The sequence below is a fragment of the Carcharodon carcharias genome, chromosome 6 (assembly GCF_017639515.1).
Source record: "Carcharodon carcharias isolate sCarCar2 chromosome 6, sCarCar2.pri, whole genome shotgun sequence".
NCBI lineage: Eukaryota > Metazoa > Chordata > Chondrichthyes > Lamniformes > Lamnidae > Carcharodon > Carcharodon carcharias.
This window is the reverse complement of record NC_054472.1, coordinates 197321424-197459554: the sequence shown is the minus strand read 5'-3', so window position 1 is coordinate 197459554 and position 138131 is coordinate 197321424.

The following is a 138131-nucleotide window of genomic DNA, read 5'->3' as shown; positions in this document are numbered from 1 at the left end:
TCCCGCTCTGCTCACTGAATCTCTTTCTTTACAGTCCCGCTCTGTTCACTGAATCTCTCTCTTTACAGTCCCGCTCTGCTCACTGAATCTCTCTCTTTACAGCCCCGCTTTGTTCACTGAATCTCTCTCTTTACAGCCCCGCTCTGCTCACTGAATCTCTCTCTTTACAGTCCCGCTCTACTCACTGAATCTCTCTCTTTACAGTCCCTCTCTGCTCACTGAATCTCTCTATTTACATCCCCATCTGCTCACTGGATCTCACTCTTTACTATCCCTTTCTGCTCACTGAATCTCTATCTATACAGTCCCACTCTGCTCACTGAATCTCTCTCTTCACAACTGCCCTCTGCTCACTGATTCTCTCTCTTTACCTCCCCGCTCTGCTCACTGAATCTCTCTCATTACACCCCCGCTCTGCTCACTGAATCTCTCTCTTTACAGTCTCGCTCTGCTCACAGAATCTATTTACAGTCCCACTCTGCTCACTGAATCTCGCTCTTTAAACTCATGCTCTGCTAACTGAACCTCTCGATTTACAGTCCCCCTCTGCTCACTGAATCTCTCTTTACAGTTCCGCTCTGCTCACTGAATCTCTCGCTTTACTCCACCGCTCTACTCACTGAATCTCTCTCTTTACAGCCCCTCTCTGCTCACTGAATCTCTCTCTTTACAGCCCCTCTCTGCTCACTGAATCTCTCTCTTTACAGTTCCGCTCTGCTCACTGAATCTCTCTCTTTACAGCCCTGCTTTGCCCACTGAATCTCTCTCTTTACAGCCCAGCTCTGCTCACTGAATCTCTCTCTTTACAGCCCCTCTCTGCTCACTGAATCTCTCTCTTGACACCTCCGCTCTGTTCACTGAATCTCTCTCTTTTAAGTTCTGCTCCGCTCACTGAATCTCTCTCTTTACTCCACCGCTCTGTCACTGAACCTCTCTCTCTAAAGCCAGGCTCTGTTCACTGAATCCCTCTCTTTACAACTGCCCTCTGCTCACTCAATCTCTGTCCTTACAGTCCCGCTATTCCCACAAAATCTCAGTATTTAAATTCGTGTTCTTCTCACTGAATCTCTCTCTTTACAGCCCCGCTCTGCTCACTGAATCAATCTCTTTAATGTCCTGCTCTGTTTATTGAATCTCTCTTTACGCCCCGCTATTCTCACTGAATCTTTCTCTTTAGAACCACCCTCAGCTCACTGAATCTCTCTCTTTACAGCCCCTCTCTGCTCACTGAATCTCTCTCTTTACAGTTCCGCTCTGTTCACTGAATGTCTCTCTTTACAGCCCCTCTCTGCTCACTGAATCTCTCTCTTTACATCCCCGTTCTGCCTACTGAATCTCTCTCTTTACAGTCCCTCTCTGCTCACTGTGTCTTTTTTTTTGGAGTCCTGCTCTGCTCACTGAATCTCTCTCTTTACAGCCTCGCTTTGCTCACTGAATGTCTCTCTTTACAGCCCCGCTCTGCTCACTGAATCTCTCTCTTTACAGTCCCGCTCTGCTCACTGAGTCTCTCTATTTACAGCCCCGCTCTGCTCACTGAATCTCTCTCTTTACAGTTCCGCTCTGCTCACTGAATGTCTCTCTTTACAGCCCCGCTCTGCTCACTGAATCTCTCTCTTTACAGCCCCGTTCTGCCTACTGAATCTCTCTCTTTACAGTCCCTCTCTGCTCACTGTGTCTCTCTTTTTGGAGTCCTGCTCTGCTCACTGAATCTATTTACAGTCCCGCTCTGCTCACTGAATCTCTCTCTTTACAGCCTCGCTTTGCTCACTGAATCTCTCTCTTTACAGTCCCGCTCTACTCACTGAATCTCTCTCTTTACAGTCCCGCTCTGCTCACTGAATCTCTCTATTTACATCCCCATCTGCTCACTGGATCTCACTCTTTACAATCCCTTTCTGCTCACTGAATCTCTCTCTTTACAGTCCCACTCTGCTCACTGAATCTCTCTCTTCACAACTGCCCTCTGCTCACTGATTCTCTCTCTTTACCTCCCCGCTCTGCTCACTGAATCTCTCTCGTTACACCCCCGCTCTGCTCACTGAATCTCTCTCTTTACAGTCTCGCTCTGCTCACAGAATCTATTTACAGTCCTGCTCTGCTCACTGAATCTCGCTCTTTAAACTCATGCTCTGCTAACTGAACCTCTCGATTTACAGTCCCCCTTTGCTCACTGAATCTCTCTTTACAGTTCCGCTCTGCTCACTGAATCTCTCGCTTTACTCCACCGCTCTACTCACTGAATCTCTCTCTTTACAGCCCCTCTCTGCTCACTGAATCTCTCTCTTTACAGCCCCTCTCTGCTCACTGAATCTCTCTCTTTACAGCCCTGCTTTGCCCACTGAGTCTCTCTCTTTACAGCCCTGCTCTGCTCACTGAATCTCTCTCTTTACAGGCCCTCTCTGCTCACTGAATCTCTCTCTTGACACCTCCGCTCTGTTCACTGAATCTCTCTCTTTACATTCCCGCTCTGCTCACTGAATCTCTCTCTTTTAAGTTCTGCTCCGCTCACTGAATCTCTCTCTTTACTCCACCGCTCTGTCACTGAACCTCTCTCTATGAATCCCGGCTATGTTCACTGAATCCCTCTCTTTACAACTGCCCTCTGCTCACTCAATCTCTGTCCTTACAGTCCCGCTATTCCCACAAAATCTCAGTATTTAAAATCGTGTTCTGCTCACTGAATCTCTCTCTTTACAGCCCCGCTCTGCTCACTGAATCTCTCTCTTTAATGTCCCGCTCTTTTCATTGAATCTCTCTTTACACCCCGCTATTCTCACTGAATCTTTCTCTTTAGAACCACCCTCATCTCACTGAATCTCTCTCTTTACAGTCCCGCTTTGCTCACTGAATCTCTCTCTTTACAGTCCCGCTCTGCTAGCTGAACCTCTCGATTAACAACCCTGCTCTGCTAATTGACTCTCTCTCTTTACACCCCCGCTCTGCTCACTGAATCTCTCTCTCTACACACCAGCTCTGCTCACTGAATTTCTCTCTATAAGGTCCTGCTCCACTCACTGAATCTCTCTCTTTACAACCCTGCTCTGCTCACTGAATCTCTCTCTCTACACACCAGCTCTGCTCACTGAATCTCTCTCTTTACAGTCCCGCTCTGCTCACGGGATCTCTCTCTTTACAACTGCCCTCTGCTCACTGAATCTCTCTCTTTACTGTCCCCAAAATCAGATGTGTTTCCGGGATTGGACAATATTCCCTAAGCATTGTTGATTTTGCTAAGGATTACACTGTCATCCAATTGAAGTTTATCTGTCAGGCTCATAGGCCAGAATTTTTCTTTAACGGGAGGGGGCGCGGCCTTCTCGGTGAGGGGATCATGACGCGGGATGAAGTTGGGGAACCCCCGATGTCACTGTGCCTCTTTTATATATTCAGGAATGCGGGCGGACAGCGAAATCAGCTGTTGACCTGCCGACCTGTGAATGGCCAATTGAGGCCATTGAGAGGCTCATTAAGATCATTAAAGACCTGCCTCTCCAGGCTTAAGGCTGACGGACAGGCCAGGAGCTCCTGATAATACAGGAAACCTCATCCACTGGCCGGACGAAGCTTCATGTCCGTTTGTAAAAACTTTAATATAGATTATGCGATATTTATTAACATGGCCCATCTTGTGTGACATTGTCACATGAGGGGGATATGTTAATAATATTTTTATTTTTCTATTTTTGATGTTTTTTTAAACTCTCACCAATCTCTCTATGACAGCAGTTAGTCTCAGGGAGCAGTGCGCTCTTTGACAGACGAGGACACCCTCCCCACAGCCCTCACCCCCCCATCCCCCCACACTCAAAATGGCGGCGGGGCCCATTTCGGCAGCGGAGTTCAACTTCCCACCCACCACCGAGCCGGAGGGGGCCCGTCCATCGAGGGCTAAATTCTGCCCATAGTGCGGCTTACTTATGTGTGCTAGAAGCTGCATATATGAATAAACAGGCCTCTGTCCTTTGCAGACAGAAGGAGCATGTCCACACATTGAGCCTTTTTCAACTAAACACAATAGGTGACAACCATTCACTGGTTCATTCTCCAGGCCAATACTTTGACCAATCAGGGCCAACCTGCATAGTTTGAATTTAAAGAAAGCTTGGCAGTTAATTGTCAGTCACCAGTTTACTGGTATATTCTCCATGGCAATGCCTCTACCAATCAGAGTCCACTTACCAACCAATCAGCACCGTCTGGCTTTGCAGTATAAGTTGTTCTTCCCTTTATATTTGGTACTCTTGTGAATTGTGCTGAGTGTAAGGTGAAAAGCTTTGACAACGTGTGTCTTTTTTCAGCAATGACTCAGGTTCTGATAAATTAGTTAAACACCATTTCCCTTTCGCAAACCCAAGTTGACCCTGCCTGATCAAATTATGATTTTCTAAGTGTCCTGTTATGACCTGGACTCAACAAGTGACCTATACAGATGTTAGGCTAACCGGCCTGCAGTTTTCTACACTCTGCCTCCCTCCTTTCTTGAATAAAGGTGTTACATTAGCTATTTTCCAATCCAACGGGGACTGTTCCAGAGGCTAAGAATTTTTGGAAGATTATAACAGTGCCTCTATTATCTCTGCAGCCACTTTGTTTAAGACGTTAGGGTGCAGGTCATCTAGTCATGGGGACTTGTCAAGCTTTTCCCTGCACTTTTTCCCCAGCAATGGTGATTGTTTTAAATTCTTCTCTCCCAGTCACTGTTTGATTTTCAAGTATCTTTGGGAAGTTTTCTAGCTCTTCAACAGTGCAGACAGACACAAAATACCTGTTCAACATCTCCGTCACCTCCTTGTTCTCCATTCTCAATACCCCAGACTGACTCTCTGGAGGACCAGCACCAGCTCTAGTTACACTTTTCCTTTCAAATACCCGTAGAACCTCTTCCTATCAGTTTTTATATTACCAGCTCACTTTCTCTCATACACTTCTTTCTCCCTCTTTATTTTTTTTAGTTATGCTTTGCTGGTTCTTAAAATTTGACCAATCCTCTGACCTACCGCTAAACTTTGCAGATCTGTACAATGTTCCTTTCAATCTGATACCATCCTTAACTTTCTTATTCAGACACAGACGATGATCCTTCTCAGAGTCTTTCTTTCCCACAGAGATAAATCCTTTCATTATTAAATATCTTCTTAAAAATTTGCCCCTGCATCTCTACTGTCCTAACTTTTAAATTAGTTTCCCAGTTCACTTTAGCTAGCTCTGCTTTCATCCCTATAATTACCTTTATTCAGGTTTAAAGCACTAATCTTAGGCCCACACTTCACCCCTTCAAAGTGAACATAAAATTCCAGTGTGTTGTGATTGTTGTCATCTAGAGGCTCCTTTACTGTGAGGTTATTAATGAACCTGTCTCATTGCTCACTACCAAGTCTAGAATAGCCTGCTCTCTGGTTGGCTGGAGAAGGTACTGCTCTAAGAAATTGTCCCAAAGACACTCTATGAACTCATGTTCCAGGCTACCTCTGCCAATCTGATTTGAACAATCTACACGTAGATTCAAGTTACCGATAATTATTGCTATATCTTTCTTACACACTCCATTCATTTCTTCCTGTGTTCTCTGTCCTATGGTGTAACTCCTGTTTGGGGGCCTATAAACTACTCCCAGAAGTGACCTATTACCTTTACTATTTTGTGTCTATATTGAAACTGATTCTACATGTTGCTGTTTTGAGCCAAGGTCATCTGTCACTACTGTAGGTCAGAAAGATCAGGTCAGTACACTACTTCATGCAGTAGGATCTATTGCTGATGATGCAATAGCAAGGAAGGGGGTTGATGAGACTTCAACTTCTTATGAAAATGTCCTGCAAACTTTTGACTTTTATTTCAGCATCCATCAGAAGTTAATAATAGAGATGAAAATGCAACAAAGGAAAGCAATGACAAGGTGAAAGCATGGATTCATTGATCAACAATCTCTGTTAGAAAGGTTAGTAGAGAATTGCGATTATGGAATCTGAAAGGCTGAGCCCATTTGCAGCAGAATCATAGTTGAGGTCCTAGATGAAGCATTATCAGGTCTCTTACAGACAAGAGAGAATTTAACACTAGTAAGTGCAATGCAGATCGTGAGGCAAACAGAACTCAGGAAATAGAATTGGGAATCTGGTCACAGAGAAAGAGAGGTCCAGTAGAGAAGAAGGTGTGAGACCATTCAACTTGTAGGTCATAAGAGAGAAACTGCACCAAAGCCTAAGCCCACCTAAACAGGGAAAAGTGAGCCAACTACCATTTTGAAATGTCATCGGTGTGGTGGAATGAGAAGATTGTCTAACTGGGGGGGGGGGGGGGTAGACTGTGGTGAGGGGGAGGGATGATGGTGGTGGTGGGTGGTGGTGCAGAGCAATACAACTGCAGAAAAATAGGCCATTTCAAAACTGTTTGGTGTTTGAAGATGCTGACAACCTGAAAAAGAGTTTAAAACAAAGCCACGTACAAGAAGTGAAAGAACATAAGAACTAGGAGCAGGAGTAGGCAATTCAGCCCCTCGAGCCTGCCCCACCATTCAATACGATCATGGCTGATCTCATTTCAGCCTCAACTCCAATTTCCCGCCCTCTCCCCATAGCCTTTCAACCCGTTACTAATTAAAAATCTGTCTGTCTCCTCCTTAAATTTATTCAGTGTCCTGGCATCCACTGCACTCTGAGGTAGTGAATTCCACAGATTCACGACCCTTTGAGAAAAGTAATTCCTCCTCATCTACCACCCCTTAGCCTAAAACTATGGCCTCTCATTCTAGAATGGCCCACAAAGGGAAACATCCACTCCACATCTACTTTGTCTATCCCCTTTAGCATCTTATATACCTCAATTAGATCTCCTCTCATCCTTCTAAACTCTAGCGAGTATAGACCTAAACTGCTCAATCTCTCCTCATAAGACAAGCTCCGCATCTCTGGAATCAATCTAGTGAACCTCCTCTGAACCGCCTCCAATGCAACTACATCCTTCCTCAAGTTCAGGGTGAGGGGCAGGAGGTTTAGGGGGGATGTGAGGAAAAACTTTTTTCCCCAGAGGGTGGTGACGGTCTGGAATGCGCTGCCTGGGAGGGTGGTGGAGGTGGGTTGCCTCACATCCTTTAAAAAGTACCTGGATGAGCACTTGGCACATCATAACATTCAAGGCTATGGGCCAAGTGCTGGTAAATGGGATTAGGTAGGTAGGTCAGGTGTTTCTCACGTGTTGGTGCAGACTCGATGGGCCGAAGGGCCTCTTCTGCACTGTGATTCAGTGATTCTGTGTGATTCTGATTCTGTGAGTTTGTGATTCTGTGAATAAAGTCAGTGATGAGAACTACAACAGTCCATTTCAAAATGAATTTCCAAAATTGTTTCCAGGCCTGGGGAACAGAAGTCCAAGGGTCATATCACCCCACAAGCTGATGCTAAACCAATTACCAACTTGTGTCTTTACACTGAGGAATATCCCTCACTCACTCTTGGACCACGACAAGGATGAAATTGAAAAGATGCAGCAGCAAAATAATATCTCACCGGTCACCATGCCAACCAATTGGTGTTCAGGAATAGTCACAGTCCCAAATCCTAATGGCTCAATAAGAATCTGCCTGGATTTACTAGAAATATCTGTGAAACGTGAGATCCACCTGGTGGCCTCAGTGGATGAGAGCCTTGTCAAACTAGCCAAAGGAACTTTATTCACTAAATTGGATGTGAACAGTAGCCTTTGGCAGTTGTCTTTGGACAAAGAATCAGATTGCTGACCATCATTTATAACATAATTCAGTCGTTATTATTTCACTAGGTTGCCCTTTGGAATAGCGCCTGTTCCAGAAATTTTCCAGAGAAGAGTGACACATTACAGAGGCATTAAATTATATATTATATATATTATCTTCTATATATGGAAGGAGTAACATGCCATATGGATGGCATATACATGGCTCCATGAGTGAAGAGCATGATCACAGAGTCAGAGCAGTCCAGAGAATCTTATAGGATGCAGGCCTAACATTGAATGAGAAATGAGAGTTTGCCAAACCTATGACCAAGTTTCTAGGTCACATGGTACAAGCCACTGGAATAAGAGCTGTTCCACAAAAAAAAATTGATCAGAGGATTTCCACAACCGAGCACCACAACTGATCTTCAGTGATTCCTTGGGATGGCCAAACAAGTAGGCAAGTTCCTACCAAATTTAGCAGAGGTCAACGTGTCCTTGAGACAGTTGTTGAGACAAGGGCCACAGTGGTGCTGAAATGTGGACCAGCAAAATGCTTTCGAAAGGATTAAAAACTTTTAATCTCTTGTGTAATCTTTGCACATTACATCCCAGAATTACCGACCATAGTAGCAGCCACATCGTCTACAGGACTGGGGGCAGTTTTATTTGAAGTGCAGAGAGAAGGCAAGTGTAGACCAGTCAACAGTGCCTTTAGGTCACTAACAGGAACAGGATATGGCAGATAGAAAAGCATTGGCAGCAACATGTGGATGTGAAAGGTTTTCAGACCATGTTGTGGGATTGTGACTCAAAATCAGAATAAATGAAAAGCCTCCAGTCACCCTACAGAACATGAAAGAAATGCGAAGGTGGTGTCCAGAATCCAGTGGTTCAGTCTGCGATTGATCAGAGAGTAGAGGTGCAAGGGAAGTATCAAACAATGCTAGACACACTGTTACAAATACTATCACAAGAGAATTTACACTTCATTGAGGAGGCTGAAGCATCTACATCCTTAATCACTCAGAACTCACCAGCTCCTGAAAAAAAGTTGCAGGGAATAAAACAAGTCCAGAAATGAGGTGATGAATGTCTCCAAGTCTGAGAACATTGCCTGGAAAGATGGCCAGAATATATACCCTCTAATCTGATACTAGAGTAGTACTTTGAACAGCACAAGCACCTCAAGGTCATTGACGACTTACTGGTCTTCAGTGAGAGAATAGTCAGACTAAGAACACTTCAGCTGGATATATATATTTTTATTCATTCACAGGATGTGGGCTTCGCTGGCTGGGCCAGCATTTATTGCCCATCCCTGGTTACCCTTGAGAAGGTGGTGGTGAGCTGCCTTCTTGAGCCGCTGCAGTCCATGTGGTGTAGGTACACCCACAGTGCTGTTAGGGAGGGAGTTCCAGGATTTTGACCCAGTGACAGTGAAGGAACAGTGATATATTTCCAAGTCAGGATGGTGAGTGACTTGGAGGGGAATTTCCAGGTGATGGTGTTCCCAAGTGATGATGCTGCCCTTGTCCTTCTACATAGCAGTGGTCGTGGGTTTGGAAGGTGCTGTCTAAGGATCCTTGGTGAGTTCCTGCAGTGCATCTTGTAGATGGTACACACTGCTGCTACTATGCATCGGTGGTGAAGGGAGTGAATGTTTGTGGATGTGGTGCCAATCAAGCGAGGCTGCTTTGTCCTGGATGGTGTCAAGCTTCTTGAGTGTTGTGGGAGCTGCACTCATCCAGGCAAGTGGAGAGTATTCCATCACACTGCTGACTTGTGCCTTGTAGATGGTGGACAGGCTCTGGGGAGTCAGGAGGTGAGTTGTCACAGGATTCCTATCCTCTGACCTACTCTTGTAGCCACAGTATTTATATGGCTAGTCCAGTTCAGTTTCTGGTCAATGGTAACCCCCAGGATGTTGATAGTGAGGGATTCAGTAATGGTAATGCCATTGAACATCAAGGGGCGATGGTTAGATTCTCTCTTGTTGGAGATGGTCATTGCTTGTCACTTGTGTGGTGTGAATGTTACTTGCCACTTGTCAGCCCAAGCCTGGATATTGTCCAGGTCTTGCTGCATTTGGACATGGGCTGCTTCAGTATCTGAGGAGTTGTGAATGGTGCTGAACATTGTGCAATCATCAGCGAACATCCCCACTTCTGACCTTATGATGGAAGGAAGGTCATTGATGAAGCAGCTGAAGATGGTTGGGCCGAGGACACTACCCTGAGGAACTCCTGCAGTGATGTCCTGGAGCTGAGATGATTGACCTTCAACAATCTTAAGCATCTTCCTTTGTGCTCGGTATGACTCCAACCAGCGGAGAGTTTTCCCCCTGATTCCCATTGACTCCAGTTTTGCTCGGGCTCCTTGATGCCACACTCAGTCAAACGCTGCCTTGATGTCAAGGGCAGTCACTCTCACCTCACCTGGGGAGTTCAGCACTTTTGTCCATGTTTGAACCAAGGCTGTAATGAGGTCAGGAGCTGAGTGACCCTGACAGAACCCAAACTGGGCATCAGAGAGCAAGTTATTGCTAAGCAAGTGCTGCTTGATAGCACTGTTGATAACCCCTTCCATTACTTTACTGATGATGGAGAGTAGACTGATGGGGAGGGTAATTGTCCGGGTTGGATTTGTCCTGCTTTTTGTGCACAGGACACACTTGGCCGATTTTCCACATTGCCGGGTGGATGCCAGTGTTGTAGCTGTACTGGAACAGCTTGGCTAGGGGTGCAGCAAGTTCTGGAGCACACGTCTTTAGCACTATTGCTGGAATATTGTCAGGGCCCATAGCCTTTGCACTATCCAGTATATTCAGCTGTTTCTTGACATCACATGGAGTGAATCGAATTGGCTGAAGACTGGCATCTGTGATGCTGGGGACCTCTGGAGGAGGCCGAGTTGGATCATCCACTCGGCACTTCTGGCTGAAGCTTGTAGCGAATGCTTCAGCCTTATCTTTTGCACTGACGTGCTGGCCTCCCTGTCTTACTTGTATTGTAAGAAATCAGGAGCAAAAACTCAAACCCAGTATCACCATGTTCGAACATATGAGGGTAAAACAGCATGAGGAAGAAGGGAGAAGCAAACAGGTCAGAACTTTAATCACAGGCATGGAGCACATGGGCTTCCCAGTGCTGAGGCCTGGGATGAGAGTATGGGTCATGGACTGACAGAGGGGTGGCACAATCATTGAAGAAACTCCACAACCAAGATTTTATGAGACTGAGACAGACCAAGGTTTCATAAGGAGTGTCTTAATAACCTTGGAGAGAAAGCCAAGAGAAACTTGGGCTCAGTATTCAGATCCTGATGAAGATGAAGAGAGACTTACTATGTGCTCCACAGTCACCCAGACGGAAGGGAGAGTATGGAATATCCTCACTCTCAGAAGGAGATCAGGGAAATTGGTGAAGGCACCTCAGAAATCTGAGACTTTGTGGGGAGGTATAGAATGATGCAAAGATGATGGGGATAAAGACTCGGGCGAGAAGTAGAGTAAAGGGTTGACCTCAGAAGCATACATGATGCTGATGTAATACTGATGTTAGATCAGGTGAGTGAGAAGTAAGAGAGATCTGGAAGGAGGAGAAGCTCCAGCCTCATACAGAGTTCCAAATGTATAAATACTTGCTATAACTGGAGTCATGGTTTTGAGCAACTACAGACTCGACCACCAGACTTTGAGAGAATAGGTAATTCCCCAAACTCCTGTCGTTAACCACACAACAAAGCATCACTTCTCCATGGTGCAGAGTGACTGCACTGTAACTCCAATATTATTCCTGATTTTAACACTGACAATAAAATTAACATCCATTTGGATAGAATTTACAATACGGATCAGGCCATTCAACCCAACTGGTCCAGGCAGCGTTTCTCCTCCACTTTATGCTCCTCCCACCCTTCATTTCAGCCCATCAGCATCTCCTCCTATTTGTTCCATTAATGTATTCAGTTTCTCCTCGATTATATCTGTACTATTCACCTCAACATCCCTCTGTGGTAGTGAGTTCCACATGCTCACCACTCTCCGTGTAAATATGTTTCTGTCGAATTTCTGATTGGATTTATTAGTAATTGCCTTATTTTTACTTCACCTAGTGCTTATCTTGCCCACAGTGGAAACATTTTCCTGGTATCTACCCTATTAAAACCCTTTCATCTTCTCAAAGAGCTCTATTTACTGGACAAGCTAGTCCCAGCCTCTTCAGTTTTTCTTGATAGTTATAACCTTCCACTTCTGCTATCATTTCTGTTAACCTTTTTTTGCACCTCGCCCAGTGCCCCTATACCCTTTTCCTAACGTAGAGACACAGGTTAGGTCTAACAAAGATTCGAAACAACTTAATATAGCTTCCCTGCTTTTCAATTCAGTCTTGGTAGAATTGGGCCCCTGTGTGTGGTTTGCATTGTTTGACCTTGTTAAGTTGCTATTTTTAATGATTTGTGAAGGCCTACCCCGAGTTCCAAAAGCTTCCTTGAAGCTGATGCTAAAATAAACCTGAGCATTAAAATTAACACTGACGTTAAAATTAAAAATAAAACCATAAAATGCAGGAATAACTCAGCAGGTTAGCAGCAGCTGTGGACAGAAACAGAGTTAACACTTCAGCTTGTGACTTCCATCAGAACCAAAATTAACACTGACAATGAAATAGACGATAATTAAAGTTAACCTGTCTTCTGGTTACAGATCCACCTGCTGGTAGAAACAGTTTCTCTGTATTTAGATTGGAGAGGTTGGGACTGTTCTCCTTGGAGAGGAGAAGGCTGAGAGGAGATTTGATAGAGATGTTCAAAATCATGAGGGGGCTGGACTGAGCCGACAGGGAGAAACTGTTCCCACTCGTAAAAGGATCAAGAACGAGAAGGCACAGATTTGAAGGAGTTTGCAGAAGAAGCAAGTGTGATGTGAGAAAAAGCTATTTCACACTATGGGTGGGATTTTCCACACCCACCCACTGCTGGGATCGCTCGGTCCCACTGCCTCGTCCCTGGTGTGTCCTGCCTGTGAGAGGACAGGAAATTCCCGGCCAGTGAGTGGTTGGGGTCTGGAATGCAATGCCTGGAAGTGGGGTGGAGGCAGGTTCAATCGAGACATTCAAGAGGGCATTAGATGATTATTTGAAAAGAAACAACGTGTAGGGGTACAGGGAAAAGGCAGGGCAATGGCACGAGGTCATAATGCTCATTTGGAGAGCTGGTGCAGACACAATGGGCTGAATGGCCTCCTTCTGTGCTGTTAATGTTCTGCGATTCTGTGATTTAGTTTATCACAAAGGTTCTCAGGTTGGGGTCTACAGAGACATTCCAGGGGATCAGTGATTCACAACTGCCTCAGGATTGGGTAAGAGGGTGAAGGCCCTGGTTGCTATTGTCAAGAGGAAGCTAGTGTGTTGCAGCTGGAGGAATGCTTTCTTCTCCCCAATTCTTCCTGTTCTCCCTGTGTCCCTGCTCTAGTCATTCTCCTGCTGTCCTCATGCTCCAGCTGTGCTCTTGTGCTCCCCATGTACCTGCTCTCTCTCCCTGTGCTTCTGCCCTCACCGTGATCATGGTGTCCCAATGCCCCAGCTCTCCCTGTGCTCCTGCTCTCCCCATGTTCCTGCTCTCTCTGAGCTCCAGCTCTCTCCCCCTGTTTCTCCTCTCTCCCCATGCTCCTGTTCTCCCCATGCCCCAGCTCTCCCTGTGTTCCTGCTCTCCCCATGTTCCTGCTCTCTCTGAGCTCCAGTTCTCTCCCCCTGCTTCTCCTCTCTCCCCATGCCCCAGCTCTCCCTGTGTTCCTGCTCTCCCCATATTCCTGCTCTCTCTGAGCTCCGGCTTTCTCCCCATGCTCCTGCTCTGTCCTCTTGCTTCTCCTCTCTCTCCATGCTCATGCACTCCCCATGCTCCTGCTGTACCCTTCCTCCAGCTTTCCTCGTGCTCCTGCTTTTTCCGTGCCCTGCTATCTCTGTGCTCCTGATCTCTCCATGCTCCTATTCTCTCTGCCCTCCTGCTCTGTCCGTGCTCCTGCTTTGTCCATACTGCTGCTCTCCTCAGGCTCCTGGTCTCCCCGTGCTCCTGCTCTATCCATGCTCCATCTCTCCCCATGCCCTGGCTCTCTCCCTGTGCTCATGCTCTCCCCATGTGCCCTTTCTCTCCCAGTGCTCCTGCTCTATCCGTGCTCCATCTCTCCCCATGCTACCTGATTCCCGCTCTATGCTCCTGCATTCCTGTGGCCCTGCTCTCCCTGTGTCCATGCTCTCTCTGTCCTCCTGCTCTCTCCATACTCCTGATCTCTCCATGTACCCGCTCACTCCATGCATTAGCTCTCCCCAAGCTCCTGTTCTCTCCGTGCTCCTGCACATTCCCCATGCTCATACTCTCCCTGTGCTCCTGCCCTCTTCAGGCTCCTGCTCTTCCCTGTTCCTGCTCTAGCTGTCTTCCTGCTTTCCCCATGCTCCTGCTCTCTCCCTATGCCTGTTCTCTCACTGCACAGGCTGTCCCTGTGCTCCTGCATTCTCCCCATGTTCCTGGTCTCCCCATGCTGCTGCCCTCCCCGTGCTCATTCTCTCCCCATGCCCTGGCTCTCTCCCCGTACTCCTGCTCTATCTATGCTCCTGCATTCTCCCCATGTTCCTGGTCTCCCCATGCTGCTGCCCTCCCCGTGCTCATTCTCTCCCCATGCCCTGGCTCTCTCCCCGTACTCCTGCTCTATCAATGCTCCTGCATTCTCCCCATGTTCCTGGTCTCCCCATGCTGCTGCCCTCCCCGTGCTCATTCTCTCCCCATGCCCTGGCTCTCTCCCCGTACTCCTGCTCTATCAATGCTCCTGTATTCTCCCCATGTTCCTGGTCTCCCCATGCTGCTGCCCTCCCCGTGCTCATTCTCTCCCCATGCCCTGGCTCTCTCCCCGTACTCCTGCTCTATCAATGCTCCTGCATTCTCCCCATGTTCCTGGTCTCCCCATGCTGCTGCCCTCCCTGTGCTCATTCTCTCCCCATGCCCTGGCTCTCTCCCCGTACTCCTGCTCTCTCCCCATGCCCTGGCTCTCTCCCCGTGCTCATGCTCTCTCCCCATGCCCTGGCTCTCTCCCCGTGCTCCATCTCTCCCCATGCCCTGGCTCTCTCCCCGTTCTCCTGCTCTATCTATGCTCCTGCATTCTCCATGCTACTTCCCTCTCTCCATGCTCCTGCTCACATGCTGCTGCTCTCTGTCTGCCCCCACTCTCTTTCCATGTTCCTGCTCTCTCTGTGCTCCTGCTCTCCACATTCTTCTGCTCACGCTCCACATGCCAGCACTTTCCATGCTCCTGCTCTCTCCCTGTGCTCCTGCTCTCTCCCTGTGCTCCTGCTCTCTCCCTGTGCTCCTGCTCTCTCTGTGCTCCTGTTATCTCTGTGCTCCAGCTCTCCCCAATCACCTACTCTCCCTGTGCTCCTGCTCTCCCCATGGTCCTGCTCTCTCCCTGTGCTCCTGCTCTCTCCCTGTGCTCCTGCTCTCTCTGTGCTCCTGTTATCTCTGTGCTCCAGCTCTCCCCAATCACCTACTCTCCCTGTGCTCCTGCTCTCCCCATGGTCCTGCTCTCTTCATGGACTTGCTGTCTCTCTGCTCATGTTCTCTCTGTGCTCCTGTTCTCTCCATACTCCTGCTCTCCCTATGCTCCCGCATTCTCCGTGCTCCTTTACTCTCCCTGCCCGTACTCCTGATCACTCCATGTTCCTGCTCTCCCCATGCATCTGCTCTCCCCGTGCTCCTGCTCTATCTGTGCTCCTGCTCTCTCTATGGTCCTGCTCTCTCTATGGTCCTGCTCTCTGTATGCTCCTCCTCTCTCCCCATGCTCCTACTCTCCTCATTCTCCTGCTCTGTTCAAGCTCCTGTGCTCTCTATGCTCCTGATCTCTTCATGTGCATGCTCTCTCATTCTTCCCACTCTCCCTGTGCTTCTTCTCTCTCTGTGCTCCAGTTTTCTCTGTGTGCTGCACACTTTGTACTCCTGCTCTCTCCATGCTAATGCTTTCCCCATGCTCCTGCTCTCTGGAAGCTCCTGCTCTCCTCTTGCTCCTGCTCTCCTCTTGCTCCTGCTCCCTCTGTGCTCCTGCTCTCTCTGTGCTCCTGCTCTCATCTTGCTCCTGCTCCTTGTGCACCAGCTCTCCCTGTGCACCTGTTCTCCCTATGCACCTGCTCAAAATGTGCTCCTGCTCTCCACGTTCTCCTGCTCCCTTTGTGCTCCTGTTCTCCCCATACTCCTGCTTTCTCGGTGCTCCTGGTATCTCCATACTCCTGATCTGCCCACACTCCTGCTCTCCGCATTCTGCTGCTCTCTCTGAGATCCTGCATTTGCCGTGCTCCTGCTCTCTCTGTGGACCTGCTCTCCCCATGCCCTTGTGATCCCCTAACCCTGCTCTTGCCATCCTTCTACTCTCCCCGTGCTCCTGCTCTCCCCCTGCTCCTGTGCTGTCTGTGCACCTGCTCACCGTGTGCTCCTGCTGTCTCTGAGATCCTGCATTCGCCATGCTCCTGCTCCCAATGTGCTTCTGCCCTCCCTGTGTTCATGCTCTCCCCTTTCCCGAGCTCTCTCCCCATGCTCCCCCTCTCCCTGAGCTCCTGCTCTCCCCGTACTCCAACCTTGCCTGTGGTCCTGCTCCCTCTCCATGCTCCTGCTCACATGCTGCTGCTCTCACTCTGCTCACGCCCTCTCTCCATGCTCCTGCTCTCTCTGTGCTCCTGTTCCCTCCATATTCTCCTGCTCTATATGTGCTCATGCAAGTTCCATGTGCATGCTCTCTCTCCATGTTCCTTCTCTCATGCTCCTGCTCTTACTGTGCCCCTGCTCTCCCCATGCTCCTGCACTCTCCATGCTCCAGCTCTCCCTCTGCAACTTGTCTCTCCCTGCACCTGCTTTCTCCTCCTGCTCCAGTTCTTTTTATGGTCCTGCACTCTCCCCATGCTCCATCTATCTCTCTGTGGTCCTGCTGTCCCCATGCTTCTACCCGACCCATGCTCCTGCTCTCTCCATGCTCCTGCTCTCCCGGTGCCTCAGCTCTCCCCTTGCTCCAACTTTCCCCATGCTCTGCTCTCCACATGCTCCTTCTCTCTCAATGCTCTTGCTCTCTCCATGCTTCTGATTCCCCCATATTCCTTATCTCCCCATCCTCCTGCTCCACTCCTCATCCTGCTCTAGCCTTCCTCCTGTTCTCTGCATTCTCCTGCTCTCTCCAGCTGCTTCTGTCTGTCCGTGCACCTGCTCTCCTGCTCCTGCGCTCCCCATGCTCCTGCGCACTCCCCGCGCTCCTGCTCTCTCCATGCTCAATCCCTCTCGATCATCCTGCTCTCCCTATGCTCCTATACACTCTGTGCACCTGCTCTCTCCCTGCCCCTGCTGTCCCCATGCTCCTGCTCTCCCCATGCTCCTGCTCTCCCCTTGCTCCTGCTCTCTTCCCCTGCATCTGCCTTTTCATGCATCTGCACTCCCTGTATTCCTGCTTTCTCGCCAGTTTCCTTCTCTCTCCATGCTCTCGCTCGCTCCATGTGCTCCTGCTCTTACCTCATACTCCTGCTCTTTCTATCCTCCTGTTCGCTCCATGCTCTTGCTCTCTGCCTGTGCTCCTGTTCTCTCTGTGCACCTGCTCTCTCACTGCTCCTGCTCTCCTTGTGCTGCTTCTCTCTCCAAGCTCCTGCTCTCTCCATGCTCCTTCTATTCCTGTGCACCTGCTCTATCTGTGCTCCTGCTCACCCATGCTCCTGTTGTCCACATTCTCCTGCTCTCTTAGTGCTGTTGCGCTCCCTGTGCTACTGCTCACAGCATGCTCCTGCTCTCCCCATGTTCCTGCTCTTCCCCTCCACCTGCTCTCTCTGTGCTCCTGTTCTCCCCGTGCTCCTGCTCACCCCATTCTCCTGCTCTCCACGTTCTCCTGCTCTCTTTGTGCTCCGGCTCTTCCCATGCTCCTGCTCCCCCCATGCTCCTGCTCTCTCTGCTTGTTCCTACACTCATGCTCTTGTGCTCCCCATGCTCCCGCATTCTCTCTGTGCTCTTGCACTCTCAGTGATCTTGCTCTCTTTGTGCTCCTGCTCTCTCCATGCTCCTGCTCTCCCCGCTCCCCTGCTCTCCCCTGCCCCTGCTCTCTATATGTTCCTGCTCTCCCCATGCTCAATCCCTCTAATTCCTCCTGCTCCCTCTGTGCTTCTTTTCTCCTCATGCTCCTGCTCTCTGCATGCTCCTTCTCTTCCAGTTTACCTGCCATCTCTGTGCTACTGCTCTCCCCATACTCATGCTCAATCCCTGCTGCAGCTCTCCCCTTGCTCCTGCACTACCCATGCTCTGCTCTTCCTGTGCACTTGCGCTCTCTGTGCTCCTATTCATGCTGTTCTCCTGCTCTCCACATTCTCTAGATCTCTTTTTGCTCCTGCTCTCCCCGTGCTCCTGCTAGCCTCTTGCTGCTGCCCTTAATGTACTGCTGCTCTCCCAATGCTCCTGCTCTGTCTCTGTGCTCCTGCTCTCATGCTCTTGCACTCCCCCTGCTCCCCCTCTTTCCCCATGCTCCTGCTCTCCCAATTCTCTTGCTCTCTCCATGATCCTGACATCCCCATGCTCTTGTTAGCTCTGTGCTCCTGCTCACTTCATGCTCCAGCTCACCACATTCTCATGTTCTCTCTGTGCTCCTGCTCTCCACGTTCTCCTGTTTTCTCCATGCTCCTGCTCACACTGTGCTCCTGCTCCCCCCTTGCTCTTGCTCTCCCCTTGCTCCTGCTCTCCCCATGCCCCTGCTGTCTCCGTGCTCCTGCTCTCTGCATGCTTCATCTCTTCCAGTTCACCTGTACTCTTTGGGCTCCAGCTCTCCCCATATTTGTGCTCTCCCCATGCTCCTGCTCTTCCCTTGCTCCTGCTCTCCCTGTGCTCCTGCTCTAGCCATGCTCATGCTTTCTTTGAGCTCCTGCTTTCCCTGTGCTCCTGCTCTCTCTGCATACTACTGCTCTGTGTTCCTGCGTGCTCCATGCCCCTGCTCCCTCTTCATGCTCATGCTCTTGCACTACCCATGCACACCCTCTCTTTCCATGCTCCTGCCCTCTCTATGTGCTCCTGCTGTGTCAATGATTCTGCCCTCCCTGTGCTCTTGCTCTCTGTGTGCTCCTCTTCACCCCATTCTCCTGCTCCTGCTCTCTCCATTCTCAATCCATCTCACTCCTCCTGCTCTCCCATACCCCTACTGTCAGTGTGCTCCTGGTTTCACTGTGCTCCTGCTCTCCCCTTGCTCCTGGCCTTTCTGTGCACCTGCTCTCTCTGCACTCCTGTGTTCCCAGTGCTCCTGCTCACCACATTCTCCTGACCACCATTTTCTCCTGTTTCCTCCATGCTCCTGCTCTCTCCGTGCTCCTGCTTTCCCATTGCTCCTGCTCTCCCTGTGCCCCTGCTCTCCCCATGCTCCTGCTGTCCCCATGCTCCTGGTCTCCACATACTCCTGCTGTCCTCGTCCTCCTGCTTTCCCCATGCTCCTCCTCTCTCCATGCTCCTGCTCTCTCCATGCTCCTGCTCTCTCCATCATCCTGCTCTCTCCATCATCCTGCTCTCTCCATGCTCCTGCACTGACTGCGCTCATTATCTCTTGGTGCTACTACTCTCTCCATGGACCTGCTCTCCCTGCGCCCCTGCTCTCCTCATCATCCTGATTTCCCCTTGCTTCTGCTTTGCCCATGCTGCTGCTCTCTCCTCATACTTCTGCCGTCTCTGTGGGCCTGCTCTCCCAGTTTTCTTCCCATCCCCATGCTTCAGGTTTCCCCATTCTCCTGCTCACCCCGTGCTCCCGCTCTCCATGTGTTCCAACACCTCCTGTGCTCCTGCTGTCTCAATGATCCTGCTCTGCCTGTGCTTCTGCTCTCTTTCTATGCTTCTGGTCTCCCTGTTATTCTGTCCTCCCCATTCTCAATTCCTTTCTCCTGCTCTTCCTGTGCTCCTACTCTCTCTGCTCCTGTTCTCTCGCCCTCCTGCAATCTCCGTGCTCCTGCTCTCCCTGTGCCCTTGCTCTCCCCATGCTCCTGCTGCCTCCTTATACTCCTGCTCTATCTGTGCTTCTGCTCGCTCCATGATCCTGCACTCCCTGTGCTCCTACTCCTCTGTGCTCCTGCTCTCCATGTTCTCCTGTTTCCTCCATGTTCCCACTCTCTCTGTCCTCCTGCCCTCCCTTTGCTCCTGCTCCCTCCATGCCCCTGCTCTCCCCATTCTCCTGCTTCTCCAGTGCTCCTTCTTTGCCCATGCTCCTGCTCTCGCCTCATACTTCTGCTCTAGCTGTGCTCCTGCTCACTCCATGCGCCTGCTCTCTATCCATGCTTTCATGCTCTTGTGCTCTCCATGCTCCTACTCTCTCTCCATGCTCCCACTCTCTCGGTGCTCCTGCTCTCTCTGTGCTCCTGCTCTCCCAATGTTCTTTCTCTCCCCATGCTCCACTTCTCCCCATTCTCCTGCTCTGCCCATGCTCCTGCTCTCTCTCCATGCTCCCACTCTCTCGGTGCTCCTGCTCTCTCTCCATGCTCTTGCTCTCCCTGTGCTGCTGTTCCCCCCATGCTCAATCCCTCTCTCCTGCTCTCTCCATGCTCCTGCTCTCTTAGTGCTTCCACACTTCCCATACTCCTGCTCCCTCCTCACACTCCTGCTCTATCTGTGCTTCTGTTCACTCCATGATCCTGTTCTCACTCTGTGCTCATGCTCTAATGCTCCTGCGCTCCCCGTGCTCCTGATGTCTCCATGCTGCTGAACTCCCCATGTTACTGCTCACTCTCCATGCTCCAGCTCTCCCCATTCTCCTGCTCTCCCCGTGCTCCTGGTCTCCCAGTGTTCCTTCTCTCTCCAGGCTCCAGCTCTCCCCATTCTCCTGCTCTCTCTGTGCACCTGCTCACCTCCTGCTCTCCCCATGCTCCTGCCCTCCCCATGCTCCTGCCCTCCCCATGCTCCTGCCCTCCCCATGCTCCTGCCCTCCCCATGCTCCTGCCCTCCCCATGCTCCTGCCCTCCCCATGCTCCTGCTCTCCCCATGCTCCTGCCCTCCCCATGCTCCTGCCCTCCCCATGCTCCTGCCCTCCCCATGCTCCTGCCCTCCCCATGCTCCTGCCCTCCCCATGCTCCTGCCCTCCCCATGCTCCTGCCCTCCCCATGCTCCTGCCCTCCCCATGCTCCTGCTCTCCCCATGCTCCTGCCCTCCCCATGCTCCTGCCCTCCCCATGCTCCTGCCCTCCCCATGCTCCTGCTCTCCTCTTGCTCCTGAGCTCCCCATGCTCCTGCCCTCCCCATGCTCCTGCCCTCCCCATGCTCCTGCCCTCCCCATGCTCCTGCCCTCCCCATGCTCCTGCCCTCCCCATGCTCCTGCCCTCCCCATGCTCCTGCTCTCCTCTTGCTCCTGAGCTCCCCATGCTCCTGTTCTCCCCATGTTACTGCTCTCCCCCTGATCCTGCTGTAGCCATCCTCCTGCTCTATTCATGCTCTTGCTCTCTACTTGCTCCTACTCTCCCCAGGCTCCTGCTTTCACCTTGCTCCTGCTCTCTTTGTGCTCCTGCTCTCCCTGTGCTATTGCTCTCCCCATGCTCCTGCTCCTGCTCTAATCATGCTCATGCTCTCTCTGAGCTCCTGCTTTCTCTGTGCTCCTGCCCTCTCTGCATACATGTGCTCTAACTGTGCTCCTGTGCACTCCATGCTCCTGCTCCATCTCCATGCTCCTGCTCTCATGCTCTTACACTCCCAGTGCTCCGCTTCTATCTCCATGCTCCTGCTGTCTCTATGTGCTCCTGTTGTGTCGATGATTCTGCTCCCCCCATGCTCCTATGCTCTCTGTGCACCCGCTCTCTCCCTGCTCCTGCTCTCCCCATGTTCCTTCTCTCTCCGCACTCCTGCTTCCACCTTGCTCCTGCTCTCTCTGTGCTTCTGCTCTCCCCTTGCTCCTACTCTCTCCATGCTCCTGCACTCGCTGCACTCCTGCTCTCTTCATGCTCCTACTCTCTCCATGGACCTGCTCCTCCCATGCTCCTGCTCTCTCCATGCTCCTGATCTCCATATACTCCTGCCCTCCTTGTCCTCCTGCTTTACACATGCTCCTGCTTTGCCTGTGCTCCTGCTCTCTCATCATACTTCTGCTCTATCAGTGCTCCTGCTCACCTCATGTATCTGCTCTCTCTCCCTGCTCCTGCTCTTATGCTTTTGCGCTCTCCGTGCTCCTGATCTCTCTCCATGATCTCACTCTCTTGATGTTCCTGCTCACTCTGTGCTCTTGGTCTCCCAACGTTCTTTCCCTCCCTGTGCTGCAGCCCTCCACATTCTCCTGTGTTCCCCGTGCTCCTGCTCTCTCCCCATGCTCCCGCTCTCTCCCTGTGCTCCCGCTCTCTTCCTGTGCTCCCGCTCTCTCCCTGTGCTCCTGCTCTCTCCCTGTGCTCCTGCTCTCTCCCTGTGCTCCTGCTCTCTCCATGCTCCTGCTCTCCCCATGCTCCTAAACTCCCAGTGTTCCTCCTCTCTCCATGCTCCAGCTCTCCCCATACTCCTGCTCTCTTTGTCCTTCTGGTCTACTCATACTCTTGCTATCCTGGTGCTTATGCTCTAACTGTGCTCATGCTCTCTCTGATCTTCTGCTCTACCCTTGCTCCTACTCTCTCTGTACTCCTGCCCTCCCAGTGCTTCTGCTCACCCTGTTCTCCTGCTCTCCATGTTCTCCTGCTTCCTCCATGCTCCTGCTCTCTCTTTGCTCCTGTACTCCCCGTGCCCCTGCTCTCCCCATGCTCCTAATCCCCCCGTGCTCCTGCACTCGCTGAACTCCTGCTCACTTTGTGTTCTTCCTCTCCCCATGCTCCTGCTCTCTTGGTGCTCCTGCCCTCTCCTTGCTCCTGATCTCCACATGCTCCTGCTCTCCCCGCCCTCCTGCTTTACCCATGCTCCTGCTTTGTCCGTCCTCCTGCTCTCTCCTCATACTTCTGCTCTATCCGTGCTCCTGCTCGCTCCATGCCCCTGTTCTTTCTCCCTGCTCCTGCTCTCATGCTCTTGCACTCTCCGTGCTCCCACTCTCTCTCCATGCTCCCACTTTCTTGGTGCTGCAGCTCTCCCTGTGCTCCAGCTCTCCCCATTCTCCTTCTCTCCCCATGCTCCTGCTCTCCACGTGTTCCAGCTCCCCCTGTGCTCCTGCTCTCTCGATGATCCTGCTCTGCCCATGCTCCTGCTCTCTCTCCATGCTCTTGCTCTCCATGTGCTTCTGTTCCTCCCATGCTTAATCCCTCTCTCCTGTGCTCCTACTTGCTCTGTGCTCCTGTTCTGTCTGTGCAACTGCTCTTTCCCTGCTCCTGCTCTCCCCATACTCCTGCTCTTCCTGTCCTCCTGCTCTCCATGTGCTCCTGCTCCTCCCATGCTCCTGCTCTATCTGTGCTTCTGCTCGCTCCATGATCCTGCTCTCACTCAATGCTCATGCCTTCATGCTCCTGTGCTTTCACTCTCTCCCTGTGCTCCTGCTCTGTCTGTGCTCCTGCTCTCTCCATGCTCCTGCACTCCCAATGTTCCTGCTCACTCTCCATGCTCCTGCTCTCTCCATGCTCTTGCTCTCCCAGTGTTCCTTCTCTCTCTAGGCTCCAGCTCTCCTCATTCTCCTGCTCTCTCTGTGCACCTGCTCTCCTCTTGCTCTCCCCATGCTCCTGGTCTCACCATGCTTGCGCTCTCTCCACATGCTCCTCCTATCCCTATGCTCTTCCTCTCTCCTCATGCTCCTGCTCTACCTGTGCTCCTACTCTCTCCATGCTCCTGCTCTCCCCATGCTCCTGCTCTCTCCATGCTCCTGCTCTCCCCATGCTCCTAATCTCCCAGTGTTCCTCCTCTCTCCATGCTCCAGCTCACCCCATACTGCTGCTGTCTTTGTCCTCCTGGTCTACCCATACTCTTGCTGTCCTGGTGCTTATGCTCTAACTATGATCATGCTCTCTCTGATCTTCTGCTGTACCCTTGCTCCTACTCTCTCTGTACTCCTGCACTCTCAGTGCTTCTGCTCGCCCCGTTCTCCTGCTCTCCATGTTCTCCTGGTTCCTCCATGCTCCTGCTCTCTCTTTGCTCCGGTATTCCCCATGCTCCTGCTCTCTCCATGCTCCTGCACTCGCTGAACTCCTGCTCACTTTGTGGTCTTCCTCTCCCCATGCTCCTGCTCTCTCCATGCTCCTGATCTCCTCGTTCTCCTGCTCTCCCCATCCCCCTGGTCTACATGTGCTCTTGCTATCCTGGTGCTCATGCTCTAACTGTGCTCATGCTCTTTCTGATCTTCTAGTCTACCCTTGCTCCTACTCTGTCCATGCTCCTGTGCTCTCAGTGCTCCTGCTCACCCTGTTCACCTGCTCTCCCTGTCCTCCTGCTTCCTCCATGCTCCTGCTCACTCTGTGCTCCTGCACTCAACCTGCTCCTGATCTCTCCTTGCTCCTGCTCTCTCCATGCTCCTGCTCTCTCCATGCTCCTGATCTCCACATGATCCTGCTCTCCCGGTGCTCCTACTTTGCCCGTGCTCCTGTTCCCTCATCATACTTCTGCTCTATCTGTGCTCCTGCTCACTCCATACCCCTGCTCTCTCCCTGTGCTCCCACTCTCTCAGTGGTCCCACTCTCTCTCAGTGATCCCACTCTCAAGGTGCTCCTCGTCTCCCAGAGTTCTTTCCCTCCCCATGCTCCATTTCTTCCCATTCTCCTGCTCTCTCCGTGCTCCTGCTCCCTCCTCATACTCCTGCTCTATCTGTGCTTCTGTTCGCTCCATGATCCTGCTCTCACTCAGTGCTCATTCTCTCATGCTCCTGTGCTCCCTGTGCTCCCGCTCTCTCCCCATGCTCCTGCTCTGTCCATGCTCCTGCCCTCTCCATGCTCCTGCCCTCTCTGTGGTCTTGCTCTCCCAGTGTTCCTTCTCTCTATGCTTCTGCTCTCCCCATCCTCCTGCTCGCTCAGTGCTCCATCTCTCTTCATACTCCTGGTCACCCCATAATCCTGCTCTCTCCATCCTCCTGGTCTACCCGTGCTCATGCTCTAACCGTGATCATGCTCTCTCCGATCTTATGCTCTCCCCTTGCTCCCAATCTCTCTATGCTCCTGTTCTCTATGTGCACCTGCTCTCTCCCTGCTTCTGCTCTCCCCCTGCTCCTCTTCTTCCCATGCTTCCCCTCTCTCCTCTTTCTACTGCTCTATCTGTGCTCCTGTTCTCTCCATGCTCCTGCTCTCCATGTGCTCCTATTCTAACTGTGCACATGTTCTCTACAATCTTCTGCTCTCATCATGCCCCTAGACTCTCTGTGCTCCTGTTCTCTCTGTGCACCTGCTCTCTCCCTGCTTCTGCTTTCCCCATGCTCCTGCTCTAACCGTGTACATGCTCTCTCCGATCTTCTGCTCTCCCCTTGATGTTACTCTCTCAATGTTCCTGTCCTCTCTATGCACCTGCTCTCTCCCTGCTTCTGTTCTCCTCGTGTTCCTGCTCTCCCTGTTCTCCTCTGCTCTCCTCTTCCTTCTGCTCTATCTGTGCTCTGTCTCTCTCCATGGTTCTGCTCTCCCCTTGCTTCTGCTCTCCCTTGCTCCTATTTTCTCTGTGCTCCTGTTCTCTCTGTGCACCAGCTCTCTCCCTGCTTCTGCTCTCCCCGTGCTCCTGCTCTCCCTGTGGTCCTACTCTCTCTGTGCTCCTGTTCTCTCTGTGCACCTGCTCTCTCCCTGCTTCTGCTCTCCCCAAGCTACTGTTCTCCCTGTGCTCCTCCTCTCCCCCCATGCTCCTGCTCTATCTGTGTTCCTACTCTCTCTATGCTCCTGCTCTCCCCTTGCTCCTGCTTTCCCCATGCTCCTTCTGTCTCCGTGCTCCAACTCTCCCCATTCTTCTACACTCTCCATGCTCCTGCTCTTTTGCTGCTCCTGTTCTCTCTGTGGACCATGCTCCTGATCTCCCAGTGTTCCTTCTCGCTCCGTGCTCCAGCTCTCATCTTGCTCCTGCTCTCTCCTCATGCTCCTGATCTACCTGTGCTCCTACTCTCACCATGCACCTGTGTCCCCTTCCTCCTGCTCTCACCAAGCTCCTGCTCTCCCCATGCTCCTGCTCTCCCCATGCTCCTGCTCCCCCCATGCTCCTGCTCTCACGATGTTCCTGCTCCATCGTGCACCAGCTCTCTGCATGCTCTTGATCTCCCAAAACTCTTGCTGTCTCCGTCCTCCGGGGCTACCCGTGGCCTTGCTATCCTGGAGCTCATGCTCTAACCGTGCTCATGCTCTCTCTGATCTTCTGCTCTACCTTTGCTCCTACTCTAGTCAGAAGATGAGGTGCTGTACATGGAGGACTTTACAGCCTTCCAGACTGAATATTGAATTCAACAACTTTAGATCTTGAACTCTCTCCTCCTTCCCCACCCCCTTCCTGTTTCTACCCCCTTCTTTTTGTTTTTTCCAATAATTTATATAGATTTTTTCTTTTCCCATCAATTTCCAATATTTTTAAATGTATTTCCACCATTGTTTATTTCTACCCCACCCCCACTAGAGCTATCTGTACCTTATCTGTCCTGTCTTCCACTCTTAATTAGCACATTCCTTTAGATAATATCACCACCTCATCGGCAAACTTACTAATCCTACCCCCCACATAGTCATCTATGTCATTTATATAAATGACAAATAATAGGGGACTGAGCACAGATCCCTGTGGTACACCACTGGACACTCGCTTCCAGTCACTAAAGCCTCCTTCTGTCATCACCCTCTGTCTCCTACAACTAAGCCAATTTTGAATCCACCTTATCAAATTACCCTGTATCCCATGTGCATTTGCCTTATTTATAAGCCTCCCATGTGGGACCTTGTCAAAGGCTTTGCTGAAATCCATATAAACTACATCAACTGCGCTACCCTCATCTACACACCTGGTCATCTCCTCAAAAAATTCAATCAAATTTGTTAGGCATGACCTCCCTCTGACAAAGCCATGCTGACTATCCCTGATCAAACCTTGCCTCTCCAAGTGGAGATAGATTCTCTCCTTCAGAACTTTCTCCAATAGCTTCTCTACCACTGATGTGAGACTCACTGGCCTGTAGTTCCCTGGCTTATCTCTACAACCCTTCTTAAATAGCGGAACCACATTAGCTGTTCTCCAGTCCTCTGGCACCTCCCCTGTGGCCAGAGAGGAATTAAAAATTTGGGTCAGAGCCCCTGCGATCTCCTCCCTTGCCTCCCTCAGCAGTCTGGGACACAAATCATCCGGACCTGTAGATTTGTCCACTTTTAAGCCTGCCAACACCTCCAATACCTTGTCACTCCCTATCAATTTGCTTAAGAACCTCGCAGTCTCTCTCCCTGAGTTCGATACCTTCATCATGATTCTCCTGGGTGAAGACAGATGTGATGTATTTGTTCAACACTCCACCAATGTCCTCTGGCTCCACCCATAGATTGCCCCCTTGGTCCCTACTCTTTCCTTGGTTATAAGACCATAAGACATAGGAGCAGAAATTGGGCCAATCGGCCCATCGAGTCTGCTCTGCCATTCAATCATGGCTGATAAGTTTCTCAACCCCATTCTCCTGCCTTTTCCCCGTAACCTTTGATACCTTTACCAATCATTATCCTTTTCCCAATGATATACTTTTGGAATATCTTAGGATTTTCCCTACTTTTACCAGCCAGAGCTTTCTCATATCCCCTCTTTGCTCTCCTAATTGCTTTCTTTAGCTCCACCCTGCACTGTCTGTACTCCACTAATGCCTCTGCTGATTTGCTTCCCTTGTACCTTTTCCTTCTCATCAGAGAATATCTCTGGTCATCCATGGTTCTCTGGGCTTGTTACTCCTTCCTATCACCCTAGAGGGAACATGTTGAGCCTGTACCCTCCCCATTTCCTTTTTGAACACCCCCCACTGTTCCTCTGTAGATTTCCCCACAAGTAGCTGTTCCCAGTCTACCTTGGCCAGATCCTGCCTTATTTTACTAAAATCTACTCTCCCCCAATCCAAAACATTTTTTTGCAACTTGTCATTTTCTTTGTCCATAACAAACTTAAACTGTACCATGTTGTGGTCGCTATCACTAAAATGCTCCCCCACCACCACCTTAGCCACCTGTCCGGCTTCATTCCCCAGAATTAGGTCCAGCAATGCACCATCCCTTGTTGGACCCTCTACTTATTGACCTAAAAAGTTCTCCTGTACACATTTCAAGAAATCGACTCCATCCAAGCCCTTAACACTATGTCTATCCTAATTAATGTTGGGAAAGTTGAAATCACCTGATATAATTACCCTATTGTTATTGTTTTTACACAGCTCCACAAATTGTGCACATATTTGCTCCTCAATTTCCCACTGACTATCTGGGGGTCTTTAATAAACACCTAACAATGTGGCTGCCCCTTTTTTATTCCTAAGCTCTACCCACAAAGCTTCATTCGATGCCCCCTCCAAGATATCATCTCTCCTTACTGCAGTAACTGACTCCTCAACTAATAATGCAACGCCTCCTCCTCTTTTACCCCCTCCCCTGTCTCACCTGAAGATTCTATATCCCGGAATGTTGAGCTGCCAATCCTGCCCCACCCTCAACCATGTCTCAGTGATGGCTACTATATCACAATTCCACATGTCACCTCACCCTTAACTCATCCGTTTTACCTGTAATACTCCTGGCATTAAAGTACAAGCCATCCAGCCTTGCCTTACTCCCTTGAATCTTATTGCAGCTGTACTCCCTCTGACCTGATTGTTTTACTGTATAATAATGGTACCCTATTCTGCTAACATTCTGTGTCCCCTCCTCCTGCCAAATTAGTTTAAACACCTCCTAACAGCACTAGCAAACCCGCCCACAAGGATGTTAGTCCCGCTCTGGTTCAGATGTAGACCGTCCCGCTTGTACAGGTCCCACCTTCACCAGAAACGGTCCCAATGATCCAGGAATCTAAAACCCTCCCTCCTGCACCAACTCTTAAGCCACATATTTATCTGCACTATTCTCGTATTTCTGAGCTCGCTAGCATGTGGCACTGGGAGTAATCCAGAGATTACAACCCGAGAGGTCCTGCTTTTTAGTCTACTGCTGAACTCCCTGAATTCTTGATGCAAGACCTCTTCCCTCTTTCTACCTATGTCATTGGTACCAACATGTACCATGACCTCTGCCTTATCACCCTCCCCCTTCAGGATGCCCTGCAACCATTCAGTGACATCCCAGACCCTGGCACCAGGAAGGCAACACACCATCCTGGAGTCACGCTGATGGCCACAGTAAGGCCTATCTGTTCCCCTGATTATCGAATCCCCTGTTACTATCGCTCTTCCTCCCTTCCTCCCATCCTGTACAGACAGGCTGCTTGTGGTGTCAAAAGCTTGGCTCTGTCTGTAGTCCCTGGAGGAACCAGGGCCCTCATCAGCCTCCAAAATGGAATACCGAAGAGCAGATATGTCAGCAAATAGTGGGGGATTTCAACTTCCCCAACATTAAGTGGGTTAGTCATATTGTGAAAGGTTTAGGGAGGGAGCGGAATTCTTAAAATGCATCCAGGAGAGCTTTTTAAGCCAGTGCGTAAAAGGTCCTGCAAGAGAGGGGGCGGTCCTGGACTTAATTTTAGGGAAGAATCTGGGCAAGTGGTAGAGTTATCAGTGGGGGAGCATTTTGCAGATAGTGATCATAACTCTTAGATTCAAGGTTGTTATGGAAAAGGACAAGGATGGGCCAGAAATCAGAGTTCTAAATTGGGGGAAGGCTGATTTTAATAAGATCAGATATGATTTGGCCAGAGTGGTCTGGGAGCAGCTACTTTTAGGTAAATCTGCATCAGAGCAGTGGGACTCATTCAAGAAGGAAATAGGGAGAGTACAGGGCCAACATATTCCAGTAAAGACAAAGGGTGGGACCAACAAATCCAGGGAACCCTGGATGTCAAGGGATATACAGGATTGGATAAAGAGAAAAAGGGATGATCATGGCAGATACAGAGGGCGCAAAACAATGGAAGCACTAGAGGAGTATAGAATGTGTAGGGGTGAACGTAAAAAGGAAATTAGGAGAGCAAAAAGAGGGCATGAAAAACATTGGCAGGTAAAATAAAGGAAAATGCAAAATTATTTTACGAGTACTTTAAGAGTAAGAGGATAACTAGGGAAAGAGTAGAGCCCATTAAGGACCATGGTGGTAATTTGTGTGTGGAGCCAGAAGACGTAGGTAAACATAGAAACATAGAAACTAGGAGCAGGAGGAGGCCATTCGGCCCTTCGAGCCTGCTCCACCATTCATTACGATCAAGGCTGATCATCCAACTCAATAACCTGCTCCCGCTTTCTCCCCATATCCTTTGATCCCTTTCGCCCCAAGAGCTATATCTAACTCCTTCTTGAAAACATACAATGTTTTGGTCTCAACTACTTTCTGTGGTAGCGAATTCCACAGGCTCATCACTCTCTGGGTGAAGAAATTTCTCCTCACCTCAATCCTAAATGGTTTACCCATATCCTCAGCCTGTGACCCCTGGTTCTGGACTCCCCCACCATCGGGAACATCCTTCCTGCATCTATCCTGTCTGGTCCTGTTAGAATTTTATAGGTTTCTATGAGATTCCCCCTCATTCTTCTGAACTCCAGCGAATATAATCCTAATCGACTCAATCTCTCCTCATATGTCAGTCCCATCATCCCAGAAATCATTCAGTCAGGCAGAGTCCTAAATAGATGCTTTGTTTCTGTGTTCACAAGTGAGAGGGATGATGTAGGTATGGAAATCAAGCAGAAGGACTGTGACATAATTAAAGAAATTAGCATAGAAAGGGAAGAGGTTCTAAGTGGTCTGACAGGCTTAAAAGTAGATAAATCTCCAGGCCCGGATGAAATGTATCCCGGGCTGTTGAGTGAGGCAAGAGAGGAGATAGCAGGGGCGCTGGCAATAATTTTCAATATCTCTCTGGCCACAGGAGAGGTGCCAGAGGACTGGAGGACAGCCAATGTGGTACCATTATTCAAGAAGGGAGGAAGGGATAAACCAGGGAACTACAGGCCAGTCAGTCTAACCTCAGTGGTGGGGAAACTATTGGAAGCAATTTTGAGGGACAGAATCAATCTACTTTTGGAGAGGCAGGGATTAATCAAGGACAGTCAGCATGGTTAAAAACAAAAAACTACGGATGCTGGAAATCCAAAACAAAAACAGAATTACGTGGAAAAACTCAGCAGGTCAGGCAGCATCGGCGGAGAAGAAAAGAGTTGACGTTTCGAGTCCTCATGACCTTTCAATAGAACTGAGTAAAATTAGGAGAGGGGTTAAATATAAACTGGTTTAAGGTTGGGGGGGTGGTGTGGGGGGAGTGAAGTCGGGGGGGTGTGGTGGTAGGGACAAACAAGCAGTGATAGGATCAGATAATCAAAAGATGTCACAGACAAAAGAACAAAAGAACACAGAGGTGTTGAAGTTGGTGATATTATCTAAACGAATGTGCTAATTAAGAATGGATGGTAGGGCACTCAAGGTACAGCACTAGTGGGGGTGGGGGGGCATAAAAGATTTAAAAATAATGGAAATAGGTGGGAAAAGAAAAATCCATATAAATTATTGGAAAAAACAAAAGGAAGGGGGAAACAGAAAGGGGGTGGGGATGGAGGAGAGAGCTCAAGATCTAAAGTTGTTGAATTCAATATTCAGTCCGGAAGGCTGTAAAGTGCCTAGTCGGAAGATGAGGTGCTGTTGCTCCAGTTTGCGTTGGGCTTCACTGGAACAATGCAGCAAGCCAAGGACAGACATGTGGGCAAGAGAGCAGGGTGGAGTGTTAAAATGGCAAGTGACAGGGAGGTTTGGGTCATTCTTGCGGACAGACCGCAGGTGTTCTGCAAAGCGGTCGCCCAGTTTACGTTTGGTCTCTCCAATGTAGAGGAGACCACATTGGGAGCAACGAATACAGTAGACTATGTGGGGGGAAATGCAAGTGAAATGCTGCTTCACTTGAAAGGAGTGTTTGGGTCCTTGGACGGTGAGGAGAGAGGAAGTGAAGGGGCAGGTGTTGCATCTTTTGCGTGGGCATGGGGTGGTGCCATAGGTGGGGGTTGAGGAGTAGGAGGTGATGGAGGAGTGGACCAGGGTGTCCCGGAGGGAACGATCCCTACGGAATGCCGATAGGAGGGGTGAAGGGAAGATGTGTTTGGTGGTGGCATCATGCTGGAGTTGGCGGAAATGGCGGAGGATGATCCTTTGAATGCGGAGGCTGGTGGGGTGATAAGTGAGGACAAGGAGGACCCTATCATGTTTCTGGGAGGGAGGAGAAGGTGTGAGGGCAGATGCGCGGGAGATGGGCCGGACACGGTTGAGGGCCCTGTCAACGACCGTGGGTGGAAAACCTCGGTTACAGAAAAAGGAGTATATGTCAGAGGAACTGTTTTTGAAGGTAGCATCATCGGAACAGATGCGACGGAGGCGAAGGAACTGAGAGAATGGGATGAAGTCCTTACAGGAAGCGGGGTGTGAGGAACCGTAGTCGAGGTAGCTGTGGGAGTCGGTAGGCTTGTAATGGATATTGGTGGACAGTCTATCACCAGAGATTGAGACAGAGAGGGAAAGGAAGTGTCAGAGATGGACCACGTGAAAATGATGGAGGGGTGGAGATTGGAAGCAAAATTAATAAATTTTTCCAGGTCCAGATGAGAACATGAAGCGGCACCGAAGTAATCATCGATGTACCGGAGAAAGAGTTGTGGAAGGGGGCCGGAGTAGGACTGGAACAAGGAATGTTCCACATACCCCATAAAGAGACAGGCATAGCTGGGGCCCATGCGGGTACCCATAGCCACACCTTTTATTTGGAGGAAGTGAGAGGAGTTGAAGGAGAAATTGTTCAGCGTGAGAACCTGTTCAGCCAGACGGAGGAGAGTAGTGGTGGATGGGGATTGTTCGGGCCTCTGTTCGAGGAAGAAGCTAAGGGCCCTCAGACCATCCCGTGGGGGATGGAGGTGTAGAGGGATTGGACGTCCATGGTGAAGAGGAAGCGGTTGGGGCCAGGGAACTGGAAATTGTTGATGTGACGTAAGGTGTCAGAGGAATCACGGATGTAGGTGGGAAGGGACTGGACCAGGGGAGAGAGAAGGGAGTCAAGATAATGAGAAATGAGTTCTGTGGGGCAGGAACAGGCTGACACGATCGGTCTACCGGGGCAGTTCTGTTTGTGGATTTTGGATAGGAGGTAGAAGTGGGCCGTCTGAGGTTGGGCGACTATCAGGTTGGAAGCTGTGGGAGGAAGATCCCCAGAGGAGATGAGGTCAGTGACAGTCCTGGAAACAATGGCTTGATGTTCAGTGGTGGGTTTATGGTCCAGGGAGAGGTAGGAGGAAGTGTCTGCGAGTTGACGCCTAGCCTCCGCGAGGTAGAGGTCAGTGCGCCAGACAACAACAGCACCACCCTTGTCAGCGGGTTTGATGACAATGTCAGGGTTGGACCTGAGAGAACGGAGTGCAGTAAATTCAGAGAGAGATAGGTTAGAGTGGGTGAGAGGAGCAGAGATATTGAGACAACTAATGTCGCGCTGACAGTTCTCAATGAAAAGATCAAGAGAAGGTAAGAATGCAGAGGGAGGGGTCCAGGTGGAGGGAGAATTTTGGTGAAAGGATCTGTTGAATGGGGAGAGGACTCCTGCCCAAAGAAGTGAGCCCGGAGACGAAGACGGCGGAAGAAGAGTTCAGCATCATGCCGAGCCCGAAATTCATTGAGGTGAGGGCGTAAGGGTATGAAACTAAGTCCTTTGCTGAGCACTGAACGTTCAGCATCGGAGAGGGGAAGGTCAGGGGGTATAGTGAATACACGGCTGGGGTTGGGACTGGAAGAAAGGGTGGGGACGGAGGGACAGGCAGGGGTGGAGGGTCCAAGATGGGTGTTGGTGTCGATGAGTTGTTGGAGTTTGCGTTCCTTAGCACTTGAGAGGAAGAGAAAAAGTTTCTTGTTGAGGCGTCGGATGGGCCGAAGAATAAAATGAAACTGGGGGCACGTGCAGCTTTGAAAAAGGGTGCGGTGGTGCTGCTGGAAGGAGAGGTCGAGTGTGTTCATATGGCGGCGCATGGCACTGAGAGTGGATATCAGAATGTGACGGGAACAGCAGTCCGAGGAACGTTTTATGTCCCGGAGATACCTGTAATCCTGGGTGGGTTCGAAACATGAGGGGTGGAATTTCAGTTGAAATCCACGTGGGGTAAGTCAGAGAAAGAGACAGTCACTGAGGAAGGAGATATGGCTGTGAAAGCGAGTTTTAGTAAACACCTTGTCAAACCTTAAACCAGCTTATATTTCACCCCTCTCCTTGGATTCACCTAGTTCTGTTGAAGGGTGATGAGGACTTGAAACGTCAACTCTTTTCTTCTCCGCCGATGCTGCCAGACCTGCTGAGTTTTTCCAGGTAATTCTGTTTTTCTTTTACAGTCAGCATGGTTTTATTAAGGGGAGGTCATGTCTGACCAATTTGATTAAATCTTTCGATGAGGCAACAAGGTGTGTAGATGAGGGCAATGCTTTGACGTAGTCTACTTGGACTTCAGCAAGGCTTTGCACAGAATCACAGAATCACACAGTGCAGAAGAGGCCTTTTGGCCCATCGAGTCTGCACCGACTTGTGAGAAACACTTGACCTATCTACCTAATCCCATTTACCAGCACTTGGCCCATAGCCTTGAATGTTATGATGTGCCAAGAGCTCATCCAGATACTATTTAAAGGATGTGAGGCAACCCACCTCCATCACCCTCCCAGGCAGCGCATTCCCGCATGGGAGACTGATAACGAAGGTAAGAGCCCACGGGATCCAAGGCAATTTGGTAAATTGGATCCAGAATTGGCTGAGTGGCAGGAAGCAGATGGTGATGGTCGAGGGGTGTTTTTGTGACTGGATGCCTGTGTCCAGTGGGGTTCCACAGGGATCAGTGTTGGGTCTCTTGCTGTTTGTGGTATATATAAACGATTTAGACTTGAATGTAGGAGGGTTGATCAGTAAGTTTGCGGATGACACGAAAATTGGTGGGGTGGTAAATAGTGAGGAGGATAGCCTTAGATTACAGGAGGACATAGACGGGTTGGTCAGATGGGCTGATCAGTGGCAAATGGAATTTAATCTGGATAAGTGTGAGGTGATGCACTTGGGCAGGACAAACAAGGCACGGGAACACACGATGAATGGTAGGACCCTGGGAAATACCAAGGATCAGAGGGACCTTGGTGTGCATGTCCACCGGTCCCTTAAGGTAGTTAAGGTGGTTCAGGTGGTTAAGAAGGATATGGGACACTTGCCTTTATTAGCCGAGGCATAGAATATAAGAGCAGGGGGGTTATGCTGGAACTGTACAAAATGCTGGTTAGGCCACAGCTAGAGTATTGTGTGCAGTTCTGGAATCTGCATTATGGGAAGGATGTGATTGCACCAGAGAGAGTGCAGAGGAGATTTACCAGAATGTTGTCTGGGATGGAGAGTTTTAGTTATGAGGAGAGATTGGATAGACTGGGGTTATTTTCCTGGGAGCAGAGGAGATTGAGGGGGGACATGATTGAGGTGTATAAAATTATGAGGGGCATAGATAGGGTAGACAGGAAGGAACTTTTCCACTTGGTGGAGGGATCAATAACCAGGGGGCATAGATTTAAGGTAAGGGGCAGGAGGTTCAGCGGGGATGTGAAGAAGAATTTTTTCACCCAGAGGGTGGTGGGAATCTGGAACTCACTGCCTGAAAGGCTGGTAGAGGCAGAAACCCTCATAACATTTAGGAAGTATTTGAATACGCAGTTGCAATGCCATGGCATACAAGGTTACGGGCCTTGGAATGGGAAATAGGATTAGAATAGTTAGGTACTTGTTTGACCGGCGCAGACTCAATGGGCCGAAGGGCCTTTTTCCATGCTGTAGACCTCTATGACTCTATGACTCCCCTTGTTCATGCTCTCTCGGTGCCCCTGCAGCCCCCTTGCTCCTGCTCTCCGTTTTCCTGTTCCTGACATCCTCCCTCTCTCCCCATGCTCCTGAATTCTCCCCTGCCCCTGTTTTCTCTGTGCTCCTGCTTTCCTTCTGCTCCTGGTCTCTCCCCATTCTCCTCCTTTCCCTGTGCATCGGCCTTCCCCTTGCTCCTGCTCTTCCTGGGCCACTGGTCTCTGCCCCTGCTTCTGCTATCTTCGTGCTCCAGCTCTCTTTGTGCTCCCACTCTCTCCAACATCCTGTTCTCTCCTTTCTCCTGCTCCAACCCTCTCCATGCTCCAGCCCTCCCCAAGCTCCTGCTCTCTCCATACTCCTGCTCTCTCCGTGCTGCTGCTCTCCCCATGCTCTTTCTTTCCTTGTACTCTTGCTCTCCCTGTGCTCCTGCTCTTCCCATGCCGCTGAATTCCCGTGCTTCTTCTCTCTCTGTGTTCCTGTTCTCCTCGTGCTCCTGCTCCTCCGTGCTCTTGCACTCCCCATGCTCCTGCTCTGTGCATGGTCCTGCTCTCTCCATTCTCCTGGTCTCCCCGTGCACCGAAACTCCCCACGCTCCTACACTCACAGGACTCCTGCTCTCCCCATACTCCTGCTCTCTCAGTGCTCCTGTTTGCTCCATGCCCCTTTGCTGACCTTGCTCCAGCTCTGTCTGTGCTCCATCACTCCCCTTACCCCCTTTCTCCCCATGCTCCTGCTCCCTGCATGCTCCTTTTCTCCCCATGCTCTTCCTCTAGCCATACCCCGCACTTCCCTCGCTTCTGATCTCCCCATGCTCCATCTCCTTCCCTGCTCCTGCTCTCCCTGTGCTCCTGCTGTCCCTGTACTCCTGCTCTCCCCGTGCTCCTGCTCTCCCTGTGCTCCTGCTCTCCCCCTTCTCCTGTTCCCTCTGTGTTCCTGCTCTCCCCATGCTCCTGCTCTCCCCTTGCTCCTGCTCTCCCTGTTCTCCTGCTCCCCCCGTGCTCCTGCTCCCCCCGTTCTCCTGCTCTCCCTGTTCTCCTGCTCTCCCTGTTCTCCTGCTCAGGTTGTTCTCATGCTCTCATTGTGCTTCTGCTCTTCCTGTGTTCCTGGTCTCACCGGAGTCCTGCTCCCTCCGTATTCTTGCACTCACCGGGCTCCTGCTATATGTGTGCTCCTGCTCTCTCCATCCTCATGCTCTCCCCATGCTCCCACTCGCTCTATGCTCCCACTCTGGTGGGTCTCCTGCTCTCCCCATGCTCCTGCTCTCTCAGTGCTCCCGTTCTCTCAAAGCTCCTGCTCCCCCTTTGCTCCAGTTCAGTCCATTCTCCTTCACTCCCTGTGCTCCTGCCCTTCCTTTGCTCCTGCTCCCTGCATGCCCCTTCTCTCCCCGTGGTCCTCCTCCCTCCATGCTCCTGCTCCCTCTGCGCTCCTGCTCTCTCTGTGGTCCTGCTTTCACTGGCTCTTGCTCTGTGCATGTGCCTGCTCTCTCCGTCCTCCTGCTCTACCCATTATCCTGCTCTCTCCAGGCTCCTGCTCTCTCCTTGCTCCTGCTCTCCACATGCTCTTGCTCCCAGCATGCCTCCGCTCGCCCTGTGCTTCTGCTCACTTCATGCTCCTCCTTTCCACATGCTCCTTCTCTCTCTGTTCTCCTACTCTCCCCATGCTCCAACTCTGCCTGTGCTCCTGGCCTTTCCATGGGCCTACTCTCCCCATGCTCCTGCTGTCTCCATGCTCCTGCTCTCTGCCTATGTGCTTGGTCTCCCTGTTAAAGCTCTTCATGTCCTCTGCTCTCCCCATCCTCCTGCCCTCTCCCCCTGCTCCTGTTCTGTTCTCTCCATGTCCGTGCTCTACACCTGCTCCTACACTCCCTCAATGCTTCTCTCCCCTCAGCTTCTGTCTGCCCGGTTGTCTGGGGCCCCAGCTCTCTCCCCATGCTCCCGCTCTCTCCATGCTCCTCTTCCCCCCATGCTCTTGCTCTTTCCGTGCTCCTGCTCTCTCTGTGCTCCGGCTTTCTCCGTGCTGCTGCTCTCTCCATCCTCCTGCACACCCCTTACTTCTGCATTCCCCATGCTCCTACTCACCTCATGCCCCTCTCTCACTGTGTTCCTGCTCTTCCCATCTTCCTATTGTCTCTGTGCTCCTGCTCCATCTGTGCTCCTGCTCCTCCGTTCTCCTGCTCTACTGAGCTTGTGTCCGCCTGGTGCTCATGCTCTCCCTGACCCTCTCTCCATGTTCTTGCTCTCTCCATGCTCCTGCGTTCCCTGTGCTGCTGCTCACCCTGTGTTCCTGCATTCCCTATGTTCCTGCTCGCTTGATACTCCTGCTCTCTCCATCGTCCAGCTCTCCCCATAATCCTTCTCCGTCTGTGCTCTTGTTCACACCTTGGTCATGCTCTTTCTGTGCTCCTACTCTCCCTGTGCACCTGCACTCCGTGGGCTCCTTCTCTCCATGCTCCAGCTCTCCCCTTGCCCCAGACCTCTCCTTGGTCCTGCTCATTCCATGCTCTTACTCTCCCTGTGCACCTGCTGTCTGTGCGCTCCTTCGTTCTCCGTGCTCCTGCTCTTACCATGCTCCCACTCTCTCCATGCTCCTGCTCTGTCTAGGCTCCTGCTGTCTGGGTGCTCCTGTTCTCCCCATGTTCTGGCTCTCTGTGTGCTCCTGCCCTCCTTGTGCTGCTGCTCTCCCCACTTTCCTGCTCTCTGCATGTTCCTTCTCTCCATCCTCCCAATCTCCCCATGTTCCTTCTCTCCCAGTGTTCCTGCTCCTGCTCTCCATATCCCTGCTCTCTGTGTGACCCTGGTCCCGCTGTTCTCATGCTGTCCCCGAGCTCCTGCTCTCCCCATGCTCCTGCTCCACCTGTGCTCCTGCAATCTCCATTTGTCTATTCTCCCCATGCTCCTGCTCTGTCGCACTCCTGCACTGACCTCGAGCTCCTTCTCCTTCAAAGGTCCTGCTCTTTTCATGCCTCTGCTTACCCCATTCCCCTTCTCTCCCTTTGCGTCTGCTCTCCATGCCCTCCAGCTCTCTGTGTGCTCCTGGTCCTGCTGTTCTCATGCTCTCCTCGAGCTCCTGTTTTCCCCATGCTCCTGCTCCCCCTGTGCTCTGGCAATCTCCGTTTGTCTGCTCGACCCATTCCCCTGCTCTCCCAGGTTCCTGCACTGTTCTCGAGCTCCTACTCCTTCCATTCCCCTGCTCTTTCAGTGCTCCTGCTCTCCCCATTCTCCTGCTCTGTTGGTGCTCCTTCTCTCCCCTTGATCCTGCTCTCTGTGTCCTCCTGCTCTCTCGATGCTCCTGCTCTCCACAGGGCTCCTACTGTCCCCGTGCTCCTGCTCTCTCTTTGTTCCTGCTCTTTCTGCAGTCCTGCTCTCCCCGTGCCCCTGCTCTCCCCATTAACGTGCTCCTTTCCATGCTCCTACTCTCTCTGTGCACCTGCTCTCTTTTTGCTCCTTTGCATTCCATGCTTCTGCTCTCTGCATGCTCCTTCTCTCCTGGTGCTCTTGCTCTCTCTGTGCTCCCGCTCTCCTCATGCTCCTGGTCTAACTCTGCTCCTTCACTCAGGGGTCCTGTTCTCCCCGTGCTCATGCTCTCCCCATGATCGTGCACTCTCCCTGCTCTTACTCTTGATGTCTACCTACTCTCCCTGTGTTACTGCTCTCTCCGTGCTCCTGCTGTCCTGGTGTTCCTGCTCTCCATGTTCTCCTGCTTTTTCTGTGCTCCTAGTCCCACTGTTCTCATGCTTTCCCCAAGCTCCTGCTCTCCCTGTGCTTCTGCAATCTCTATTTGTCTGCTTTCCCCTTGCCCCTGCTCTCCCACACTCCTGCACTATTCTTGAGCACCTACTCCTAACATGCTCCTGGTCTTCCCATTCCCTTGCTCTCTCAATGCTCCTTCTCTCCCCTTGCCTCTGCTCTCTGTGCGCTTCTGCTCTCTCGATGCTCCTGCTCTCCCGATGCTTCTGCTCTCCCCGTGCTGCCACTTGCTCCATGCTCCTGCTCTCCCCATTCTCCTGCTTTGTCCATGTTCCAGCCCTCTCCATGTTTTGGTGTTCCCTGTGCTTCTGCTCTCTGCATGCTCCTTCTCTCCCAGTGCTCCTTCTCTCCCGGTGCTCCTGCTCTCTCTGTGCTCCTGCTCTCTCTGTGCTCCTGCTCTCCCTGTGCTACTGCTCTTCCCATCCTCCTGCTCTCCCCATTCCCCTGCTCTCTCAATGCTCCTTCTCTCCCCTTGCCTCTGCTCTCTATGTGCTTCTGCTCTCTCAATGCTCCTTCTCTCCCGGTGCTTCTGCTCTCCCTGTGCTCCTGCTCTCCCCATCCTGCTCTCCCCATGATGATGCTGTCTCTGTGCTCTTGTTCTTGACGTGTACTGACTGTCCCTGTGTTCCTGCTATCTCCGTGCTCCTACTCTCCCTGTGCACGTGCTTTCTCTGTGCTCTTTCACTCTCTGTGCTCCAGCTGTTGCCTTGCTCCTGCTCTCCCTGTGCTTCTGATCTACCTGTGATCCTGCTCTCTCCATGCCCTTGCTCTCCCCATTCTCCTGCTTTCTCCATGTTCCTGCCCTCTCCATCTTCTGGCTCTCCCCATGCTTTTGCTCTCTGCATGCTCCTTCTCTCCCGGTGCTCCTGCTCCCTCCATGCTCCTGTTCCCCAGCTTATCCTACCCTCTTTGTGCCCCTAATCTCCCCATGCTCCTGCACTCTCTGTTCACCTGGTCTCCCAAACTTACTGCTCTCTCTGTGCTCCTGCTTTTCCTGTGCTCTTGCTCTCTGTATGCTCCTGCTCTTTACGTGTTCCTGCTCTCTCCATGCTTCTACTATCTTCATGCTCCTGCTCTCCACCTTATCCTTCTCTCTTAGTGCTCCTGTTCTCCCACTGCTGATGAACACCAGTGCTCTTGCTCTGCCTGTGCTTCTGCCCTCTCTGTGTTCCAGCTCTCCCCATAATCCTGCCCTCTGCACTCTCCTTCACCCCCGTGCTCCTGCTCTCTCCATGCTCCTGTTCTCTCCATGCTCCTGCTCTCCACCCGATCATTCTCTCTTTGTGTTCCTGCTCTCCCCCTGCTGCAGTATCCCTGTGCTCTGGCACTCCCCATGTTTCTGCTCTCTCCATGCTCCTGCCCTCTCCATGCTCCGGCTCTCCACAGTCTTCTGCTCCCTGCATGCTACTTCTCTCCCGTTGTTCCTGCTCTCTTTGTGCTCCTTCTCTCTCTGGGTTCCTGCTACCCACATGCTCTTGCTCTTACTTTGCTCCTGCTCTCCCCTTTCTCCTGCTCTCCCTATGATTCTGCTCTCTCCGTACTCTTTCTCTTGATGTGTCCCTAGTCTCCCTGTATTCCCGCTCTCCTGTTGCTCCTTCTCTGTGTTCTTGCTCTCCTGTGGTCCGGCTCTCCCTGTGCATCTACTCTCTCTGTGCTCCTTCATTCTCTGAGCTCCAGCTCTTGCCTTGCTCCTGCTTTCCCCATGCTCCTGGTCCCTCTGTTCTCCTGTTCTCTCCATCATCGTGCTCCAGCTCTCCCTGGGTGTCTTGAAGTGATATTGATGTATGTAATATTATGGAAATTATTTTTCTTTTAAAATAGAGTTTTGGTCTGTGGGTATGCCTTAATTTGATTAAAGCCAGCTAGTTTGGATGTTTTGATGTGCTACTTTGAGATGTTAACAGAGAGAAAAAGTGCATTTGCATTTTTTGAATGGAGCATTCAAGAAGGGGGGTGCAAACTTGACACCTTTCTAGCAGCTACCAAGCAACATGTTTATATTACTAATAAAATTTGTACAATGAAAAGGGTTTCATCGTTAAAAGGTGAAGTTCAAAGTTGTTGTTGATACAATGTGAATTAACATTCAATGGGGCTGGTAGGTATAACTTCAGTAGTTTTCAAGATTGCAGGGCAGAGGCAATGTGAGATCAAAAGGCAGCTATAAACCTCCAACTGTCTCCACAGTGAAAAGTGCCTCATTTTGAATTCATGAGGTGAAAATGCTTTGCCTGGTGTCTGGTTAAGTCTGTGGGTTGTTGTTGCCTTAATGGAATTAGTTTGGGAATTTGTTAAAAGTTATGACAGTAGTAATTTGTAACCATGTGTATATATATATATATTTTAACCTGTGTAAATTAATAAAATGTTTCATTTAGTTTAATGTAAAACCTCAAACTGGTGGTCTGATTCCTGAATTTAGAGTCGCATCTCAAACATAACACTTAAAATTATTGGTAATGACAGTTGTTTAAATTGTTTAAATTATCCCCCAGGGATTTTTTAAAAACTCAGATTTACCAACTGCATCAGTCATAACAATTGATGGCTGTGCCAGGATAAATTATATTTCTAATTTCTTGATTGGTTAGGAATTGGTGGATTGTAAAGATTGAGGGTACAAGGAGCACTTTGGAATCAGGAGTTGGTGAGGTATTTTAGAAGTGGTGAGATTGCAAGGTGTCTTTGACAATTGCTAAGACTTGTCTGGGAGTAGAAGAGATAACTCTGATTGGGTTGGAGAGAATAACCAAAAGTAAGTTAACCGAGTTGGTGGATCAGCTGCAATTGGGGTTACCTGCAGGAGCTAGCAAATCTGATGTGGTTAGAAGTATAGCACAGAACCTCCAGGTGGAAGTGAAACCTGACACTAGTGAGTCACAGCTGGAGGTAGAGACTTCAGTTACAAATGAAAAAGTTTGAATTAGAAGCAAAGGACAGAGAAATGGCTCTTAAAAGGGAATTAGAAATTGTAAAGATGGAGAAGGAGGAAAGAGAAATAGAGAGAGAGAAAGGGAAATTCCAACTGAAAATGTTGGCAGTTAGAAAAGATACTTCAGTAGGTGAGGAAGGATTTATCTCTAGAGTAGAATCCAGCGGTGTTATGTTTAAATGTGTACAGGCTTTTCCAGAGTTTGAGGAAACAGATAGTGAGGCATTCCTTATTTCATTTGAAAAGCTAGCTAAGCAGATGAAATGGCCACAGGGAAACCGGACAATCTAAGTTGTTAGGTAGGGGGCTTGAGGTATATACTTCGCTTTCAGAAGAAATGTCAGTGAATTGTGATGTGGTGAGAAAAGCTATCCTGAGGGCATTTGAGTTGGTTCCTGAAGCATATAGGCAGATATTTAGGAATATGAGAAAACAGCTGTGGCAAACTTATATTGAGTTTGAAAGAGTAAAACAAAGTAATTTTGACCAGTGGATATGGGTGTTAAATATAGAGACAACCTACACAGCTCTTAGGGGACTCATTCCTTTGGAAGAATTTAAAGATTCAATCCCTTCAGTAGTGAGAACAAATGTTGAGGAACTGAGGGTTGATTCTGTAAGACAAGCAGCAGAGATAACTGATGATTATGAGATATTCATAGAGCTAAACCTTTTTTCCATCACCCCTTCCAACTGGAAAAGGATAGAAAGTGGGAAGGTGAAAGGAAGGCAGGTAGTCAGGGAAGACAAGGAGTAGTTGGAAGTTCCCAGGAAGTTTTTTCTTGGAACAAAAGAAGGTAGAATTAACAATGGAAAATTAAGGTGGTTTCATTGTAGTAAAGTGGGGCACATGAAGTCAGTGTGTTGGAGATTGCAGGAAAAATCTGTAAGAATTATTGGGGTACAGAAAAGCTCTGGAAGTAAAAGTATTGTGGGTTCTGAGGTTCGGGCACAGGAGAAACCAATGGTTTGTGTATAAATGAAACAGGGAGAATCAGTGAAAGATAAAGAAGTGGGATTGTGTTCACAGTTTACTCGAGAATTCTGAGGAGCATGTTGCAGAAATGTTTAAAAACGTTGTGTGCGAAGGGAAAGTCTTTTCATGTGTACAGGGTGGAGTGGGTAAAGATATTAAAATTTTAAGAGACACAGGGGCTAGTCAATCCTTAATGTTGTGGGATAGTGAGATTTGTTGTTCAGAGGGAGTGTTGCAGGAGAAGGTAATAATAAATGGGATTCATGGAGATGCTAAATCTATTCCTTTCTGGAAGGTAAATTTAAAGAGCAAATGGAAGATGGGTGAAGTTATAGTTGGAGTGGTGGAAAAATTGCCCATTGCAGGGGTTCAATTTATTCTGGGTAATGATATAGCTGGATTGTACATGTGGGTGATGCCTGTGGTAGTTGAGCAGCCTATAGAAGTGTTTCCAACAGAAGTGCTCCAGAAGGTACATCCTGGATTGTTTCTTGATTGTCTTTAATGAGATCAAAATCCCATCAGGAAGAACAAAATAAACAAGATAAGCAGGCAGTTCAAAGGCAAGAAGCAGATATCGAAATCCATTTAGAAGGCGCTGTATTTGATAACATTATTCATGAGGAAGGAATGCAGGACTGTTCAGTTGTAGTGTTTAACTCAAAGAGGTTAGTGGAGTTACAGGAAAATGATTCACAATTAAAACAATTATATCAGAAAGGTGATTCAGAAACCAAAGCAAAATGTATTCAAATATGTTATTATCTTCAAGGGAATATATTAATGTGAAAATGGTGATTGGATTATGTCGCAGCAAATGAAAGCTGGAGGGAGGTGCATCAGGTTGTTATCTCATTAGAGTATAGAAATGAGATTCTGAGGATTGCTCATGAAATTCTAATTGGAGGAAATTTAGGAATTAGGAAAACACAGGGAAAGATACAGGGGTATTTCTTTTGGCCGGGATTGCACAGGGATGTGGTCGAATTCTGTAGAACCTGTCATACGTGTCAAATAACAGGAAAACCACAGCAAGTGATGAAAGTGAAAGCAGATAAGAAGGCAAAAAATCACAGTTTTGCTCCTGGAGAGAAAGTATTAGTTTTGTTACCAGTACCAGGGGGTTCATTAAGTGTAAGATTTAGTGGGCCTTACAGAATTGAAAATAAATTAAGTGAAGTAAATTATTTAATAAATACTCCAGATAAAAGAAAGAATCAGAGGGTGTGACATGTAAATATGGTTAAAAAGTACTTTGACAGGGAAGAGGAAAAAAAAGAGGTGTTAGTGATGGTGCATGATGAGAATGGGGTAGAAGTGCAGGACTCTGAAATTGATTTTACTCTAATCAAATTGGATAATGAGGGGGCACTTGAATATTTAAATACAATATTGAGTTACCTTCCAGACAAATGTCAGTGAGTAGGAAAAGCTATTGCAGTCACACAAACCTATTCACGCTAATAAGTTGGGAAAGACACATTTAGCTTTACATGATGTATGTATTGAAATATCATCTTCAATAAGGCAACAACCTTATAGATTAAATCCGGCAAAGTTATCACAAATACAAAAAGAAATTTATTTCATGCTTCAAAATGATATCATTGAGTTTAGTTGCAGTAACTGGAGTTTGCCTGTTATACTGGTACCGAAACCAGATGGAACACAAAGACTGTGTGTGGACTATCAAAAAGTGAATGTGGTGACAAAAGCAGATTCATATCCTATACCACGGTTGGAGGATTGCATTGAGAAAATGGGACAATCAAAATTTATCACAAAGATTGACTAGCTAAAAGGATATTAGCAGGTACCATTGTCGGAGAGAGCAAAGGAGGTATCAGCTTTTGTAACACCAAGTGGACTATATCAGTTTAAAGTGATGCCATTTGGTATGAAGAATGTACCTGCGACATTTCAAAGACTGACAAACAAAGTAATTGTGGGTCTGAGCAACTGTGCTGTTTATATTGATGATCTAATCATTTTCAGTCAGATGTGGGAGGAGCATTTATAGCATCTGGAGGAATTATTTACTCAACTACAAAAAGCTAATTTGGTGATGAACTTGGCTAAAAGTGAATTTGCAAAAGGGCAAGTTACATATCTAAGACATACCAATGGACATGGTAAGGTGGCTCCAAGAGATGTGAAAGTCAAGGCTATTGTGGATTTCCCAGTGTCTACAGCAAAATGAGAAGTTTTGAGATTTCGGGGCATGAGTGGGTTTTACTGGGAATTTGTACCAAATTTTAGCAGTGTGGTTGCCACATTGACTGAACTGTTAAAAAGGAACAAGAAGTTCCACTGGAGTGTCAGAAGTCATTTGATAATTTGAAAACAATATTAACTACAACACTAGTGTTGGCAGTGCCCAATTATGCCAAGAAATCCATGTTGGCCATTGATGCAAGACATATAGGCTTTGGGGCTGTACTGTTACAAGATGACACTGGAATTGAAAAACCGATAGGGTATTTTTCATGGAAACTGAATGTACAACAGAGAAGATATTCAACAATTGGAAAAGAGACTTGAGTTTGGTGAGACCGGTGTGGTGTTTTGAAATTTATGTTCCAAACAATTCATCAGGGACAATCGTTTACACAGACCATAACCCTTTGAAGTTTATGGACACATTTCAAGACAAAATTGCAAGGCTTTTCAGGTGGTGTCCGTTACTATAACCATTTAATCTGTATTATACATATTGCTGGAAGAGCAAATCTGTTCACAGATGTATTATCAAGAGTTTGAGGCTAAAAGGAAAATGGGACATTGGAAACAAAAGCTGGACACTGAACTGGAGGGATTCCTGTTGGTACCAAGGACTTATATATATATGTTTATGTTAATGCATGCATCTGGTAATGTAATGGTATAATGAGTATAGGGGATAGTGTGAGAAGGGTTATTAAAATGAAGCCGTCCTTTAGAATTATGACAGTCCATATCTCACTAAGGAGGGGGATGTCATGAAGGTATTAATGTATATAATATTTTGGGAAATATTTTTCTTTAAAAATCGAGGTTTGGTCTGTGAGTCTGTCTTCATTGGATTAACGCCAGCTAGTCTGGGTGTTTTGATGTACTATGTTGAGGTGTTAATAGAGAGGTAGAGTGCTTTTCCATTTTTTGAATAGAGCATTCAAGAAGTGGGGTGAAAACTGACACCTTTCTAGCAGCCACCAAGCAACATGTTTATATCACTAATAAAACTGGTACAATGAATGATACTTCGTTGTTAAAGGCTGAAGCTCAAAGTTCTTGATGATACAATGAGAATTAACATTCAATGGGGCTTGTAGGCATCAGTTCAGTAGTTTGTGGGTGTGCAGGGCAGAGGCAATGTGAGAAAGAAAGGCATCTGTAAACCTCCAACTGGTTCCACAGTGGAAAGAACCTCATTCTGAATTTGTAAGGTGAAAATGCTTTGCCTGGTTAAGTCTATGGGTCGTTGTTGCGTTAATGGAGATTAGTTTGGGAATTTGTTAAAAGTTATAATAGTGGTAATGTGTAGCCACGTGTATATATATTTTAACTTGTGTAAATTAATAAAATATTTCATTTAGTTTAATGTAAAATCTCAGACTAGTGTTCTGATTCCTGAGTTTAGAGTCGCATCTCAAACATAACACCTTAAGTTATTGATTATGACAGTTGTTTAAAGTTTCCCTCTGAGATATTTAAATAACTCAGTTTTACGAACTGCATTGGTCATTACACAGGGCTCCTGCTGTGTGTGCTCCTGCTCCTCCCGTACTCCTGCTCTCCCTGTGCTCCTGCTCTATGTGCTCCTGCCCTCTGCATACTCCTGCTCTCCCCGTGCTCCTTCTCTCCCTGTGCTCCTTCTCTCCCCGTGCTCCTGCTCTCCCCATGCTCCTACTCTCCCCGTGCTCCTGCTCTCCCCATGCTCTTACTCTCCCCGTGCTCCTGCTCTCCCCATGCTCCTGCTCTGTCTGTGCTCCTGCTCTCCCCATGCTCCTGCTCTCCCCATGTTCCTACTCTCCCCGTGCTCCTGCTCTCCCCATGCTCCTGCTCTCTCTGTGCTCCTGCTCTCCCCATGCTCCTGCTCTCCCCATGCTCCTGCTCTGTCTGTGCTCCTGCTCTCTCCATGTCTCTGCTCCATCTGCTCTTCTGCTTTCCCCACGCTCCTGTTCTGTGTGCTCCTGCCCTCTGCATACTCCTGTGGCCTCTGTTCTCCTGCTCTCCTCATGCTCCTGCTCTCATAGAAACATAGAAACATAGAAACTAGGAACAGCAGTAGGCCATTCAGCCCTTCGAGCCTGCTCCACCATTCATTATGATCATGGCTGATCATCCAACTCAATATCCAGCTCCCGCTTTCTCCCCATATCCTTTGATCCCTTTCACCCCAAGAGCTATATCTAACTCCTTCTTGAAAACATACAATGTTTTGGTCTCAACTACTTTCTGTGGTAGCGAATTCCACAGACTCACCACTCTCTGGGTGAAGAAATTTCTCCACATCTCAGTCCTAAATGGTCTACCCCGTATCCTCAGACTGTGACCCCTGGTTCTGGACTCCCCCACCATCGGTAACATCCTTCCTGCATCTACCCTGTCTAGTCCTGTTAGAATTTTATAGGTTTCTGTGAGAACCCCTTCATTCTTCTGAACTCCAGCGAATATAATCCTAACCGACTCAATCTCTCCTCATATGTCAGTCTCGCCATCCCAGGAATCAGTCTGGTAAATCTTCGCTGCACTCCCTCTACAGCAAGAACATCCTTCCTCAGATAAGGAGACCAAAACTGCACACAATATTCCAGGTGTAGTCTCACCAAGGCCCTGTACAATTGCAGCAAGACATCCCTGTTCCTGTACTCGAATCATCTCGCTATGAAGGCCAACATACCATTTGCCTTCTTTACCGCCTGCTGCACCTGCATGCTTACCTTCAGCGACTGGTGTACAAGGACACCCAGGTCTTGTTGCATATTCCCCTCTCTCAATTTATAGCCATTCAGATAATAATCTGCCTTCCTGTTTTTGCTACCAAAATGGATAACCTCACATTTATCCACATTATACTGCATCTGCCATGCATTTGCCCACTCACTCAGCTTGTCCAAATCACACTGAAGCATCTCTGCATCCTCCTCACAGCTCATCCTCCCACCCAGCTTTGTGTCATCTGCAAATTTGGAGATATTACATTTAATTCCCTCATCTAAATCATTAATATATATTGTGAATAGTTGGGGTCCCAGTGCCAATCCCTGTAGTATCCCACTAATCACTGCCTGCCATTCGTAAAAAGACCAGTTTATTCCTACTCTTTGTTTCCAGTTTTCTATCCATCTCAATACACTACCCCAATCCCATATGCTTTAATTTTACACGCTAATCTCTTATGTGGGACTTTGTCGAAAGCCTTCTGAAAGTCCAAATGAACCACATCCACTCGCTCCCCCTCTTCAACTCTACTAGTTACATCCTCGAAAAATTCCAGTAGATTTGTCAAGCATGATTTCCATTTCATAAATCCATGCTGACTCTGTCCGATTCTGCCACTGTTTTCCATGTGCTCAGCTACTAAATCTTTTCTCATGGACTCTAGAATTTTCCCCACTACTGATGTCAGGCTGACTGGTCTATAATTCCCTGTTTTCTCTCTACCTCCCTTTTTAAATAGTGGGGTTACATTAGCTACCCTCCAATCTGTAGGGACTGTTCCAGAGACTATTAAATCTCAGAAGATGACCACCAATGCATCCGCTATTTCTAGGGCCACTTCCTTAAATACTCTGGCTCCATTGGTGCTCCTTCTCTCAATGAGCCTCTGCCGGCACATTGCTCATACTCTCCCCAGGCCCCAACTCCCTTCCTATGCTCCTGCTCTCTCCGTGCTCTTGCTCTCCAATATATTCTGCGCTCTTCGTGCTCCTGCTCCCCCTATGCTCCTACTCTCCCCGTGCTCGTCCTTCTTCCCATGCTCCTCTTCTCTCCATGCTCCTGCTCCTCTGTGCTCATGCTCTCCCCGTGTTTCTTCTCTCTGTGTGCTCCTGGTCTCTCCATCCTTCTGCCCCCATGCTACAGTGTGCTTGCTCACAAGCAGTGGAGAGACCTCATCCTGAATGAGACACAGCCAGAGTGAATGTGGGGATTGGCAATTTTGTGCACAGTGGGAATTCGGTGCAGATGAGAAGAGGTGCTCTTTGCATTTTTTCTTTGCTATCCAACTTCTTAAACCTTCAGAGAGTGATCTTGCCCTGATGCAGCAGTAGAGGCTACAGGAGAGAGAAATGATTGGTAAGTAGTGGGTAAGGTCGGGTAAGCATTTACTACTTTTTATCGTTTCTAGGTTAAGGTATTTTTGGGGTTTATAGTTTGTAAATTCTGTAGTAACGAGGACCAGGAAACAAGGGCCCTGGAGTAATTGATTTAAAAGATTTAATTCAAAGGGATAAGTCATGTCAGAAGAGCTCAAAGCCGTGGCGTGCTCCTCGTGCTCCATGTGGGAAGCCGAGAACATTTCCGGTGCCCGGGACCAGCATGTGTGCAGGAAGTGTGTCCAGCTGCAGCTCCTGGAAGCTCGGGTTTCAGAGCTGGAACGGCGGCTGGGGACATTGTGGAGCATCTGTGAGTCTGAGAGCATCGTGGATAGCACGTTTAGAGAGGTGGTCACACCGCAGATGAAGGGACTTGAAGGAAGGGAATGGGTGACCACCAGGCAGTCCAAGAGAAACAGGCAGGTAGTTCAGGAGTCCCCTGAGGTCCCACTCGCAAGTCGGTTTTCCATTTTGGAGGCTGATGAGGGCGTTGGTTCCTCCAGGGAGTGGAGACAGAGCCAAGCTTCTGGCACCACAAGCAGCCTGTCTGTACAGGAGGGGAGGAAGGGAGGAAGAGCGATAGAAATAGGGGATTCTATAGTCAGGGGAACAGATAGGCGCTACCGTTGTCATCATCGTGACTCCAGGATGGTATGTTGCCTCCCTGATGCCAGGGCCCAGGATGTCACTGAACGGCTGTAGGGCATCCTGAAGGGGGAGGGTGATAAGGCAGAGGTCATGGTACATGTTGGTACCAATGACATAGGTAGAAGGAGGGATGAGGTCTTGCATCAAGAATTCAGGGAGTTAGGCAGTAGACTAAAAAGCAAGACCTCTCGGGTTGTAATCTCTGTATTACGCCCAGTGCCACGTGCTAGTGAGCTCAGAAATAGGAGAATAGCATTGTACTGCTCTCCTGGGCTCCTGCTCTGTGTGGGCTCCTGCTCTCCATGTGTCCTTGTTCTCACGGTGTTCGTGCTTTCCCCATGCTCTTGCTCTCTCTGTGCTCATGCTCACACGGTGCTACTACACTCTCTGTGCTCCTTCTCTCTCCCCCTGCTCTCCCCGTTCTCCTCCCCTCCCATTGCTGCTGCTCTCTCTGTGTTCCTGCTCTCTCCATCCTCCTGCACTCCCGTGCTCCTGCTCACACTGTGCTCCTTCTCTCCACAAACTTCTGCCCATCCATTGCTCATGATCTCCCCAGGCCCCATCACTCTCCCCATGCTTGTGCTCCATTATCCCTGTGCTCTGGCTCTTGCTCATCTCCAGCTCTTTCCATTCTCCTGCATTCCCCATGCTCCTGCAATCCCCGTGCTCTTGCACTCCCCTCAAGCTCCTGCTCTCTCCATGCCCATGTTCTTTCTATGTCCCTTCTCTCCCAATACTCCTTCTCTCTCCATGCTCCAGCTCTCCCCATTCATCTGCTCTCCTCTTGATCCTGCTCTCCCCATGCTCTCGCTCTCCCCATGTTCCTGCTCTCCTTGTGCTCCTGCTTTCTCCATGCCCCTGCTCTCTCTGTTCTCCTCTTCTCTCTGTGGTCATTTGCTCTCCATTCACCAGCTATCTCTCTGAGCTCCTGCTCTCAGTCGCCTGGTCTCCCCATGCTCCCATTCTCTCTCCATGCTCCTGCTCTCTCTCTCTCTCTCTGTGCTCGTGCTTTCTCTGTGCTTTACTTTCTGCATGTTCCTGCCATTTCCTGGCTCCAGCTCTCCATGTGCACTTGCTTTCTCTGTGCTCCCGCTCTCTCTGTACTGCTGCTCTGTTCATGCTCACCCTGTGTCTTGCTCTCTCTGGGCTCCCACTCTCCAAGTGCTCTTGCTCTCACTCTCCTCCTGCTCTCCCCATGCTCCTGCTCTCTCCGCCTACCTGCTGAATCTGTGCTTCTGCTTTCTCCCAATGTTCCTTCTCTCTCCATGCCCCTGCTCTCCCCGTGCTCCTGGTCTCCACATTTCCCTGCTCTTTCTGTGCTCATGCTCCCCCTGTACACCTGCTATTCCCATGCTCCTGCTCCACCTGTGCTCCAGCAATCTCCGTGCGTCCACTCTCCACCTGCTTCTGTAATGTCCATGCTTATGCTCTCCCCATGCTCCAGCTCTCCCCGTGCTCTTGCTCTCCCCACATGATCCTGCTCCCTCTATGCCCTTGCTCTTTTCATGCTTCTACTCTTCCAGTGCTCCTACCCTGTCTGTGCTCCTGCTCTCTCCGTGCTCCTCTTCCCTCTGTGCTCCTGCGCCCTCCATACTCCAGTTCTCCCTCTATGCTCCTGCTTTCAAGTGCCTGCTCTCCCCTTGCTCCTGCTCTCTCCATATGCTCCTCCTCTCCTCGAGCTTCCGTCTGCCCCATACTCATGCTCTTCCCATGACCTGGCTCTCTCCCCATCCGCCTGCTCTCTCCATGCTCCAGCTCTGTCTCTGTGCTCCTGCCCTCAGCTGCCTGTTCTCCCTATGCTCCTCACTCCTTCCCCGTGTTCCTGCTCTCCCCATGCTACTGCTCGCTCTAAGCTCTTGCTCCCTGTGTCCCTGCTCTCAGTGTGCTCCTGAACTCTCCATGCTCCTGCCCTCCCCGTGCTCCTGCTCTCTCTGTGCTCCTCTTCCCACTGTGATCCTGTGCCCTCCAAGCTCTGGCTCTCTCTCTCTGCTTCTGCTTTCAGGTGCCTGCTCTCCCCGTGTTCCTGCTCTCTCACCCTGCTCCTGTTCTCTGTGTGCTCTTGTTCTCCCTCTGCTCCTGCACTCTCTGCATGCTGCTCCTCTCTCCGAGCTTCTGCCTGCCCTGTGCTCATGCTCTCCCCATGACCTGATTCTTTCCCCATGGCCCTGCTCTCTCCAAGTGCTCCTGCTCTCTCCCTGTGCTCCCACTCTCTCCCCATGCTTCTGCTCTCTCTGTGATCCTGCCCTCTACGGTGATCCTGTTCTCACCGTGCTCTTGCTTTCTCTGTGCCCGTGCTCTCTGCCTGTGCCCTTGTTCTCTGCCTGTGCCCTTGCCTTCCCTGTGTTCCTGCTCTTGGTGTCCTCCTGCTTTTCCTGTGCTCCTGCTCCCTCACCCAGCTCCTGTTCTTTCCATGCTGTTGCCCTAAACCTGATCCTGCTCTCCCTGTGCTTCTGCCCAAACAGTGCTCATGCTCTCGCTGGGCCCTGTTTCGCTCGCCATGCTCCCACTCTCTCCGAGTGCTCCTGATTTCTCCCCATTTTCCTGCTCACTCCCTGTTCATGCCCTCTCCATGCTCCCCTACAGTCCGCACTCCTGACTTGTCAGTGCTCTTGCCCTTTGTGCTCCTGCTCTCTGAACGTCTCCTCTCTACATTCTCATGCTTTTTCCATGTTCCTGCCCTCCATGTTCCTCCTGCTCTCTCTGTTCTCCTGTCCCCACCATTCTCCTGGTCTCCCCATTCTCCTTCTGTTCCCATGACCCTGCTCTCTCTTTGAGCTCTCTCCATGCCCCTGCTCTTTCCATGCTCTCCCAGCTTTCCTCCTCTCTATATGTACCTGCTCTCCCTGTTCTTCAGCTCTCCCTGTTCTCCTGCTCTCCCTGTGTTCCTGCTCTCCCCATGCTCCTGCTGTCTCCATGCTCCTCTCACTGTGCACCTGCTCTCTCTATGCTCCACCTCTCACCTTGCTCCTGCCCTTCCCGTGTTCCTGCTCTCTCCATCCATCCTGTGCTCCAGCACTCCCCATGCTCCTGCACTCCCCGTGCTCCTGTTCTATCTGTTTTCCTGCTCTCTCAATGTGGCTGCTCTCCCACAGCTCCTGCTCTCTCCATGCTCCTACTCTTACCATGTTCTGGCTCCCACCTTGCTCCTGTTTTCTGCATGCTCCTTCTTTCCCTGTGCTCCTGCTCTCTCAGTGCTCCTGCTTGCCCCATGCCCATGCTCTCCTCCTGACCCTGCTCTCTTTGTGCTCCTTTTCTCCCTGCACTCCTGAAACCCTGTGCTCTTGCTCTCACCAAGCTCCTGCTTCCCCGTGCTCCCACTGTCCTAATGCTCATGCCCTCTCCATGCTCCTGCCCTTTCTGTGTTCCAGATCTCCTTGTGCTCCTGCTCTCTGCATGTTCTTTCACTCCCTGTGCTCCTCTCTCCGTGCTCCTGCTCTCCCTGTTTTCCTACTCTCCCCAAGCTTCTGCTCTCCATTTGGTCCTGCTCCCTCTGTGCTCCTAATCTCCCTGTCCACTTGCTCTCCATGTGCACCTTCACTCTCTGCACTCCAGCCCTTGCCTTGCTACTGCTCTCTCTGTGCTCCCACTCCCTCTACCCTCCAGCCCCCACTCCGTGCTCCAGCTCTCTCCAGGCTCCTGTTCTCCCCGTGCTCCTTCTCTCACTTTACTCCTGCTCCCCGCTGGCTCCTGTTCTCTCCATGCTCCTGTGCTCCTGCCTTATCCTGCGCGCTCCATGTTCCTTCTCTCCCTGTGTTCCTACACTCTCCATTTTCCAGCTTTCCCCGTCCATCTGCTCTCTGCATGTTCCTTCTCTCTACGTGCTCCATCTCTTTCCGTGCTCCTGCTCTCCCTGTGTTCCTGCTCTTCCCAAGCTCCTGCTCTCCACTTGGTCCTGCTCCCTCCGTGCTCCTGATCTCGCTGTCCACCTTCTCTCCATGTGCATCTTCACTCTCCGCGCTCCTGCTCTCGCCTTGCTGCTGCTTTCTTTGTGCTCCTGCTCCACCCACCCTCCTGCCCCCACTCTGTGGCCCAGCTCTTTCCATGCTCCAGCTCTTTCCATGCACCTTCTCTCACTTTACTCCTGCACCCCCATGCTCCTGCTCTCCTCTGGCTCCTGATCTCCCCATGCTCCTGCTCTCCACTTTATCCTGCTCTCTCCATGTTCCTTCTCACCCTGTACACCTGCTCTCTCCATGCTCCTATTCTCTGTGTTCCAACTCTCCCGGTACATCTGCTGTGTGCAGGTTCCTTCTCTCCATGTGCTCCTGCTCTCTCTCTGCTCCTGCTTGTGTTCTCCGCCTTATCTTGCTCTCTTTGTGCTCCATTCACCCTCCATGCTGCAGCTCTCGCCTTGCTGCTGCTCTCTCTGTACTTCTGCTCCCTCCACCCTGCTGCCTTGACTCTGTGCTCCAGCTTTCTCCGTGCTCCTGCTCTTCCTGTACACCTTCTCTCACTGTGCTCCTGCATTCCTATGCTCCTGCTCTCAATGTGCTCCTGCTTTCACTGTGCTTTTGCTCTCTCCTTGTACCTGCTTACACTGTGCTCCTCTTTTCTCCGTGCTCCTTCTCTGCCTGATTTCCAGCTCTGCTCATGCTCCTGCTCTTCCCTTAGTCCTGCTCTCTCCGTGCTCCTACTCTTGCAGTGCACCTGCTCTGTGTGTGCTCCTCTGCTCTGCATGCTCCAACTCTCGCCTTACTCCTGCTCTCCCCTTTCTCCTGCTCTCTCCATCCACCTGCCCCCATCCTGTGCTCCTGCTCTCTATGTGCTCCTGCTCTGTTCTTGCTCCTTTTTGCTCTGTGTTCCTACTCTCCCTGTGCTCCTGCTATCCAATTGGTCCTGCTCCCTCTGTGCTCTTAATATCCCTGTGCACCTGGTCTCTGTGTGCTCCTTTTCTCTTCATGCTCCAGCTCTCTCTGTGCTCCTGCTCTTCCCGTGCTCCTGCTCTTAGTGTGCTCCTGCATCCCCATACTCCAGCTCTCCCCATGCTCCTAAAATTTCCACACTCCTGCTCTCACCATGCTCCTGCACTCCCTATGCTCCTGCTCTCTCCAATCTCCTACTTTCTCCATGTGCCAGCTCTCCCCGTGCTCTTGCTCTTTCCATGCACCTGCTCACCCCAAGCTCCTGCTCTCCACCTTACCCTGCTCTCTCTATTCTCCTGCCCCCACCATGATTCTGCTCTCCCTGAGCTCCTGCAATCTCCTTGCATCTGCTCTCCCCAATTTTCTTCTGTCCCCGTGATCCTGCTCACCCCCTTGAGCTCTTGCTCTCTCCAATCTCCTACTTTCTCCATGTGCCTGCTCTCCCTATGCTCCTGCTCACTCCAATCTCAAACTTTCTCCATGTGCCAGCTCTCCCCGTGCTCTTGCTCTCTCCAATCTCCTACTTTCTCCATGTGCCAGCTCTCCCCGTGCTCTTGCTCTCTCCATGCCCTTGCTCTCCCCGTGCTCTTGCTCTCTCCATGCCCCTGCTCTCCCCGTGCACTTGCTCTCTCCATGCCCCTGGTCTCCCCGTGCTCTTGATCTCTCCATGCCCCAGCACTCCCCGTGCTCTTGCTCTCTCCATGCCCCTGCTCTCCCCGTGCTCTTGCTCTCTCCATGCCCCTGCTCTCCCCGTGCTCTTGCTCTCTCCATGCCCCTGCTCTCCTCGTGCTCTTGCTCTCTCCATGCCCCTGCTCTCCCCGTGCTCTTGCTCTCTCCATGTGCCAGCTCTCCCGGTGCTCTTGCTCTCTCCATGCGCCATCTCTCCCCGTGCTCTTGCTCTCTCCATGCCCCTGCTCTCCCCGTGCTCTTGCTCTCTCCATGCCCCTGCTCTCCCTGTGCTCCTGCTCTCGCCGTGCCCCAGCTCTCCCCGTGCTCTTGCTCTCTCCATGCCCCTGCTCTCCCCGTGCTCCTGCTATCTCCGTGCCCCAGCTCTCCCCGTGCTCTTGCTCTCTCCATGCCCCTGATCTACCCGTTCTCTTGCTCTCTCCATGCCCCAGCTCTCCCCGTGCTCTTGCTCTCTCCGTGCCCCTGCTCTCCCCGTGCTCCTGCTCTCTCCATGCCCCTGCCCTGCCCGTGCTCTTGCTCTCTCCATGCCCCTGCTCTCCCCGTGCTCTTGCTCTCTCCATGCCCCTGCTCTCCCCGTGCTCTTGCTCTCTCCGTGCCCCTGCTCTCCCCGTGCTCTTGCTCTCTCCATGCCCCTGCTCTCCAAATGCTCTTGCTCTCTCCATGCCCCTGCTCTCCCCGTGCTCTTGCTCTCTCCATGCCCCTGCTCTCCCCGTGCTCTTTTTCTCTCCGTGCCCCTGCTCTCCCTGTGCTCTTGCTCTCTACATGCCCCTGCTCTCCCCGTGCTCTTGCTCTCTCCATGCCCCTGCTCTCCCCGTGCTCTGGCTCTCTCCATGCCCCTGCTCTCCCCGTGCTCTTGCTCTCTCCATGCCCCCGCTCTCCCCGTGCTCTTGCTCTCTCCGTGCCCCTGCTCTCTCCGTGCTCTTGGTCTCTCCATGCCCCTGCTCTCCCCGTGCTCTTGCTCTCTCCATGCCCCTGCTCTCTCCGTGCCCCAGCTCTCCCCGTGCTCCTGCTGTCTCCGTGCCCCTGCTCTCCCCGTGCTCTTGCTATCTCCATGCCCCTGCTCTCTCCGTGCCCCTTCTCTCCCCGTGCTCCTGCTCTCTCCGTGCCCCTGCTCTCTCCATGCCCCTGCTCTCCCCGTGCTCTTGCTCTCCCCGTGCCCCTGCTCTCTCCGTGCCCCTGCTCTTCCCGTGCCCCTGCTCTCCCCGTGCTCCTGCTCTCACCGTGCTCTTGCTCTCTGCGTGCCCCTGCTCTCCCCGTGCTCCTGCTCTTTCCGTGCCCCTGTTCTCTCCATGCCCCTGCTCTCTCCATGCCCCTGCTCTCCCCGTGCTCCTGCTCTCTCCATGCCCCTGCTCTCCCCGTGCTCTTGCTCTCTCCATGCCCCAGCTCTACCCGTGCTCATGCTCTCTCCATGCCCCAGCTCTCCCCGTGCTCTTTTTCTCTCCGTGCCCCTGCTCTCCCTGTGCTCTTGCTCTCTACATGCCCCTGCTCTCCCCGTGCTCTTGCTCTCTCCATGCCCCTGCTCTCCCCGTGCTCTTGCTCTCTCCTTGCCGCTGCTCTCTCCGTGCTCTTGCTCTCTACATGCCCCTGCTCTCCCCGTGCTCTTGCTCTCTCCGTGCCCCTGCTCTCTCCGTGCCCCTGCTCTCCCCGTGCTCCTGCTGTCTCCGTGCCCCTGCTCTCCCCGTGCTCTTGCTATCTCCATGCCCCTGCTCTCTCCGTGCCCCTTCTCTCCCCGTGCTCCTGCTCTCTCCGTGCCCCTGCTCTCTCCATGCCCCTGCTCTCCCCGTGCTCTTGCTCTCCCCGTGCCCCTGCTCTCTCCGTGCCCCTGCTCTTCCCGTGCCCCTGCTCTCCCCGTGCTCCTGCTCTCACCGTGCTCTTGCTCTCTGCGTGCCCCTGCTCTCCCCGTGCTCCTGCTCTTTCCGTGCCCCTGCTCTCTCCATGCCCCTGCTCTCTCCATGCCCCTGCTCTCCCCGTGCTCCTGCTCTCTCCATGCCCCTGCTCTCCCCGTGCTCTTGCTCTCTCCATGCCCCAGCTCTACCCGTGCTCATGCTCTCTCCATGCCCCAGCTCTCCCCGTGCTCTTGCTCTCTCCGTGCCCCTGCTCTCCCCGTGCTCTTGCTCTCTCCGTGCCCCTGCTCTCTCCATGCCCCTGCTCTCCCCGTGCTCTTGCTCTCTCCGTGCCCCTGCTCTCTCCGTGCCCCTGCTCTCCCCGTGCTCCTGCTGTCTCCGTGCCCCTGCTCTCCCCGTGCTCTTGCTATCTCCATGCCCCTGCTCTCTCCGTGCCCCTTCTCTCCCCGTGCTCCTGCTCTCTCCGTGCCCCTGCTCTCTCCATGCCCCTGCTCTCCCCGTGCTCTTGCTCTCCCCGTGCCCCTGCTCTCTCCGTGCCCCTGCTCTTCCCGTGCCCCTGCTCTCCCCGTGCTCCTGCTCTCACCGTGCTCTTGCTCTCTGCGTGCCCCTGCTCTCCCCGTGCTCCTGCTCTTTCCGTGCCCCTGCTCTCTCCATGCCCCTGCTCTCTCCATGCCCCTGCTCTCCCCGTGCTCCTGCTCTCTCCATGCCCCTGCTCTCCCCGTGCTCTTGCTCTCTCCATGCCCCAGCTCTACCCGTGCTCATGCTCTCTCCATGCCCCAGCTCTCCCCGTGCTCTTGCTCTCTCCGTGCCCCTGCTCTCCCCGTGCTCTTGCTCTCTCCATGCCAATGCTCTCTCCGTGCCCCTTCTCTCCCCGTGCTCCTGCTCTCTCCGTGCCCCTGCTCTCCCCGTGCTCTTGCTATCTCCATGCCCCTGCTCTCTCCGTGCCCCTTCTCTCCCCGTGCTCCTGCTCTCTCCGTGCCCCTGCTCTCTCCATGCCCCTGCTCTCCCCGTGCTCTTGCTCTCCCCGTGCCCCTGCTCTCTCCGTGCCCCTGCTCTTCCCGTGCCCCTGCTCTCCCTGTGCTCCTGCTCTCACCGTGCTCTTGCTCTCTGCGTGCCCCTGCTCTCCCCGTGCTCCTGCTCTTTCCGTGCCCCTGCTCTCTCCATGCCCCTGCTCTCTCCATGCCCCTGCTCTCCCCGTGCTCCTGCTCTCTCCATGCCCCTGCTCTCCCCGTGCTCTTGCTCTCTCCATGCCCCAGCTCTACCCGTGCTCATGCTCTCTCCATGCCCCAGCTCTCCCCGTGCTCCTGCTCTTTCCGTGCCCCTGCTCTCTCCATGCCCCTGCTCTCTCCATGCCCCTGCTCTCCCCGTGCTCCTGCTCTCTCCATGCCCCAGCTCTCCCCGTGCTCTTGCTCTCTCCGTGCCCCTGCTCTCCCCATGCTCTTGCTATCTCCATGCCCCTGCTCTCTCCGTGCCCCTTCTCTCCCCGTGCTCTTGCTCTCTCCATGCCCCTGCTCTCACCGTGCTCTTGCTCTATCCATGCCCCTGCTCTCCCCTTGCTCTTGCTCTCTCCATGCAACTGCTCTCCCCGTGCTCTTGCTCTCTCCGTGCCCCTGCTCTCCCTGTGCTCTTGATCTCTCCGTGCCCCTGCTCTCCCCGTTCTCCTGCTCTCTCCGTGCCCCTGCTCTCCCCTTGCTCTTGCTTTCTCCATGCCCCTGCACTCCCCGTGCTCTTGCTCTCCCCTTGCCCCTGCTCTCCCCGTGCTCCTGCTCTCTCCGTGCCCCTGCTCTCCCCGTGCTCTTGCTCTCTCCATGCCCCTGCTCTCCCCGTGCTCCTGCTCTCTCCGGGCCCCAGCTCCCCCCGTGCTCTTGCTCTCTCCATGCCCCTGCTTTCCCCGTGCTCTTGCTCTTTCCATGCCCCAGCTCTCCCCGTGCTCTTGCTCGCTCCATGCCCCTGCTCTCCTCGTGCTCTTGCTCTCTCCATGCCCCTGCTCTCCCCGTGCTCTTGCTCTCTCCATGTGCCAGCTCTCCCGGTGCTCTTGCTCTCTCCATGTGCCAGCTCTCCCCGTGCTCTTGCTCTCTCCATGCCCCTGCTCTCCCCGTGCTCTTGCTCTCTCCATGCCCCTGCTCTCCACGTGCTCTTGCTCTCTCCATGCCCCAGATCTCCCCGTGCTCTTGCTCTCTCCTTGCCCCTGCTCTCTCCGTACTCTTGGTCTCTCCATGCCCCTGCTCTCCCCGTGCTCTTGCGCTCTCCGTGCCCTTGCTCTCTCCGTGCCCCTGCTCTCCCCGTGCTCCTGCTGTCTCCGTGCCCCTGCTCTTTCCGTGCTCCTGCTCTCCCCGTGCTCTTGCTCTCTCCATGCCCCTGCTCTCTCCGTGCCCCTTCTCTCCCCGTGCTCCTGCTCTCTCCGTGCCCCTGCTCTCTCCATGCCCCTGCTCTCCCCGTGCTGTTTCTCACCCCGTGCCCCTGCTCTCTCCGTGCTCTTGCTCTCTCCGTGCCCCTGCTCTCCCCGTGCCCCTGCTCTCCCCATGGTCCTGCTCTCCCCGTGCTCTTGCTCTCTCCGTGCCCCTGCTCTCCCCGTGCTCCTGCTCTCTCCGTGCCCCTGCTCTCTCCATGCCCCTGCTCTCTCCATGCCCCTTCTCTCCCCGTGCTCCTGCTCTCTCTGTGCCCCTGCTCGCTCCGTGCTCCTGCTCTCCCCGTGCCCCTGCTCTCCCCGTGCTCTTGCTCTCTCCATGCCCCTGCTCTCCCCGTGCTCTTGCTCTCTCCATGCCCCTGCTCTCCCCGTGCTCTTGCTCTCTCCATGCCCCTGCTCTCCCCGTGCTCTTGCTCTCTCCATGCCCCTGCTCTCCTCGTGCTCTTGCTCTCTCCATGCCCCTGCTCTCCCCGTGCTCTTGCTCTCTCCATGTGCCAGCTCTCCCGGTGCTCTTGCTCTCTCCATGTGCCATCTCTCCCCGTGCTCTTGCTCTCTCCATGCCCCAGATCTCCCCGTGCTCTTGCTCTCTCCATGCCCCTGCTCTCCCTGTGCTCCTGCTCTCTCCGTGCCCCAGCTCTCCCCGTGCTCTTGCTCTCTCCATGCCCCTGCACTCCCCGTGCTCCTGCTATCTCCGTACCCCAGCTCTCCCCGTGCTCTTGCTCTCTCCATTCCACTGATCTCCCCGTTCTCTTGCTCTCTCCATGCCCCAGCTCTCCCCGTGCTCTTGCTCACTCCGTGCCCCTGCTCTCCCCGTGCTCTTGCTCTCTCCATGCCCCTGCTCTCCCCGTGCTCTTGCTCGCTCCATGCCCCTGCTCTCCCCGTGCTCCTGCTCTCTCCATGCCCCTGCCCTCCCCGTGCTCTTGCTCTCTCCATGCCCGTGCTCTCCCCGTGCTCTTGCTCTCTCCATGCCCCTGCTCTCCCCGTGCTCTTGCTCTCTCCGTGCCCCTGCTCTCCCCGTGCTCTTGCTCTCTCCATGCCCCTGCTCTCCCCGTGCTCTTGCTCTCTCCATGCCCCTGCTCTCCCCGTGCTCTTGCTCTCTCCATGCCCCTGCTCTCCCCGTGCTCTTTTTCTCTCCGTGCCCCTGCTCTCCCCGTGCTCTTGCTCTCTCCATGCCCCTGCTCTCCCCGTGCTCTTGCTCTCTCCATGCCCCTGCTCTCCCCGTGCTCTTGCTCTCTCCTTGCCGCTGCTCTCTCCGTGCTCTTGCTCTCTACATGCCCCTGCTCTCCCCGTGCTCTTGCTCTCTCCATGCCCCTGCTCTCCCCGTGCTCTTGCTCTCTCCATGCCCCTGCTCTCCCCGTGCTCTTGCTCTCTCCATGCCCCCGCTCTCCCCGTGCTCTTGCTCTCTCCGTGCCCCTGCTCTCTCCGTGCTCCTGGTCTCTCCATACCCCTGCTCTCCCCGTGCTCTTGCTCTCTCCGTGCCCCTGCTCTCTCCGTGCCCCTGCTCTCCCCGTGCTCCTGCTGTCTCCTTGCCCCTGCTCTCTCCGTGCTCCTGCTCTCCCTGTGCTCTTGCTATCTCCATGCCCCTGCTCTCTCCGTGCCCCTTCTCTCCCCGTGCTCCTGCTCTCTCCGTGCCCCTGCTCGCTCCGTGCTCCTGCTCTCCCCGTGCCCCTGCTCTCCCCGTGCTCTTGCTCTCTCCATGCCCCTGCTCTCCCCGTGCTCTTGCTCTCCCCGTGCCCCTGCTCTCTCCGTGCTCTTGCTCTCTCTGTGCCCCTGCTCTCCCCGTGCCCCTGCTCTCACCGTGCCCCTGCTCTCACCGTGCTCTTGCTCTCTCCGTGCCCCTGCTCTCCCCGTGCTCCTGCTCTCTCCGTGCCCCTGCTCTCTCCATGCCTCTGCTCTCTCCATGCCCCTTCTCTCCCCGTGCTCCTGCTCTCTCTGTGCCCCTGCTCGCTCCGTGCTCCTGCTCTCCCCGTGCCCCTGCTCTCCCCGTGCTCTTGCTCTCTCCATGCCCCTGCTCTCCCCGTGCTCTTGCTCTCTCCATGCCCCTGCTCTCCCCGTGCTCTTGCTCTCTCCATGCCCCTGCTCTCCCCGTGCTCTTGCTCTCTCCATGCCCCTGCTCTCCTCGTGCTCTTGCTCTCTCCATGCCCCTGCTCTCCCCGTGCTCTTGCTCTCTCCATGTGCCAGCTCTCCCGGTGCTCTTGCTCTCTCCATGTGCCATCTCTCCCCGTGCTCTTGCTCTCTCCATGCCCCAGATCTCCCCGTGCTCTTGCTCTCTCCATGCCCCTGCTCTCCCTGTGCTCCTGCTCTCTCCGTGCCCCAGCTCTCCCCGTGCTCTTGCTCTCTCCATGCCCCTGCACTCCCCGTGCTCCTGCTATCTCCGTACCCCAGCTCTCCCCGTGCTCTTGCTCTCTCCATTCCCCTGATCTCCCCGTTCTCTTGCTCTCTCCATGCCCCAGCTCTCCCCGTGCTCTTGCTCACTCCGTGCCCCTGCTCTCCCCGTGCTCTTGCTCGCTCCATGCCCCTGCTCTCCCCGTGCTCCTGCTCTCTCCATGCCCCTGCCCTCCCCGTGCTCTTGCTCTCTCCATGCCCGTGCTCTCCCCGTGCTCTTGCTCTCTCCATGCCCCTGCTCTCCCCGTGCTCTTGCTCTCTCCGTGCCCCTGCTCTCCCCGTGCTCTTGCTCTCTCCATGCCCCTGCTCTCCTTGTGCTCTTGCTCTCTCCATGCCCCTGCTCTCCCCGTGCTCTTGCTCTCTCCATGCCCCTGCTCTCCCCGTGCTCTTTTTCTCTCCGTGCCCCTGCTCTCCCCGTGCTCTTGCTCTCTCCATGCCCCTGCTCTCCCCGTGCTCTTGCTCTCTCCATGCCCCTGCTCTCCCCGTGCTCTTGCTCACTCCTTGCCGCTGCTCTCTCCGTGCTCTTGCTCTCTACATGCCCCTGCTCTCCCCGTGCTCTTGCTCTCTCCATGCCCCTGCTCTCCCCGTGCTCTTGCTCTCTCCATGCCCCTGCTCTCCCCGTGCTCTTGCTCTCTCCATGCCCCCGCTCTCCCCGTGCTCTTGCTCTCTCCGTGCCCCTGCTCTCTCCGTGCTCCTGGTCTCTCCATGCCCCTGCTCTCCCCGTGCTCTTGCTCTCTCCGTGCCCCTGCTCTCTCCGTGCCCCTGCTCTCCCCGTGCTCCTGCTGTCTCCTTGCCCCTGCTCTCTCCGTGCTCCTGCTCTCCCTGTGCTCTTGCTATCTCCATGCCCCTGCTCTCTCCGTGCCCCTTCTCTCCCCGTGCTCCTGCTCTCTCCGTGCCCCTGCTCGCTCCGTGCTCCTGCTCTCCCCGTGCCCCTGCTCTCCCCGTGCTCTTGCTCTCTCCATGCCCCTGCTCTCCCCGTGCTCTTGCTCTCCCCGTGCCCCTGCTCTCTCCGTGCTCTTGCTCTCTCTGTGCCCCTGCTCTCCCCGTGCCCCTGCTTTCACCGTGCCCCTGCTCTCACCGTGCTCTTGCTCTCTCCGTGCCCCTGCTCTCCCCGTGCTCCTGCTCTCTCCGTGCCCCTGCTCTCTCCATGCCTCTGCTCTCTCCATGCCCCTGCTCTCCCCGTGCTCCTGCTCTCTCCATGCCCCTGCTCTCCCCGTGCTCTTGCTCTCTCCATGCGCCAGCTCTCCCCGTGCTCTTGCTCTCTCCGTGCTCCTGCTCTCCCCGTGCTCTTGCTCTCTCCATGCCCCTGCTCTCCCCGTGCTCTTGCTCTCTCCATGCCAATGCTCTCCAAGTGCTCTTGCTCTCTCCATGCCCCTGCTCACACCGTGCTCTTGCTCTCTCCATGCCCCTGCTCTCCCCGTGCTCTTGCTCTCTCCATGCAACTGCTCTCCCCGTGCTCTTGCTCTCTCCGTTCCCCTGCTCTCCCTGTGCTCCTTCTGTCTCCGTGCCCCTGCTCTTTCTGTGCTCCTGCTCTCCCCGTGCTCTTGCTCTCTCCATGCCCCTGCTCTCTCCGTGCCCCTTGTCTCCCCGTGCTCCTGCTGTCTCCGTGCCCCTGCTCTCTCCATGCCCCTGCTCTCCCCGTGCTGTTTCTCACCCCGTGCCCCTGCTCTCTCCGTGCTCTTGCTCTCTCCGTGCCCCTGCTCTCCCCGTGCCCCTGCTCTCCCCATGCTCCTGCTCTCCCCGTGCTCTTGCTCTCTCCGTGCCCCTGCTCTCCCCGTGCTCCTGCTCTCTCCGTGCCCCTGCTCTCTCCATGCCCCTGCTTTCTCCATGCCCCTTCTCTCCCCGTGCTCCTGCTCTCTCCGTGCCCCTGCTCGCTCCGTGCTCCTGCTCTCCCCGTGCCCCTGCTCTCCCCGTGCTCTTGCTCTCTCCATGCCCCTGCTCTCCCCGTGCTCTTGCTCTCTCCATGCCCCTGCTCTCCCCGTGCTCTTGCTCTCTCCATGCTCCTGCTCTCCCCGTGCTCTTGCTCTCTCCATGCCCCTGCTCTCCAAGTGCTCTTGCTCTCTCCATGCCCCTGCTCTCCCCGTGGTCTTGCTCTCTCCATGTGCCAGCTCTCCCGGTGCTCTTGCTCTCTCCATGTGCCATCTCTCCCCGTGCTCTTGCTCTCTCCATGCCCCAGATCTCCCCGTGCTCTTGCTCTCTCCATGCCCCTGCTCTCCCTGTGCTCCTGCTCTCTCCGTGCCCCAGCTCTCCCCGTGCTCTTGCTCTCTCCATGCCCCTGCTCTCCCCGTGCTCCTGCTATCTCCGTGCTCCTGCTGTCTCCTTGCCCCTGCTCTCTCCGTGCTCCTGCTCTCCCCGTGCTCTTGCTATCTCCATGCCCCTGCTCTCTCCGTGCCCCTTCTCTCCCCGTGCTCCTGCTCTCTCCGTGCCCCTGCTCTCCCCGTGCCCCGGCTCTCACCGTGCTCCTGCTCTCACCGTGCTCTGCTCTCTCCGTGCCCCTGCTCTCCCCGTGCTCCTGCTCTCTCCGTGCCCCTGCTCTCCCCGTGCTCTTGCTCTCTCCATGCCCCAGCTCTCCCCGTGCTCTTGCTCTCTCCGTGCTCCTGCTCTCCCCGTGCTCTTGCTCTCTCCATGCCCCTGCTCTCCCCGTGCTCTTGCTCTCTCCATGCCAATGCTCTCCAAGTGCTCTTGCTCTCTCCATGCCCCTGCTCACACCGTGCTCTTGCTCTCTCCATGCCCCTGCTCTCCCCGTGCTCTTGCTCTCTCCATGCAACTGCTCTCCCCGTGCTCTTGCTCTCTCCGTTCCCCTGCTCTCCCTGTGCTCCTGCTGTCTCCGTGCCCCTGCTCTTTCCGTGCTCCTGCTCTCCCCGTGCTCTTGCTCTCTCCATGCCCCTGCTCTCTCCGTGCCCCTTGTCTCCCCGTGCTCCTGCTGTCTCCGTGCCCCTGCTCTCTCCATGCCCCTGCTCTCCCCGTGCTGTTTCTCACCCCGTGCCCCTGCTCTCCCCGTGCTCTTGCTCTCTCCATGCCCCAGCTCTCCCCGTGCCCCTGCTCTCCCCATGCTCCTGCTCTCCCCGTGCTCTTGCTCTCTCCGTGCCCCTGCTCTCCCCGTGCTGCTGCTCTCTCCGTGCCCCTGCTCTCTCCATGCCCCTGCTTTCTCCATGCCCCTTCTCTCCCCGTGCTCCTGCTCTCTCCGTGCCCCTGCTCGCTCCGTGCTCCTGCTCTCCCCGTGCCCCTGCTCTCCCCGTGCTCTTGCTCTCTCCATGCCCCTGCTCTCCCCGTGCTCTTGCTCTCTCCATGCCCCTGCTCTCCCCGTGCTCTTGCTCTCTCCATGCTCCTGCTCTCCCCATGCTCTTGCTCTCTCCATGCCCCTGCTCTCCTCGTGCTCTTGCTCTCTCCATGCCCCTGCTCTCCCCGTGGTCTTGCTCTCTCCGTGCCCCTGCTCTCCCCGTGCTCCTGCTGTCTCCGTGCCCCTGCTCTCCCCGTGCTCTTGCTATCTCCATGCCCCTGCTCTCTCCGTGCCCCTTCTCTCCCCGTGCTCCTGCTCTCCCCGTGCTCTTGCTCTCTCCATGCCCCAGCTCTCCACGTGCTCTTGCTCTCTCCATGCCCCTGCTCTCACCGTGCTCTTGCTCTCTCCATGCCCCTGCTCTCCCCGTGCTCTTGCTCTCTCCGTGCCCCTGCTCTCCCCGTGCTCTTGCTCTCTCCATGCCCAGCTCTCCCCGTGCTCTTGCTCTCTCCATGCCCCTGCCTCTCCCCGTGCTCTTGCTCTCTCCTTGCCGCAGCTCTCCCGGTGCTCTTGCTCTCTACATTGCCCCTGCTCTCCCGTGCTCTTGCTCTCTCCATGCCCCAGCTCTCCCGTGCTCTTGCTCTCTCCATGCCCCTGCTCTCCCCGTGCTCTTGCTCTCTCCATGCCCCCCGCTCTCCCCGTGCTCTTGCTCTCTCCGTGCCCCTGCTCCTCTCCGTGCTCGTGCTCTCTCATGCCCTGCTCTCCAGTGCCCTGCTCTTCCCCGTGCTCTTGCTCTCTCCGTGCCCCTGCTCTCTCCGTGCCCCTGCTCTCCCCGTGCTCTTGCTCTCTCCATGCCCCTGCTCTCCCCGTGCTCTTGCTCTCTCCGTGCCCCTGCTCTCCCCGTGCTCTTGCTCTCTCCGTGCCCCTGCTCTCCCCGTGCTCTTGCTCTCTCCATGCCCCTGCTCTCCCCGTGCTCTTGCTCTCTCCATGCCCCTGCTCTCCCCGTGCTCTGCTCTCTCCATGCCCCCTGCTCTCCCCGTGCTCTTGCTCTCTCCATGCCCCTGCTCTCCCCGTGCTCTTGCTCTCTCCCGTGCCCCAGCTCTCCCCGTGCTCTTGCTCTCTCCATGCCCCTGCTCTCCCCGTGCTCTTGCTCTCTCCGTGCCCCAGCTCTCCCCGTGCTCTTGCTCTCTCCGTGCCCCTGCTCTCCCGTGCTCTTGCTCTCTCCATGCCCCTGCTCTCCCCGTGCTCTTGCTCTCTCCATGCCCCTGCTCTCCCCGTGCTCTTGCTCTCTCCATGCCCCTGCTCTCCCCGTGCTCTTGCTCTCTCCATGCCCCTGCTCTCCCCGTGCTCTTGCTCTCTCCATGCCCCTGCTCTCCCCGTGCTCTTGCTCTCCTCCATGCCATGCTCTCCCGTGCTCTTGCTCTCTCCATGCCCTGCTCTCCCCGTGCTCTTGCTCTCTCCATGCCCCTGCTCTACCCGTGCTCTTGCTCTCTCCATGCCCTGCTCTCCCCGTGCTCTGCTCTCTCCGTGCCCCTGCTCTCCCCGTGCTCTTGCTCTCTCCATGCCCCTGCTCTCCCCGTGCTCTTGCTCTCTCCGTTCCCCTGCTCTCCCCGTGCTCCTGCTCTCTCCATGCCCCTGCATCTCCCGTGCTCCTGCTCTCTCCATGCCCCAGCTCTCCCCGTGCTCTTGCTCTCTCGTGGCCCCTGCTCTGCCTCCCCGTGCTCCTGCTCTCCCCGTGCCCCTGCTCTCCCCGTGCTCTTGCTCTCTCCATGCCCCTGCTCTCCCCGTGCTCTTGCTCTCTCCATGCCCCTGCTCTCCCCGTGCTCTTGCTCTCTCCATGCCCCTGCTCTCCCCGTGCTCTTGCTCTCTCCATGCCCCTGCTCTCCCTCGTGCTCTTGCTCTCTCCATGCCCCTGCTCTCCCCGTGCTCTTGCTCTCTCCATGGCCCAGCTCTCCCGGTGCTCTTGCTCTCTCCATGTGCCAGCTCTCCCCGTGCTCTTGCTCTCTCCATGCCCCTGCTCTCCCCGTGCTCTTGCTCTCTCCATGCCCCTGCTCTCCCCGTGCTCCTGCTATCTCCGTACCCCAGCTCTCCCCGTGCTCTTGCTCTCTCCATGCCCCTGCTCTCCCCGTTCTCTTGCTCTCTCCATGCCCCAGCTCTCCCCGTGCTCTTGCTCTCTCCGTGCCCCTGCTCTCCCCGTGCTCTTGCACTCTCCATGCCCCTGCTCTCCCCGTGCTCTTGCTCGCTCCATGCCCCCTGCTCTCCCCCGTGCTCCTGCTCTCTCCATGCCCCTGCCCTCCCCGTGCTCTTGCTCTCTCCATGCCCGTGCTCTCCCCGTGCTCTTGCTCTCTCCATGCCCCTGCTCTCCCCGTGCTCTTGCTCTCTCCGTGCCCCTGCTCTCCCCGTGCTCTTGCTGTCTCCGTGCCCCTGCTCTCCCCGTGCTCTTGCTCTCTCCATTCCCCTGCTCTCCCCGTGCTCTTGCTCTCTCCATGCCCCTGCTCTCCCTGTGCTCCTGCTCTCTCCGTGCCCCAGCTCTCCCCGTGCTCTTGCTCTCTCCATGCCCCTGCTCTCCCCGTGCTCCTGCTATCTCCGTACCCCAGCTCTCCCCGTGCTCTTGCTCTCTCCATGCCCCTGATCTCCCCGTTCTCTTGCTCTCTCCATGCCCCAGCTCTCCCCGTGCTCTTGCTCTCTCCGCGCCCCTGCTCTCCCCGTGCTCTTGCTCTCTCCATGCCCCTGCTCTCCCCGTGCTCTTGCTCGCTCCATGCCCCTGCTCTCCCCGTGCTCCTGCTCTCTCCATGCCCCTGCCCTCCCCGTACTCTTGCTCTCTCCATGCCCGTGCTCTCCCCGTGCTCTTGCTCTCTCCATGCCCCTGCTCTCCCCGTGTTCTTGCTCTCTCCATGCCCCTGCTCTCCCCGTGCTCTTTTTCTCTCCGTGCCACTGCTTTCCCCGTGCTCTTGCTCTCTCCATGCCCCTGCTCTCCCCGTGCTCTTGCTCTCTCCATGCCCCTGCTCTCCCCGTGCTCTTGCTCTCTCCTTGCCGCTGCTCTCTCCGTGCTCTTGCTCTCTCCATGCCCCTGCTCTCCCCGTGCTCCTGCTCTCTCCGTGCCCCAGCTCCCCCCGTGCTCTTGCTCTCTCCATGCCCCTGCTCTCCCCGTGCTCTTGCTCTTTCCATGCCCCAGCTCTCCCCGTGCTCTTGCTCTCTCCATGCCCCTGCTCTCCTCGTGCTCTTGCTCTCTCCATGCCCCTGCTCTCCCCGTGCTCTTGCTCTCTCCGTGCCCCTGCTCTCTCCATGCCCCTGCTCTCCCCGTGCTCTTGCTCTCTCCATGCCCCTGCTCTCCCCGTGCTCTTTTTCTCTCCGTGCCCCTGCTCTCCCCGTGCTCTTGCTCTCTCCATGCCCCTGCTCTCCCCGTGCTCTTGCTCTCTCCATGCCCCTGCTCTCCCCGTGCTCTTGCTCTCTCCATGCCCCTGCTCTCCATGTGCTCTTGCTCTCTCCATTCCCCAGATCTCCCCGTGCTCTTGCTCTCTCCTTGCCCCTGCTCGCTCCGTTCTCTTGGTCTCTCCATGCCCCTGCTCTCCCCGTGCTCTTGCGCTCTCCGTGCCCCTGCTCTCTCCGTGCCCCTTCTCTCCCCGTGCTCCTGCTCTCTCCGTGCCCCTGCTCTCTCCATGCCCCTGCTCTCCCCGTGCTCTTTCTCACCCCGTGCCCCTGCTCTCTCCGTGCTCTTGCTCTCTCCGTGCCCCTGCTCTCCCCGTGCCCCTGCTCTCCCCGTGCTCCTGCTCTCCCCATGCTCTTGCTCTCTCCGTGCCCCTGCTCTCCCCGTGCTCCTGCTCTCTCCATGCCCCAGCTCTCCCCGTGCTCTTGCTCTCTCCGTGCCCCTGCTCTCCCCCTGTGCTCCTGCTCTCTCCAGTGCCCTGCCCTCCCCGTGCTCTTGCTCTCTCCATGCCCGTGCTCTCCCCGTGCTCTTGCTCTCTCCATGCCCTGCTCTCCCCGTGCTCTTGCTCTCTCCGTGCCCCTGCTCTCCCCGTGCTCTGCTCTCTCCATGCCCCTGCTCTCCCTGTGCTCTTGCTCTCTCCAGTGCCCCTGCTCTCCCCGTGCTCTTGCTCTCTCCATGCCCCTGCTCTCCCCGTGCTCTTTTTCTCTCCGTGCCCCTGCTCTCCCCGTGCTCTTGCTCTCTCCATGCCCCTGCTCTCCCCGTGCTCTTGCTCTCTCCATGCCCCCTGCTCTTCCCCGTGCTCTTGCCCACTCCTTGCCGCTGCTCTCTCCGTGCTCTTGCTCTCTACATGCCCCTGCTCTCCCCGTACTCCTGCTCTCTCCATGCCCCTGCTCTCTCCATGCCCCTGCTCTCACCGTGCTCCTGCTCTCTACGTGCCCCTGCTCTCCCCGTGCCCCTGCTCTCCCTGTGCTCCTGCTCTCTCCATGCCCCTGCTCTCCCCGTGCTCCTGCTCTCCCCGTGCTCTTGCTCTATCCATGCCCCTGCTCTCACCGTGCTCTTGCTCTCTCCATGCCCCTGCTCTCACCGTGCTCCTGCTCTCTCCATGCCCCTTCTCTCACCGTTCTCTTGCTCTATCCATGCCCCTGCGCTCCCCGTGCTCTTGCTTTCTCCATGCCCCAGCTCTCCCCGTGCTCTTGCTCTCTCCATGCCCCGGCTCTCCCCGTGCTCTTGCTCTCTTCGTGCCCCTGCTCATCTTGTGCTCTTGCTCTCTCCATGCCCCTGCTCTCGCCGTACTCTTGCTCTCTCCATGCCCCTGCTCTCCCCGTGCTCTTGCTCTCTCCATGCCCCTGCTCTCCCAGTGCTCTTGCTCTCTCCATGCCCCTGCTCTCCCCGTGCTCTTGCTCTCTCCATGCCCCTGCTCTCCCCGTGCACTTGCTCTCTCCATGCCCCTGCTCTCCCCGTGCTCTTGCTCTCTCCGTGCCCCTGCTCTCCCCGTGCTCTTGAACTCTCCGTGCCCCTGCTCTCCCCGTGCTCTTGCTCTCTCCGTGCCCCTGCTCATCTTGTGCTCTTACTCTCTCCATGCCCCTGCTCTCCCCGTGCTCTTGCTCTCTCCGTGCCCCTGCTCTCCCCGAGCTCTTGCTCTCTCCATGCCCCTGCTGTCCCCGTGGTATTGCTCTCTCCATGCCCCTGCTCTCCCCGTGCTCTTGCTCTCTCCATGCCCCTGCTGTCCCCGTGCTCTTGCTCTCTCCGTGCCCCTGCTCTCCCCGTGCTCTTGCTCTCTCCGTGCCCCTGCTCTCCCCGTGCTCCTGCTCTCTCCATGCCCCTGCGCTCCCCTTGCCCCTGCTCGCCACGTGCTCTTGCTCTCCCCTTGCCCCTGCTCTCTCCATGCCCCTGCGCTCCCCTTGCCCCTGCTCGCCACGTGCTCCTGCTCTCTCCGTGCCCCTGCTCTCCAAGTGCTCTTGCTCTCTCCATGCCCATGCTCTCCCCGTGCTCTTGCTCTCTCCATGCCCCAGCTCTCCCCGAGCTCTTGCTCTCTCCGTGCCCCTGCTCTACCCGTGCTCTTGCTCTCTCCATGCCCCTGCTCCACCCGTGCTCTTGCTCTCTCCATGCACCTGCTCTCCCCGTGCTCCTGCTCTCTCCATGCCCCTGCTCTCCCCGTGCTCTTGCTCTCTCCATGCCCCTGCTCTCCCCGTGCTCTTGCTCTCTCCATGCCCCTGCTCTCGCCGTGCTCTTGCTCCCTCCATGCCCCTGCTCTCCCGGTGCTCTTGCTCTCTCCATGCCCCTGCTCTCCCCGTGCTCTTGCTCTCTCCATGCCCCTGCTCTACCCGTGCTCTTGCTCTCTCAATGCCCCTGCTCTGCCCGTGCTCTTGTTCTCTCCATGCCCCTGCTCTCCCCGTGCTCTTGCTCTCTCCATGCCCCTGCTCTCCCCGAGCTCTTGCTATCTCCATGCCCCTGCTCTCCCCGTGCTCTTGCTCTCTCCATGCCCCTGCTCTCCCCGTACTCCTGCTCTCTCCATGCCCCTGCTCTCTCCATGCCCCTGCTCTCCCCGTGCTCTTGCTTTCTCCATGCCCCAGCTCTCCCCGTGCTCTTGCTCTCTCCATGCCCCGGCTCTCCCCGTGCTCTTGCTCTCTCCGTGCCCCTGCTCATCTTGTGCTCTTGCTCTCTCCATGCGCCTGCTCTCGCCGTGCTCTTGCTCTCTCCATGCCCCTGCTCTCCAAGTGCTCTTGCTCTCTCCATGCCCCTGCTCTCCCCGTGCTCTTGCTCTCTCCATGCGCCTGCTCCCCCCGTGCTCTTGCTATCTCCATGCCCCTGCTCACCCCGTGCTCTTGCTCTCCCGTTGCCCCTGCTCACCCCGTGCTCCTGCTCTCTCCGTGCCCCTGCTCTCCAAGTGCACTTGCTCTCTCCATGCCCATGCTCTCCTCGTGCTCTTGCTCTCTCCATGCCCCAGCTCTAGCCGAGCTCTTGCTCTCTCCGTGCCCCTGCTCTCCCCGTGCTCTTGCTGTCTCCATGCCCCTGCTCTTCCCGTGCTCTTGCTCTCTCCATGCCCCTGCTCTCCCCGTGCTCCTGCTCTCTCCATGCCCCTGCTCTCCCCGTGCTCTTGCTCTCTCCATGCCCCTGCTCTCCCCGTGCTCTTGCTCACTCCATGCCCCTGCTCTCGCCGTGCTCTTGCTCTCTCCATGCCCCTGCTCTCCCGGTGCTCTTGCTCTCTCCATGCCCCTGCTCTCCCCGTGCTCTTGCTCTCTCCATGCCCCTGCTCTACCCGTGCTCTTGCTCTCTCAATGCCCCTGCTCTCCCCGAGCTCTTGCTCTCTCCATGCCCCTGCTCCCCCCGTGCTCTTGCTCTCTCCATGCCCCTTCTCTCCCCGTGCTCTTGCTCTCTCCATGCCCCTGCTCTCTCCGTGCTATTGCTCTCTCCATGCCCCTGCTATACCCGTGCTCTTGCTCTCTCCGTGCCCCTGCTCTCCCCGTGCTCTTGCTCTCTCCATGCCCCTGCTCTCCCCGTGCTCTTGCTCTCTCCATGCCCCTGCTCTCTCCGTGCTCTTGCTCTCTCCGTGCCCCTGCTCTCCCCGTGCTCTTGCTCTCTCCGTGCCCCTGCTCTTATCGTGCTCTTGCTCACTCCATTCCCCTGCTCTCCCCGTGCCCTTGCTCTCTCCATGCCCCTGCTCTCCCCGTGCCCCTGCTCTCCCCGTGCTCTTGCTCTCTACATGCCCCAGCTCTCCCCGTGCTCTTGCTCTCTCCGTGCCCCTGCTCTCCCCGTGCTCTTGCTCTCTCCGTGCCCCAGCTCTTCCCGTGCTCTTGCTCTCTCCGTGCCCCTGCTCTCTCAGTGCTCTCGCTCTCTCCATGCCCCTGCTCTCCCCGTGCTCTTGCTCTCTCCATGCCGCTGCTCTCCCCGTGCTCCTGCTCTCTAGGTGCCCCTGCTCTCCCCGTGCTCTTGCTCTGTCCATGCCCCTGCTCTCCCCATGCTCTTGCTCTATCCATGCCCCTGCTCTCCCCGTGCTCTTGCTCTCTCCATGCCCCTGCTCTCCCCATGCTCTTGCTCTTTCCGTGCCCCTGCTCTCCCTGTGCTCTTGCTCTCTCCATGCCCCTGCTCTCCCCGTGCTCTTGCTCTCTCCAAGCCCCTGCTCTCCCCGTGCTCTTGCTCTCTCCATGCCCCAGCTCTCCCCGTGCTCTTGCTTTCTCCGTGCCCCTGCTCTCTCCGTACTCTTGCTCTCTCCATGCCCCTGCTCTCCCCGTGCTCTTGCTCTCTCCATGCCCCTGCTCTGCCCGTGCTCCAGCTCTCTCCGTGCCCCTGCTCTCCCCTTGTTCTTGCTCTCTCCATGCCCCTGCTCTCCCCGTGCTCTTGCTCTCTCCATGCCCCTGCTCTCCCCGAGCTCTTGCTCTCTCCTTGCCCCTGCTCTCCCCGTGCTCTTGCTCTCTCCTTGCCCCTGCTCTCCCCGTGCTCTTGCTCTCTGCATGCCCCTGCTCTCCCCGTGCTCTTGCTCTCTCCATTCCCCTGCTCTCCCCGTGCTCCTTCTGTCTCCCTGCCCCTGCTCTCCCACTGCTCTTGCTCTCTCCTTGCCCCTGCTCTCTCCTTGCTCTTGCTCTCTCCATGGCCCTTCTCTCCCCGTGCTCTTGCTCTCTCCGTGCCCCTGCTCTCTCCGTGCCCCTGCTCTCCCCGTGCTCCTGCTCTCTCCGTGCCCCTGCTCTCTCCGTGCCTTTGCTCTCCCCGTGCCCCTGCTCTCCCCGTGCTTCTTCTCTCCCCGTTCTCCTGCCCTCCCCGTGCTCCTGCTCTCCCGGTGCCCCTGCTCTCCCCGTGCTCTTGCTCTCTCCGTGCCCCTGCTCACCCCGTGCCCCTGCTCTCCCCGTGCCCCTGCTCTCCCCCTGCCCCTGCTCTCCCCGTGCCCCTGCTCTCGCCGTCCTCCTGCTCTCTCCGTGCCCCTGCTCTCTCCGTGCCCCTGCTCTCCCCGTGCCCCTGCTCTTCCGTGCCCTTGCTCTCCCCGTGCCCCTGCTTTCTCCGTGCTCCTGCTCTCTCCATGCCCCTGCTCTCCCCGTGCTCTTGCTCTCTCCGTGCCCCTGCTCTCCCCGTGCTTCTTCTCTCCCCGTTCTCCTGCCCTCCCCGTGCTCCTGCTCTCCCGGTGCCCCTGCTCTCCCCGTGCTCTTGCTCTTTCCGTGCCCCTGCTCACCCCGTGCCCCTGCTCTCCCGTGCCCCTGCTCTCCCCGTGCTCCTGCTCTCCCCGTGCCCCTGCTCTCCCCCTGCCCCTGCTCTCCCCGTGCCCCCGCTCTCCCCGTCCTCCTGCTCTCTCCGTGCCCCTGCTCTATCCGTGCCCCTGCTCTCCCCGTGCCCCTGCTCTTCCGTGCCCCTGCTCTCCCCGTGCCCCTGCTCTCTCCGTGCTCCTGCTCTCTCCATGCCCCTGCTCTCCCCATGCTCTTGCTCTCTCCTTGCCCCTGCTCTCCCCGTGCTCTTGCTCTCTTCGTGCCCCTGCTCTCCCCGTGCTCTTGCACACTCCATGCCTCTGCTCTCCCCGTGCTCTTGCTCTCTCCGTGCCCCTGCTCTCCCCGTGCTCTTGCTCTCTCCATGCCCCTGCTCTCCCCGTACTCCTGCTCTCTCCATGCCCCTGCTCTTATCGTGCTCTTGCTCACTCCATTCCCCTGCTCTCCCCGTGCTCTTGCTCTCTCCATGCCCCTGCTCTCCCCGTGCCCCTGCTCTCCCCGTGCTCTTGCTCTCTACATGCCCCAGCTCTCCCCGTGCTCTTGCTCTCTCCGTGCCCCTGCTCTCCCCGAGCTCTTGCTCTCTCCTTGCCCCTGCTCTCCCCGTGCTCTTGCTCTCTCCTTGCACCTGCTCTCCCCGTGCTCTTGCTCTCTGCATGCCCCTGCTCTCCCCGTGCTCTTGCTCTCTCCATTCCCCTGCTCTCCCCGTGCTCCTTCTCTCTCCCTGCCCCTGCTCTCCCACTGCTCTTGCTCTCTCCTTGCCCCTGCTCTCTCCTTGCTCTTGCTCTCTCCATGGCCCTTCTCTCCCCGTGCTCTTGCTCTCTCCGTGCCCCTGCTCTCTCCGTGCCCCTGCTCTCCCCGTGCTCCTGCTCTCTCCGTGCCCCTGCTCTCTCCGTGCCTTTGCTCTCCCCGTGCCCCTGCTCTCCCCGTGCTTCTTCTCTCCCCGTTCTCCTGCCCTCCCCGTGCTCCTGCTCTCCCGGTGCCCCTGCTCTCCCCGTGCTCTTGCTCTCTCCGTGCCCCTGCTCACCCCGTGCCCCTGCTCTCCCCGTGCCCCTGCTCTCCCCGTGCTCCTGCTCTCCCCGTGCCCCTGCACTCCCCCTGCCCCTGCTCTCCCCGTGCCCCTGCTCTCGCCGTCCTCCTGCTCTCTCCGTGCCCCTGCTCTCTCCGTGCCCCTGCTCTCCCCGTGCCCCTGCTCTTCCGTGCCCCTGCTCTCCCCGTGCCCCTGCTCTCTCCGTGCTCCTGCTCTCTCCATGCCCCTGCTATACCCGTGGTCTTGCTCTCTCCGTGCCCCTGCTCTCCCCGTGCTCTTGCTCTCTCCATGCCCCTGCTCTCTCCGTGCTCCTGCTCTCTCCATGCCCCTGCTCTCGCCGTCCTCCTGCTCTCTCCGTGCCCCTGCTCTCTCCGTGCCCCTGCTCTCCCCGTGCCCCTGCTCTTCCGTGCCCCTGCTCTCGCCGTCCTCCTGCTCTCTCCGTGCCCCTGCTCTCCCCGTGCTCCTGCTCTCCCCGTGCCCCTGCTCTCCCCCTGCCCCTGCTCTCCCCGTGCCCCCGCTCTCCCCGTCCTCCTGCTCTCTCCGTGCCCCTGCTCTCTCCGTGCCCCTGCTCTCCCCGTGCCCCTGCTCTTCCGTGCCCCTGTTCTCCCCGTGCCCCTGCTCTCTCCGTGCTCCTGCTCTCTCCATGCCCCTGCTCTCCCCATGCTCTTGCTCTCTCCTTGCCCCTGCTCTCCCCGTGCTCTTGCTCTCTTCGTGCCCCTGCTCTCCCCGTGCTCTTGCACACTCCATGCCTCTGCTCTCCCCGTGCTCTTGCTCTCTCCGTGCCCCTGCTCTCCCCGTGCTCTTGCTCTCTCCATGCCCCTGCTCTCCCCGTACTCCTGCTCTCTCCATGCCCCTGCTCTTATCGTGCTCTTGCTCACTCCATTCCCCTGCTCTCCCCGTGCTCTTGCTCTCTCCATGCCCTTGCTCTCCCCGTGCCCCTGCTCTCCCCGTGCTCTTGCTCTCTACATGCCCCAGCTCTCCCCGTGCTCTTGCTCTCTCCGTGCCCCTGCTCTCCCCGTGCCCCTGCTCTCCCCGTGCCCCTGCTCTTCCGTGCCCCTGCTCTCCCCGTGCTTCTTCTCTCCCCATTCTCCTGCCCTCCCCGTGCTCCTGCTCTCCCGGTGCCCCTACTCTCCCCGTGCTCTTGCTCTTTCCGTGCCCCTGCTCACCCCGTGCCCCTGCTCTCCCCCTGCCCCTGCTCTCCCCGTGCTCCTGCTCTCCCCGTGCCCCTGCTCTCCCCCTGCCCCTGCTCTCCCCGTGCCCCTGCTCTTCCGTGCCCCTGCTCTCCCCGTGCCCCTGCTCTCCCCGTGCCCCTGCTCTTCCGTGCCCCTGCTCTCCCCGTGCCCCTGCTCTCTCCGTGCTCTTGCTCTCTCCGTGCCCCTGCTCTCCCCGTGCTTCTTCTCTCCCCGTTCTCCTGCCCTCCCCGTGCTCCTGCTCTCCCGGTGCCCCTACTCTCCCCGTGCTCTTGCTCTTTCCGTGCCCCTGCTCACCCCGTGCCCCTGCTCTCCCCGTGCCCCTGCTCTCCCCGTGCTCCTGCTCTCCCCGTGCCCCTGCTCTCCCCCTGCCCCTGCTCTCCCCGTGCCCCCGCTCTCCCCGTCCTCCTGCTCTCTCCGTGCCCCTGCTCTCTCCGTGCCCCTGCTCTCCCCGTGCCCCTGCTCTTCCGTGCCCCTGCTCTCCCCGTGCCCCTGCTCTCTCCGTGCTCCTGCTCTCTCCATGCCCCTGCTCTCCCAATGCTCTTGCTCTCTCCGTGCCCCTGCTCTCCCCGTGCTCTTGCTCTCTTCGTGCCCCTGCTCTCCCCGTGCTCTTGCACACTCCATGCCTCTGCTCTCCCCGTGCTCTTGCTCTCTCCGTGCCCCTGCTCTCCCCGTGCTCTTGCTCTCTCCATGCCCCTGCTCTCCCCGTGCTCCAGCTCTCTCCGTGCCCCTGCTCTCCCCTTGTTCTTGCCCTCTCCATGCCCTTGCTCTCCCCGTGCTCTTGCTCTCTCCCTGCCCCTGCCCTCCCCGTGCTCTTGCTCTCTCCGTGCCCCTGCTCTCTCCTAGCTCTTGCTCTCTCCAAGGCCCTTCTCTCACCGTGCTCTTGCTCTCTCCGTGCCCCTGCTCTCTCCGTGCCCCTGCTCTCCGCGTGCTCCTGCTCTCCCCGTGCTCCTGCTCTCCCGGTGCCCCTGCTCTCCCCTTGCAATTGCTCTCTCCGTGCCCCTGCTCACCCCGTGCCTCTGCTCTCCCCGTGCCCCTGCTCTCCCCGTGCTCCTGCTCTCTCTGTGCCCCTGCTCTCCCCGTGCTCCTGCTCTCCCCGTGCCCCTGCTCTCCCCGTGCTCCTGCTCTCTCCATGGCTCTGCTCTCTCCATGCCCCTGCACTCCCCGTGCTCCTGCTCTCTCCGTGCCCCTGCTCTCCCCGTGCCCCTGCTCTCCCTGTGCTCCTGCTCTCTCCATGCCCCTGCTCTCTCCAAGCCCCTGCTCTCCCCTTGCTCCTGCTCTCTCCGTGCCCCTGCTCTCCCCGTGCCCCTGCTCTCCCCGTGCTCCTGCTCTCCCCATTCTCCTGCTCTCCCCGTGCTCCTGCTCTCCCCGTGCTCCTGCTCTCCCCGTGCTCCTGCTCACCCCGTGCTCCTGCTCTCCCTTTGCCCATGCTCTCCCCGTGCCCCTGCTCACCCCGTGCTCCTGCTCACCCCGTGCCCCTGCTCTCCCCGTGCACCTGCTCTCCCCGTGCCCCTGCTCTCCCCGTGCCCCTGCTCACCCCGTGCTCCTGCTCACCCCGTGCCCCTGCTCTCCCCGTGCCACTGCTCTCCCCGTGCCCCTGCTCTCCCCGTGCCCATGCTCTCTCCGTGCCCCTGCTCTCCCCGTGCCCCTGCTCTCCCCGTGTCCCTGCTCTCCACGTGCTCCTGCTCTCTCCGTGCCCCTGCTCTCCCCGTGCCCCTGCTCTCTCCGTGCTCCTGCTCTCCCCATGCTCCTGCTCTCCCCGTGCTCTTGCTCTCTCCATGCCCCTGCTCTATCCGTGCTCCTGCTCTCCCCGTGCTCCTGCTCTCCCCGTGCTCTTGCTCTCTCCATGCCCCAGCTCTCACCGTGCTCCTGCTCTCCCCGTGCTCCTGCTCTCCCCGTGCTCCTGCTCTCCCCGTGCCCCTGCTCTCTCCGTGCCCCTGCTCTCTCCGTGCTCCTGCTCTCCCCGTGCCCCTGCTCTCCCCGTGCCCCTGCTCTCCCCGTGCCCCTGCTCTCTCCATGCTCCTGCTCTCCCCGTGCCCCTGCTTGCCCCGTGCCCCTGCTCTCCCCGTGCCCCTGCACTCCCCGTGCCCCTGCTCTTTCTGTGCTCCTGCTCTCCCCGTGCCCCTGCTCTCCCCGTGCCCCTGCACTATCCCGTGCCCCTGCTCTCTCCATGCTCCTGCTCTCCCCGTGCTCTTGCTCTCTCCATGCCCCTGCTCTCCCCGTGCTCCTACTCTCCCCATGCCCCTGCTCTCCCCGTGCCCCTACTCTCCCTGTGCCCCTTCTCTCCCCGTACCCCTGCTCTCTCTCTGCCCCTGCTCTCCCCGTGCCCCTGCTCCCACCGTGCTCCTGCTCTCCCCGTGCCCCTGCTCTCCCCGTGCCCCTGCTCTCCCCGTGCTCCTGCTCTCCCCTTGCCCCTGCTCTCCCCGTGCCCCTGCTCTCCCCGTGCCCCTGCTTTCCCCGTGCCCCTGCTCTCCCCGTGCCCCTGCTCTCCCCGTGCTCCTGCTCTCCCCGTGCCCCTGCTCTCCTCGTGGCCCTGCTCTCCCTGTGCCCCTGCTCTCCCCTTGCCCCTGCTCTCTCCGTGCCACTGCTCTCTCCATGCTCCTGCTCTCCCCGTGCCCCTGCCATCCCCGTGCCCCTGCTCTCTCCATGCCCCTGCGCTCTCCATGCTCCTGCTCTCCCCGTGCCCCTGCTCTCTCCGTGCCCCTGCTATCCCCGTGCCCTTGCTCTCCCCGTGCTCTTGCTCTCTCCATGCCCCTGCTCTCCCCATGCTCCTGCTCTCTAGGTGCCCCTGCTCTACCCGTGCTCTTGCTCTCTCCATGCCCCTGCTCTCCCCGTGCTCTTGCTCTCTCCATGCCCCTGCTCTCCCCGTGCTCTTGCTCTCTCCATGCCCCTGCTTTCCCCGTGCTCTTGCTCTCTCTGTGCCCCTGCTCACCCCGTGCTCTTGCTCTCTCCATGCCCCTGCTCTCCCCATGCTCTTGCTCTCTCCATGCCCCTGCTCTCCCCGTGCTCTTGCTCTCTCCATGCCCCAGCTCTCCCCGTGCTCTTGCTTTCTCCGTGCCCCTGCGCTCTCCATGCTCCTGCTCTCTCCATGCCCCTGCTCTCCCCGTGCTCTTGCTCTCTCCGTGCCCCTGCTCTCCCCGTGCTTCTTCTCTCCCCGTTCTCCTGCCCTCCCCGTGCTCCTGCTCTCCCGGTGCCCCTGCTCTCCCCGTGCTCTTGCTCTCTCCGTGCCCCTGCTCACCCCGTGCCCCTGCTCTCCCCGTGCCCCTGCTCTCCCCGTGCTCCTGCTCTCCCCGTGCCCCTGCTCTCCCCCTGCCCCTGCTCTCCCCGTGCCCCCGCTCTCCCCGTCCTCCTGCTCTCTCCGTGCCCCTGCTCTCTCCGTGCCCCTGCTCTCCCCGTGCCCCTGCTCTTCCGTGCCCCTGCTCTCCCCGTGCCCCTGCTCTCTCCGTGCTCCTGCTCTCTCCATGCCCCTGCTCTCCCCGTGCTCTTGCTCTCTCCTTGCCCCTGCTCTCCCCGTGCTCTTGCTCTCTCCATGCCCCTGCTCTCCCCGTGCTCTTGCTCACTAAATGCCTCTGCTCTCCCCGTGCTCTTGCTCTCTCCGTGCCCCTGCTCTCCCCGTGCTCTTGCTCTCTCCATGCCCCTGCTCTCCCCGTGCTCCAGCTCTCTCCGTGCCCCTGCTCTCCCCTTGTTCTTGCCCTCTCCATGCCCTTGCTCTCCCCGTGCTCTTGCTCTCTCCCTGCCCCTGCTCTCCCCGTGCTCTTGCTCTCTCCGTGCCCCTGCTCTCTCCTTGCTCTTGCTCTCTCCATGGCCCTTCTCTCACCGTGCTCTTGCTCTCTCCGTGCCCCTGCTCTCTCCGTGCCCCTGCTCTCCGCGTGCTCCTGCTCTCCCCGTGCTCCTGCTCTCCCGGTGCCCCTGCTCTCCCCTTGCAATTGCTCTCTCCGTGCCCCTGCTCACCCCGTGCCTCTGCTCTCCCCGTGCCCCTGCTCTCCCCGTGCTCCTGCTCTCTCTGTGCCCCTGCTCTCCCCGTGCTCCTGCTCTCCCCATGCCCCTGCTCTCCCTGTGCTCCTGCTCTCTCCACGCCCCTGCTCTCTCCATGCCCCTGCTCTCCCCGTGCTCCTGCTCTCTCCGTGCCCCTGCTCTCCCCGTGCCCCTGCTCTCCCTGTGCTCCTGCTCTCTCCATGCCCCTGCTCTCTCCATGCCCCTGCTCTCCCCTTGCTCCTGCTCTCTCCGTGCCCCTGCTCTCCCCGTGCCCCTGCTCTCCCCGTGCTCCTGCTCTCCCCATTCTCCTGCTCTCCCCGTGCTCCTGCTCTCCCCGTGCTCCTGCTCTCCCCGTGCTCCTGCTCACCCCGTGCTCCTGGTCTCCCTGTGCCCATGCTCACCCCGTGCCCCTGCTCACCCCGTGCTCCTGCTCACCCCGTGCCCCTGCTCTCCCCGTGCCACTGCTCTCCCCGTGCCCCTGCTCTCCCCGTGCCCATGCTCTCTCCGTGCCGCTGCTCTCCCCGTGCCCCTGCTCTCCCCGTGCACCTGCTCTCCCCGTGCCCCTGCTCTCCCCGTGCCCCTGCTCACCCCGTGCTCCTGCTCACCCCGTGCCCCTGCTCTCCCCGTGCCACTGCTCTCCCCGTGCCCCTGCTCTCCCCGTGCCCATGCTCTCTCCGTGCCCCTGCTCTCCCCGTGCCCCTGCTCTCCCCGTGTCCCTGCTCTCCACGTGCTCCTGCTCTCTCCGTGCCCCTGCTCTCCCCGTGCCCCTGCTCTCTCCGTGCTCCTGCTCTCCCCGTGCTCCTGCTCTCCCCGTGCTCTTGCTCTCTCCATGCCCCTGCTCTATCCGTGCTCCTGCTCTCCCCGTGCTCCTGCTCTCCCCGTGCTCTTGCTCTCTCCATGCCCCAGCTCTCACCGTGCTCCTGCTCTCCCCGTGCTCCTGCTCTCCCCGTTCTCCTGCTCTCCCCGTGCCCCTGCTCTCTCCGTGCCCCTGCTCTCTCCGTGCTCCTGCTCTCCCCGTGCCCCTGCTCTCCCCGTGCCCCTGCTCTCCCCGTGCCCCTGCTCTCTCCATGCTCCTGCTCTCCCCGTGCCCCTGCTTGCCCCGTGCCCCTGCTCTCCCCGTGCCCCTGCACTCCCCGTGCCCCTGCTCTTTCTGTGCTCCTGCTCTCCCCGTGCCCCTGCTCTCCCCGTGCCCCTGCACTATCCCGTGCCCCTGCTCTCTCCATGCTCCTGCTCTCCCCGTGCTCTTGCTCTCTCCATGCCCCTGCTCTCCCCGTGCTCCTACTCTCCCCGTGCCCCTGCTCTCCCCGTGCCCCTGCTCTCCCTGTGCCCCTTCTCTCCCCGTACCCCTGCTCTCTCTCTGCCCCTGCTCTCCCCGTGCCCCTGCTCCCACCGTGCTCCTGCTCTCCCCGTGCCCCTGCTCTCCCCGTGCCCCTGCTCTCCCCGTGCTCCTGCTCTCCCCTTGCCCCTGCTCTCCCCGTGCCCCTGCTCTCCCCGTGCCCCTGCTTTCCCCGTGCCCCTGCTCTCCCCGTGCCCCTGCTCTCCCCGTGCTCCTGCTCTCCCCGTGCCCCTGCTCTCCTCGTGGCCCTGCTCTCCCTGTGCCCCTGCTCTCCCCTTGCCCCTGCTCTCTCCGTGCCACTGCTCTCTCCATGCTCCTGCTCTCCCCGTGCCCCTGCCATCCCCGTGCCCCTACTCTCTCCATGCCCCTGCGCTCTCCATGCTCCTGCTCTCCCCGTGCCCCTGCTCTCTCCGTGCCCCTGCTATCCCCGTGCCCTTGCTCTCCCCGTGCTCTTGCTCTCTCCATGCCCCTGCTCTCCCCATGCTCCTGCTCTCTAGGTGCCCCTGCTCTACCCGTGCTCTTGCTCTCTCCATGCCCCTGCTCTCCCCGTGTCCCTGCTCTCCACGTGCTCCTGCTCTCTCCGTGCTCCTGCTCTCCCCGTGCCCCTGCTCTCCCCGTGCCCCTGCTCTCTCCGTGCTCCTGCTCTCCCCGTGCTCCTGCTCTCCCCGTGCTCTTGCTCTCTCCATGCCCCTGCTCTATCCGTGCTCCTGCGCTCCCCGTGCTCCTGCTCTCCCCGTGCTCTTGCTCTCTCCATGCCCCAGCTCTCACCGTGCTCCTGCTCTCCCCGTGCTCCTGCTCTCCCCGTTCTCCTGCTCTCCCCGTGCCCCTGCTCTCCCAGTGCCCCTGCTCTCTCCGTGCTCCTGCTCTCCCCGTGCCCCTGCTCTCCCCGTGCCCCTGCTCTCCCCGTGCCCCTGCTCTCTCCATGCTCCTGCTCTCCCCGTGCCCCTGCTTGCCCCGTGCCCCTGCTCTCCCCGTGCCCCTGCACTCCCCGTGCCCCTGCTCTTTCTGTGCTCCTGCTCTCCCCGTGCTCCTACTCTCCCCGTGCCCCTGCTCTCCCCGTGCCCCTGCTCTCCCTGTGCCCCTTCTCTCCCCGTACGCCTGCTCTCTCTGTGCCCCTGCTCTCCCCGTGCCCCTGCTCCCACCGTGCTCCTGCTCTCCCCGTGCCCCTGCTCTCCCCGTGCCCCTGCTCTCCCCGTGCTCCTGCTCTCCCCTTGCCCCTGCTCTCCCCGTGCCCCTGCTCTGTCCGTGCCCCTGCTCTCCCCGTGCCCCTGCTCTCCCCGTGCTCTTGCTCTCTCCATGCCCCTGCTCTCCCCATGCTCCTGCTCTCTAGGTGCCCCTGCTCTCCCCGTGCTCTTGCTCTCTCCATGCCCCTGCTCTCCCCGTGCTCTTGCTCTCTCCATGCCCCTGCTCTCCCCGTGCTCTTGCTCTCTCCATGCCCCTGCTTTCCCCGTGCTCTTGCTCTCTCTGTGCCCCTGCTCTCCCCGTGCTCTTGCTCTCTCCATGCCCCTGCTCTCCCCATGCTCTTGCTCTCTCCATGCCCCTGCTCTCCCCGTGCTCTTGCTCTCTCCATGCCCCAGCTCTCCCCGTGCTCTTGCTTTCTCCGTGCCCCTGCTCTCTCCGTGCTCTTGTTCTCTCCATGCCCCTGCTCTCCCCGTGCTCTTGCTCTCTCCATGCCCCTGCTCTCCCCGTGCTCTTGCTCTCTCCATGCCCCTGCTCTCCCCGAGCTCTTGCTCTCTCCTTGCCCCTGCTCTCCCCATGCTCTTGCTCTCTCCATGCCCCTGCTCTCCCCGTGCTCTTGCTCTCTCCATGCCCCTGCTCTCCCCGTGCTCTTGCTCTCTCCATTCCCCTGCTCTCCCCGTGCTCCTTCTCTCTCCCTGCCCCTGCTCTCCCACTGCTCTTGCTCTCTCCTTGCCCCTGCTCTCTCCTTGCTCTTGCTCTCTCCATGGCCCTTCTCTCCCCGTGCTCTTGCTCTCTCCGTGCCCCTGCTCTCTCTGTGCCCCTGCTCTCCCCGTGCTCCTGCTCTCTCCGTGCCCCTGCTCTCTCCGTGCCTTTGCTCTCCCCGTGCCCCTGCTCTCCCCGTGCTTCTGCTCTCCCCGTTCTCCTGCTCTCCCCGTGCTCCTGCTCTCCCCGTGCTCCTGCTCTCCAGGTGCCCCTGCTCTCCCAGTGCTCTTGCTCTCTCCGTGCCCCTGCTCACACCGTGCCCCTGCTCTCCCCGTGCCCCTGCTCTCCCCGTGCTCTTGCTCTCCCCGTGCCCCTGCTCTCTCCATGCCCCTGCTCTCCCCGTGCCCCTGCTCTCCCCATGCTCCTGCTCTCTCCGTGCCCCTGCTCTCTCCGTGCCCCTGCTCTCCCCGTGCCCCTGCTCTTCCGTGCCCCTGCTCTCCCCGTGCCCCTGCTCTCCCTGTGCCCCTTCTCTCCCCGTACCCCTGCTCTCTCTGTGCCCCTGCTCTCCCTGTGCCCCTGCTCCCACCGTGCTCCTGCTCTCCCCGTGCCCCTGCTCTCCCCGTGCCCCTGCTCTCCCCGTGCTCCTGCTCTCCCCTTGCCCCTGCTCTCTCCATGCTCCTGCTCTCCCCGTGCCCCTGCCATCCCCGTGCCCCTGCTCTCTCCGTGCCCCTGCGCTCTCCATGCTCCTGCTCTCCCCGTGCCCCTGCTCTCCCCGTGCTCCTTCTCTCTCCCTGCACCTCCTCTCCCCGTGCTCTTGCTCTCTCCTTGCCCCTGCTCTCTCCTTGCTCTTGCTCTCTCCATGGCCCTTCTCTCCCCGTGCTCTTGCTCTCTCCGTTCCCCTGCTCTCTCCGTGCCCCTGCTCTCCCCGTGCTCCTGCTCTCTCCGTGCCCCTGCTCTCTCCGTGCCTTTGCTCTCCCCGTGCCCCTACTCACCCCGTGCTTCTGCTCTCCCCGTTCTCCTGCTCTCCCCGTGCTACTGCTCTCCCCGTGCTCTTGCTCTCTCCATGCCCCTGCTCACCCCGTGCCCCTGCTCTCCCCGTGCCCCTGCTCTCCCTGTGCTCCTGCTCTCCCCGTGCCCCTGCTCTCCCCCTGCCCCTGCTCTCCCCGTGCCCCTGCTCTCCCCGTGCCCCTGCTCTCTCCGTGCTCCTGCTCTCTCCATGCCCCTGCTCTCCCCGTGCTCTTGCTCTCCCTGTGCTCCTGCTCTCTCCATGCCCCTGCTCTCTCCATGCCCCTGCTCTCCCCTTGCTCCTGCTCTCTCCGTGCCCCTGCTCTCCCCGTGCCCCTGCTCTCCCCGTGCTCCTGCTCTCCCCATTCTCCTGCTCTCCCCGTGCTCCTGCTCTCCCCGTGCTCCTGCTCTCCCCGTGCTCCTGCTCACCCCGTGCTCCTGCTCTCCCTGTGCCCATGCTCTCCCCGTGCCCCTGCTCACCCCGTGCTCCTGCTCACCCTGTGCCCCTGCTCTCCCCGTGCCACTGCTCTCCCCGTGCCCCTGCTCTCCCCGTGCCCATGCTCTCTCCGTGCCCCTGCTCTCCCCGTGCCCCTGCTCTCCCCATGCCCCTCTTCTCCCCCTGCCCCTGCTCTCCCCGTGCCCCTGCTCTCCCCGTGCTCCTGCTCACCCCGTGCTCCTGGTCTCTCCCTGCCCCTGCTCTCCCCGTGTCCCTGCTCTCCCCGTGCCCCTGCTCTCCCCGTGCTCCTGCTCTCCCCATTCTCCTGCTCTCCCCGTGCTCCTGCTCTCCCCGTGCTCCTGCTCTCCCCGTGCTCCTGCTCACCCCGTGCTCCTGCTCTCCCTGTGCCCATGCTCTCCCCGTGCCCCTGCTCACCCCGTGCTCCTGCTCACCCTGTGCCCCTGCTCTCCCCGTGCCACTGCTCTCCCCGTGCCCCTGCTCTCCCCGTGCCCATGCTCTCTCCGTGCCCCTGCTCTCCCCGTGCCCCTGCTCTCCCCATGCCCCTCTTCTCCCCCTGCCCCTGCTCTCCCCGTGCCCCTGCTCTCCCCGTGCTCCTGCTCACCCCGTGCTCCTGGTCTCTCCCTGCCCCTGCTCTCCCCGTGTCCCTGCTCTCCACGTGCTCCTGCTCTCTCCGTGCTCCTGCTCTCCCCGTGCTCCTGCTCTCCCCGTGCCCCTGCTCTCTCCGTGCTCCTGCTCTCCCCGTGCTCCTGCTCTCCCCGTGCTCTTGCTCTCTCCATGCCCCTGCTCTATCCGTGCTCCTGCTCTCCCCGTGCTCCTGCTCTCCCCGTGCTCTTGCTCTCTCCATGCCCCAGCTCTCACCGTGCTCCTGCTCTCTCCGTGCTCCTGCTCTCCCCGTGCCCCTGCTCTCCCTGTGCCCCTGCTCTCCCCGTGCCCCTGCTCTCTCCATGCTCCTGCTCTCCCCGTGCCCCTGCTTGCCCCGTGCCCCTGCTCTCCCCGTGCCCCTGCACTCCCCGTGCCCCTGCTCTTTCTGTGCTCCTGCTCTCCCCGTGCCCCTGCTCTCCCCGTGCCCCTGCACTCCCTGTGCCCCTGCTCTCTCCATGCTCCTGCTCTCCCCGTGCTCTTGCTCTCTCCATGCCCCTGCTCTCACCGTGCTCCTACTCTCCCCGTGCCCCTGCTCTCCCCGTGCCCCTGCTCTCCCTGTGCCCCTTCTCTCCCCGTACCCCTGCTCTCTCTGTGCCCCTGCTCTCCCCGTGCCCCTGCTCCCACCGTGCTCCTGCTCTCCCCGTGCCCCTGCTCTCCCCGTGCCCCTGCTCTCCCCGTGCTCCTGCTCTCCCCTTGCCCCTGCTCTCCCCGTGCCCCTGCTCTCCCCGTGCCCCTGCTTTCCCCATGCCCCTGCTCTCCCCGTGCCCCTGCTCTGTCCGTGCCCCTGCTCTCCCCGTGCCCCTGCTCTCCCCGTGCTCTTGCTCTCTCCATGCCCCTGCTCTCCCCGTGCTCTTGCTCTCTCCATGCCCCTGCTCTCCCCGTGCTCTTGCTCTCTCCATGCCCCTGCTTTCCCCGTGCTCTTGCTCTCTCTGTGCCCCTGCTCTCCCCGTGCTCTTGCTCTCTCCATGCCCCTGCTCTCCCCATGCTCTTGCTCTCTCCATGCCCCTGCTCTCCCCGTGCTCTTGCTCTCTCCATGCCCCAGCTCTCCCCGTGCTCTTGCTTTCTCCGTGCCCCTGCTCTCTCCGTGCTCTTGCTCTCTCCATGCCCCTGCTCTCCCCGTGCTCTTGCTCTCTCCATGCCCCTGCTCTCCCCGTGCTCTTGCTCTCTCCATGCCCCTGCTCTCCCCGAGCTCTTGCTCTCTCCTTGCCCCTGCTCTCCCCGTGCTCTTGCTCTCTCCATGCCCCTGCTTTCCCCGTGCTCTTGCTCTCTCCATGCCCCTGCTCTCCCCGTGCTCTTGCTCTCTCCATTCCCCTGCTCTCCCCGTGCTCCTTCTCTCTCCCTGCCCCTGCTCTCCCACTGCTCTTGCTCTCTCCTTGCCCCTGCTCTCTCCTTGCTCTTGCTCTCTCCATGGCCCTTCTCTCCCCGTGCTCTTGCTCTCTCCGTGCCCCTGCTCTCTCCGTGCCTTTGCTCTCCCCGTGCCCCTGCTCTCCCCGTGCTTCTGCTCTCCCCGTTCTCCTGCTCTCCCCGTGCTCCTGCTCTCCTCGTGCTCCTGCTCTCCAGCTGCCCCTGCTCTCCCAGTGCTCTTGCTCTCTCCGTGCCCCTGCTCACACCGTGCCCCTGCTCTCCCCGTGCCCCTGCTCTCCCCGTGCTCTTGCTCTCCCCGTGCCCCTGCTCTCTCCATGCCCCTGCTCTCCCCGTGCCCCTGCTCTCCCCATGCTCCTGCTCTCTCCGTGCCCCTGCTCTCTCCGTGCCCCTGCTCTCCCCGTGCCCCTGCTCTTCCGTGCCCCTGCTCTCCCCGTGCCCCAGCTCACCCCGTGCCCCTGCTCTCCCCGTGCCCCTGCTCTCTCCGTGCTCCTGCTCTCTCCATGCCCCTGCTCTCCCGGTGCTCTTGCTCTCTCCATGCCCCTGCTCTCCCCGTGCTCTTGCTCTCTCCATGCCCCTGCTCTCCCCGTGCTCTTGCTCTCTCCGTGCCCCTGCTCTCCCCGTGCTCTTGCTCTCTCCATGCCCCTGCTCTCCCCGTGCTCTTGCTCTCTCCGTGCCCCTGCTCTCTCCGTGCTCTTGCTCTCTCCATGCCCCTGCTCTCCCCGTGCTCTAGCTCTCTCCATGCCCCTGCTCTCCCCGTGCTCCAGCTCTCTCCGTGCTCCTGCTCTCCCCGTGTTCTTGCTCTCTCCATGCCCCTGCTCTCCACGTGCTCTTGCTCTCTCCCTGCCCCTGCTCTCCCCGTGCTCTTGCTCTCTCCGTGCCCCTGCTCTCTCCTTGCTCTTGCTCTCTCCATGGCCCTTCTCTCCCCATGCTCTTGCTCTATCCGTGCCCCTGCTCTCTCCGTGCCCATGCTCTCCCCGTGCTCCTGCTCTCTCCGTGCCCCTGCTCTCTCCGTGCCCCTGCTCTCCCCGTGCCCCTGCTCTCCCCGTGCTTCTGCTCTCCCCGTTCTCCTGCTCTCCCCGTGCTCCTGCTCTCCCCGTGCTCCTGCTCTCCCGGTGCTCCTGCTCTCCCCTTGCTCTTGCTCTCTCCGTGCCCCTGCTCACCCCGTGCCCCTGCTCTCCCCGTGCCCCTGCTCTCCCCGTGCTCCTGCTCTCCCTGTGCCCCTGCTCTCCCCGTGCCCCTGCTCTCTCCATGCCCCTGCTCTCCCCGTGCCCCTGCTCTCCCCGTGCTCCTGCTCTCCCGTTGCCCCTGCTCTCCCCTTGCTCTTGCTCTCTCCGTGCCCCTGCTCACCCCGTGCCCCTGCTCTCCCCGTGCCCCTGCTCTCCCCGTGCTCCTGCTCTCCCTGTGCCCCTGCTCTCCCCGTGCCCCTGCTCTCTCCGTGCCCCTGCTCTCTCCGTGCCCCTGCTCTCCCCGTGCCCCTGCTCTCCCGTGCCCCTGCTCTCTCCGTGCTCCTGCTCTCTCCATTCCCCTGCTCTACCCGTGCTCCTTCTCTCTCCCTGCACCTGCTTTCCCCGTGCTCTTGCTCTCTTCTTGCCCCTGCTCTCTCCTTGCTCTTGCTCTCTCCATGGCCCTTCTCTCCCCGTGCTCTTGCTCTCTCCGTTCCCCTGCTCTCTCCGTGCCCCTGCTCTCCCCGTGCTCCTGCTCTCTCCGTGCCCCTGCTCTCTCCGTGCCTTTGCTCTCCCCGTGCCCCTACTCTCCCCGTGCTTCTGCTCTCCCCGTTCTCCTGCTCTCCCCGTGCTCTTGCTCTCTCCGTGCCCCTGCTCACCCCGTGCCCCTGCTCTCCCCGTGCCCCTGCTCTCCCTGTGCTCCTGCTCTCCTCGTGCCCCTGCTCTCCCCCTGCCCCTGCTCTCCCCGTGCCCCTGCTCTCCTCGTGCCCCTGCTCTCCCCCTGCCCCTGCTCACCCCGTGCCCCTGCTCTCTCCGTGCTCCTGCTCTCTCCATGCCCCTGCTCTCCCCGTGCTCTTGCTCTCTCCATGCCCCTGCTCTCCCCGTGCTCTTGCTCTCTCCATGCCCCTGCTCTCCCCGTGCTCTTGCTCTATCCTTGCCCCTGCTCTCCCCGAGCTCTTGCTCTCTCCATGCCCCTGTTCTCCCCGTGCTCTTGCTCTCTCCAAGCCCCTGCTCTCCCCGTGCTCTGGCTCTCTCCATGCCCCTGCTCTCTCCATGCCCCTGCTCTCCCCGTGCTCCAGCTCTCTCCGTGCCCCTGCTCTCCCCGTTCTCTTGCTCTCTCCATGCCCCTGCTCTCCCCGTGCTCTTGCTCTCTCCCTGCCCCTGCTCTCCCCGTGCTCTTGCTCTCTCCTTGCCTCTGCTCTCTCCTTGCTCTTACTCTCTCCATGGCCCTTCTCTCCCCGTGCTCTTGCTCTCTCCGTGCCCCTGCTCCCTCCGTGCCCCTGCTCTCCCTGTGCTCCTGCTCTCTCCGTGCCCCTGCTCTCTCCGTGCCCCTGCTCTCCCCGTGCCCCTGCTCTCCCCGTGCTCCTGCTCTCCCCGGGCCCCAGCTCTCCCCGTGCTCTTGCTCTCTCCGTGCCCCTGCTCTCCCCGTGCCCCTGCTCACCCCGTGCTCCTGCTCTCCCCGTGCCCCTGCTCTCCCCGTGCCACTGCTCTCCCCGTGCCCCTGCTCTCCCCGTGCCCATGCTCTCTCCGTGCCCCTGCTCTCTCCGTGCCCCTGCTCTCCCCGTGCCCCTGCTCTCCCCGTGCTCCTGCTCTCCCCGGGCCCCAGCTCTCCCCGTGCTCTTGCTCTCTCCGTGCCCCTGCTCTCCCCGTGCTCCTGCTCTCCCCGTGCTCCTGGTCTCTCCCTGCCCCTGCTCTCCCCGTGCCCCTGCTCTCCCCGTGGTCCTGCTCTCCCCGTGTCCCTGCTCTCCACGTGATCCTGCTCTCTCCGTGCTCCTGCTCTCTCCGTGCCCCTGCTCTCCCCGTGCATCTGCTCTCTCCGTGCTCCTGCTCTCCCCGTGCTCCTGCTCTCCCCGTGCTCTTGCTCTCTCCTTGCCCCTGCTCTATCCGTGCTCCTGCTCTCCCCGTGCTCCTGCTCTCCCCGTGCTCTTGCTCTCTCCATGCCCCAGCTCTCACCGTGCTCCTGCTCTCCCCGTGCTCCTGCTCTCCCCGTGCTCCTGCTCTCTCCATGCCCCTGCTCTCTCCATGCCCCTGCTCTCCCCGTGCTCTTGCTCTCCCCGTGACCCTGCTCTCCCCGTGCCCCTGCTCTCCCCGTGCCCCTGCTCTCTCCGTGCCCGTGCTCTCTCCGTGCTCCTGCTCTCCCCGTGCCCCTGCTCTCCCCGTGCCCCTGCTCTCCCCATGCACCTGCTCTCTCCATGCTCCTGCTCTCCCCATGCCCCTGCTTGCCCCGTGCCCCTGCTCTCCCCGTGCCCCTGCTCTCCCCGTGCCCCTGCTCTCTCCATGCTCCTGCTCTCCCCGTGCTCTTGCTCTCTCCATGCCCCTGCTCTCCCCGTGCTCCTACTCTCCCCATGCCCCTGCTCTCCCCGTGCCCCTGCTCTCCCCGTGCCCCTTCTCTCCCCGTACCCCTGCTCTCTCCATGCCCCTGCTCTCCCCGTGCCCCTGCTCTCCCCGTGCTCCTGCTCTCCCCTTGCCCCTGCTCTCCCCGTGTCCCTGCTCTCCCCGTGCCCCTGCTCTCCCCGTGCCCCTGCTCTCCCCGTGCCCCTGCTCTCCCCGTGCTCCTGCTCTCACCGTGCCCCTGCTCTCCTCGTGGCCCTGCTCTCCCTGTGACCCTGCTCTCCCCTTGCCCCTGCTCTCTCCGTGCCCCTGCTCTCTCCATGCTCCTGCTCTCCCCGTGCCCCTGCCATCCCCGTGCCCCTGCTCTCCCCGTGCCCCTGCTCACTCCATGCTCCTGCTCTCCCCGTGCCCCTGCTCTCTCCGTGCCCCTGCTCTCCCCGTGCCCCTGCTCTCCCCGTGCCCCTGCTCCCCCCGTGCCCCTGCTCTCCCCGTGCTCCTGCCCTCCCCGTGCCCCTGCTCTCCCCGTGCTCCTGCTCTCCCCGTGCTTCTGCTCTCTCCCTGCCACAGCTCTCCCCGTGCCCCTTCCCTCCCGTGCCCCTGCTCTCCCCATGCCCCTGCTCTCTCCGTGCTACTACTCTCCCCGCGCTCCTGCTCTCCCCGTGCTCTTGCTCTCTCCATGCCCCTGCACTCTCCGTGCTCCTGCTCTCCCCGTGCTCCTGCTCTCCCCGTGCTCTTGCTCTCTCCATGCCCCAACTCTCTCCGTGCTCCTGCTCTCCCCGTGCTCCTGCTCTCCCCGTGCTCTTGCTCTCTCCATGCCCCTGCTCTCTCCGTGCTCCTGCTCTCTCCGTGCCCCTGCTCTCTCCGTGCTCTCGCTCTCTCCATGCCCCTGCTTCCCCGTGCTCTTGCTCTCTCCATGCCACTGCTCTCCCCATGCTCCTGCATTCTAGGTGCCCCTGCTCTCCCCGTGCTCTTGCTCTCTCCATGCCCCTGCTCTCTCCGTGCTCTTGCTCTCTCCATGCCCCTGCTCTCCCCGTCCTCTTGCTCTCTCCGTGCCCCTGCTCTCCCCTTGCTCTTGCTCTCTCCATGCCCCTGCTCTCCCCGTGCTCTTGCTCTCTCCATGCCCCTGCTCTCCCCGTGCTCTTGCTCTCTCCATGCCCCAGCTCTCCCCGTGCTCTTGCTTTCTCCGTGCCCCTGCTCTCTCCGTCCTCTTGCTCTCTCCATGCCCCTGCTCTCCCCGTGCTCTTGCTCTCTCCATGCCCCTGCTCTCCCCGTGCTCCAGCTCTCTCCGTGCCCCTGCTCTCCCCATGTTCTTGCTCTCTCCATGCCCCTGCTCTCCCCGTGCTCTTGCTCTCTCCATGCCCCTGCTCTCCCCGAGCTCTTGCTCTCTCCTTGCCCCTGTTCTCCCCGTGCTCTTGCTCTCTCCATGCCCCTGCTCTCCCCGTGCTCTTGCTCTCTCCATTCCACTGCTCTCCCCGTGCTCTTGCTCTCTCCATGCCCCTGCTCTCCCCGTGCTCTTGCTCTCTCCATGCCCCAACTCTCCCCGTGCTCTTGCTTTCTCCGTGCCCCTGCTCTCTCCGTGCTCTTGCTCTCTCCATGCCCCTGCTCTCCCCGTGCTCTTGCTCTCTCCATGCCCCTGCTCTCCCCGTGCTCCAGCTCTCTCCGTGCCCCTGCTCTCCCCGTGTTCTTGCTCTCTCCATGCCCCTGCTCTCCCCGTGCTCTTGCTCTCTCCATGCCCCTGCTCTCCCCGAGCTCTTGCTCTCTCCTTGCCCCTGTTCTCCCCGTGCTCTTGCTCTCTCCATGCCCCTGCTCTCCCCGTGCTCTTGCTCTCTCCATTCCACTGCTCTCCCCGTGCTCTTGCTCTCTCCATTCCCCTGCTCTCCCCGTGCTCCTTCTCTCTCCCTGCCCCTGCTCTCCCACTGCTCTTGCTCTCTCCTTGCCCCTGCTCACTCCTTGCTCTTGCTCTCTCCATGGCCCTTCTCTCCCCGTGCTCTTGCTCTCTCCGTGCCCCTGCTCTCCCCGTGCTTCTGCTCTCCCCGTTCTCCTGCTCTCCCCGTGCCCCTGCTCTCCCCGTGCTCCTGCTCTCCCCGTGCCCCTGCTCTCCCCGTGCCCCTGCTCTCTCCATGCTCCTGCTCTCCCCGTGCTCTTGCTCTCTCCATGCCCCTGCTCTCCCCGTGCTCCTACTCTCCCCATGCCCCTGCTCTCCCCGTGCCCCTGCTCTCCCCGTGCCCCTTCTCTCCCCGTACCCCTGCTCTCTCCGTGCCCCTGCTCTCCCCGTGCCCCTGCTCTCCCCGTGCTCCTGCTCTCCCCTTGCCCCTGCTCTCCCCATGTCCCTGCTCTCCCCGTGCCCCTGCTCTCCCCGTGCCCCTGCTCTCCCCGTGCCCCTGCTCTCCCCGTGCTCCTGCTCTCACCGTGCCCCTGCTCTCCTCGTGGCCCTGCTCTCCCTGTGACCCTGCTCTCCCCTTGCCCCTGCTCTCTCCGTGCCCCTGCTCTCTCCATGCTCCTGCTCTCCCCGTGCCCCTGCCATCCCCGTGCCCCTGCTCTCCCCGTGCCCCTGCTCACTCCATGCTCCTGCTCTCCCCGTGCCCCTGCTCTCTCCGTGCCCCTGCTCTCCCCGTGCCCCTGCTCTCCCCGTGCCCCTGCTCTCCCCGTGCCCCTGCTCTCCCCGTGCTCCTGCCCTCCCCGTGCCCCTGCTCTCCCCGTGCTCCTGCTCTCCCCGTGCTTCAGCTCTCTCCCTGCCACAGCTCTCCCCGTGCCCCTTCCCTCCCGTGCCCCTGCTCTCCCCATGCCCCTGCTCTCTCCGTGCTACTACTCTCCCCGCGCTCCTGCTCTCCCCGTGCTCTTGCTCTCTCCATGCCCCTGCACTCTCCGTGCTCCTGCTCTCCCCGTGCTCCTGCTCTCCCCGTGCTCTTGCTCTCTCCATGCCCCAACTCTCTCCGTGCTCCTGCTCTCCCCGTGCTCCTGCTCTCTCCGTGCTACTGCTCTCCCCGTGCTCCTGCCCTCCCCGTGCTCTTGCTCTCTCCATGCCCCTGCTCTCTCCGTGCTCCTGCTCTCCCCGTGCTCCTGCTCTCCCCGTGCTCTTGCTCTCTCCATGCCCCTGCTCTCTCCGTGCTCCTGCTCTCCCCATGCTCGTGCTCTCCCCGTGCTCTTGCTCTCTCCGTGCCCCTGCTCTCCCCGTGCTCCTGCTCTCCCCGTGCTCCTGCTCTCTCCATGCCCCTGCTCTCTCCATGCCCCTGCTCTCCCCGTGCTCTTGCTCTCCCCGTGCCCCTGCTCTCCCCGTGCCCCTGCTCTCCCCGTGCCCTTGCTCTCCCCGTGCTCCAGCTCTCCCCGTGCCCCTGCTCTCCCCGTGCCCCTGCTCTCCCCGTGCCCCTGCTCTCCCCGTGCCCCTGCTCACTCCGTGCCCCTGCTCTCTCCATGCTCCTGCTCTCCCCGTGCCCCTGCTCTCCCCGTGCCCCTGCTCTCCCCGTGCCCCTGCTCTCTTCATGCTCCTGCTCTCCCCGTGCCCCTGCTCTCCCCGTGCTCCTGCTCTCCCCGTGCCCCTGCTCACCCCGTACCCCTGCTCTTTCTGTGCTCCAGCTCTCCCCATGCCCCTGCTCTCCCCGTGCCCCTGCTCTACCCGTGCCCCTGCTCTCTCCATGCTCCTTCTCTCCCCGTGCTCTTGCTCTCTCCATGCCCCTGCTCTCCCCGTGCTCCTGCTCTCTCCATGCCCCTTCTCTCCCCGTGCCCCTGCTCTCCCCGTGCCCCTGCTCTCACCGTGCTCTTGCTCTCTCCATGCCCCTGCTCTCTCCGTGCTCCTGCTCTCTCCATTCCCCTGCTCTCCCCGTGCTCCTGCTCTTTCTGTGCACCTGCTCTCCCCGTGCCCCTCCTCTCCCCTTGTCCCTGCACTCCCCGTGCCCCTGCTCTCCCCGTGCCCCTGCTCTTTCTGTGCTCCTGCTCTCCCCGTGCCCCTGCTCTCCCAGTGCCCCTGCTCTCCCCGTGCCCCTGCTCTCCCCGTGCCCCTGCTCTCCCCGTGCTCCTGCTCTCTCCATGCCCCTGCTCGCCCCGTGCCCCTGCTCTCCCCATGCCCCTGCTCTCCCCGTGATCTTGCTCTCTCCATGCCCCTGCTCTCTCCGTGCTCCTGCTCTCTCCGTGCCCCTACTCTCCCCGTGCCCCTGCTCTCCCCGTGCCCCTGCTCTCCCCGTGCTCCTGCTCTCCCCGTGCTCTTGCTCTCTCCGTGCCCCTGCTCTCCCCATGCCCCTGCTCTCCCCGTGCTCCTGCTCTCCCAGTGCCCCTGCTCTCCCCTTGCTCTTGCTCTCCCCGTGCCCCTGCTCTCCCCGTGCCCCTGCTCTCCCCGTGCTCCTGCTCTCCCCGTGTCCCTGCTCTCCCCGTGCTCCTGCTCTCTCCGTGCCCCTGCTCTCCCCGTGCCCCTGCTCTCTCCGTGCCCCTGCTCTCCCCGTGCTCCTGCTCTCCCCGTGCTCCTGCTCTCCCCGTGCCCCTGCTCTCCCCGTGCTTCTGCTCGCTCCGTGCTTCTGCTCTCCCGGTGCTCCTGCTCTCCCCGTGCTCCTGCTCTCCCCGTGCTCCTGCTCTCCCCGTGTCCCTGCTCTCCCAGTGCCCCTGCTCTCCCCTTGCTCTTGCTCTCACCGTGCCCCTGCTCTCCCCGTGCCCCTGCTCACCCCTTGCTCCTGCTCTCCCCGTGCCCCTGCTCTCCCCGTGCCCCTGCTCTCTCCATGCCCCTGGTCTCCCCGTGCCCCTGAACTCTCCGTGCCCCTGCTCTCCCCATGCCCCTGCTCTCCCCGTGCTCCTGCTCTCCCCGTTCTCCTGCTCTCCCCGTGCTCCTGCTCTCCCCGTGCTCCTGCTCTCCCCGTGCTCCTGCTCTCTCCATGCCCCTGCTCTCACCGTGCTCTTGCTCTCCCCGTGCCCCTGCTCTCCCCGTCCTCTTGCTCTCCCCGTGCCCCTGCTCTCTCCGTGCTCCTGCTCTCCCCGTGCTCCTGCTCTCCCCGTGCTCCTGCTCTCCCCGTGCCCCTGCTCTCCCCGTGCTCTTGCTCTCTCCGTGCCCCTGCTCTCCCCATGCCCCTGCTCTCCCCGTGCCCCTGCTCTCCCAGTGCCCCTGCTCTCCCCTTGCTCTTGCTCTCCCCGTGCCCCTGCTCTCCCCGTGCCCCAGCTCTCCCCGTGCTCCTGCTCTCCCCGTGCCCCTGCTCTCCCCGTGCTCCTGCTCTCTCCGTGCCCCTGCTCTCCCCGTGCCCCTGCTCTCTCCGTGCCCCTGCTCTCCCCGGGCTCCTGCTCTCCCCGTGCTCCTGCTCTCCCCGTGCCCCTGCTCTCCCCGTGCTCCTGCTCTCTCCCTGCCCCTGCTCTCCCCGTGCCCCTGCTCTCCCCGTGCTTCTGCTCTCTCCGTGCTTCTGCTCTCCCCGTGCTCCTGCTCTCCCCGTGCTCCTGCTCTCCCCGTGCTCCTGCTCTCCCCGTGCCCCTGCTCTCCCAGTGCCCCTGCTCTCCCCTTGCTCTTGCTCTCCCCGTGCCCGTGCTCTCCCCGTGCCCCTGCTCTCCCCTTGCTCCTGCTCTCCCCGTGCCCCTGCTCTCCCCGTGCTCCTGCTCTCTCCGTGCCCCTGCTCTCCCCGTGCCCCTGAACTCTCCGTGCCCCTGCTCTCCCCATGCCCCTGCTCTCCCCGTGCTCCTGCTCTCCCCGTGCTCCTGCTCTCCCCGTGCCCCTGCTCTCCCCGTGCCCCTGCTCTCCATGTGCCCCTGCTCTCCCCGTGCCCATGCTCTCCCCGTGGCCCTGCTCTCCCCGTGCCCCTGCTCTCTCCATGCCCCTGCTCTCCCCGTGCCCCTGCTCTCCCCCTGCCCCTGCTCTCCCCCTGCCCATGCTCTCTGCTTGCCCCTGCTCTCCCCGTGCTCCTGCTCTCCCCGTGCCCCTGCTCTCCCCGTGCTCCTGCTCTCCCCGTGCTCCTGCTCTCTCCCTGCTCCTGCTCTCCCCGTGCCCCTGCTCTCCCCGTGCTCCTGCTCTCCCCGTGTCCCTGCTCTCCCCGTGCTCCTGCTCTCTCCGTGCTCCTGCTCTCCCCGTGCCCCTGCTCTCCCCGTGCCCCTGCTCTCTCCGTGCTCCTGCTCTCCCCGTGCTCCTGCTCTCCCCGTGCTCCTGCTCTCCCCGTGCCCCTGCTCTCCCCGTGCTCTTGCTCTCTCCGTGCCTCTGCTCTCCCCGTGCTCTTGCTCTCCCCGTGCCCCTGCTCTCCCCGTGCCCCTGCTCTCCCCGTGCCCCTGCTCTCTCCGTGCTCCAGCTCTCCCCGTGCCCCTGCTCTCCCCGTGCCCCTGCTCGCCCCGTGCTCCTGCTCTCCCCGTGCTCCTGCTCTCCCCGTGCCGTTGCTCTCCCCGTGCTCCTGCTCTCTCCGTGCCCCTGGTCTCCCCGTGCCCCTGCTCTCCCCGTGCTCCTGCTCTCTCCGTGCTTCTGCTCTCCCCGTGCTCCTGCTCTCCCCGTGCTCCTGCTCTCCCCGTGCTCCTGCTCTCCCTGTGCCCCTGCTCTCCCAGTGCCCCTGCTCTCCCCTTGCTCTTGCTCTCCCCGTGCCCCTGCTCTCCCCGTGCCCCTGCTCTCCCCGTGCTCCTGCTCTCCCCGTGCCCCTGCTCTCCCCGTGCTCCTGCTCTCTCTGTGCCCCTGCTCTCCCCGTGCCCCTGCTCTCTCCGTGCCCCTGCTCTCTCCGTGCCCCTGCTCTCTCCGTGCCCCTGGTCTCCCCGTGCCCCTGAACTCTCCGTGCCCCTGCTCTCCCCGTGCCCCTGCTCTCCCCGTGCTCCTGCTCTCCCCGTTCTCCTGCTCTCCCCGTGCTCCTGCTCTCCCCGTGCTCCTGCTCTCCCCGTGCTCCTGCTCTCTCCATGCCCCTGCTCTCACCTTGCTCTGGCTCTCCCCGTGCCCCTGCTCTCCCCGTCCTCTTGCACTCCCCGTGCCCCTGCTCTCTCCGTGCTCCTGCTGTCCCCGTGCTCCTGCTCTCCCCGTGCTCCTGCTCTCCCCGTGCCCCTGCTCTCCCCGTGCTCTTCTTCTCTCCGTGCGCCTGCTCTCCCCGTGCCCCTGCTCTCCCCGTGCCCCTGCTCTCCCCGTGCCCCTGTTCTCCCCGTGCCCCTGCTCTCCCCTTGCCCCTGCTCTCCCCGTGCCCCTGCTCTCTCCGTGCCCCTGCTCTCCCTGTGCCCCTGCTCTCCCCCTGCCCCTGCTCTCCCCCTGCCCCTGCTCTCTCCTTGCCCCTGCTCTCCCCGTGCCCCTGCTCTCCCCGTGCCCCTGCTATCCCCGTGCTCCTGCTCTCCCCGTGCTCCAGCTCTCTCCCTGCCCCTGCTCTCCCCATGCCCCTTCTCTCCCCGTGCTCCTGCTCTCCCCGTGTCCCTACTCTCCCCGTGCTCCTGCTCTCTCCGTGCTCCTGCTCTCCCCGTGCCCCTGCTCTCCCCGTGCCCCTGCTCTCTCGTGCTCCTGCTCTCCCCGTGCCCCTGCTCTCCCCGTGCTCCTGCTCTCTCCGTGCCCCTGCTCTCCTCGTGCTCTTGCTCTCCCCGTGCCCCTGCTCTCCCCGTGCCCCTGCTCTCCCCGTGCCCCTGCTCTCCCCGTGCCCCTGCTCTCCCTGTGCTCCTGCTCTCTCCGTGCTTCTGCTCTCCCAGTGCTCCTGCTCTCCCCGTGCTCCTGCTCTCCCCGTGCCCCTGCTCTCCCAGTGTCCCTGCTCTCCCCTTGCTCTTGCTCTCCCCGTGCCCCTGCTCTCCCCGTGCCCCTGCTCTCCCCGTGCTCCTGCTCTCCCCATGCCCCTGCTGTCCCCGTGCTCCTGCTCTCCCCGTGTCCCTACTCTCCCCGTGCTCCTGCTCTCTCCGTGCTCCTGCTCTCCCCGTGCCCCTGCTCTCCCCGTGCCCCTGCTCTCTCGTGCTCCTGCTCTCCCCGTGCCCCTGCTCTCCCCGTGCTCCTGCTCTCTCCGTACCCCTGCTCTCCCCGTGCTCTTGCTCTCCCCGTGCCCCTGCTCTCCCCGTGCCCCTGCTCTCCCCGTGCCCCTGCTCTCCCCGTGCCCCTGCTCTCCCTGTGCTCCTGCTCTCTCCGTGCTTCTGCTCTCCCCGTGCTCCTGCTCTCCCCGTGCTCCTGCTCTCCCCGTGCCCCTGCTCTCCCAGTGTCCCTGCTCTCCCCTTGCTCTTGCTCTCCCCGTGCCCCTGCTCTCCCCGTGCCCCTGCTCTCCCCGTGCTCCTGCTCTCCCCATGCCCCTGCTCTCCCCGTGCTCCTGCTCTCTCCGTGCCCCTGCTCTCCCCGTGCCCCTGCTCTCTCCGTGCCCCTGCTCTCTCCGTGCCCCTGCTCTCCCCGTGCCCCAGCTCTCCCCGTTCCCCTGCTCTCCCCGTGCCCCTGCTCTCCCCGTGCCCCTGCTCTCCCCGTGCCCCTGCTCTCTTCATGCTCCTGCTCTCCCTGTGCCCCTGCTCTCCCCCTGCCCCTGCTCTCCCCGTGCCCCTGCTCTCCCCGTGCTCTTTCTCTCTCCATGCCCCTACTCTCTCCGTGCTCCTGCTCTCCCCGTGCTCCTGCTCTCCCCGTGCTCTTGCTCTCTCCATGCCCCACCTCTCTCCGTGCTCCTGCTCTCCCCGTGCTCTTGCTCTCCCCGTGCTCCTGCTCTCCCCGTGCCCCTGCTCTCTCCATGCTCCTGCTCTCCCCGTGCCCCTGCTCTCCCAGTGCCCCTGCTCTCCCCATGCCCCTGCTCTTTCTGTGCTACTGCTCTCCCCGTGCCCCTGCTCTCCCCGTGCCCCTGCTCTCTCCATGCTCCTGCTCTCCCCGTGCTCTTGCTCTCTCCATGCCCCTGCTCGCCCCGTGCTCTTGCTCTCTCCATGCCCCAGCTCTCCCCGTGCCATTGCTCTACCCGTGCCCCTGCTCTCCCTGTGCTCTTGCTCTCTCCATGCCCCTGCTTCTCCGAGCTCCTGCTTTCTCCGTGCCCCTGCTCTCCCCGTGCCCCTGCTCTCCCCATGCCCCAGCTCTCCCCGTGCCCCTGCTCTCCCCGTGCCCCTTCTATCCCCATACCCCTGCTCTCTCCGTGCCCCTGCTCTCCCCGTGCCCCTGCTCCCACCATGCTCCTGCTCTCCCCGTGCCCCTGCACTCCCCGTGCCCCTGCTCTCCCCGTGCCCCTGCTCTCCCCGTGCCCCTGCTCTCCCCGTGCCCCTGCTCTCCCCGTGCCCCTGCTCTCCCCATGCCCCTGTTCTCCCCGTGCTCCTGCTCTCCCCGTTCTCCTGCTTTCCCCGTGCCCCTGCTCTCCCCGTGCTCTTGCTCACTCTGTGCCCCTGCTCTCCCCGTGCCCCTGCTCTCTCCGTGCTACTGCTCTCCCCGTGCTCCTGCCATCCCCGTGCTCTTGCTCTCTCCATGCCCCTGCTCTCTCCGTGCTCCTGCTCTCCCCGTGCTCGTGCTCTCCCCGTGCTCTTGCTCTCTCCATGCCCCTGCTCTCCCCGTGCTCCTGCTCTCCCCGTGCTCCTGCTCTCTCCGTGCCCCTGCTCTCTCCATGCCCCTGCTCACCCCGTGCTCTTGCTCTCCCCGTGCCCCTGCTCTCCCCGTGCCCCTGCTCTCCCCGTGCCCCTGCTCTCCCCGTGCTCCAGCTCTCCCCGTGCCCCTGCTCTCCCCGTGCCCCTGCTCTCCCCGTGCTCCTGCTCTCCCCGTGCCCCTGCTCTCCCCGTGCCCCTGCTCACTCCGTGCCCCTGCTCTCTCCATGCTCCTGCTCTCCACGTGCCCCTGCTCTACCCGTGCCCCTGCTCTCTCCATGCTCCTTCTCTCCCCGTGCTCTTGCTCTCTCCATGCCCCTGCTCTCCCCTTGCTCCTGCTCTCTCCATGCCCCTTCTCTCCCCGTGCCCCTGCTCTCCCCGTGCCCCTGCTCTCACCGTGCTCTTGCTCTCTCCATGCCCCTGCTCTCTCCGTGCTCCGGCTCTCGCCGTTCCCCTGCTCTCCCCGTGCTCCTGCTCTTTCTGTGCACCTGCTCTCCCCGTGCCCCTGCTCTCCCCGTGTCCCTGCACTCCCCGTGCCCCTGCTCTCCCCGTGCCCCTGCTCTTTCTATGCTCCTGCTCTCCCCGTGCCCCTGCTCTCCCAGTGCCCCTGCTCACCCTGTGCCCCTGCTCACCCCGTGCTCCTGCTCTCTCCATGCCCCTGCTCGCCCCGTGCCCCTGCTCTCCCCATGCCCCTGCTCTCCCCGTGCTCTTGCTCTCTCCATGCTCCTACTCACTCCGTGCTCCTGCTCTCTCCGTGCCCCTACTCTCCCCGTGCCCCTGCTCTCCCCGTGCCCCTGCTCTCCCCGTGCCCCTGCTCTCCCCGTGCTCTTGCTCTCCCCGTGCTCCTGCTCTCCCCCTGCCCCTGCTCTCTCTGTGCCCCTGCTCTCCCGTGCCCCTGCTCTCCCCGTGCCCCAGCTCTCCCCGTGCCCCTGCTCTCCCCATGCTCCTGCTCACCCCGTGCCTCTGCTCTCCCCGTGCCCCTGCTCTCCCCGTGCCCCTGCTCTCCCCGTGCCCCTGCTCACCCCGTGCTCCTGCTCACCCCGTGCCCCTGCTCTCCCCGTGCCCCTGCTCTCCCCGTGCCCCTGCTCTCCCCGTGCTCCTGCTCTCCCCGTGACCCTGCACTCCCCGTGCTCCTGCTCTCTCCGAGCTCCTGCTCTCCACGTGCCCCTGCTCTCCCCGTGCCCCTGCTCTCCCCGCGCTCCTGCTCTCCCGTGCCCCTGCTCTCCCCGTGCTCTTGCTCTCCCCGTGCCCCTGCTCTCCCCGTGCCCCTGCTCTCCCCGTGCCCCTGCTCTCTCCGTGCTCCTGCTCTCCCCGTGCCCCTGCTCTCCCCGTGCCCCTGCTCTCCCCGTGCTCCTGCTCTCCCCGTGCTCCTGCTCTCCCCGTGCCCCTGCTCTCCCCGTGCTCCTGCTCTCTCCCTGCCCCTGCTCTCCCCGTGCCCCTGCTCTCCCCGTGCTCCTGCTCTCTCCGTGCTTCTGCTCTCCCCGTGCTCCTGCTCTCCCCGTGCTCCTGCTCTCCCCGTGCTCCTGCTCTCCCCGTGCTCCTGCTCTCCCCGTGCCCCTGCTCTCCCAGTGCCCCTGCTCTCCCCTTGCTCTTGCTCTCCCCGTGCCCCTGCTCTCCCCGTGCCCCTGCTCTCCCCGTTCTCCTGCTCTCCCCGTGCCCCTGCTCTCCCCGTGCTCCTGCTCTCTCCGTGCCCCTGCTCTCCCCGTGCCCCTGCTCTCTCCGTGCCCCTGCTCTCTCCGTGCCCCTGCTCTCTCCGTGCCCCTGGTCTCCCCGTGCCCCTGAACTCTCCGTGCCCCTGCTCTCCCCGTGCACCTGCTCTCCCCGTGCTCCTGCTCTCCCCGTTCTCCTGCTCTCCCCGTGCTCCTGCTCTCCCCGTGCTCCTGCTCTCCCCGTGCTCCTGCTCTCTCATTGCCTCTGCTCTCACCGTGCTCTTGCTCTCCCCGTGCCCCTGCTCTCCCCGTCCTCTTGCTCTCCCCGTGCCCCTGCTCTCTCCGTGCTCCTGCTCTCCCCGGGATCCTGCTCTCCCCGTGCTCCTGCTCTCCCCGTGCCCCTGCTCTCCCCGTGCTCTTGCTCTCTCCGTGCGCCTGCTCTCCCCGTGCCCCTGCTCTCGCCGTGCCCCTGCTCTCCCCGTGCCCCTGCTCTCCCTGTGCCCCTGCTCTCCCCGTGGCCCTGCTCTCCCCGTGCCCCTGCTCTCTCCATTCCCATGCTCTCCCCCTGCCCCTGCTCTCCCCCTGCCCCTGCTCTCTCCTTGCCCCTGCTCTCCCCGTGCTCCTGCTCTCCCCGTGCCCCTGCTCTCCCCGTGCTCCTGCTCTCCCCGTGCTCCTGCTCTCTCCCTGCCCCTGCTCTCCCCGTGCCCCTGCTCTCCCCGTGCTCCTGCTCTCCCCGTGTCCCTGCTCTCCCCGTGCTCCTGCTCTCTCCGTGCTCCTGCTCTCCCCGTGCCCCTGCTCTCCCCGTGCCCCTGCTCTCTCCGTGCTCCTGCTCTCCCCGTGCCCCTGCTCTCCCCGTGCTCTTGCTCTCCCCGTGCCTCTGCTCTCCCCGTGCCCTTGCTCTCCCCGTGCCCCTGCGCTCCCCGTGCCCCTGCTCTCCCCGTGCCCCTGCTCTCTCCGTGCTCCTGCTCTCCCCGTGCCCCTGCTCTCCCCGTGCCCCTGCTCTCCCCGTGCTCCTGCTCTCCCCGTGCTCCTGCTCTCCCGTGCTCCTGCTCTCCCCGTGCTCCTCTTCTCTCCGTGCCCCTGCTCTCCCCGTGCCCCTGCTCTCCCCGTGCTACTGCTCTCTCCGTGCTTCTGCTCTCCCCGTGCTCCTGCTCTCCCGGTGCTCCTGCTCTCCCCGTGCTCCTGCTCTCCCCGTGCCCCTGCTCTCCCAGTGTCCCTGCTCTCCCCTTGCTCTTGCTCTCGCCTTGCTCTTGCTCTCCCCGTGCCCCTGCTCTCCCCGTGCCCCTGCTATCCCCGTGCTCCTTCTCTCCCCGTGCCCCTGCTCTCCCCGTGCTCCTGCTCTCTCCGTGCCCCTGCCCTCCCCGTGCCCCTGCTCTCTCCGTGCCCCTGCTCTCTCCGTGCCCCTGGTCTCCCCGTGCCCCTGCTCTCTCCGTGCCCCTGCTCTCTCCGTGCCCCTGCTCTCCCCGTGCCCCAGCTCTCCCCGTGCCCCTGCACTCTCCGTGCCCCTGCTCTCCCCGTGCCCCTGCTCTCCCTGTGCCCCTGCTCTCCCCGTGCCACTGCTCTCTCCGTGCCCCTGCTCTCCCCGTGCTCCTGCTCTCCCCGTGCCCCTGCTCTCCCCGTGCTCTTGCTCTACCCGTGCCCCTGCTCTCTCCGTGCCCCTGCTCTCCCCGTACCCCTGCTCTTTCTGTGCTCCTGCTCTCCCCATGCCCCTGCTCTCCCCGTACCCCTGCTCTCCCCGTGCCCCTGCTCTCTCCATGCTCCTTCTCTCCCCGTGCTCTTGCTCTCTCCATGCCCCTGCTCTCCCCGTGCTCCTGCTCTCTCCATGCACCTTCTCTCCCCGTGCCCCTGCTCTCCCCGTGTCCCTGCTCTCCCCGTGCTCCTGCTCTCTCCGTGCTCCTGCTCTCCGCGTGCCCCTGCTCTCCCCGTCCCCCTGCTCTCCCCCTGCCCCTGCTCTCTCCTTGTCCCTGCTCTCCCCGTTCTCCTGCTCTCCCCATGCCCCTGCTGTCCCCGTGCTCCTGCTCTCCCCGTGCTCCTGCTCTCTCCCGGCCCCTGCTCTCCCCGTGCCCCTGCTCTCCCCGTGCTCCTGCTCTCCGCGTGCCCCTGCTCTCCCCGTGCCCCTGCTCTCCCCGTGCCCCTGCTCTCTCCGTGCCCCTGCTCTCCCCGTGCCCTTGCTCTCCCCGTGCCCCTGCTCTCCCTGTGCCCCTGCTCTCCCCGTGCCCCTGCTCTCTCCGTGCTCCAGCTCTCCCCGTGCCCCTGCTCTCCCCGTGCCCCTGCTCTCCCCGTGCTCCTGCTCTCCCCGTGCTCCTGCTCTCCCCGTGCCCTTGCTCTCCCCGTGCTCCTGCTCTCTCCGTGCCCCTGCTCTCCCCGTGCCCCTGCTCTCCCCGTGCTCCTGCTCTCTCCGTGCTTCTGCTCTCCCCGTGCTCCTGCTCTCCCCGTGCTCCTGCTCTCCCCGTGCTCCTGCTCTCCCTGTGCCCCTGCTCTCCCAGTGCCCCTGCTCTCCCCTTGCTCTTGCTCTCCCCGTGCCCCTGCTCTCCCCGTGCCCCTGCTCTCCCCGTGCTCCTGCTCTCCCCGTGCCCCTGCTCTCCCCGTGCTCCTGCTCTCTCCGTGCCCCTGCTCTCCCCGTGCCCCTGCTCTCTCCGTGCCCCTGCTCTCTCTTTGCCCCTGCTCTCTCCGTGCCCCTGGTCTCCCCGTGCCCCTGAACTCTCCGTGCCCCTGCTCTCCCCGTGCCCCTGCTCTCCCCGTGCTCCTGCTCTCCCCGTTCTCCTGCTCTCCCCGTGCTCCTGCTCTCCCCGTGCTCCTGCTCTCCCCGTGCTCCTGCTCTCTCCATGCCCCTGCTCTCACCTTGCTCTTGCTCTCCCCATGCACCTGCTCTCCCCTTGCCCCTGCTCTCCCCGTGCTCTTGCTCTCTCCGTGCGCCTGCTCTCCCCGTGCCCCTGCTCTCCCCGTGCCCCTGCTCTCCCCGTGCTCCTGCTCTCCCCGTGCCCCTGCTCTCCCCGTGCTCCTGCTCTCTCCGTGCCCCTGCTCTCCCCGTGCCCCTGCTCTCTCCGTGCCCCTGCTCTCTCCGTGCCCCTGCTCTCTCCGTGCCCCTGGTCTCCCCGTGCCCCTGAACTCTCCGTGCCCCTGCTCTCCCCGTGCCCCTGCTCTCCCCGTGCTCCTGCTCTCCCCGTTCTCCTGCTCTCCCCGTGCTCCTGCTCTCCCCGTGCTCCTGCTCTCCCCGTGCTCCTGCTCTCTCCATGCCCCTGCTCTCACCTTGCTCTTGCTCTCCCCGTGCTCCTGCTCTCCCCTTGCCCCTGCTCTCCCCGTGCTCTTGCTCTCTCCGTGCGCCTGCTCTCCCCGTGCCCCTGCTCTCCCCGTGCCCCTGCTCTCCCCGTGCTCCTGCTCTCCCCGTGCCCCTGCTCTCCCTGTGCCCCGCTCTCCCCGTGCCCCTGTTCTCCCCGTGCCCCTGCTCTCCCCGTGCCCCTGCTCTCCCCGTGCCCCTGCTCTCTCCGTGCCCCTGCTCTCCCCGTGCCCCTGCTCTCCCCCTGCCCCTGCTCTCCCCCTGCCCCTTCTCTCTCCTTGCCCCTGCTCTCCCCGTGCTCCTGCTCTCCCCGTGCCCCTGCTCTCCCCGTGCTCCTGCTCTCCCCGTGCTCCTGCTCTCTCCCTGCCCCTGCTCTCCCCGTGCCCCTGCTCTCTCCGTGCTCCTGCTCGCCCCGTGCCCCTGCTCTCCCCGTGCCCCTGCTCTCTCCTTGCTCTTGCTCTCCCCGTGCCCCTGCTCTCCCCGTGCCCCTGCTCTCCCCGTGCTCCTGCTCTCCCCATGCCCCTGCTCTCCCCGTGCTCCTGCTCTCTCCGTGCCCCTGCTCTCCCCGTGCCCCTGCTCTCTCCGTGCCCCTGCTCTCTCCGTGCCCCTGCTCTCCCCGTGCCCCAGCTCTCCCCGTGCCCCTGCTCTCTCCGTGCCCCTGCTCTCCCCGTGCCCCTGCTCTCCCCGTGCCCCTGCTCTCCCCGTGCCACTGCTCTCTCCGTGCCCCTGCTCTCCCCGTGCTCTTGCTCTCCCCGTGCCCCTGCTCTCCCCGTGCCCCTGCTCTCCCCTTGCCCCTGCTCTCCCCGTGCTCTTGCTCTCCCCATGCCCCTGCTCTCCCCATGCTCTTGCTCCCTCTGTGCTCCTGCTATCCATGTGCTCTTGTTCTTACTGTGCTCTCGCTCTCCCTATGAGCCTGCTCTCTCCATGCTCTTACTGTCTCCCTGTTCCAGCTCTCCCTCTGCTCCTTTTCTCTCTGTATTCTTTCTCTGTGTGCTCCTCTGCTATAGGTGCACTCGCTTTTGCCTTGCTCCTGACATATCCGTGCTCATGCTCTCTCTGTGCTCCAGCCCTCTACATCCTCCTGCCCCTACCCCATGTTTCAGCTTTCCCTGTGCTCCTGCTCTCTCTGTTCTACTGTTCTCTCTGTGCTTCTGCTCTCACCATGTCTTGATCTCCCTGTGCTCCTCCTCTCTCCATGCTCCTGCCGTCTCCATGCTCTTGCTCTCCCGGTGCTCCTGCTCTTTCTAAGCACCTGCCCTCTCATTGTTCTGGCTCTCCATGTGCTGTGCTCTCTGTGAGTACCTTCTCTCCCTGTGCTCCAGCACTCTCCATAATCCTGCTCTCCCCATGCACCTGCTCTCCACCTTATCATGCTCCCTTTGTACTGCTGCTCACCCATGCTCCTGCAATCCTGTGCTCCTGCTCTCCCTGTGTTCCTGCTCTCTCCTTGCTCCTTCTCTCACTGTTTTCCAGCTTTCTCCATGCTCCTACTTTCCCCGTGCACCTGTTTCTGTGTGGTATTCCACTCTCAGTACTCCAGCTCTCGCCTTACTCCTGATCTACCCATGCTAGTGCCCTTTCCATGCTGCAGCTCTCTCAATCCTCCTGTCCCACCCCATGCTCCTTCTCTTCCCATTCTCCCACTCTTCCTATGCCCCTCCTCTCCCCATGCTTCTGCTCTCCCCAAGCTCTCACTGCCTCCATGCTCCTGCATTCCCCATGCTCCTGCTCCCTCTGTGCTCCTGCTCTCTCTGTGCTCCTGCTAATCATGTGCTCTTGTTCTTGCTGTGCTTCTGCTCTACCTGTGCTCGTGCTCTCCCTATGAGCCTGCTCTCTCCATGCTCCTGCTCTGGCCCTGTTCCTGCTCTCTCCCTGCATCTTCTCTCTCTGTTTTCCTGCTCTCTGTGTTCTCCTCTGCTCTTGGTGCACCAGCTCTCTCCTTGCTCCTGAGCTACCTGTGCTCGTGCTCTCTCTGTGCTCCAGCTCTCTCCATCCTCTTGCATCCACCCCATGCTCCATCTCTCCCCGTGATCCTGTTCTCTCCATCCTCCTTTTCTCTCCATGCTCCTGCTCTCCCTATGCTCCCTGCTCTCTTCGTGCTCCTGCCCACTCTGTATTTTGGCTCTCCACGTGCTGTGCTCTCTGTGTACACCTTCTCTCCCCATGCTCCAGCACTCTCTGGACTCCTGCTCTCCCCGTGCTCCTGCTCTACACCTTATCATGTTCTCTTTGTCCTACTGCTCACCAGTGCTCCTGCTCACCCTGTGCTCCTGCTCTCCCAGTGCTCATGCACTCTCTGTGCTCCTATTCTCCCAGTCCTCAGGCACTCTCTGTGCTCCTGCTCTCCCAGTGCTCATGCACTCTCTGTGCTCCTGCTCTCCCAGTGCTCATGCACTCTCTGTGCTCCTATTCTCCCAGTCCTCAGGCACTCTCTGTGCTCCTGCTCTCCCAGTGCTCATGCACTCTCTAGGCTCATGCTATCCATGTGCTTTTGCTCTCATTGTGCTCCTGCTCACCCCATGTTCCTGCTGTCCTGAAGATCCTGCTCTCTCTGTGCTCTTGCTCCATCCCTCTACCTGTTTCCCCCATGTTCTCGCTCCCTCTGTTCTCCTTTTCTTGTTGTTCTCTAGCTCTCCCCCCGTGCTGCTGCTTGCCACTTGGTCCTCCTCTCTCCATGCTCCTACTCTCCCTGTGCAGCTGCCTCCTGAGTGGTCCTCCACTCTTGGTGCTCCAGCTCACACATTCATTCTGCAATCTCCATCCTCCTGCCCGAGCCCCATAATCCAGCTCACCCCATGCCCCTGCAATTCCCGTGATCCTGCTCTTCCTATGCTGCTGCTCTCCAAATTCCCCTGCTCTACCTGGGCTCCTGCTCTCTCAATGACCCTGCCACCTCTGTGTTCAGGATCTACCCATGCCCCTGCTCTCTGCGTGTTACTTCTCTCCTGATGCTGCTGCTGTTTTCGGGCTTGCACTCTCCCCATGCTCCTGCTCTCCCCATGCTCCTGCTCTCCCCGTGCTCCTGCTGTCACTGTGCTCCAGCTCTCCCCATGCTCCTGCTCTCCTCTTGTTGTCACTGTGCGAAGAGTGGGAACTCTCCCTGTACACATGTTCTCTGTGTGCTCCTTCGGTGTCCCTGCTCCAGCTCTCCTCATGCTCCTGCTCTCTCCATCTTTCTGCCCACATTGCCGTGTTCCAGCTTTTGCCAGGCTCCTGCACTCTCTGTGAACTCTCTGTGCACCTGCTCTCCACAGGCTCTGCCCAACTATTGCTCAAGCTCTACCCATGCTCCCGTTCACTTAAAGTTCTCCTGCTCTCTCCCTATTTACCTGCTCTCTCCAATCTCCTCTTCACTCCACACTTCAGCTCTCTCAGTGCTCCTGCCCTCTTTATGCTCTTGCTCTCTCCGACTATCTGCTCTCTCCATTCTCCTGCTCTTTCTGTGCTCCTGCCCCCTCTGCTATGCTGCCCTCTCAATGATCCTGCTCCCCATGTGTTCCAGTTCCCTCTCTGCTCCTGCTCTCCCCGTGCTCCTGCTCTCCCCAGGCTCCTACTCTCACCCTGTAACTGCTCTCCCTGTCTTCTTGCTCTCTCTGTTTTCCTTCCCACTTTTTTCCAACTCTCCCCATGCTCCAGCTCCCCGCTTAGTCTTGCTCTCTTCATGCCTCTATTCTCACTCTGCACCTGCTCTCTGTGTGCTCTAGCTCTCGGCTTGCTCCAGCTCTCCCCGTGTTCCTGCTCTCTCTATCCACCTGCCCCCATCCTGTGCTCTAGCAGTCCCCTTGTTCCTGCTTTCCCCATGCTCCAAATCTTCTCTGTGCACCTGCGGTCCCCACACTTCTGCCTTCTGTGCTCCTGCTCTCTGTGTGCTCCTGCTCTCTCCCTGACCCAGAACTCCACATTCTGTGCTCTCTGCGTGCTCCTTCTTTCACAGAACCACAGAATCACAGTGCAGAAGAGGCCCTTTGGCCCATCGAGTCTGCACCGACATGTGAGAAACACCTGACCTACCTACCTAACCCCATTTACCAGCACTTGGCCCATAGCCTTGAATGTTATGATGTGCCAAGTGCTCATCCAGGTACTTTTTAAAGGATGTGAGGCAACCCGCCTCCAACACCCTACCAGGCAGCGCATTCCAGACCGTCATCACCCTCTGGGGAAAAACGTTTTTCCTCACATCCCCCTAAACCTCCTGCCCCTCACCTTGAACTTATGTCCCCTTGTGACTGACCCTTCAACTAAGGGGAACAGCTGCTCCCTATCCACCCTGTCCATGCCCCTCATAATCTTGTACACCTCGATCAGGTCACCCCTCAGTCTTCTCTGCTCCAACAAAAACAACCCAAGTCTATCCAACCTCTCATCATAACTTAAATGTTTCATCCCAGGCAACATCCTGGTGAATCTCCTCTGTAGCCCCTCCAGTGCAATCACATCCTTCCTATAATGTGGCGACCAGAACTGCACACAGTACTCCAGCTGTGGCCTCACCAAGGTTCTATACAACCCCAACATGACCTCCCTACTTTTGTAATCTATGCCTCGATTGATAAAGGCAAGTGTCCCAAATGCCTTTTTCACGACCCCACTAACATGCCCCTCCGCCTTTAGAGATCTATGGACACACACGCCAATGTCCCTTTGTTCCTCAGAACTTCCTGGTGTCATGCCGTTCATTGAATACTTCCTTGTCAAATTACTCCTTCCAAAGTGTATCACCTCATACTTTTCAGGGTAAATTCCGTCTGCCACTTATCTGTCCATTTGACCATCCCATCTATATCTTCCTGTAGCCCAAGACAATCAAATTCACTGTTAACCACCCGGCCAATCTTTGTATCATCCGCAAACTTACTAATCCTACCCCCTACATAGTCATCTGTGTCGTTTATATAAATGACAAATAATAGGGGACCCAGCACAGATCCCTGTGATACGCCACTGGACACTGGCTTCCAGTCACTAAAGCATCCTTCTGTTATCACCCTCTGTCTCCTACAACTAAGCCAATTTTGAATCCACCTTATCAAATTACCCTGTATCCCATGTGCATTTGCCTTCTTTATAAGTCTCCCATGTGGGACCTTGTCAAGGGCTTTGCTGAAATCCATATAAACTACATCAACTTCACTACCCTCATCTACACACCTGGTTACCTCCTCAAAAAATTCAATCAAATTTGTTGGGCATGACCTCCCTCTGACAAAGCCATGCTGACTATCCCTGATCAAACCTTGCCTCTCCAAGTGGAGATAGATTCTCTCCTTCAGAATTTTCTCCAATAGTTTCCCTGCCACTGACGTGAGACTCACTGGCCTGTAGTTCCCTGGCTTATCTCTACAACCCTTCTTAAATAGCGGAACCACATTAGCTGTTCTCCAGTCCTCTGGCACCTCCCACGTGGCCAGAGAGGAATTAAAAATTTGGGTCAGAGCCCCTGCGATCTACTCCCTTGCCTCCCTCAGCAGTCTGGGACACAAATCATCTGGACCTGGAGATTTGTCCACTTTTAAGCCTGTCAACACCTCCAATACCTTGTCTCTCCCTATATCAATTTTCTCAAGAACCTCCTATGAACTTTCACTTGATGCTACCCTTGCCAATGTGATTAGTCCAGTCTATAAGCATATTAAAATCACCCATGATTATTGCTGTGCCTTTCTTACATGTTCCCAGTATTTCCTGGGTTATACTGTGCCCTACTGCTAAACTACTGTTTGGGGACCTATAGATTACTCCCACCAGGGACTTCTTTCCCTTGTTATTTCTTATTTCTACCCAGACTGACTCTACTTCTTGCTCTCCAGTGCCTATATCATTCCTCATTATAGCACTGATCTCTTCCTTTACTAACAAAGCTACACCACCTCCTTTTCCTTCCTGTCTATCCTTCCAAAACACTGCGTACCCTTGGATATTCAACTCCCAAACCTGTTCTCCCTGTAACCACGTCTTGGTAATTGCCACCAAATCATACCTATTCATCTCTGTTTGCACTGTTAACTTATTAGTTTTATTCCAAATGCTACGCTCATTCAGATACAAAGCCTTTAAGTTTGCCCTATTGTCAATTTTCCCTACTCTTATTTGATTCTTTGGTGCAACATGGCGTTCACACACTCTGTCCCTTCCTTTCACTTTTTGCTCCCAATCAGCCTTGTCACTAACCTGCACTCTCAACCTCTCCTTAAACTCTGATTTTTTACATTTCTATGTAACTGAACCCTCTCCACCACTATTTAGTTTAACACTCTATCAATAACCTCCTCTTTCCCCAGCACTGGTGCCAATGTCCAACAAATTCAAACCCATTTCTCCCACACCAATCTTTGAGCAACGCACTTACCTCTTTAAACTTATTGACCCTGTGCCAATTAGCTCATGGCTCAGGCTCTCTCGGTGCTCCTGCTACCCCCACGCTCTTGCACATTCTGTGTTGCTGATCTCCACATGCTGCAGCTACCTCTGTGTGCCTGTTCTCTCTGTGTTCCTGATCTCCCCATGCACCTGCTCTCACTGTGCCCTGCTCTCTGCACGCTCTTTCTCTCTCTGTGCTCCTGCTCTCTCTGTACTCCTGGAGTCTCTCTGTCCCTGCTCTCCTCGTGCTCTTGCTCTCCCTCTGCTCCTGTTTTCTCTGTGCTCCTGTACACTCCATGCCCCTGCTCTCCTCGCTCTCCAGTTCTCCCTGTGCTCCAGATCTCCACCCCCTCCTATTCTCACTGTGCTCCTGCTCTGCACATACTCCAACTCTTTCCGTGCTCCTGCTCTCTCCATGCTCCTGCCTTCTACGCATTCCTGCTCTCTCCGTGCTCCCGCTCTCTCCATGCTCCTGCCCGCTACATGTTCTTGTTCTCTCCATGCTCCTTCTCCTTGCATGCTCCTTCTCTCTCTGTAACCTGCTCTCCCAGTGCTCCTGCTCTCCCCGTGCTCCTGCAGTCCCTGTGCTACTGCTCCCAGCCCACGTGCCTGCTCCTCACATATACCTGCTCTTGATGTCCTCCTATTCTCCTTGTGCTCCTGCCCTCCTCGTGCTCCTGCACTCCCCATGCTCCAATTTTCCAACTTCTCCTTCTCTCCCTGTGCTCATGGTCTGTACATTCCCATCTTTCCCCACGCTCCTGCTCACTCTAAGCTCCTGCCCTCTGCATGTTCCTGCTCTCCCAGTGCTCCTGCTCCTTGCATGCTTCTCCTCCTCCATTCACCTCTCTCTGTGCACCTGATCTCCCCATTCTCCTGCACTTGACATTCTCCTGGTCTTCTTGCACTCCAGCTCTCCCTGTGCTCCTGCACACTTCCCGCTGCTGCTCCCAACATGCTGAAACTCTCTCTGTGCTCCTCCTATCTCCCTGCTCCTGCTCTCCTTGTGTTCCTTCACATTCTGTGCTGCTGATCTTCACATGCTGCAGCTACCTCTGTGCTCCTGCCCTCTCCTTGCTCCTGCTCTCCCCGTCATCCTGCTCTCTCCGTGCTCCTGCTCTCCCCATGCTCCTGCTCTCCCCTTGCTCTTGCTCTCCCCACGCTCCCATTCTGCCCATTTCCACGTTCTCCTTCTCTCCCCGTGCACCTACTCTCTCTGTGCTCCTGCTCTCTCCATGGTCCTGTTCTCTCTTTGTTCCTGCTCTCATGTACTCCTGCTCTCCTGTGCTCCTACTCTCCCCATGCCTCAGCACTCCACGTTCTCCACCTCTCTCCGTGCTCCTGCTGTCTCAATGCTCCTGCTACCTGTGTGTTCCTGCTCTCCCCGTGCTCCTGTTCCTTACATACTCCATCTCCCACGTGCTCCTGCTTTCTCCGTGCTCTAGCTCTCTCTATATAACTGCTCTCCCCGTGCTCCCTCGCTCTACGTGCTCCCCCTCACACTATGCTCCTGGTTTCCCCATGCTTCTGCTCTCACCCTTTTCTTGCACTCCCCTTGATGTTGCTATCACTGTACTCCTGCTTTCCCCAGCTCCTGCGGAAGCTCTTGCTCCAGCTCCCCAAGGCCCTGCTCTCAAAATGCTCCTGCTGACTCCACCCTCCTCCTCTCCTCAAGCTGCTGCTTTCTATACACTACAGCCATCTCCGTGTTCTGACTCTCTCCATGCTCCTGCTCTCAGTATTCTCCTTCATTCCCCGTGCTCCTTCTCCCTCTGTGCTCCAGCTCTCCCCATGCTCCTGCTCTCCACTTGATCCTGCTCTCTTTGTGCTTTGGCTCTCCCCTTGCTCCTGGTCTCCCTGTGCCCCTGGTCTCCCTGTGCCCCTGGTCTCCCTGTGCCCCTGTTCTTTCCATTCTCCTGCTCTCTCCATGCTCCTGCTCTCCCTGTGCTCCTGTTCCATCTGTGATCCTATCCTCCCCATGCTCCAACACTCCACATTCTCCTGCTCTCCCTATGCTCCTGCTCTCCATGTTCACCAGTAATCCCCGTGCCCCTGCTCTCCCCATGCACCTACTCTCTCTATGCTCCAACCATCTCCATGTTTTGACTCCTTTGCTCCCCGTGATCCTTCTCCCTCCGTGCTCCAGCTCATCCCATGGTCCATCTCTCTACGTTCTCCTACGCTCCCCATGCCCCTGCTCTCCCCTTCCTTTTGGTCTCTCCGTACTCCTGCTTTCTTGGATCTCCTGGTCTCTCCATACTGCTGCTTTCACCGTGCTCCTGCTTTCCCCATGCTCCTGCTCCTTGCATGCTCCTTCTCCTCCATGCTCCTGCTCTCTCTGTGCACCTGCACTTCACCTTCTCCTGGTCTCCTTGCGCTCCTCTCTCCCCAAGCTCCCATGCTCCACATCCCCACAAACTCATTTTCTCCCCATGCACCAGCTCTCTCTGTGCTCCCATTCTCTCCATGCTCCAGCTCTCCCCATGCACCAGCTCTCTCCAGCCTCTGCCCTCTCTGTGCTCCTGCTCCCCCCATGCACCAGCTCTCTCCAGCCTCTGTCCTCTCTGTGCTCCTGCTCCCCCCATGCACCAGCTCTCTCCAACCTCTGCCCTCTCTGTGCTCTGGCTCTCCCCGTGCTCCAGGTCTCTCCATTCTCCTGCTCTCCCTGTGCCCCTGAACTGCATGATCTCCAACTCTCCCCTTGCTCGTGCTCTTCCTATGGTCCTGCTCTCCCCATGCACCTGCTCTGACAATGTTTCTGCTCTCCCCATGCACCTGCTCTCCCCATGCCCCTGCTCTCTCTATGCTCCAGCCATCTCCATGTTTCGATTCTCTTCATGCTCCTGCTCTCTGCATGCTCCTTCGCTCCCCATGCTCCTTCTCTCCCTGTGCTCCTGCTCTCCCCGTGCTCCTTCTCTCCACATGCTCTTGCACTGTCAGTGCTCCTCAACCCCCGGCTCTCCATGCTCCTACTCTCTCCATGCTGCTGTTCCCCGTGTGCTCCTGCTCTCTCTATGCTCCTGCACTCCCTGTGCTCCAGCTCTCCTCATGCTCCTGCTTTCCACCTGATCCTGCTCTCTTTGTGCTCCGGCTATCCCTGTTCTCCTACTTTCTTTGGTCTCCTGGTCTCCCTGTACCCTGCTCTCCCTATTCTCCTGTTCTCCCTTTGCACCTGCTCTCCCCCAAGTCCTGCACTCCATATTCCGCTCTCCTTCTCTGCTTGTACTCCTGCTCTTTCCATTCTCCTGCACACTCCATGGTGCTGCTCTCCCCATGCTCCAGCACTCTCTGTGGGCCTGCTCTCTCCATGCTCCTGCTCCCCTCATGCTCCTGCTCTGCCTGTGCTCCTGCAAATTCTGTGCTGTTGCCTTCCCCATGCTCTGGCTCTCCCTATGTTCCTGCTCTCAGCTAGCAGGCTGCTCTCCCCATGTTGGTGCTATTGATGTCCTCCTGCTCTCCCTATGCTTCTGCTCTCTCCCTGCTTCTGCTCTCTCTAGGTGACCCTGCTCTCGCCTTGAGCTCCTGCTCTCTCCATATTCCTGCTCTCCCTGTGACACTGCTCTTTCTGTTCTCCTGCCTTCTAGCCGTGCTTGTGTTCTCTCTATGCTCCTTCACTCTCAATGCTCCCACTCTCCCTATGCATCTGCTTTCCCTGTGTGCCTGCTCTCACTCTGCTCCTGGTCTCTCGATGCTCCTGCTATCCACAGGCTGCTGCTTTCCCCGTGCACCCACTTTCCCCATGCTCCTGGTCTCCCCATGTGCCTGCTATCTCTGAGCCCATTCTATCAATGTGTTCTTGCACTCACTGTGCTCCTTCTCTCTGTGTGCTCCTGCTCTTCCTATGACCCTGCTCTCCTCGTGCTCCTGCTCTCCCCATGCTCCAGCTCCCTGCATGCTCCTGCCCTCCGTGTTCTGGCTCTCCCCATGTACCTGTGTTCTGAATGCTCCTTCTCTCCACGTGCTCCTCCTCTTCACGTGTTCCTGCTCCCCCTGTGCTCCCGATTCTCCTCCTCTCTCCCCTCTTCTGCAAACTCAGTGTGTTTGCTAGCTACAATTTCCTGCTCTTCCTGCGCCCCTGCTATCGACATGCTCTTGCTTCTGCTGTCGTCCTGCTCTCCCCATACTCCTGGTCTCGATGTGCTCCAGCTCCTCCCATGCTCCTGCTCTCCCCTTGGTCCTGCTCTCTCCGTGGTCCTACCTTCCCCCTGCACATGCTCATTCGCTCTCCAAGCTCCATCTCTCTCCGTGCTCTTGTTCTCTTTGTGCTCCTGCTCTCCTCATTTTCTTATTCTCCCCATACTCCTGCTGTCCCCATGCTTCTGCTTTCTCTGTGCTCCTGCTCTCCACGTTCTCCTGCTCTGCCCGTGCACCTACTTTCCCCATGCTCCTGCTCTCTCTCCCCACTCCTGTGTTTTCCATACCCCTGCTCTTTTCTTGCTCCTTCTCTCTCCGTGCTCCAGCTCTCCTGCTTGCCCTTTGCTCCCGCTGTCCCTGAGCTCCTGCTCTCTCTGGACACCTGCTATCCACACACTTCTGCTCCTGCTGTGCTCCTACACTGCCTGTGCACCTGTTCCCTATCTGCTCAGTCACACTCCATTAACCAGCTCTCATCTTGCTCCTGCTCTCCCCATGCTCCTTCTCTCTCTGTACTCCTGCTCTCTCCATCCACCTGCCCCAACCCCATGCTCCAGCTCTCCCGGTGCTCGTGCACTCTCCATGCTCTTGCTGTCTGCATGATCGTGCTCTTCCTGTGCAGCTGCTCCCTACCTGTGCTCCTGCCCTCTCTGTGTTCCAGCTCTCCCCATGCTCGTGCATTGCACCTTATCCTGCTCTCTTTGCTTACCCCGGGCTCCTGCTTTCTCTGTGCTCCTGCTCTTCCCATTCTCTTGCACTGTCCCCATTCTCACCCCCTCCCTGAGCTTCTGACCACTCACTGCTCATGCCCTCCACACATGTTCTTGTCCCATTCTCGCACTCACTGCAAAAGCTCCTCCTCCCTCCCCATATTCATACTCTCTCCATGTTCCTGTTCTCTCCATGCTGCTCTTCCAACTGTGCCCCTGATTACTCTGTGCTCATTCCCTATTTGTGCACGTGCACCCTCCGTTCTCCAGCTCTTTTCCAGCTCCTGCCCTCTTTGTATTCCTGCCCTCTTCATGCTCCTGATGTCTGTGTGCTTCTGCTCTCCATGTTTTCCTGCTCTCTCTCTGCTCTTGCACTCCCTGAGTTCCAGCTCTCCCCATTCTCCTGCTCTCCCTGTGCTCCTGTATGTCTATGTGCTCCACATGCTCCAACTCTCCCAGTGCTCCTGCTGCCCCTATGCTCCTGTTCCCCTTATGCTCCACCTCTCCCGATGTTCCTGCTCTCTGTGTGCTTCAGCTCTCTCAATACTCCTGCTGTTCTGGAGCTCCTGCTCTCTCTTTGCTCCTGCTCACCCTATTTTCCACCTCTTCCTGTGCTCCTGCTCTCCCCGTGCTCCTGCTCTCTCCTTCTCCTTATCTCTCTCTACTCCTTCTCTCCCTGCGCTCCTGCTATCCCCTTGGTCCTGCTCTATTAATGCTCCTGCACTCTCCACATGCCCCTGGTCTCTCTGAGCTCCAGATTTCTTTGTGCACCTGTACTCCCCATTCTATTCCAATTTCCCTGCTCCAGCCCTTTCTGTACTTCTGCTCACTCTGTGCTCCTGCTTTCCCTTGCTCCTTATCTCTCTCTACTCCTTCATTCCCCACGCTCCTGCTTTCCCCTTGGTCTTGCTCTCTCAATGCCCCTGCACTCACCACGTGCCCCTGCTCTCTCTGTGCTCCTTTTCTCTCCATGCTCCTGCTCTTCTGCTTCACGTGCTCTCTCTCTGTGCTCCTGCTCTCTCCATGCTCCTCTGCCCTCCCTGCCCTGATCTCTCTGTACTCCTGCCCTCTTTGTGCACCTGCACTCTCCATTCTTCTGCTTTTTCCCTTCTCCTGCCTTCTCTGTACTCCTGCTCTTGCCATGCTCCTGCTCTCATCTGCTCTTTATTTCTCTTGACTCCTCCTCTCCCCCTGCTCATGCACTCACCTGCTTACTGGTCTTGCTCCCTCAATGAGCCTCCACGCTCCATGTGCTCCTGCTTTCTGTGCTCCTGCTATCTCGCAGTGCTCCTGTGCTTGCCATGTCCCTGCCCTCTCTGTGCTCTGTGCTCTTGATACTCCTGCTCTCCCCAATCTCCTTTTCTCCCCCTGCTCCCTCTATACCCATGCTCTTGCTCACCCTGTGCTCCTGCTCTCCCTGCTGTTATCTCCGTGTTCCACCTGCTCTCCTTGTGTTCCTGCTGTCTCTGTGCCCCTTCTCACTCTATGCTCCTGCAAACTCCATGCTCATGCTCTCCCATGCTCCTGCCCTATCCATGTTCCTTCACTTCCCGTGCTCCTGCTCCCTGAATGTCCTTTATCTCCCGTGCTCCTTCTCTCTTTGTGCTCCTGCTTTGCCCATGCTCCTGCTCTCTCTGTGCACCTGTTCTCCCCATGCCCCTGCACTTCACAATCTCCTGCTCTCCCTGTGCTCCTGAACATTCCACGCTGCTGCTCTCCCAATGCTCTGACTCTCTCTGTGGTCCTGCTCTCCCCATGCTCCTGCTCTCTCTTTGGGCTCCTGCTCTTGCCTTGCTCCTGCTCTACCAGTTTTCCTTCAGTCTTCGTACTCCAACTCACTCCATTCTCTTGCTCTCCCCCATGTTCCTGCTCCCTGAGTGAAACTGCTGTCTGGATTCCTGCTATCCATGTCTAATTGCTCCCACTATACTCCTGCTTTCCCCGTGCCCCTGTGTGCTCCCTCTCACTCTGTGCTCCTGTTCTCCCCATGCTCATTCTCTCCCTGTGTTCTTTCTCTCTGCGTGCTCCTGCTCTCCCCATGCTCCTGCTCTCTCTGTGCTCCTGCTCTCCAGATTCTCCTATCTCCCGGTGTTTCTGCTCTCCCCATGCTCCTCCCCTCCCCCAGCTTCTGCCCGCCCAGCGCTCATGCTTTCACGGGGCCCTGGCTCTGTGCTCCTGCTGTTCCCCTTCGCTTGCTCTCTCTCCATGATCCTGCTCTCCTCGAGATTCTGCCCGCCCTGTTCTCATGCTCTCCCCGTACCTGTTCCTGTCCCATGCCCCCGCTCGCTCCACATTTTCCTAGTCTCGCCAAGCTCCTGCCCTCTCCATGCTTCTCCTCCCTCTGTGCCCCTGGTCTCTCTGTGCTCCTGCCCTCTTTGTGCACCTGCACACTCTGTTCTCCTGCTCTTTCCTTGCACATGCCCTCTCTGTGCTCCTGCTCTCTTCATGTCCCTGTTCTTCATCCCTCCCTATTCCTTCTCTCCCCATGCTCCTGCTCCCCCCCTTGGTCCTGTTCTCTGAATGCTCCTGCACTCTCGCCATGCTACTGCCCTCTCCATGCACCTCTTCCCTCCATGCCCCTGGTCTCTCCGTGATCATGCTCTCTCTGTGCTCCTTCTCTCCCTGTGCTCCTGCCCTTCTCCTTTGCCTGCTCCCTCTCTGTGCTCCTGTTCTCCCCCAGCTTCTGCCCGCCCTCTGCTCTTGCTCCCCCCACACCTGTACCTGTCCTATGCTCCCGCTCTCTCCAAGTGCATCTGCTCCCTCCATATGTTGCTAATCTCTCCGTGCTCCTGCTCTCTCCATGCTCCTCTCCCTTCCCTGCCCCTGGTCTCTCTGTGCTCCTGCCCTATTTGTGCACCTGCTCTCCTGTGCTTCTGACCTCTGTGCACCCATTCTCTCCCAGCACTCCTGCTCTCCCCTTGGCCCTGCTCTCTCAATACTCCTGCACTTTCCACATGTTCCTGCGCTCTCCACTTGCTCTTCCTCTCTTTCCGTGCTCTTGCTCTCTCCATGACCCTGCTCTCGCCGTGCTCCTGCTCTTCCCGTGTTTTTGCTCTGTGTGCTCCTGCTCTTGATAGTCCTGCTCTCCCAGCAGTACCTTTTCTCCCCCTTCTCCCTTTCTCCCCATGTTCCTGCCCTAACTGTGCTCCTTCTCTCCTCGTGCTGCTGGAATCTCAGTGTTCCTCCTTTCTCCGTGTAACTGCTTTCCCCATGCTCTTTCTCACTCTGTGCTCCTGCAAACTCCGTGCTCATGTTCTCTCCTGATCCTGCCCTATCCACGTTCCTCATCTCCCCCTGCTCCTGCTCCCTGAATGCTCCTTCTCTCTGTTGCTCCTGCTGTCTCTGTGCTCCTGCTTTCCCCATGCTCCTGCTCTCTCTGTGCTTAAACTCCCCCCATGCTCCTGCACTCTACCTTCTCCTTCTCTCCCCTGTGCTCCAGCACACTCCATGCTGCTGCTATCCCTATGCTCTGGCTCTCTCTGTGGTCCTGTTCCCTCCATGCTCCTGATGCCCACATGCTCCTGCTCTCCCCATGCTCTAGCACATTCCACACTGATGCCCTCCCCATGCCTCCGGCTCTCTGTGCTCCTGCTCTCTCAATGCTCCTGTCCTCCCCCTGCTCATGCTCTCTCCACGTGTTCCTCCACTCTGAGGCTGGTGCTCATTTTCTGCGCTGGCCTTGGCTCTCTCCCCATGCTCCCGCTTTCTCCAAGTATTCCTGCTCTCTCAGTGCTCCTGCCCTCTTTGTGCACTTTCCCTCTCTGATCTGCTGCTCTTTTACTCTTCCTGCCCTCTCTGGATTCAAGCTGTCCCCGAGCTCCTGACCTCTCTGTCCACCTGCTCTCCTTGTGCTCCAGCTCTCTCTGGGCTCCCAAATTGACATGCTCTTGCTCTTGCAGTGATGCTGGTCTCCTGATGCATCTGCTCTCCCCATGCACCTCTTCTCCACCTTATCCAGCTGTAGTTGTGCTCCTGCTCTCCCGTGTTCCTGCTCTCTCCATGCACCAGCTCTCCCCATGCTCCTGCACACTCCATACTGCTGCTCTCCCCATGCTCCATTTCTCTGTGCTCCTGCTCTCTTGATGCCCCTGATCTCCCCATGCTCCATTTCTCTGTGCTCCTGCTCTCTTGATGCCCCTGATCTCCCTATGCTCCTTTTCTCAGCCATTGCCCCTTTGCTCCCCATGTTCCTGCACTTTATGTCCTCCTGCTCTCCATGTGCTCCTGCTCTCTTCCCCTGCTCCTGTTCTCACCATGCTCCTGCCCTTTCCCTCCTGTCCAACTGGTGCTCATACTCACCCTAGACACCGTTTCTCTCCTCATGCTCCCGCTCTCCCCAATTGCTCCAGCACACAGTATGTTCCTGCTCGCTCCTTGCTCCTGCCCTCCCTGTGCTCCTCTTCTCCCCATGCTCCTGCTGCCCTCTTGGTCCAGCTCTCTCTGTGCTCCTGCTCTCTGTGTGCTCCTGTTGTCTCCTTGCTCCTGCCATCTCCACATTCTGGCTCTCCCCATGCTCTTGCTCTCTGCATGTTCCTTCTCTCCAAGCACTCTTGTTCTCCTTGAGCACCTAATCTCCCACTCACCCTTCTGCCTTTTTGCTCCTCATCACCCCATGCTCCTGCCCTTCCCCTGCTTCTGCTCTCCTTGAGCTCCGGTTCTCCCCATGCTCCTGCTCTCCAACTTATCCTACTTTCTTTTTGCTTCTGATCTCTCCATGCTCTCCTCGTGCTCCTGTCCTCCCCCTGCTTCTGCTCTCCCCAATCTTCTGCCCAACCAGTGCTCATGCTGTCCCTGGACCCTGGCTCTCTCCCCATGCTCCCACTTTCCCCAAGCTCTCTAGATGTCCTCCTGCTCTCCCCTGCTCCAGCTCTTCCCAATCTTCGGCCCAACTGGTGCTCATGCTCTCCCTGGGTCCTGGCTCACTCCCTATGCTGCCGGTCCACCCAGGTGCTCCTGCACTGCTCGTGCTCCTGCTCTCCACATTCTCCTGCTCCCCCTGTACTCCTGCCCTCTCTGTGCACATGCTTTCCCATGCTCCTAAAACTCTGTGCTCTTGCTATGCACATATTCCTGCTCCCCCAGTTCCCCTGCTCTTTCCCTGTTCCTGCTCTCCCAGTGTTCTTTCTCTCCGCACTCCAGCCACCCCCCATTCTCCTGCTTTCTCTGTGCTCCTGTTCTCCCCGTGATCCTGCTGTCTGTGTGCTCCTGCTCTCCCCAAACTCCTGCTCTCTCTGTAATCCCACTCTCCCAATGTTCCTGTTCTCCCCTTGCTCCTGCTCTCCCCATGCTCCTGCACTCTCCATTCTGCGGCTCTGCCCATGCTCCAACTCTCCACCTTCTCTGCTCTCCCCATACTCCTTCTCTTCCCTTCCTCCTACTCTCTCTGTGCTCCTGCTTTCCCCATGCCATTGCACTTCACATTCTCCTGCTCTCCTTGTCCTTCTGTTCTTCCCATGCTCCTGCTCCCCAAGCTTTCTTGCTCTCTCCGTGCTCCCCCACATTCCGTGCTGTTCCTCTCCCATTATCCTGCTGTCTCTGTGCTCCTGCTCTCCTGCCCTACTCCTCTTCTCTCTGTACTCCTGGCCTTCCCTTGCTCCTGCTCTCCTCGAGCTTCTGCCCAACTGGTGTTCATGCTATCCCTGGACCCGTGCGCTCTCCCCATGCTCCTGCTGTCCCCAAGTACTCCTACTCTCCTCATCTCCTGCTCACAGCAATTCCTGCTCTTTCCATGCTCCTGCTCTCCCAGTGTGCCTTCTCTCTCTGTGCTCCAGCTCTCCCCATTCTTCCAGTTCTCCCTGTGCTCTCCCCGTGCTCCCGCTCCCTGTGTGCTCCTACTTTCTTGATGCCCCTGCTCTTCCCAGACCCCTGCACTCTCCCTGTGCTCCTGTGCTCCCCGTGCTCCTGCTCACATTGTGCTCCTGTTCCCACAATGTTTCTTCTCTCTCTCTACTCCTTCTCTCCACACATCTCTGCTCACACCTTGGTCCTGCTCTCTCTGCACCCCTGCACTCTCCATGTGATCCTGTTCTCTCCCCGTCCTCCTGACCTCTCCATGATCCCGCTCTTTCTGTGCTCCTGCTCACTACCTGTCCCTCTGCATTGCCTGTACTGCTGTTCTCTTGGTGGTCCTGCCCTCCTTGTGTTCCTTCTCTCTGTGCTCCAACTCTCCCCATTCTCCTGCTCTCTGAGCTCCTGTTCTCCCTGTGCTTCTGCTGCCTCTGTGCACCACCTCTCTCTGCTCATGCTTTCCCTGTGTTCCTGCTCTCTCTGTGTCCCTGCTCTCTCTATCCTGCTGCCCCTACCACATGCTGCAGCTCTCCTGGTGCTCCTGCTCTTCCCGTGCTTGTTCTCTCTCCATGCTCCTTCTGAAACCGTGCTCCTGCTCTCTCTGTTCTACTGCTCACCTCATTCTCCTGATCTCTATGAGCTCTTGCTCTCTCCATGTTCCTGCCTTCTCTATGTTCCAGCTGTCCCCATGCTGCTGCTCTATGCATGCTCCTTCTCTACCCAGGCTCCTGCTGTCCCAGTGCTCCTGCTCTCCCAGTGCTCCTGCTCTCCCAGTGCTCCTGCTTTCTCTTTGCTCCTTCGCTCCCCGTGCTGCTATTCTCTCCATGCCCCTGCTTTCCCCACATTGCTGCTCTGTGCTCCTGTTCTCTCCCAGTGCTCCTGATCTCTATCTGTGCCCCTGCTCTCCTTGTGTTCCTTCTCTCTCCGTGGTCCCCATTCCCCTGCTCCTCCTGTGATCCTGCTCTCCCCATGCTCCTGCTCTCTCTGTGCTCTTGATCTCCACGAGCTCCTGCTCCCTGCAGGTTCTTTCTCCCCCCCCCATGCCCTTGCTATCTCTGTGCTCCTCTCCCCTCCATGGTCCTGCCCTGTTTCTGCTGTTCCATTCTCTTTACTCCTGCTCTCTCCATGCTCCTGCTCTCTCCATGCTCCTGGTCTCTCCATGCTCCCCATTCCCCTGCTCCTCCCATGATCCTGCTCTCCCCATGCTCCTGGTCTCTCTGTGTTCTTGATCTCCCCATGCTCCTGCTCCCCTCTCATGTTCCTGCTCTCCTCTCGTGCTCCTGCTCTCTCCATGCCCCTACACTTTCCACGCGCTCCTACTCTCCTCATCTCCTGCTCTCCCCTGCTCCTGCAATTGCCATGCTGTTGCTCTCCCCCTGCTCCTGCTCTCCTCATGCTCCTGCGCTCCTCATGCTCCTGCTCACAGCATTTCCTGCTCTTCCCATGCCCCTGCTCTGTCTGTGCCCCTGCTCTTCCCATGCCCCTGCTCTTTCTGTGGGCCTGCTCCCTCCATGCTCCTGTGCTCTGCACCTGCTTCTTTTCTCTCCCCATGCTCCTGCTCTCACTGTCCTCCTCCTTTCTCCGTGTTCCTGCCCTTGCCGCTTCCTGCTCTCCTCGTGCTCCTGCTGTCACTGTGCTCCTTCTCTATCCATGATCCTGCTCTCCACAGTGCCACTGTTCTGCTCGTACTCCTATTATCTCTGTGCTCCTGCTCTTCCCATGCCCCTGCTCTGTCTGTGCTCCTGCTCTCTCCATGCACCTGCTCTTTCCATGCTCCTGTTCTCCCCATGTAACGTCTCTCTCTGTGCTACAGCTCTCCCCATTTTCCTGCTCTTCCCATGCTCCTAGTCTCCCCATGTTCCTTCTCTCCCCGTGCTCCTGCTCCCTCCTTTCTCCCTCTGTCTCTATGTATCCGGCTCCCTTGTTCATACTCTCCTCATGTTCCTGCTCTCTCCTTGGTCCTGCACTCTCTGAGCTCCTTATCTCCCTGTACACCTACTCTTAGTGTGCTTCTTTGCTCTCCATACTGCAGCTCTCACCTTGCTCCTTCTCTGTCCATGCTTGTGCTCTCGCTCTGCTCCTACTCTATCCATCTGGCTGCCTCCAACCCCTGCTCCAGCTCTCCCCATGTTCCTGCTCTTCCGGTGCTCCTGTTCTCTCCATGAACCTGCTTTCTCTGTGCTCCTGCTCTCCCCGTGCTCCTGGTCCCTGTGAGCTCCTGCTTTCTTTGTGGTCCTGCATTCTCCATGCTCCTACACTCCCTATGCACCTGCTCTCTGTGTGCTCATTCATTCTCCATGCTCCAGCTTTCGCATTGCACCTGCTCTCTCCGTGTTCCTGCTACTGCTCACTCCATCCTGCTTCCCCCACCCCTTACTCCAGCTGTCCCAGTGCTCCTGCTCTTCCCCTGCTCCTGCTCTCTATATGGCCCTACACTCCCTGTGCTCCTAATCTCCCCATTCTCCTGCTCTCCCCATGCTCCTGCTCTCCCTGTGCCCCTGCTCTCTCTGTTGTCCTGCTCTCCCCATGCTCCTCCTCTTACCAAGATTCCTCACACCTGGTGCTCATGCTTTCCCGGGGTCATGGCTCTCTCCAAATGCTCCCGCTCTCTCCCCATGCTCCTGCTCTTTCTCTACTCCTGCTCTCTCCATGCTCCCCTTCCCTCTGTGCTCCTGCACTCTATGTGTACCCGATCTCTCTATTCTCCTTATCTTTTCATTCTCAGTCCCTTTCTGTGCTCCTGATCTCTCCCTTCTTTTGCTCTCCTGTGCTCCTGAAATCTCTGTGCTTATGCTCTCCACAGTTTCCTGCTCTCCCCGTCACCCTGATTTCTCCATGCTACTGCTGTCCCCATGCTCCTTCCCCCTCATGCTCGGTCTCTCCCCGTGCTCCTGCTTTCCCCATGCTCCTGCTCTCCCCGTTCTCCTGCTCTCCCCTTGGTCCTGCTCTCTCCATGCTCCTACATTCCCTGTGCACTTGCTGCCTGTGTGCTCATTCACTCTCTGTGCTTCATCTCTCCTCTTGCTTCTTCTCTCCCTGTACTCTTGCTCTCTCTGTGCTCCTGCTCTCTTATGCTCCCGCTCTCACCATGCTCCTGCTCACCACCTTATCCTGCTCCCTTTGTCCTCCGGCTCTCACCATGCTCCTGCTCACCACCTTATTCTGCTCTCTTTGTGCTCCTGCTCTCCCCATGCTCCTGCTCTCATTGTGCTGTTGCTCCCTTTCTGCTCCTGCCCTCCCCATGCTCCAGCTCTCCCCATGCTCCTGCTCTCTGTGATCCAGCTCTTCCCCTTTGCCTGCTCTCTCCCAGTGCCACTCCTCTTGCTGAGCTTCTGCTGCCCAGTGCACATTCACTCCCCACACCTTTCCCTGTCCCATGCTCCTGCTTTCGGGGCTCCTGCTGTCCATGTGCTCTTGATTTCGCTGTTCTCCTGCTCTAACTGTTCTCCTGCTCTCCCTGTGCTCCTGCTCTCCCCATGCTCCTGTTTTCTCTTTGCTCCTGCTCTCCCAGTGCTCCTGCTACATTCATGCTCCTGCCCTCCCTGAGTTTCAGCTCCTCCCATGCTCCTGTTCTCTGCATGCTCTGTCTTTCCTGGTACTCCTGGTCTCTCCATGCTCATGCTCTCTCCACAACTTTTCCTGTTCCATGCTCCTGCTCTCTCCCCATGTTCCTACAATCTCTTTGCTCCTGCCCTCTCTATGCTTTTCTTCCCTCCATGCCTGTGCTCTCCCCGTACTCCTGATCTCTCCGCGCCCCGGCTCTCCCAGTGCTCTTCCTTTCCCAATCCTCCTGCTCTCCTCTGCTCCTTATCTCTCTCTACTCCTTCTTTCCCTGTGCTCCTGCTCTCCCCGCACTCCTGTTCTCGCCTTGGTTCAGTTTTCTCAATGCTCCTGCACTCTCTCCGTGCTCCTGCTCTCTTGCTGCACGCCTGCTCTCTCTGTGCTTCTTCTATCTCTATGTTCCTGCTCTCCCCTGCTCCTTATCTTTCTCTACTCCTTCTTTCCCTGCAATCCTGCTCTCCCCGCGCTCCTGCTCTCCCCTTGGCTCAGCTCTCTCAATGCTCCTGCACTCTCTCCGTGCTCCTGCTCTCTTGCTGCACTCCTGGTCACTCTGTGCTCCTTCTATCTCCATGTTCCTGCTCTCCCCTGGCTTCTGCCTGCCATGTGCTCATGCTCTCCCTGCACCTGTTCCTGTCTCATGCTCACACTCTCTCCAAGTGCTCCTGCTCTCCACATGTTGCTAATCTCTCTGTGTTCCTGCCCTCTCCATGCTCCTCTGCCCGCTGTGCCCCTGGTCTCTCTCTGTGCTCTTGACTTCGTTGTGCACTTGCACTCTCCATTTTCCTGTTCTTCCCCTGCTCCTGCCTTCTCTGTGCTCCTGCTCTCACTGCACTCCTGCTCTCCCTTTGCTCCTGCACTCTCCACGTGCTCCTGCACTCTCTCCATGCTCCTGCTCTCTCTGTACTCCAGCTCTCTCCATGCTCCTGCTCTCTTGATGATCATGCACTCACAGTGTTTCTGCTCTTCCCATGTTCCTGCTCTCTGTGTTCTCCTGCTCTCTCAATACTCCTGCTCTTCCCAAGCTCATTCTCTCCCCCTGGCCCCACTCTCCTCATGCTCCTGCCTGCTGGGTGTTCCTGCTTTCCCCATGCTCTTGCTCTAACCATGCTAATGCTATCTACTTGCTCCCCCTCTCCGTGTACCTGCACTCCCTGTGTTCCTGCTCTCTCCATGCTCCTTCTCACTCTGTGCTTCTGCTCTCTCCATGCTCATGCTCTCCCCACTCCTGCCCTATCCATGTTCTTCCTCTCCCTGTACCCTTGCTCCCTGAATACCCCTTCACTCCCATGCTCCTGCTGTCTTTGTGCTCCTGCTCCCCCATGCTCCTGCTCACTCCCCCTACACCTGTTCTCTCCGTGCTCCTATTCTCCCCGTGCTCCTGCTCTCTCCCCATGCTCCTATTCTCCCCATGCTCCTGCTCTCTCCCCATGCTCCTGTTCTCCCCTTGCTCTTGCTCTCTCCCCATGCTCCTCCAGTCCCCGAGCTTCTGCCCATCTGGTGCTCATTCTCTGCCTGGGCCCTGGCTTTCTCCTCATGCTCCTGCCATCATTGTTCACCTTCTCTCTCTGATTGCCTGCTCTTTCCCTATTCCTGCCCTCTCTATATTTCAGCTCTTTCTCCTTGTGCTCCTGTTCTCTCCATGCCCCTGCTCTTTCCATGTTCCTGCTCTCCCAGTATTCCTTCTCTCTGTGCTCTAGCTCCCCCCATTCTCCTGCTTTTCCTTTGCTTTCCTGCTCGCTGGATAATCCTACTCTCCCCGTGAATCTGCTGTCTCTGTGCTTCTGCTCTCTGCCCTCCCCATGTTCCTCTTATTCATGTCTCCCTGCTCTCCCCATGATTCTACTCTCTCCCCCTTCTCCTGTTCTCCTTGTGCTCCTGCACTTTCTGTATTGCTGCTCTCCCAATGTTCCTGCTCTAGGTGTCCTCCTGCTGTCCCCATGCTCCTGTTCTCTCCATGCTCCTCTTCTCTCCTTGCTCCTGCCCTTCTCCTGCTCCTGCTCTCCCCGAGCTTCTACCTAAGTGGTGCTCATGCTCTCCTTGGGCTCTGGCTCTCTCCCCATGCTGCCGCTCTACCCAAGTGCTCCTGCAATCCCTGTTCTCCTGCTCTCTCCTTGCTCCTGCTCCTCCTGTGCCCCTGCAATCTCCGTGTGCCTGCTCTCCCCAAGCTCTCCTGTTTGTTCAATACTCCTGCTCTTTCCATGCTCCTGGTCTCCAAGTTTTCCTCCACTCTCTTTGCTCCAGCTCTCCCTATTCCCCTGCTCTCCCTTTGTTCCTGCTCTCCCTGTGCTCCTGTTTTCTGTGCGCTCCTACTCTCGATGCTTCTGATCTCCCCCTGCTCCTGTTATCCCCGTGCCTCCACTCTCCCCAGTTTCCTGCTCTCCCTGTGTCCCTGCTGTCTCTGTGTTCCTACTCTTCCCATGCTCCTGCTCTCCACGTCCTACTCCTCTCCCTGTGATCCTGCTCTCCATGATCCTTCTCCCTGCATTCACCTTCTGTCCCCGTGCTCTTGCTCCCCACCTGCTTATGGTCTCCCTGTGCTCCTGCACATTCCGTGCTGCTGCTCTCTCCATGCTCTGGTGCTCTCTGTGCTCCTGCTTTCTCTGGTCTTCTGCTCTCCCCATGCTCCTGTTTTCCCTATGCCCCTGGTCTCCCAGTTCTCCTCCTTCCTCCCTGCTCCTGCTCTCTCCACGCTATGTGCTACAGCTCTCCCCATTCTCCTGTTCCCCCCATGTGCCTGTTCTCCACATGTTCCTGCTTTCTATGTGCTCCTTCTCTCTTGATGCTCCTGCTATCCCCATGCTCCTGCTCTCTCCGTGCTCCTAGTCTCTCCATGCTCCTGCTCTCCCTGGGCTGCTGCTATCCATATGCTCTTCCTCCTCTCCTGCTCTCCCTGTGCTCCTGCATTCTGCATGCTCCCTCTCCAGCCTTGCTCCTGCTCTCCCTGTACTGCTGTCTTTCTGTGCTCGTGCTCTCCCTGTGCTCCTGCACTCCTGGTTCTCCTGCTTTCTCTGTGCTCCTGCTCTTCACGTTTTCCTGCTCCCCCTGTGATCCTGCTATCTCTGTGCTCCTGCTCTCCCCATGCTCCACTTCTGTCTGTGCTCCTGATCTCTCAGTGCTCCAGCCCCCTTTCTGCACCTGCTCCCTCTGGCCTCCTGCTCTCTCCGTTCTCCTGCACTTTCAGTGTTTCTGCCTTCTCTGTACCCCTGTTCTGTCAATGCTCCTGCTCCTCTGTGCTCCTGCCCTACTCATGCTCCTGCTCGCTCCATGGTCTTCCACTCTCAGTGCTCCTACTCTCCCTGTGCACCTACTGTCGGTGTGCTCCTTCGCTTTCTGTGCTGCAGCTCTCACCATGCTCCTGCTCTCCACCTTATTGTGCTCCCTTTGTGTTTCAAATCGCCCCGTGCTCCTGCACTCTCCATATTCCTGGTCTCCCCATATTCCTGCTCTCCCTGTGCTCCTGGTCTACCCATACTCCAGCTCTTTAGGTGCTCCTGCTTTCTCCGTGCTCCAGCTCTCTCCAGGCTCCTGTTCTCTCCATGCTCTTGCTCTCTTTGTGCTCCTGCTCTCTCCATGCTCCTGCCCTCTCTGTACTCCTGCTCTCTCCATGCTCCTGCTCTCTCCGTGCTCCTGCACTCTCCATTCTGCTGCTCTCCCCATGTTCCAGCTCTCCCTGTGCTCCTCAGAATCACAGAATCACACAGTGCAGAAGAGGCCCTTTGGCCGATTGAGTCTGCCCTGACACATGAGAAAGACCTGACCCTGCTCTCTCCATGGCCCTGATCTCCCCATGCTCCTCCTCCCCCCATGCTCCTCCTCTACCTGTGATCCTGCTCTCCTTATTCTCCTGCTCTGTCCATGCCCCTGCTCTTCCCATGCCTCTGTTCTCTCCATGCTCCTGCTCTCTTTATGCTCCTGCTCTCCCCATTCCCCTGCTCTCCCCTTGGTCCTGCTCTCTCTGTGTTCCTAGGTCCTGTGTGCACTTGCTGTCTTTGTGCTCATTCACTCCGCGTGCACCATCTCTCCCCTTGCTCCTGCTCTCCCCACACTCTTGCTCTCACTGTGCTCTTGCTGTCTGCTTCCTGATGCCTCCACCCCGTTCTCCTGTTTTCTCCATGTTCCTGTTCTCTCTGTGCTCCTGCTCTCTGTATGATCATGCTCTTTCCATGCTATTGCCATCTCCCTTTCTCCTGCTCTCTCCTTGCTCCTGCCCTCCCTGTGTTCCCTCTCTCTCCAGGTTCCTACTCTCTGCATGCTCCTTCTCTCCCAGTCCTCTTGCTCTAATCAGTCTCCTGCTCTCCACCTTGTCCTGTTCTCTTTGTGCTCCTGCTCTCCCTGTGCTCCAATTCACCCCTGCTCCTGCTCTCCCCATGTTTCTGCCCTCTCTGTAATCCTGCTCTCTTTCTGTGTTCCTGCTCTCCCCATGGTCCTGCTCTCCCCATGTTCCTTCCCTCTCTGTACTCCTGCTCTCTCTGTGCTCATGCTCTCCCCATGCTCCTGCTCTCTACCTTATCCTGCTCTCTTTGTGCTCCTGCTCTCCCCATACTCCAGTCTCTCCATGCTCCTCTTCTCCTTGAGATTCTGTCCATCTGGTGCTCATGCACTCCCCGCACCTGTCCCACTCACTCCAAGTGCTCCTGCTCTCTCATCATGTTCCTACTCTCTCCATGCCCCTGCTCTCTCCATGCTTCTCTTCCCTCCAAGATCCTGATCTTACCATGCTTTTGCTATCCACGTTCACCTGCTCTCTCTCTGTGCTCTTGCTCTCCCTGTGTTCCTGCTCTTTCCATGCTCCTGCTCCTCTGTGCTCCTGCAATCTATGTGTATCTGCTGTCCCATGCTCCTGTTCTCCACATGCTCCTGCTCTCCCTGTGCCGCTCCTCTCTGTGGATTCCTGCTCTCCTGTGCTCTTGCTCTCGTTGTGCTCCTGCTCTACTGTGCTGATCTACCTGTGCTCCTGCTCTTTCCATGCTCCTTCTCTCTCTGTGCACCTTTTCTCTCCACTTTCCTGCTGTCTCCTGTGTCCTGCTCTCTCTGTGCTCCTACACTCTCTGTGCACCTGCTGTCTGTGTGCTTATTCATTCTCCTTACTCCAGCTCTCTCCTCATGTTCCTACTCTCTCTGTGCTCCTGCTCTCTCTCTGTTCCTGCTCTCCCTGTGCTCCTGTTCTCCCCATGTTCCTGCTCCCTGCGTGGCCATGCTCTTTCCGTGACACTGCTCTCTCCCTGTGCTCCTGCCCTCCCGGTATTTCCACTCTCCCCCTGCTCCTGCACTCTGTATGATCCTTCTTACCATGTGCACTTGCTTTCTCCCTGCTCCTGCTCTCCCCATGATCCTGCTCTCTCCATATTCCTGCTCTCTCCATGTTCCTGCTCTCTCCATGTTCCTGCTCTCCCTGTGCTGCTGCAGTCTCTGTGCTCCTCCTCTCTCCATGCTCCTGTTCTCCCAGTGCTCCTTCCATCTACCTTATCCTGCTCTCTTTGTGCTCCTGCCCTCCCCATACTCCTACGCACCACTGCTCCTGCCTCCCCACCATGCAACAACTTTCTCTGTGGTCCTGGTCTCCCTGTGGTCCTGCTCACCCCGTGCTCCTGCAGCCTCCATTCTCCTGCTCCCTCCATGTTCCTGCTCTCTGCATGCTCCTGCTCTCTGCATGCTCCTGCTCTCTCTATGCTCCTGCACTCCCTGTGCTCCTGCTCTCTCCCTGTCTCTGCAGTCCCCATGCTCCTGCACTCTCCATGTTCCTTGCTCTCTGCCTGCTCCTGCTCTCATGATTCTCCTGCTCCCCCCATGCTGCTGAACTATCTGTGCTGCAGCACGCCCCATGCTCCAACTCTCTCTGCCCTTCTGCTCTCTCCATCCTGTAGCCCCCACTCCATGCTCAGGTTCTCCCCGTGCTCCTGCGAACTCTGTGATCCTGCACTCTCCATGCTCCTCCTCTCTCTACATGCTCCGGCTCTCTCCATGCCCCTGCTTTTTCCGTGCTTCTGCTCTCCTAGTGTTCCTTCTCTCTCCGTGCTCCAGCTCTATTATCCTTCTCCCCCTTTGCTCCTGCTCTCCCATGCCCTTGTGCTCTCTGAGTTCCTGCTATCCATGTGCCCTTGCTCCCCCCACAGCCCCACCCTGTCCATCATCCTGCAACCCCCCTGCTCCTGCTCTCTGTGTGATCATGCTGTCTTGGTGATCCTTCTCTCCCAGAGCTCCTGCTCTCTCTGTTCTCCTGCCCTCCCTAAGAACCTGCTTTTTGCATGATCATGCTCTTTCTATGCTCCTGCTCTCTCCCTGTGCTCCTGTCTCTCTCCATATTCCTGGTCCTCTCTGTGTTCTGGCTCTCCTCATGCTCCTGCTCTCTGCGTGCTCCTTCTCTACCCACCACCCCCCCGCTCTCCCATGCTCCTGTTCTCTCTGTGCTCCATCTCTCTCTGCTCCTGCTCTGACAATGCTCCTGCTCTCCACCTTATCCTGTAATCTTTGTACTCCTGCTCTCCCCGTGCTCCTATTCTCCCTGTGCTGCTTCTCTCCCAATGCTCATGCTCTCCTCATGTTCCTGCTCTCTGTGCAGTCCTGCTGTCTTGATGTTCTATCTCTCCCAGTGCTCCTGCTCTCTCCGAACTCCAGCTCTCCCTATGCTCCAGCTCTCCTGGTGCTCCTGTTCTCTCTGTGCTCCTGCTCTGCCCATGCTCCCACTCTCTCCGAGCTCCTTCTCTCTCTGTGCTCCTGCTCTTCCCTTGGTCCTGCTCTCTCCAGGCTCCTACAGTCCATGTGCACCTGCTCCCCGTGCATTCATTCACCCTCTGTGCTCCAGCTCTCGCCTAACCCATGCTCTCCTCCTGCTCCTGTTCTCTCTGTGCTCCTGCTCTCCCCGTGAACTTACTCTCTATTTTATCATTCTCTTTCTGTGCTCCTGCTCTCTCTCTGTGCTCCTGCCCTCTCTGTGTTCTGACTCTCCTCATTGTCCTTCTCTCCCTGTGCTCCTCCTCTCTCTGTGCATCAGATCTCACCATTCTCCTGCTCTCCCCATTCTCCTGCTCTCTGTGCACTTTCTCTCTCTTTGCTTCTGCTCTCCCCATGCTCCTGCTTTCTCCCTGCTCCTGCTCACCCCATGTTCCTGCTATCCCCCTGCTCTGCCCATGCTCCTGCTATTCCCGTTTTCCTGCTTTCTCCCTGCACCTTGTTTCCCCATGTTCCTGCTTTTGATATCCTCCTGCCCTCCCCATGCCTCTGCTCTCTCCCTCTGCTCCTGCTCGCTCCCCATTTTCCTCCTATCCCCGAGCTTCTGCCTGCCTGGTTCTCATACTCTCCCTGGACCCCAGCTCTCTCTCTATTCTCCCGCTCTCTCCAGTGCTGCTGCTCTCTCCCCATATTCCTGCACTCTCAATGCACCTGCTTTTCTCTATACCCCAGTTCCATCTGTGCTCCTGCCTTCTTTATGAACCTGCTCTCTCTGTTCTCCTGCTAATTCCATGCCCTTGCCCTCCCAGTATTTATGCTCCCCCCATGCTCCTGTTTTCCCCATGCTATTGCTTTCCCTATGCTCCTGCAATCTCTGTGCTTCTGCTATCCCCATACTCCTGCTCGCCCCTCATGCTCCTGTTTTCTCCATGCCCTTGCTCTTTTCATGCTCCTGCGCTCCGAGTGTTCCTTCTCTATCCATCTGCCAGCTCTCCCCATGCTCCTGCTCTCCCTTTGCTCGTGCTCTTCCCGAGTGCATGCTGTCTGTGTGCTCCGGCTCTCTCGATGATCCTGCTCTCCCTGCACTCCAGCTCTCCCTGGGATTACATGCTCTCCATGCTCCTACTCTCCCCATGCTCCTGCTCTCCCCGTGCTCCTGCTATCCATGTGCTCCTGCTTTCCCCGTGCTCCTGCTATCCATGTGCTCCTGCTGCCTCCATGCTCCTACTCTCTGCCGGTGCACCTGTTCTCTCCGTGTTCCTGCTCTTGATGCTCACCAGCTCTCTCTGGGCTCCTGCTCCCTCCCCCTGCTTCTGTTCTCTCCGTGCTCCTGCTTGCTTGGTGCTCCTGCTCTCACCGTGCTCATTTTCTATGCATGCTCCTGCCCTCTCTGTTTTCTGGCTCCCCCCTTGTACATGTTCTCCCCAAGCTCCTGCTTTTCCTGTGCTCCTACTTTATCCTCATGCTGCTGCTCTCTTCCCAGGCTCCTGCACTTCCCATTCTCCTGCTCTCTTCCTGTGCTCCTGCTCTCTCTGTTCTCCTGCTCTCTCTGTGCTCCTGTTCTCTCCATGCTCCTGTTCTCCCTGCACCCCTTCTCTTTCCATGCCCCTGGTCACTCTGGGCCCCTCCCTGCGGTGATTATTAGGCACATTGAAAACTCAAAGTTAATACCTGTGTTATTACAAGCATCGCCATAACACTCTCTATATATTCCATTTTCATATGATATGGGTTACACAGTGTTATATCATATTATAATAGCATAGTATTATATTAATTAATAGAAACAATGTGCAGGGGAAAAGGCAGGGCAATGGCACTAGGTCATAATGCTCATTGGATAGCCAGTGCAGATACGATGGGCTGAATGGCCTCCTTCTGTGCCATTAAGGTTCTGTGATTCTGTGATTCTATCGTGAGATGGGGCTGTCAGTTTTACTAAATCTTTTGAAAAACTATCCTTCAACTAAAAATATTTGAGAACCACCTGCTCTACGAAAGCCTTGTGATTTTGAAGAATTCTATGTATCTCCTCTTCCTTTACTCTAAGGAGAACAATCTATTCTTCTCTCTTATCTGAAATCCCTCATCCCTGGTACCATTCTAGTAAAATTCTTCTGCACCCTCTCCAATTCCTTCACATCCTTCCTGAATTGTGGCACCCAGAACTGGATGCAATACTCTAGCTGCATTTTACGGAGACTGAAATGATGGAAACACTCAGCAATGGGGAGGATGTGGCACTGTAACTGGCCTAATAAATCCAGTAATGCTCTGGGGACCAGGGTTCGAATCCCACCACGGCAGATGGTGAAATTTTAATTCAATAAAAATCTGGAATTAAAATTCTAATGATGACCATGAAACTATTGTCGATTGTTGTAAATGCCCATCTGGGTCACTAATGCCCTTTAGGGAAGGAAATCTGCTGTCCTTACCTGGTCTGGCCTACACGTGACTCCAGACCCACAGCAATGTGGTTGACTCTTAAAAATATCCTCTGAACAAGGGCAATTAGGGATGGATAATAAATGCTGGCCCAGCCAGCGACACCCACACTCCACAACCGAATGGAAAGGAAAGGTCAGGCAGTGTCTGTGGAGAGAAACAGATTTAATGTTTCAAGCTGTAGATCCCCTCATCACAATCTGACCTGAAACATTAACTCTCTGTCCCTCTACAGACACTGGGAGCACTCCCAGCAATTTCTATACTTATTTCTAATTTCAAGCATCTGCAGTATGAAACTTTCCATAAGTGTTTTATAAATGTTCAGCTTAATTTCCTCTCCTTGTGCAATTAGTCCCTCTATTTATAAAACCCTGGGTACCATATGCTATTTTGACAGGCTTGTTAACTTATCCAGCCACCTCCAAGACTTGTTTACATATCCCCCAACCCAGCAAACCCCCCACCCCTCCCACCCACCACCACCACCCCCCTCCCCCCACCACCCCCCACTCCCCCACCCCACACCAAGCCCCTCTGTTCCTACACCCCTTTTGCAATTTCACCATTTAGTTCATATTTACCCGGCTATTCATCCAACAAAAATGAATCAACTCACATTTCTCTGCATTACTTTGCATATGCTGCATGTCTGCCCATTTCACCATGTCCTTGTCCTCCTGAAATCTGCTACTATTCACTATTTTGTCAGTGTGTGATATTTGAAGTTTCAGCCCAATGAATGTGGTGTAAATGTCGGGCAATGACAGGAGGTAAATGTTTATATTTTAGATTTGACCTCCTTGGCGGTGACTTCCTCCAGCAGAGTGTGGGAGAGCCTCCTGGTTAATGGGCAATGCCTGGATTTGAAAGGGTTAACCCAGCATCTCCTCCACTTGACGCTATTGGTCTCTCCCTCCCTCCTGTGTGTTGTGGTGATTGATTGTAAAGTTCATTACAAACTGGCTGTAAATGGCCATTTAATGTGGGCCATCACAGAACAGCCAGCAACCATTTACCCTCAACAAGATAAATTGTTTTTTTCTCTCTCCCAGACTCATTAAATGCCCAACAAGAGAGGAATAAAATGAGAGTGAGTGGCAAATGGATCAAATTGACAGTGTAGACATCCAGCCTGGCCCACGTAACAGCTTCATGCAACCGGTATCCCTTTAAACAACACAGTGCAGTCTCACCTTCCGGCCAAATTGAATATTGACCATGACCCACCTGCTGCCCTTCACCCTTTTCACTCCTACCCAGGGAGTTAACATTATAGTCGCTCAATTCCTTCTAATTTATTGTTTATTCCAACTGGTTTAACCCTGACCATCATCTCTGTCCTGTTCAATATATATCAGGAAGAGTTTGGGCAGATGATTGACTCAATGAACCAGTCTCCCTCTCTTTCTGTATCAGTCTGTCTATCACACCATCTTATATATGTGCTCTGTCCAAACAATTCAAAAAGATTAAGCCAATGTTGAACTACATGGAGCCAAAACAGAAAGTACCAATTAGAGAAGGTTGTGAGTAAACTGTACTGGCCTTTGGACTGGACTGGGTCAGACCCATTGTGAACACTGGTTCCAGCTCTGGTCAGATCCACCTTGAGGACTGTGTCCAGTTCTGGTCATTGAGACAAGGGAGGCTTTGAGGAGCTGGAGGCAGAGCGGAGAGGAACTATGAGTCTTATCATCAGATTCAGAGCCTGAGTTGTGAGGATAGATTGGAGTGTTCTGGGCTATTTACCAAAGAAAGGAGATGCCTAAGAGGTGCATCTTACAAAGGGGCATGAATTTTTTCACAGAACAGAATACATCTGGACTATTTAAACAACCAGAGTGTGATACTCTGACCAAGTATCAAGCCAGTCACAGGTGACATTAGGAATTGTATTAGGAAATTCTTCAGATTCAGAGAGTGATCTAGATGTGGAATAAACTCCTAGAAGGAGAAGACAAGATTAACTCCTGGAAGCATTTAAGAAACAACTGGATTTTGTAATGACCGAGAGAACTTGCTGATTGGATAAATTCAGATGGGCTAAATGACTTTAACTATATTGTGCTCTTTACTCCTGTGTGATTGTTTCAGGTTAACACACCAAGGCAATTCTCGTGCTGTAATTGGGATGATGTGTTGGAAGGAGCAGCCTTTTAACCCACATTGTATTCTCCTACTGCTAAGGTGGAGCTCTCACCCTTTAAAATCACACCACCTCATTTATTGTTACATAAGCAAGACTCAGATTAATCAGTTTATTTTTCTAAAGGTTAGGAAAGTAACTGGTAAATTTCAGGCTGAAATCTAAGAAACATTTAATGACTGTTTAGTATATCTAACAAAGTGTACTGTTTTTGCAGGCTAACATGCCATTTTAATATATCAACCTTGACATGTGAAGAATGAGAACATTTATCACACTTTACATGTCACATGCAAATTCCAGTGTGTAAACTTAACCAGTCTAACTCTAACTGCATTTGCTGACCATTGGCTCCCATTTACACAATGTCTCTTATCTTAGCTTTCTCACCACTCGACCTCTGTAATCTCCTCCAGCCACAGAACCCTCAGAGATGTCTGTGCTCCTCCAATCCTGGTCCTTGGCATTCCCAATTTTAACCGTTCCACCATTGGTGGCCATGAAATCAGTTGCTTGTGCCCTAAGCTCACTAATTCCCTCCTTAAACATCTCCGCCTCTCTCTCTCTCTCTCTCTCTCCTTTAAGATGCTTCCGAACGCCTACCTCTTTGATCAAGCTTTTCACCCGCCTTAATATCTCCTTATGTAGCTCAGTCTCATATTTTGTTTGTTTGCGTGGTGAAACTTTGGCTGCTTTGCTGTGTTAAGGATGTAGAGGCTGTTGTCATTGGAGGTCAGTGAGAAGCAACCAGTCTCTAATGCTCGACATGACATCTCCTTCATGGGAAACACCAAATACGATCCTTGGAGAGGAAAGAACAATTTGTGTACATCAGGCTCCTTTTGTCTTAGAGGAAAACAGCTTAGCCTCCAATCCATTGAGCAATGCTGCAGGTAGTCTTCAAGATCGGAACAGGAGGTGCATTATAGCCTAGTTCAACGTTGCCAGTTTGTTAGTCGGGACAGGACTGTTTAAACACTCATCTCCCATTTGCTTGACATTTGACAATTCTCTGAACCCCATGAAGAGTGTTAAACTTCCATTTAAAATTGTCAATGCACAACTCATCTCAATCCTCCTGAGACCAACATAGTGTCACTGCAAAACAAAAACAGAATTACCTGGAAAAACTCAGCAGGTCTGGCAGCATCGGCGGAGAAGGAAAGAGTTGACGTTTCGACAGAACTAGATGAATCCCAGGAAGGGGTGAAATATAAGCTGGTTTAAGGTGGTGGGGGTGGGGGTGGGGGGAGGGGGTAGAGAAGTGGAGGGGGGGGGTGTGGTTGTAGGCAAAAGCAGTGATAGAAGCAGATCATCAAAAGATGTCACAGACAGCAGAACAAAAGAACACAGAGGTGTCGAAGTTGATGATATCACCAACTTTAACACATATGTGTTCTTTTGTTCTGTTGTCT